The following is a 144,179-nucleotide window of genomic DNA, read 5'->3' as shown; positions in this document are numbered from 1 at the left end:
ATATTATTGCACCAATTAGCTGGGCATCAGTAATTTATGGAAGAATCTGAAAAATATCCATGTACTATTGGATACTTATCAGTAATAATAAAAACAAATAAAGTAGGACCAGCAGTCCCCCCCCCCCCCCCCCCCCCCCCCCCCCCCCCCCCCCCCCCCCCCCCCCCCCCCATGGCCTATTGTTTCTAAGATCATAACTTTGTCACAGAATAATCTCCCTCATCCTTCTAAACTACACTGAATACAAGCGTTGTCTTTTCAATCTTTCCTCATATGACAGTCCTACCATCCCGGGGATCAATCTCGTGAACCTACGCTGCACTGCATCAATCACAAGGATGTCCTTCCTCAAATTAGGAGACCAAAACTGTACACAATACTCCAGATGTGGTCTCACCAGAGCCCTATACAACTGCAGAAGAACCTCTTTACTCCTATACTGAAATACCCAACTAATATTTCATGACCAGCTTTGTTGTTGAACATTTGCTGCACAAGTGAAGTACCAAGTAGAAATATGGCATCCTACACCTGTAAAACAAACAAAAATGATTTTTTTTTTTTTTTTAAACTTTTAACATTTATCTGGTTTGCCCATATAAATGATTTTAACTATGCATTCTCATTGATATGATACAATTAAGATTAAATAATGTTTTTGGAGATGGACTAACTGTTCACAAGGGAATACTATCTATCTTCCATCTATCTTCTATATCATATCTTATCTATATATTTAAAATTCTTCGTTTGGAAGTTCGTGCTTATGCATTCTATTTCGTGAATATTGCTTTTAGCTGTCATGGTATCTCCTCTTAAACATGACGCGGTAATGAAGACATTTTTACATATTCCGTTAAAAAATTTCTTTGTGAATCCAGCCATTTGTAAAATTTGGTTAATTCCACACTTTTTTGGCAAAAAAATCAAAAAAAATTAAATCATTCTGCTGCTGACGTCACAATGCCTTTGCTCGAGCCCCAGCCCCGCCCCCGCCTCTGTTGCAGCACGTGATCAACATGGCGACCTTTGCGCCCTGCTCTGCCCACAACCTGCCCCAAAACCCAGGTATTAAACATGTAACTATTAAGACTCTGTGGCCCAGCCGCCCGCCCACTTCATTAAAGTTACGCCGCCCGCTCGCCGAGCTCATGCACAGCTCTGCCTGCGACTATGTGCTCTCTCCCACTCAGAGAGCGAGTAGAGGTGGTGATGGAGGAGCTCAGCAGGTCAGACAGCATCTGTGGAGGCAATAGACAGAAAAGATATGAGATCAAGATCCTTCTTCAGACCCTTCATCAATGCAGCCTGAAGAAGGGTCCCGACCTGAAACATCTGTCTATTCCCTACACGGATGCTGCCTGGTCCGCTGGGTTGCTCCAGTACTTTTCCTCTCTTTCCCCCTCCTCTCTCTCCCCTCCTCACTCCCCCCCTCCTCTCTCTCTCCCCCCCTCCTCTCTCCCCTCTCCTCTCTATCCCGTTCCCTCTCTCTCTCTCCCCTCTCTCGCTGTCCCTCTCTCTACCCCCTCGCTACTCCTCTCTATCTTTCCCTCTCCCTCTCCTCTCTCTGTCATCCTCTCTCCTCCCTCCTCTCTCTCCTCTCTCTTTCCCCCTCCCCCATCTTTCCCCCACCTTTCCCCCTCTCTCTCTCTCCCCCTCCCCCCTCTCTCTCTCCCCCCCCCCTCCCTCCTCTCCTCCCTCTCCCCCCCCCCTCTCCCCTCTCTCCCCCCTCCTCTCACCTCACCTCCTCCACCCACTCCCTTCCTCCACCCCCCTCTCTCCTAGTCCACACCCTCTCCCCCCTCCAACTCTCTCCCTTCCTCTACCCCCTCTCCCCTCCTTTCTCCCCCCCCTCCTCTCCATCCTCTCTCCCCACCTCCTCCTCTCTTCCCCCCTCTCTCTCCCCCCCCTCCTCTCCCACCCTCTTCCCCCCCCGTCTCTCCCCCCCTCCTCTCCCTCCCCTCTCTTCCCCCTCCGTCTCTCCCCCCCTCCCCTCCGTGTGTGTGGGGGGTGGTTAGTGTGCGTGTGACGCGGCAGCCCCCCCCCCCCCCCCCCCGCCCAAGGGTACGGAAATCTTGATCTATTTCTTATTAAAACTCTGGATGTTTGGTTGTTTGTGATCTTGCTTTCAAACTTGAACTTTTTCTTTGATTCACATCTCGAAAACCAGACGCGGTAACGGAGATATGTTTACATATTCCGGTAAAGATTTACCTCATGAATTCAAAAATCCCCTCATCTGATAATTTGCTTAATTATTTATTTAGTTATTTCTTCAAATTCTTCACCAATCTGAAGTCAAAGCTAACTTCAGCTGAAGCTAACGGGCTGATGACGTCACAATGCCTCTACTCCTCGCAGCCAACGGCGCAGATTTTTCACGGTGCCGCCTGCTGGCCACTCTTTTCCACGAGCTGCGAGTTATGTGCTCCCCCCAAAAAAACTCGCACTCCAACGGCCAACCCGAGAGATGCCGACGAGCACCGGCGATCGGATAACGATCAGGCTGAGGGATCATGACATCAGCAAACCCCTTATCATCGGAAGCCTATTGTTCATGCCAGATCAAAACTGGGAATCATCAAAATACCCTTTTGTCCAGAGGACCACCTGGGGGGTTTCAAGGGAGAAACTCGGGTATAAAAAGCAGGAGTTAAGCCAGAACTCGTTCTCTCTTTCTGCTCTGCTGGACGGCTCGTGACCCTGCATCCATCTAGCTGTAACTTGGGAACCGCTCAAGTGGAATGGTGGCCGATTGACCCTCCAGTGACCTGGTGAAGTTCCCGAAAAAGGATAGAGGTTAAGAGAAGAAGGGGAAAGGGGGGGTGTACTTGCAAGTAAAATTGTGTAAAGTAAGTTTTACGACGTGCCCGATAGTTTTCCTTCCATAGTCTTAGTTTAAAGCATAGGTTTAGCCACGTATTATGTAGTGCTGGTGAGATTCGATTTCTCATTGTTTAATAAAGCCTGTAAATTTTAGACTTGCTTTGAGTCCATCTTGGTTTCTGTTTTCTCTCATCAGCACACTCTGGTCAAGTCAACCTTTTATCATATCCCACCATAATTCCGAGGTCTAGAACACAGGGGAATCCCTTTTGTTGTATTCGCTCTCTTGGGAACCGCTCGAGTAGAATGGTGGCCGATTGACCCCCCGACAAGGGAGAGAATAACTCGGGAAGTTGGGCCCGAAGTGGAGTAAAGGGAAACCAAACCCCTACACGAGAGACCGAGAAATGCCGAGGAGCATCCGAGTGCTGCCGGCCATAGCGTCCCACCCCACTGACAGCTCTCACCCCAAGGGTTGAGTTACGTGCCCTCCCTCCCCTCCACCCCCCTCCCTTTCCCCCCCCATTGCCCCCTCTCTTCCCCCTCCTCTCTCGCCTCGCCCTCCCTGCACCCCTCCATCTCCCTCCCCCTCCCTTCCCCTACTCTCCCCCACACCCCCCCCCCCCCTCCTCTCTCTCTCTTCCCCTCTGCCCCCCTCTCCCCCTCTCCCCTCCCCCCCACCACCACCCTCCCCCTCCCTCCCCCCCCACTCTCCCGTCTCTCTTCCCCCCTTCCAGGGCCGGATTTAGATGAAGAGAGGCCCTAAGCTGTTCCACTTGTGAGGCTCCTCCCAATCGCCCACCCCCACGACTAGATGAAGATGGTCCACCAGATTGACACCGATTTGCAGCCGAGCATGGCCAATGGATAAGGGGCTGGAATGCTGCGCTTTTTATTTATTTATTCATTGCGAGTGCTAGTGTTGAGTTATTGGCTTAAAACACTTATTCTGTAATGGAAGGCAAAATTACTGAAGGGTTGTTTAGAAACTACAGTGCATTGTGACAGCATATGTAAGAAAGGCCTATGACAGTGTAAAAAATATTATACACCTTGCAGGGCTCTCACTTAATTTTTTCTCTCTGTTGTCAGCCGGGCAACCTTGGCAGCTTTTTAAGTTGCCAAATGACTGTTTAGATGGTCATTAAAGATGGCTTGCATGACGCGTGCGATAATGTGCTCGGACGAAGTGCGTAGTTACCAGTCGGAATTATGCTCAATGAAGCATTCACATGTTTTTTCTGCTTCAAATAAAATCACAAACTAAACATATTCACCAATCAAGACATGATATATACCACAACGAGACGCTGTAAAATTATAATACAATATCCCAACAAAATTATCTCAACTCTTTCTACATGTTGCAATGAATGCAATTTCTATTATTTTTTTCCACTTCCAACCAAAAATGTGGATGGATTATTCAGCGTATGATCAACCTCGTGAGACCAACCTCCATGGCCAGAGTGAGCCCCCCCCCCCCCCCCCCCCCGACATCAATCTGAAGAAGGGTCTCGACCCGAAACGTCGTCTATTCCTTCGCTCCATAGATGCTGCCTCACCCGCTGATTTTCTCCAGCTTTTTTGTCTACCAGTGGGATCCCACCACTGGCCACATCTTCCTATCTCCTCCCCTGTTGGCTTTCCGCAGAGACCTCTCCCTCCGTAACTCCCTGGTCAATTCGTCCCTTCCCATCAAATCCACCCCCTCTCCTGGCACTTTCCCTTGCAAATGCAGGAAATGCTAGACTTGTCACTTTACCTCCCCCCTTGACTCCATTCAAGGACCCAAGCAGTCTTTCCAGGAGCGGCAGAGGTTCACCTGCACCTCCTCCGACCTCTTCTATTGCATCCATTGCTCTAGGTGTCAGCTGCTCTACATCGGTGAGACCAAGCGAAGGCTTGGCGATCGCTTCGCCCAACACCTCTGCTCGGGCTGGAAAAACCAACCTGATCTTCCAGTGGCTCAGCACTTCAACTCCCCCTCCCATTACGAATCTGATCTTTCTGTCCTTGGCCTCTTCCATGGCCAGAGCGAGGCCCACCGTAAATTGGAGGAGCAGCACCTCATATTTCGCTTGGGTAGTTTACAGCCCAGCAGTATGAACATTGACTTCTTTAATTTCAGGTAATACTTGCTTTCTCCTCCCCTTCATAGCTCCCCCTCAGCCCACTCTCTGTCTCTTTCTTTCTTCTTCCCGTCCCCGTCCGCACCCCCATATCAGTCTGAAGAAGGGTCCCGACCCGAAATGTCGCCTATTTCCTTCGTCCATAGATGCTGCCTCACCACGAGTTTCTCCAGCATTTTTGTCTACCCATTCACACAAGTTCTGTTATCCCACTTTCCCCACCCACTCCCTACACATTAGGGGCAATTTTACAAAGCCAATTTAAACTTCAACCCAAAGAGCCATTAGCAGTGCATTTTTACTTCAACCCAAAGAGCCATTAGCAGTGAATTTTTACTTCAACCCAAAGAGCCATTAGCAGTGCATTTTACTTCAACCCGAAGAGCCATTAGCAGTGCATTTTACTTCATCCCAAAGAGCCATTAGCAGTGCATTTTACTTCAACCCAAAGAGCCATTAGCAGTGCATTTTACTTCAACACAAAGAGCCATTAGCAGTGCATTTTTATTTCAACCCAAAGATCCATTAGCAGTGCATTTTTACTTCAACCCAAAGAGCCATCAGCAGTGCATTTTTACTTCAACCCAAGAGCCATCAGCTGTGCATTTTTACTTCAACCCAAAGAGCCATTAGCTGTGCATTTAAACTTCCACCCAAAGAGCCGTTAGCAGTGCACCTTTACTTCAAACCAAAGAGCCATTAACAGTGCATTTTTACTTCAACCCAAAGAGCCATTAGCAGTGCAATTTTACTTCAACCGAAAGAGCCATTAGCAGTGCATTTTTACTTCAACCCAAAGAGACATTAGCAGCGCATTTTTACTTCAACCCAAACGGCCATTAGCAGTGTATTTTACTTCAACCCAAACAGCCATTAGCAGCGCATTTTTACTTCAAACCAAAGAGTCATTAGCTGTGCATTTAAACTTCAACCCAAAGATCCATTAGCAGTGCATTTTCCCCTCAACTCAAAGATCCATTAGCAGTGCATTTTTACTTCAACCCAAAGAGCCATTAGCAGTGCATTTTTACTTCAACCCAAACAACCATTTGCAGTGCATTTTACTTCAACCCAAAGATCCATTAGCAGTGCATTTACACTTCAACCCAAAGAGCCATTAGCAGTGCATTTTCACTTCAACCCAAAGAAACAATTGCAGTGCATTTTTACTGCAACCCAAACTACCATTTGCAGTACATTTTACTTCAACCCAAACAGCCATTAGCAGTGCATTTTTAGTTCAACCCAAAGAGTCATTAGCAGCGCATTTTTACTTCAACCCAAACAGCCATTAGCAGTGCATTTTTACTTCAACCCAAAGAGCCATTAGCAATGCATTATTACTTCAACCGAAAGAGCCATTAGCTCTGCATTTATACTTCAACCCAAAGAGCCATTAGCAGGGCATTTTTACTTCAACCCAAAGAGCCATTAGCAGTGCAATTTTACTTCAATCCAAAGAGCCATTAGCAGTGCATTTTTACTTCAACCCAAACTGCCATTAGCAGTGTATTTTGGCTTCAAGCCAAACAGCCATTAGCAGCGCATTTTACTTCAACACAAAGAGCCAATAGCAGTGCAATTTTACTTCAACCCAAAGAGCCATTAGCAGTGCATTTTACTTCAACCCAAACAGCCATCAGTGCATTTTTACTTCAACCCAAACAGCCATTAGCAGTGCATTTTTACTTCAACCCAAACAGCCATTAGCAGTGCATTTTCACTTCAGTCCAAAGAGCCATTAGCTCTGCATTTATACTTCAACCCAAAGAGCCATTAGCAGGGAATTTTTACTTCAACCTAAAGAGCCATTAGCAGTGCATTTCACTTCAACCCAAAGAGCAATTAGCAGTGCATTTTTACTTCAACCCAAAGAGCCATTACCAGTGCATATTACTTCAACCCAAAGAGCCATTAGTAGTGCATTTTTACTTTGATCCAAAGAGCCATTAGCAGTGCATTTTTACTTCAACCCATTAGCAGTGCATTTTAGTTCAACCCAAAGAGGCATTAGCAGGGCATTTTTGCTTCAACCCAAAAAGCCATTAGCAGTGCATTTCACTTCAACCCAAAGAGCCAATAGCAGTGCAATTTTACTTCAATCCAAAGAGTCATTAGCAGCGCATTTTACTTCATCCCAAAGAGCCAATAGCAGTGCAATTTTACTTCAACCCAAACACCCATTAGCTGTGCATTTAAACTTTGACCCAAAGAGCAATTAGCAGTGTATTTTTACCTCGACTCAAACAGCCATTAGCAGTGCATTTCCACTTCAATCCAAAGAGTCATTAGCAATGCATTTTACTTCAACCCAAAGGGTCATTAGCAGCGCATTTTTACTTCAACCCAAACAGCCATTAGCAGTGCATTTTTACTTCAACCCATTAGCAGTGCATTTTTAGTTCAACCCAAAGAGTCATTAGCAGTGCATTTTTACTTCAACCCAAACAGCCATTAGCAGTGCACCTTTACTTCAAACTAAAGAGCAATTAGCTCTGCATTTATACTTCAACCCAAAGAGGCATTAGCAGGGCATTTTTACTTGAACCCAAAGAGCCATTAGCAGTGCATTTCACTTCAACCCAAAGAGCCAATAGCAGTGCAATTTTACTTCAACCCAAAGAGCCAATAGCAGTGCAATTTTACTTCAATCCAAAGAGCCATTAGCAGCGCATTTTACTTCATCCCAAAGAGCCAATAACAGTGCAATTTTACTTCAACCCAAACAGCCATTAGCAGTGCATTTTTACTTCAACCCAAAGAGCCATTAGCAGTGCATATTTACATCAAACCAAAGAGCCATTAGCAGTGCATTTTTAGTTCAACCCAAAGAGCCATTAGCAGTGCACCTTTAGATCAAACCAAACAGCCATTAGCAGCGCATTTTTACTTCAACCCAAACAGCCATTAGCAGTGCATATTTCCTTGAACCCAGCCATTAGCAGTGCATATTTCCTTGAACCCAAACAGCCATTAGCAGTGCATATTTCCTTGAACCCAAACAGCCATTAGCAGTGCATTTTTAGTTCAACCAAAAGAGCCATTAGCTCTGGATCTATACTTCAACCCAAAGAACCATTAGCAGGGCATTTTACTTCAAACCAAACAGCCATTAAAAGTGCATTTTTACTTCAACCCAAAGAGCCATTAGCAGTGCATATTACTTCAACCCAAAGAGCCATTAGTAGTGCATTTTTACTTTGACCCAAAGAGCCATTAGCAGTGCATTTTCACTTCAACCCAAAGAACCATTAGCAGTGCATTTTTACTTCAACCCAAAGAGCCATTAGCAGTGCATTGTTACTTCAACCCAAAGAGCCACTAGCTCTGCATTTATACTTCAACCCAAAGAGCCATTAGGAGGTCATTTTTACTTCAACCCAAAAAGCCATTAGCAGTGCATGTTTACTTCAACCCATTAGCAGTGCGTTTTTAGTTCAACCCAAAGAGGCATTAGCAGGGCATTTTTACTTCAACCCCAAAAGCCAATAGCAGTGCATTTCACTTCAACCCAAAGATCCAACAGCAGTGCAATTTTACTTCAACCCAAAGAGCCAATAGCAGTGCAATTTTACTTCAATCCAAAGAGCCATTAGCAGCGCATTTTACTTCATCCCAAAGAGCCATTAGCAGTGCATTTTTAGTTCAACCCAAAGAGCCATTAGCAGTGCATTTTTAGTTCAACCCAAAGGGCCATTAACAGTGCATTTTTAGTTCAACCCAAAGAGCCATTAGCAGTGCATTTCACTTCAACCCAAAGATCCAATAGCAGTGCAATTTTACTTCAACCCAAAGAGCCAATAGCAGTGCAATTTTACTTCAATCCAAAGAGCCATTAGCAGCGCATTTTACTTCATCCCAAAGAGCCAATAGCAGTGCAATTTTACTTCAACCCAAACAGCCATTAGCAGTGCATTTTTACTTCAACCCATAGCCATTAGCAGTGCATTTTTAGTTCAACCCAAAGAGCCATTAGCAGTGCATTTTTAGTTCAACCCAAAGAGCCATTAACAGTGCATTTTTACTTCAACCCAAAGATCCATTAACAGTGCATTTTTACTTCAACCCAAAGATCCATTAACAGTGCATTTTACTTCAACCCAAAGAGCCAATAGCAGTGCAATTTTACTTCAACCCAAAGAGCCATTATCAGTGCATTTTACTTCAACCCAAAGAGCCATTAGCAGTGCATTTTTAGTTCAACCCAAAGAGCCATTAGCTGTGCATTTATACTTCAACCCAAAGAACAATTAGCAGTGCATTTTTACTTCAATCCATGTTGACTGTTCCTAATCAGACCCTGTATATATTATCTCTAAGTATCCTTTCCATTAATTTACCCACCACTGACGTGAAACAAACAGGTCTATAATTGCTAGGTTTACTCTTAGAACCCTTTTTAAACAATGGAACAACACGCGCAGTATGCCAATCCTGCGGCACTATTCCCGTTTCTAATGACATTTGAAATATTTCTGTCATAGCCCCTGCTATTTCTACAATAACTTCCCTCAATGTTCTAGTGAATATCCTGTCAGGACCTGGAGACTTATCCACTTTTATATTTTTCAAAAGTGTCAGCACTTCTTCTTTGAATCTCATAGTTTCCATAGCTATACTTGTTTCCCTTACCTCACGTAATTCAATATCCTTCCCCTTGGTGAATACCGAAGAAAAGAAATTGTTCAATAACTCCCCCATCTCTTTTGGCTCAGCAGATAGCTGTCCACTCTGACTCTCTAATGGACCAATTTTATCCCTCGTTATCCTTTTGCTATTAATATAGCTGTAGAAACACTTTGGATTTACTTTCACCTTACTTGCCAAAGCGACCTCATATCTTCTTTTAGCTTTTCTAATTTCTTTCTTAAGATTCTTTTTACATTCTTTATACTCCTCAAGCACCTCATTTACTCCATGCTGCCTATAATTATTGTAGATCTCTCTCTTTTTCCGAACCAAGTGTCCAATTTCCCTAGAAAACCGTGGCTCTTTCCAATTTTTTACTATTTCCTTTCAACCGAACAGGGACATAAAGATTCTGTACTCTTAAAATGTTCCCTTTAAACGTCCTAGATTTCTCTTCTACATCCTTCCCATTAAACAAAAAGTCCCAATTCACTCCTTTTATATCCTTACACATCTCATCAAAGTTAGCCTTTCTCCAATCAAAAATCTCAACCCTAGGTCCAATTCTGACCCTCTTCATAATTATATTGATACTAATGGTATTGTGATCACTCGACCCGAAGTGCTCCCCAACGCATACCTCCGCCACCTGACCTGTCTCATTTCCTAACAGGAGGTCCAGCACTGCCCCTTCTCTAGTAGGTACTGTAGATCAGTGCATGTTCCTTTAACCATAGTGCCCTCCTGTATTACTAACCACTCCCCATTGTCTCCAATATAATTGTAGTGTCCCCACCTCTAGCTCGCTCTCTAGCTCCAGTGATGACCACGGACAGCTACAGCATAGTGTTAAACAGTTACCTAAATAAATAGTTACAGTAAAAGACTTGTGTGTGCAGTAAGTCATTTTACATGGTGTCACAGCGGTAGACTTGCGTCTCCTGTTCATCGGTTTTTATTTTATTATTTCTTTCTCCCAGTCCTTCCCTCCTTTCCTTTTATCATGTCCCACCACTGTCGGCGACCAGACACGTTGGTGTTCGACACGGACATTGTCCATCGCTGGACCGTGTTCCAGCGCGATTTCGAACACTACATTGCCATTGCCCATCCTGATGCCACTCCTGCTGTACAGGCTCACCTATTGCTCAACCTCGCGGGACCTGCAGCTATGGATCAGTATGCATCGTTCCATTTCGCCGCCGGAGAGGACCGCAACGACCCGGTATGTCTCCTTGCTAAGTTCGCTGCCCTCTGTGATATACCCACCAACAACATCATCGAACGCTTCAAATTCTTCCAGAGGCAGCAGCTGCCAGGCGAGCCTGTCGGCACTTACATTGCCGCCTTGCATCACCTGGCTCAGCGCTGCCGCCTTGACACAATCACCCCTGACGAATTAATTAGGGACGTCCTGGTCAATGGTCTCCGCAACGATAGACTGCGTGAGCAGCTCTTAGTGAAACCCGATCTGACACTGGCGGTTGCTATGTATGCTGCACGCATGTCCGAAGCCGTTGGTTCCGTGTCCAGACAGGCTCCCCAGGACATTAACTTCACCGGTCAAGCCGGTCGCCTGACTACGCGACGAAACCCCGCGGCTCTCCCCATGAAGGTCGCCACCTCCACCGTCCCGCGACGCTGCCCTAACTGTTATTTTACAGCTCATCCCTCAAACGTTTGCCCCGCACAGGGCAAGACCTGTCTTTCCTGTGGCAAACTCGGCCACTTTTCTGCCGCCTGCCGTTCCCGTGGGAAGCCAGTCCCTGCTCCGAGAAGGAGTCTAAACAACCTCGCCGAACTCAACAACATTGCACTCCCTGATAGCGCTCTGCTTCCTCAGTACGAGCTGGAGGAGCTCCCAGACTCTGATGCACTCCCCTCTCGTGAAGAACCAACTATTTTTTCACTCTTGGGTACACCTGCTCTGATTACGGATCCCTCTGTGCATGTTACTGTGAACGGCCATTCCTTTTCAGCCAAGGTCGATACTGGCGCTTTCGCCAATGTTATGTCAATAAGCCTTTTCAAGCAGATCAGATCTGGTGAGAAAGTTCTTCCTGGCGACACCTGCCTCCATGCCTACGGGGGGGGCGTCCTGATTCCCGTGGGAAAGGCAACTCTTATCTGCACAGTTCTAGAGACCTCTCGGCCCCTCACTTTCCACCTTCTGGACTCTGACAACGTCACCCTTCTGGGCGCCCGTGCGTGTCAGGACTTGGGGCTAGTCTCATTCCACCACAGCATTCACCTAGTGCAGGCTCCCATGGACCCACTTACCGAATACCCCGACCGCTTTGATGACGTTCTGGGCAAGCTGCCCTGCGACTATAAGATTGTTGTCGACCCGAGCGTCGACCCGGTGATTCGGCTGGCACACCGCGTCTCCTTTGCCATGAAGGGCCGCGTGGAGTCTACTCTGCGCGATATGGTGACCATGGGCATCCTCAAGGAGGTGAGCGCTCCCACCAGATGGGTCTCCACCATGGTCGTCGCAGCCAAGAAGGACAAAAGCGAGATCCGGATCTGCATCATTACTGTATTACTAACCACTCCCCATTGTCTCCAGTATAATTGTAGTGTCCCCACCTCTAGCTCGCTCTCTAGCTCCAGTGATGACCATGGACAGCTACAGCATAGTGTTAAACAGTTACCTAAATAAATAGTTACAGTAAAAGACTTGTGTGTGCAGTAAGTCATTTTACAGGTACCTCTATGTATTGCGGCAAAAAACTATCCTGCACACATTTTACAAACTCCAAACCATCCAGCCCATTTACAGAACGTGTTTCCCAGTCTATGTGTGGAAAATTGAAATCTCCCACAATCACTACCTTGAGCTTACTGCCAATATCTGCTATCTCCTTACATATTTGCTCTTCCAATTCTCGCCCCCCATTTGGCGGTCTATAATACAGCCCTATAAGTGTTGCTACACCTTTCCCACTTCTCAGTTCCACCCAAATAGCCTCCCTAGACGAGCCCTCTAATCTATCCTGCCAAAGCACTGCTGTAATATTTTCCCTGACAAGTAATGCAACACCTCCACCTCTTGCCCCTCCAATTCTATCACACCTGAAGCAACGAAATCCTGGAATATTTAGTTTCCAATCACAGCCCTCCTGCAACCATGTTTCACTGATCGCCACAACATCATACTTCCAGGTGTCAATCCAGGCTGTAAGCTCTCTTACAATGCTCCTAGCATTAAAATATACACATTTAAGAAAGCCACCGCCTCTTAGTCTCTGTTTATTATCTTTTTCTTCTTTCTCCCCTAGATTTTGGGTCCGAGTGCTTCCCTTCTCTGCCTCCTGCCTCACACTCTGTCTACTAGCGCTCTCTATTTGAGTCCCTCCCCCAACCGTTCTGGTTTAAAGTTTAAAGATAGGGTGGCACAGTGGTGCAGCGGTAGAGTTGCTACCTTTACAGCGCCAGAGAACTGGGTTTGATTCTGACCAAGGGTGCTGTCTGTACGGAGTGTGTACGTTCTCCATGTGGCTGTGTGGATTTTCTCCAGGAGCTCCGGTTTCCTCCCACACTCCAAAGACAGACAGGTTTGTAAGTTAATTGGCTTCGGTAAAAATTGTAAATTGTCTCTAGTATGTATGATAGTGCTAGTGTACCGGGTGATCGCTGGTGCGCACTCAATGAACTGAATAGCCTATTTCTGCCCTGCATCTCTAATGTCTAAAGGTACTGCCTTTTTGAGGCAGCAGCTTGTATATATGTTTTGACTGTTGGGAGGGATGTACAGGTAGCTGTGATGGACCAGGTTGAGTCTACCACTCTGTACATCCTTTTGAAACTGATATCTAAATCTCTATCACTGAAGGAAGAAGAATTTAAGAATTTAAATTCGCATCCCAGGCTGTGCTGTGGAAATTCAGCTGCTGCTTGCTAATAATCTATGCAGTGTGACTTGACCTGTGGCAATAACTTCATAGTAGGTTAAGCTATGACAGCGCTTGGCTGATGAAAACTGGTTAACTAATACACTCACAAATGCAAGATTACCAGTCGGTTAAAGTACAATAGGGTGTCAACAGCTGGAAATCTCGATCTGGTGGAAACGTCAGTGTATTGCAGAGAGGAAATAAAGTATTTAGGGAGTTGGCCTTCCGATGGTTGTGGGAATAAAAGGCCAGGAAGGGATAGGCCACAGAGCAAAATGTCCATAATGTTAACACTTGGAGAATGTGGTAGTATAACATAAATCTAACGCTAACAAAACTTCAAGGATCCAAGTCTGATAGCTCAAAGCAATCTTAACTTTGTATTCATAGTTTGAAACCCCAGCTCTACTGTTTCAACAACCATTCTTTTTCCAGAGGATATTAGTTAGGGCTATATTTCTTGATATGAGTTGCGGTATATTTCTTTACAGTACATAAAAATAAACTTGGAGAAGCTGGGAATTTCAACTGCTTTTCTGGGCAAAGTTATTTAGACTGTCAAATGTGTATTCCTATGTTGAACGCAACATCATGAAGTGAGACAAATGGTCTGCGGGTGTCATTGAAGAATAGTGTGTATTAATATTACTTTACAATGCAGTGGAACTGTATTAAAAAATAACTATATATATTTATATCAAACAACATCAAAGAGACACAAAGTGATGGCGTAATTCAGGTATCATCCTTAGAGAAGATTAGATTAGATTCCTTTATTTGTCATTCAGACCTTTTGGTCTGAACAAAATTGTGTTGCCTGCAGTCATACATATAATAATAAATAACAAAACACACAATAAACACAAATTAACATCCACCACAGTGAGTTCACCAGGCACCTCCTCACTGTGATGGAGGCAAGAGTCTTAAAGTCACTGTCTCTTCCCTCCTTATTCTCACTGAAGTGATCCAGGCCTCCGATGTTGTTACCCCACGGGGGGCGGCTCAACCGAGCTCCGCGGCCCTAGGTGGTCGAAGCTGCCACCCTCCAGTCCAGCGGACGCAGCTGTTGCCATGGGAGCTCCGTAAAAACGGGTCAACAACCTGTGAACTGCGAGCTCCTGATGATGTCGTCCACTGGCCCGCGGCCAAGCCCCGGATTCAGGTTGCCGCCGCCGGAACACCACCTCAGCCACCGGAGCACTGCCTCAGCCCCGAGTCATGCCGCCGCCGCCGGAACGCCGCCACAGCTCCGAATTCGGCCAGCCTCGCATTGGTAAGCCCCGGCTGGCTCTGTTTCCGGAGTCTCGAGGTCGGTCGCAGTTGGAGGCCGCCAGCTCCGCCATTAGGCCTCAGTGCAGACGGAGGCAGAGAAGGGGGGATACGACAGAAAGAGTCGCATTCCCCCGAAGGAAGAGACAGAAAAACATGTGTCACCCCCCCCCACACATAACACAACCTAATAAACTAAAATGTAACTAAAACAAGACAAAAAAAACAACACAAAAAGTGAAAACAGACGGACTGCAGGCGAGCCGCAGCCGTTCAACAGCGCCACCACTTCTGGAATATGGATAGGTCACGTTTTGGGTCAGGACCCTTCTTCAGATTGATTGTTGGGGGTGTGGGGGCGGAGACAGTGTGGCAAGTAATAGGTGCAGACAGGTGACGGATTTTGTTAGACAGATGACTGGACAAAGGCCAGGGATGAAAGAATAGATATGAGACAAAAGGATTGAAATGTTGTGCATTGTCAAGACAGAGAAAGGAATAAAGAGGGAGAGGGGGAAATGGTTGCAAGTCCAGGTGGGGCACAGGGGAGGGGAAAGAAGGTGTGCAAGGGAGGGAAGCGGGGGGATGTTAGAGGCCCTAAAATTGAAGAATCTAACTTTCATACTGCTGGGTTGTAGGCTGCCCATGTGGAATATGAGGAATTGTTCCCCTAGTTTGTGTGTGGCCTAACTCTGGCAATGGAAGAGGCCCAGGGCAGAAAGGTTAGAATGGGAAGGGGAGTTAAAATGGTTAGCAACGGCAGTATCCAGTGAGCCTTGGCAGGCCGAGTGCAAGTGTTCAGTGAAACATTTACTGGTTTGGCTGATGCACACACGGCCACATCAGGAACATTGGAGGTAGTGTCCTCCACCTTCCCTATGCCCCAGCTGGAGACACACCTATTTCACCCCTCCCCCTCCAGCTAGTAAATGGGACAGAGCAATAGCAAATGGAATTTAATCCTGTTAAGTTTGAAGTGCTGCATTTTAGGATGTCATTTAAGGATAGGGCAGCACACTGGTATGGCCCTTGGGATATTGAGGAAGATGTAGGTGTCCAAATATCCCTTAATGTGGCAACATAGGTAGATGGGAAAGCAGGCAGAATGCTGGTCTTCATTGGCCATAGAATATAAAAGCATTGTAGTTATAGTGAAACTTTATAAAACATTTTTGGGCCACATCATGAATATATTGCATGGTTTCAGTTGCTTCAATAGCGGCTGGAGAGGAAATTCACCAGGCTGTTGTACTGGAGTGCCGCATTTTTGAGGAGAGACTGGATAAGCTGGGATAACTTTCTTTGGAGCTGAGAGGGAATCTGTTAGAGGTGTACACAATTATGAGGGGCATAGATAGGGTAGATAGTAGTACCATGCCAAAAGTCCCTGTGAATAATATTCACTCGTCAATCAACTTGCCTGCACAAAGCCATGCTGACTAGCCCGAATATATCTTTGTAGGAAGGAACTGCAGATGAAGAGCGAAGATAAACACAAAATGCTGGAGTAACTCAGCGGGACAGGCAGTATCTCTAGATAGAATAATGGGTGACATTTCAGGGTGAGATCCTTCTTCAGACCCTTCTATCATAATAATTCTTTGTTTTCCTAATACTACTAAATCTTGTCCCTTGGAATGTTCTTAAATGATTTCTATGATATAAGGCTCAATGTCCTATTAATATCCTAGTTTGTCCTTGAATCTCTTCTTAAACATAGGCTATTTTCCAGTCTTCAGGGACCTGATCTGTAGTTAAATAGGATATAAATATCTCTGTCATAGCCCATCAATCTACTCCCTTGCTTCCCTAAGAACTCTGGGATAGATTCCATCAGGCCCTGGCGACTTATCCACTTTTATGTTTCTCAATGCACCGAACACCCCCTCGTTAATATTGACATGTCCTAGAATAACCAACCTCGCAAATCTCACCATCATCTATGTCCTTCGTCTCGGTGAATATCGATTAAGGATCCTGCCCACTTGCTCTGGGTCCATGCATAACTTCGCTCCATTGACTTAACCCTTTCCCAAGCAACCGTCTTGCTTCTAATATACATTTTTAAAAAAAGCTTTGGGCTTCCCCTTAATCCTATTTGCCAAGGACATTTTATGGACCCTTTGATTTAATATATAAACATAAAAATAAAAAGACAACAAAAACAGGGATAAGTAAATTAAATAGCTGGAATAACAATCAAAAAGTAAATTTAAAGAGGCTTGGAACATAGAAAAGTGTTAGCAAGCAGTGACATTTAAGGAGAGAGTTATTGGCTTGATTGAAGAGCTGCACAATGTTAATTGACACCCTCATCAACTGTTTGGGAACAAACATGTTAATGATGTTGATTTTGCAGCTACTTAGCACTCCATTGCTGCCAGAGTTGTGATGAACCTATTGTCTATTGAAGGCCTTACAGGAGATATCAGGAGAAAAGTCCTGAACGTGGGGTTGGCTTGATCAGGAGGTCAAAAGGGAGAAGGAAATATGAGCTCTGCCAGAGTAGCACTGGCTGTTTCAGGAAGCATGACAGGAGAACAAGGAAGCCTTGTGACTACAGGGCATGGATTTCCAATGGTGTATTTTAGAACCTGTACATCCTCATTGTCAGGCCATGGAGTTTTAAGCAAAGATCCTATAGCAAGCAAGATAGTCCACTCCTGCTAAATGCAATGGGCTGGAGTGGAACGTGGGCCACTTCTTCGTCCATTTCAGTAACCCGACCCGACTTTGTATATCCCTCTCGCAGTGTAATCAGTGTTGCGGGGGAACAATTTGCGTATGTGATATAGGGTTAGATTCATAATTCTGTTCATTCATAATTCTGCTAAATTTTGTTAAAGATTAATATGCTAACAAATTATGATTCTGTTAATTGTCTTTTTTAATGATTTTTTAAAAAGCTTTTCTTTTTAAATGTGCTGTGTTTGAGTTGATTTTTGTATTGCACTCTATAATTCATCTAATCACACAACGCGGTATTTGGAAATATAATAGCAATATGAAGATCCCAGTTGCTCTACTCTTGGAATGTTCCTTAATGATTTTTTGTGTCTATGGAATTGTTTTTCAACAATAAAATAGCCATAGAGTGGATGAGATCTGTCTGTAATCGTGAGGTTATCTAAATGAAGTATTTAACAAAATAAAATGTGTTTTGAGCAAGATTAAAAAATGATGTATAACTTAAGGATGGTTTAATTCAGCGACCATACAACTGATTAGATTGTGTAGGAAAGAACACACATACACACATATATGAATGTGATATAGATGTATATAATCATATAACACACACATATATATTTCCCCAGATTTTTATATATAATGATAAACTTTATTATTATATATAAATGATAATGATACTCAAGGCCCAGACAAGGGACAATATTACATAAAAATACATTGCAAACCTCCCCGCAACTTTACCCTGGTGTCACAGCCGTCCTAATCCGGGCCGGACTTCCCACACGTTGTGGAAGGAACATAGGCATCTTTTTGCTTTTTATTGTGAGGCAGAGAGGCAGAAAGAAAACGAGGAGAAGATTTTTACCAAAGATGTTTGATTTTTACGAGGATGTTTCCGTAACCGGCTTCTGTCTCCGCACTAGTATCTTTGCTCCGCTATGGTGGACAAAGATGGCAGAGACGGAAGCCGGTTACGGAAATGGGGCCGAAGATTACCCATGAAACTGCCCATGACCGTACTACGTCTTTTTCGTCGAGTGGACTGTCTTGCTCGCTATAGGATCTTTGGTTTTAAGTGTGCACAACAATCAGAGGCCCCAGTAATTTTCAAGGAGTATTGCATGCATTTCTGGTCGCCGCATAACAGACAAGATATGGACACTTTGGAGAGGGTACAGTGGTTTACTGAATGCTGCCTGGATTAGAAGGCTTCAGCTTCTGGAGGGTTTGGATAAACTTGGATTGTATTCTCTGGAATTTTGGATGTTGAGAAGAGACTTGATAGAGGTGTATAAAATTATAAGCCGTAGATAGGGTAGATCCATTTTCCCAGGGTCAAAATGTCCAACACTAGAGGGCATAGCTATAAGGTGATATGGGCGGGAGGGGGTTACACAGAGAGTGGTGGGGGCCTGGATCACTTTGCCTGGGGTGGTGGTGGAGGCAGATACGACAGTGGTGTTTAAGGCTTTTAGATAGGCACATGGAAGTGCAGGGAGAAGAAAGATATGGATCATGTACAGGCAGATTAGATCAGTTTAACTTGGCATCATGTTTTTGCACATACATTGTGGGTCCCTTCCATTCAATTCAATTCAATTCAACAATTCAACTTTAATGTCATCGCACAAATACAAGTATGAGTACAAAGAAATGCAGTTTTGCGTCAGTCCGTAGTAGTTGTACATAAAGAAAAAAAAAAAAAATAGAAAGAGAGAAGAAACAGAATAATCAAGAAATACAGAATAATTAAACAATGGGGACGGAGGGACCAGAGAAATCTATCGGCGGGACTCCGAGTTCAGCAATGTGATTGTATTGTTGTAGAAGCTGTTCCTCATCCTACTAGTACGTGATCTGTGGCTCCTGTACCGCATCCCTGATGGGAGGAGGGCAAACAGTCCATGGTTGGGGTGTGAGGGGTCTTTGATGATCTTCCCAGCCGTCTCAGACACCGTTTTCGGTGGAGGGCATCCATGGCTGGGAGCGGGCACCGATGATGTGCTGCGCGGTTTTCACCACTCGTTGTAGTGCCTTCCTGTCCGCCGCAGTGCAGCTGCTGTACCATACCGTGAAGCAGGTGGTCAGGATACTCTCTATGGTACAGCGGTAAAGGTTGGTCAGGATCCGGGGGGACAGGTGGGCTTTCTTGAGCCTCCTCAGGAAGTAAAGGCGCTGCTGTGCCTTTTTAATCAGCTTGGAGGTGTTGAGGGACCAGGACAAATCCTCCGAGATATGTACTCCTGGCAGTACACAACTTTCATGTGCTGTTACAGTTACATCCAGTTCTGGGGTGATCCAGATGTCAAACTGTCAGGATTTCTGAATTGTTGCAAAACTGGCATTTTACTGTAAATTAGAATACTCTCCATGAATCTGCCATTGATACAATAAGCGAGTTTGGTATTCCGACTGCACATGCCCAGCTATAAACAGTCTCAGCAACGGTGGTGCTGCATTGTGTGCAGGCTTGCGTTTCGTCCATGGTCGGGGGTCAGGCCCGGCTCTCAGTCGCTGTGGGTGCTGTTGAGTTGTTGCTGGGCCGCGCCCGTCCCCTCCCCGGTGTCCCATCCCTGTCCCAGGTGGTCCTGAGCTGGCGGGCAGCCCTCCAGCTCGGCTCTGCCTGTCCTGCCGGGTTGGCTGGCAGCCCTCCACCCCCCTCCTCTCAGTCTGACACTGAGATCCTGCTGAAGATGGATGGATGCCGAAGGAGGCCGAGCCCAGGCTGGCGCTCTGGTGCAGGTGAGGCCGGGCCTCGATCCTCCTCAGGGTTGAGCATGAAGTGGTAGCGGGTACCGTTGGGACAGAAGCCGGTGGTGTGGAAGGTGCGGTACGGGTCCGTCTTGTACTTGGGGTGGCGGCTGAGGGAGCGCAGCTCGGCCAGGCTTTGGGCGAACTGGCACCTGTCGCTGTAGTGGCCCATCGGGAAGCAGGTTCCTCTGGAGTTGGAGCAGGGTTGGGCTGGAGTTGTCACTTCTTTTCCACACTGGCTGTGGGCCTGGTGCCGCTGGTGCCATTGTTCCGGGCTGTTGGTTGGCCCGGCGGGAGCGGCGGATGTGAGGTAGGGTTGGCGCCTATCCACGCTGGCTGGGGGCCGGTGTCCCGTCGGTCCGGATGTCTCCGGCCACCCTACCGGGCAGGGATGGAACACTCAAGTGAGGGAAGGGGCGGCAGACAGGTACGGTCCAGTGGCGGTTCGGCAGCGCTTGCGGTGCCGGGGACCCAGGTTCGATCCTGGCTGCGGATGAGACACGGATCTGTGTATGTGCAGCTGCCGGGAATGTCTCTGCTGGTCCAGTCACCCGCCCTCCCCCCCCTCTTCCACTCGCATCTGCCCCTCTATCTGCCCCCTGACAAATACAAACTTGAAAAAATACAAAAAAAATGGAACCAAGCTATACTCACTGTATCTTCAGCGCTTCGTTCGATTTTTATTTATCGCGTTTGACCTTTGACAAATCTCATGATTCCTTGCGTTTTTCAGAATTCCGAACTCGCTTATTGTAACACTACAAATGCTGCTCAGACAGCAATGCGGGTCAGGCTGCATCCCTGGAGAACATGGATAGGCAACATTTTGAATTGGGACCCTTGATACCAAGGTATATGTGACAGTGAAACTGTCAAATTACTATTAAAACCTGATGACTAACTAATGTCCTGCATGGACAATCCATTCCAATGTGGTTAACTATTAATTGTTTTTGTAGCAGTGTTCAGAAGGTCCATGTTCTTGTTGAGAAGGTTACTGCTTGTAACTGAGCTCTAATGCTCCAACTGAGCTCTAACTGGTCTTGCAAAGTTATTTTCAAAGCTGAAATGTAGACAATGGAATCTAACTACAAATAAGTAAGCCATTTATTTGTCATATGGATTTTGCATTTCACCCACAACAAACTACCTGTAATGCAGCAATTACTATTTGCTCAAAATACTCTATTGAACTTCTACTTGCAGACATTACGGCATCTTGCAATGTCACTGAGAGGGTAACTGCAACGTCATCTGTGTCTTCAAAAGATGGGAATTCTTGGGTTGCATAACGACAGAAGCTGGGAAGACCCACTATGGATATCACTTTCTCCAATCAAAACAGCTCACCACTATAATGAAAACATAGCATCCTGTGTAAGTTAGTATAAGATGGTAAAAAATAACTAATAATGAGAGCCACGGTCCATGCATACCTCAAAGACAGGGAAATCAATATGCAGGGAAAACTGGCAGGGAACACTGCCTTGAATACCATGGGAATAAATGAAAAATGTGGAATAATGCTTATCACACTGTATTTGCAGCGCAGATGGTGACAAGAAATTTCAAATAATCCTTTAGACAAATGGTCTGAGTATTATCATGCATTTTGGTACTACAGCAGAATGGGATGAGACACCTCCATCCAAGTTGTATCTACTGTATCCAAGTTCTGTTGCCCAGGAGAAAAGCTGTACTAGACATAGAATGTAGAACAATACAGCTCAGGTACAGGACCTTCGGCCCACCATGTCTGTGTCAAGATAAAGAGATCTCATCTGCCTGCACACGATCCAGATTCCTCCATCCATGTGCACGGACAGAAGTGTTGGAAGGAGAAGTGTTGGAAGTACAAGGGGAAATGGGTAGACGAGGGAGATGGTGAGAAGTTTATCCCTCTATTTGTGAAGAGAGGACATATGCTTAACATAAAGATTGGAGATTTGCGAAGATATTTGTTTCACTCAGAATGGTGAAATCTGGAATGAACTGACTAAGGGGTGGTTGAGGCTAGTACTCTCACAGCATTTAAGAGGTATTTACTCGAACACTTTAAGTGCCATGGCACAGAAGGTTACAAGTTACATAGCGACCCACTTGATAAGCACCCCATCCACAATCATTCATTCCATCACCTATGCACAGTAGCAGTAGTTTGTATCATCTACAGGATGCACTGCAAAAACTCATGAAGACTCTTTTGACAGCATCTTCCAAACTCATTACCTCAACCAGGGGGAAGGACATGGGTCATGAAAGCATGGGGTCAACACTACCTGAAAGTTGGGCTCCCAGTCACACACCAACCTGACTTGCACTTATATCGTTGTGTCTTCATTATTGCTGGGTCAAAATCCTGGAACTCTCCTCAACAGCATCATGGACATATCCACACCTCAAGGACTGCACTCACCCAAACTGGGAATCCCATATCTCTTAAAAAATGGTTTTTAAGAGCTCAATGAGGAGAGCAGAATTGGTGAACACAGGTACTTAATGGTTGACATGGACATGGTGGGCCAAAGGGTGTTTTGCACGTTGTAGGACTAGAGTCAGAGTACTACGACATGCAAGAGATTCTGTGGCTTGCCATGTCCAAGTCGATCATCAAGTACCTGTATTTACTAATTCTGCTCAAGAAGGCAGAGAAATTGATCTGCATGCTATTCCATATATTCTATGTGTCTGGTATATTATCATGAAGGGCTACACCAGGAAATTGAAAATACTGGGTCATGATCTGAGTATTGAGACAACCACAATCTAGTTAACTACTATGTGCATTTACGAAGATACGGTGCAAATAAGCAGGTTCTTCCCCCTCCAGAATTACATGCCCCGCCTCTGATTTAGCACTCTAAAGCGAGTTAAGGGATAGCTGCCCAAGTAAAAGTGCAACAGAGAAAGATTGTAAGCTGTCTGCGTGGTTCAAAAAAAGCATCACAAAGTCACTCATAGGGATGTTACAATAAATGGTATGCATAATATGGAAACTATAAGTGAAGACAAGTGGTGCAGACATTATAGTGGCTACTTAAGAAAGTGAAGAACATGATGACCACTGTACCACACTTGAGGACAGGCACCAGAAGTAGAATACAATTGGATTTGATGATGGTCATAATGTAATTTCTAAAAGGCTGACAGGATGATCATGATTTGAAATTATTGGGAATCTGGATGAAGATGCTTTCTGCAGTTTGAATTCACACCAGCTTTCTAGAGGTGATGGACCTGTTTTCTAATTGTGTTGTGCACTAATTTGATAGATTGAAATACATAGCTGGAAACAAGCCTTCCAGCCTAGTGAGCCCATGCCGACTGTAATGCAAATGCTAGTAGGAATGACATTTCGTTCAAACCAAGCTGTTTGAATGACAATAAAAGGCATTCTATTCTTGCAACATTTGTACTTGTCATCAACGTGTTTCTGCCAGCGCCTTCTTGAGGCCAGGATTAGAAGCTGCCAGGTTTGCCTGGGCTTCTGACTGATTGCAAGTGACCTTCTAGAAGCTTCTGTATAGGTTTGGAAATAAACTCTTCTTACAAGATGCCGAACATGTATTAATTGTGCTAGTCACAACAGGGTTATACACAGACATTACACTGACCATCGTTCACCAGTTCGCACTATTTCTATGTTATCCCACTTTCTGAGCAAGTGAGCCATAGAAGGGATAAGCAGTCAGAACTTTTTTTTCCCAGGTTGGAAATGTCCAACACTAGAGGAGAAGGTGAGGTGAGAAGGGAAACGTTTGATGGAAATGTACGGGACATTTTTTTACACAGTTAGTGGTGGGGGCTTGGAACATATTACCTGGGATGGTGATGGAGGCAGATACAAAAGTGCTGTTAATATTGGCTAAATTAAAGACACCATTAAATGGAGGATCTCTGCACTTGTCAGAATTGCTTAACCCTTGTCAGCTGAACTTTACAGGCTTTGATTGGTGCCAGCCAGTCTAGGCTCAGACTGATATACAGGATCAGGGCTGCCAACATTGAGTGAGAGTGAGAAATTGCGAGGGAGTGTCACCAACTAAGGTGTGGGAGGGGGTGTCCCCCCTCCCACGGTAGGGAGCTTTCGCATTTTTCAGCTTGATATTGTGCAATCTGGTGCATACTGTAGCGAATCTTTTAACTCACACTTGAATGCAACATTTATGCTTTAAATTGGATTAGGTATAAATAAGGTTAGGCTAAATTACATTCCTAATTACATACCATAATAGAGCCAGGCTTTGATCAATGGCTGCAGCACATGAATGACTATATTCATGTATGGAAATCAGATTGTATTCATGCAGTTATAAATATATATAGAGAAAAACACAGAGAAACAAAGCAAAAGTCGGACTCCCATCACTGTTCTGCAAAACTAAATCAATCAAACTTACCCTTTGACTATAGAAACAAGACAAAAGTAATGTCACATATTCAATCTAATATGGTTCAATGAAATTAAGATATATATAAGCATATAACCATATAACAATTACAGCGCGGAAACAGGCCATCTCGGCCTTCCTGGTCCGTGCCGAACACGTATTCTCCCCTAGTCCCATCTACCTGCACTCAGACCATAACCCTCCATTCCTTTCCCATCCATATAACTATCCAATTTATTTTTTAATTATAAAATCGAACCTGCCTCCACCACCTTCACTGGAAGCTCATTCCACACAGCTACCACTCTCTGAGTAAAGAAGTTCCCCCTCATGTTATCCCTAAACTTCTGTCCCTTCATTCTCAAGTCATGTCCTCCTTGTTTGAATCTTCCCTACTCTCAGTGGGAAAAGCTTATTCATGTCAACTCTGTCTAACCCTCTCATCATTTTAAAGACCTCTATCAAGTCCCCCCTTAACCTTCTGCGCTCCAAAGAATAAAGACCTAACTTGTTCAACCTTTCTCTGTAACTTAGTTGCTGAAACCCAGCAACATTCTAGTAAATCTCCTCTGTACTCTCTCTATTTTGTTGACATCCTTCCTATAATTAGGCGACCAAAATTGTACACCATACTCCAGAATTGGCCTCACCAATGCCTTGTACAATTTTAACATTACATCCCAACTTCTATACTCAATGCTCTGATTTATAAAGGCCAGCACACCAAAAGCCTTCTTTACCACCCTATCTACATGAGATTCCACCTTCAGGGAACTGTGCACAGTTATTCCCAGATCCCTCTGTTCAACTGCATTCTTCAATTCCCTACCATTTACCATGTACGTCCTATTTTAATTTGTCCTGCCAAGATGTAGCACCTTACACTTATCAGCATTAAACTCCACATGCCACCTTTCAGCCCACTCTTCCAACTGGCATAAATCTCTCTTTAGACTTTGAAAATCTACTTCATTATCCAGAACACCACCTATCTTAGTATCATCTGCATACTTACTAATCCAATTTACCACACCATCATCCAGATATTTGATGTACATGACAAACAACAGTGGAGCCAACGCAGATCCCTGTGGCACCCCCCACTAGTCACTGGCTTCCAACCTGACAAACAGCCATCCACAATTACTCTCTGGCATCTCCCATTCAGCCACTGTTGAATCCATCTTGCTACTCCACAATTAATACCCACAATTGAACCTTCTTAACCAACCTTCCATGAGGATCCTTGTCAAAGACCTTACTGAAGTCCATATATACAACATCCACTGCTTTACCCTCACCAATTTTCCGAGTAACCTCTTCAAAAAATGCAAAAAGATTAGTCAAACATGACCTTCCAGGCACAAATCCATGTTGACTGTTCCTAATCAGACCCTGTATATATTATCTCTAAGTATCCTTTCCATTAATTTGCCCACCACTGACGTGAAACTAACAGGTCTATAATTGCTAGGTTTACTCTTAGAACCCTTTTTAAACAATGGAACAATATGCGCAGTACGCCAATCCTCTGGCACTATTCCCGTTTCTAATGACATTTGAAATATTTCTGTCATAGCCCCTGCTATTTCTACACTAACGTCCCTCAATGTCCTAGGGAATATCCTGTCCGGACCTGGAGACATATCCACTTTTATATTTCTCAAAAGTGTCAGTACTTCCTCTTCTTTGAATCTCACAGTTTCCATAGCTACTCTACTTGTTTCCCTTACCTCACATAATTCAATATCCTTTTCCTTGGTGAATACTGAAGAAAATAAATTGTTCAATATCTCCCCCATCTCTTTTGGCTCTGCAGATAGCTGTCCACTCTGACTCTCTAATGGACCAATTTTATCCCTCGTTATCCTTTTGCTATTAATATAGCTGTAGAAACACTTTGGATTTACTTTCACCTTACTTGCCAAAGCAACCTCATATCTTATTTTAGCTTTTCTAATTTCTTTCTTAAGATTCTTTTTACATTCTTTATACTCCTCAAGCACCTCATTTACCCCATGCTGCCTATAATTATTGTAGATCTCTCTCTTTTTCCGAACCAAGTGTCCAATTTCCCTTGAAAACCATGGCTCTTTCCTATTTTTACTATTTCCTTTCAACCGAAGAGGGACATAAAGATTCTGCACTCTTAAAATTTCACCTTTAAATGTCCTCTATTCCACATCCTTCCCATAAAACAAAATGTCCCAATTTACTACTTTTAAGTCCTTTCGCATCTCCTCAAAGTTAGCCTTTCTCCAATCAAAAATCCCAACCCTTTCTGACCCTCTCCATAATTATATTGAAACTAATGGTTTTGTGATCACTGGACCCAAACTGTTCCCCAACGCATACCTCTGCCACCTGACCCGTCTCATTTCCTAACAGGAGGACCAGCACTGCCCCTTCTCTAGTAGGTACCTCTATGTATTGCTGCAAAAAACTATCCTGCACACATTTTACAAACTCCAAACCATCCAGCCCATTTACAGAATGTGTTTCCCAGTCTATGTGTGGAAAATTGAAATCTCCCACAATCACTACCTTGTGCTTACTACTAATATCTGCGATCTCCATACATATTTGCTCTTCCAATTCTCGCTCCCCGTTTGGCGGTCTATAATACACCCCTATAAGTATTGCTACCCCTTTCCCATTTCTCAGTTCCACCCAAATAGGCTCACTAGACAAGCCCTCTAATCTATCCTGCCAAAGCACTGCTGTAATATCTTCCCTGATAAGCAATGCAACACCTCCACCTCTTTCCCCTCCAATTCTATCACACCTGAAGCAACAAAATCCTGGAATATTTAGTTTCCAATCACAGCCCTCCTGCAACCATGTTTCACTGATCGCCACAACATCATAGTTCCAGGTGTCAATCCAGGCTCTAAATTCATCCACCTTTCTTACAATGCTCCTAGCATTAAAATATACACATTTAGGAAACCCACCCTCTCTTATTCTCTGTTTATTGTCTGTTTCTTCTTTCTCCCCTGCATTTTGGGTCAGAGTGCTACCCTTTTCTGCTTCCTGCCTCACACACTGACTACTAGCTTTCCCAATTTGAGTCCCTCCCCCCAACCGTTCTAGTTTAAAGTCTCGCCAGTAGCCTTTGCAAATCTACCCACCAGGATATTGGTCCCCCTTGAGTTCAAGTGCAACCCGTCCTTTCTGTACAGGTCGCACCTTCCCCAAAAGAGGTCCCAATGATCCAGAAACTGGAATCCATACGCACTGCACCAGTCCCTCATGCACGCATTTATCCTCCACCTCGCTCCATTCCTACTCTCACTGTCGTGTGGCACAGGCAGTAATCCTGAGATTGTTACCTTTGCAGTCCTTCTCCTTAACTCTCTACCTAACTCCCTAAATTCTTCTTTCAGGACCTATTCTCTTTTTCTACCTATGTCGTTGGTACCTATATGTACCACAACCTCAGGCTCCTCTCCCTCCCATTTCAGGATATCTTGGACACGTTCAGAGACATCCTTGACCATGGCACCAGGGAGGCAAACTACCATCCGGGTCTCCTGTCTGCGTCCACAGACCCCCTGACTATAGAGTCCCCTATTACCATTGTCCTCCTCTTTGTTTCCTTACCCTTTTGAGCAACAGGACCAGTCTTTGTGCCAGAGGCCCGGCCGCTGTCGCTACCCCCAGGTAGGCTCTCCCCCCCAACCGTACTCAAACATGAGTACTTATTTTCAAGGTGTACAGCCACCGGGGTACTCACCAGTCCCTGCCACTGCCCATTGCCCTTCCTAACTGTGACCCAGTTGTCTGCCTCCCGTGGTCTTGGAGTGACCACCTCTCTGTAACTCCTTTCTATGACCTCCTCGCTCTCCCTGACCAGACAGAGGTCATCGAGTTGCTGCTCCAGGTTCCTTAAACGGTCCCTTAGGAGCCCCATCTCGACGCACCTGGTGCAGATGTGGACGTCTGGAGGGCACTCAGACTCAATGACCTCCCACATCTGACATCCAGAACAGTAAACAGCCCTGACCCTCATTCTCCCCCTTATCCGAATACAATACAAAGCCTTACCCGGGATACAAGCCAATCAGCTGCTTCCTCTAGTCCATTAGACCAATCAGTGGCTTCCTCACGCCCACTTAATTTGAGGTGTGATCTGCGAATGGAACGTTGCAGATTTTGGCTCCTCCTCCCTCACCAACGGCTCCTGGGCCTCTGTTGAAACAAGCCCCGCGCTGGGTTTTTACACTCACCGCTCGGACATCGCTCCTCCCTCACCAACGGCTCCTGGGCCTCTGTTGAAACAAGCCCCGCGCTGGGTTTTTACACTCACCGCTCGGACATTGCTCCTCCCTCACCAACGGCTCCTGGGCCTCTGTTGAAACAAGCCCCGCGCTGGGTTTTTACACTCACCGCTCGGACATTGCTCCTCCCTCACCAAAGGCTCCTGGGCCTCTGTTGAAACAAGCCCCACGCTGGGTTTTTACACTCACCGCATGGAGGTCGCTCCTCCCTCACCAACGGCTCCTGGGCATATGTAAAAAATATATATGGAAACAGGCCCTTCAGCCCACCAAGTCCACACCGACCAGCAATCTATCATACGCCAATTCCATCCATCACGCCAGGGACAATTTACAGAAGCCAATTAACGTACAAACCAGCACTTCTTTCAGATATGGGAGAAACTGGAATATCCAGAGAAATCCCATGTGGTAGTAAGGCAACAACTCTACCGCTGCGCCACCGTGCCACCCCATTAAATTTTTGTTTCTGTAATATATTTATTATGGTGTCACGTCAATAAAGATGAACACATGATTCTGATTTCTGCCCTTAGTTGGATAACACACATCTCCAGTCATTGTGTTTTATGGCTGCTTTTTAACCTCTTCAGTCTGAAGGTGTCGACCCAAAACATCACCCATTCTTTCTATCCAGAGATGCAGCCTGTCCTGCTGAGTTTTTCTAGTTTTTAGTGTCTATCTTCAGTTTAAACCAGCATCTGCAATTCCTTCCTCCACTATATGTTAAGCAAAACAGGTCAATAGCAATAGGCGCAGGAGTAGGCCATTCGGCCCTTCGAGCCAGCACCGCCATTCAATGTGATCATGGCTGATCATCCCCAAATAGTACCCCGTTCCTGCCTTCTCCCCATATCCCCTGACTCCGCTATTTTTAAGAGCTCTATCTAGCTCTCTCTTGAAAGCATCCAGAGAACCCGCCTCCACCGCCCTCTGAGGCAGAGAATTCCACAGACGCACCACTCTCTGCGAGAAAAAGTGTTTCCTCGTCTCAGTTCTAAATGGCTTACTCCTTATTCTTAAACTGTGGCCCCTGGTTCTGGACTCCCCCAACATCGGGAACATGTTTCCTGCCTCTAGCGTGTCCAAACCCTTAACAATCTTATATGTTTCAATGAGTTCTCCTCTCATTCTTCTAAACTCCAGAGTGTACAAGCCCAGCTGCTCCATTCTCTCAGCATATGACAGTCCCTCCATCCCGGGAATTAACCTTGTAAACCTACGCTGCACTCCCTCAATAGCGAGAATGTCCTTCCTCAAATTAGGGGACCAAAACTGCACACAATTCTCCAGGTGTGGTCTCACTAGGGCTCTGTACAACTGCAGAAGGACCTCTTTGCTCCTATATTCCATTCCTCTTGTTATAAAGGCCAACATGCCATTCGCTTTCTTCACTGCCTGCTGTACCTGCATGCTTACTTTCATCGACTGATATACAAGGACCCCCAGATCCCATTGTACTTCCCCTTTTCCCCACTTGACGATATTTAGATAGCAATCTGCCTTCCTGTTTTTGCTACCCAAGTGGATAACCTCACATTTATCCGCATTAAACTTCATCTGCCATGCATCTGCCCACTCCCCCAACCTGTCCAAGTCACCCTGCATTCTCATAGCATCCTCCTCACAGTTCACACTGCCACCCAGCTTTGTGTCATCTGCAAATTTGCAGAGGTCCTTTTATCAAAATATTATTCACCTCAACTAAGTTTTTCCTTCGCCTCCGTTGCTGCAGAGAATACAATCCCAGTTATCAAATCTTTCTACAAAATGAAAAAAAAATTCCTGTCCTACCGACATCTTCATAAATCGCCCCTGGATCCTCTCCAGAGCAATTGCACCCTTTCTACAATGTGTCATAGTCTTACAGCATGGAAACAGGCCCTTCATCCCAACTTGTCCATGCAGATCAAGATGCCCCATCTAAACTAGTCTCATTCATCTGCATATGGCCTATATCCCTTTAAACCTTGTGTGTGCCAGTGTATTTATGAGAGTGTGTCAGTGTCAGTGAAGGGGCGACAACATCCGGAGTGAGCAGAGACTTGGCGATGCCCGGGGAGTGTTTCCCTTCCCCCCCTCCCGGGAATGTGGGCCGGCTCAGATGCTCCTTGTCCAGCTGGGGTCCGTGGGAGGTGAGGGTCACCTCCCCCGGACTTATTACTGCTTTATAACAGTTAAGTTACTTTAAGACCATTTCAGAAATTATGGCAGTCAACTAACAAATTGAAGCGAACTAAAAAAATAAATAACATTTAACGCCGTTAACAGAGCAAAGGGATATTAATCTCAAGAATCAAAATTGGGAAAGTGGGGGCAATTTTGCTTAAATGGGAATTCTAAGCCCATTCAGAACTGCATAGTCAGAGTTATACAACATATACATGGCTGGCCCAATTGTCCATAATGATCAAGGTGGCATTCTGCGTGCCATGAGACAGGCTGCAGTTCTCAGATCAGCTCGCATCCCAGGGATTGGCTGCAGTTCTCAGGTTGGCTCGCCTGCCCCGACCCTGCGAAAATGAATTGAAAAGAAAAAACGTGATTTTTTGGGTTACGGGTCGGATTCGGCCCGTGTGCCATAGGTTGCCGAACCCTGTCCTAGATGTTTGGCCTCATTATGGTCCTCCCCATGTTTTACAACCAATCCACCTGGTCAGTTCTATCTCCGGCTGCTTCATGCTGTCAGCGGCTGCACATCCAACCAAGAAAGAAGAGGAGAAGAAACGCAACGTCACACACAGCCGTCAACCGAAGCGCTTCCCCTGATTGCCCAGATCGCTCTGATGTGGCACAAAGAGACAAACTGTACAGGGACTGAAGACAGCGTGAGAATTCATCAGCGTGAAAGCGTGAGAATTGGCTGAAATGCGTGACTCTCATGCTCAAAGCGTGAGAGTTGGCAGCCCTGTCTAAGGGCAGGATGTTGCAACACACACCCAGGGAGACTCATACACAATGGAAGACACACACACACAGGGAGACAGACATACACACGCAGGGAGACAGACAGACACACACACAGGCAGACACACACACATACACACACACACACACACACACACACACACAGGGAGACACACACACAGGGAGACACACACAGACACGCACACACACACACACACGCAGGGAGACAGACAGACAGACAGACACACAACACACACACACACACACATACAGACACACACACACACACACACACAGGGAGACACACACACACAGACACACACACAGGGAGGCACACACACACACACACAGGGAGACACTGACACGCACACACACACACAGACACACACACACACACATGGAGACACACACAGACAGGGAGACACACACACAGACATGCGCGCGCACACACACACACAGGGAGACACACAGAGACACAGGGAGACACACACAAGGAAACACACACAGGGAGACAGACACACACACACCTTTCCTTCCCCCTCCCTCCACCCCCTCCCTCTTTCCTCCCTTTTTTCCTCACCCCTCTCTCCTCCCCCTCCCTCTTTCTCCTTCATCCCCTTTCTACCTTCCCTCCCCGTCTCTCTTTGCCTCCATCCCTCCCTTTTTTTCTTACCCTCTCTCTCTCTCTCTCTCTCTCTTTCTCCCCTCCCTCTCTCTCCCAGCCGCCCAATGGGGAGTCTGGTGGGCACGGTGTAGCGTGGATTGGCGGCGCTGGTGCTGCCATGTGAGTTGAAGGGCAGGTGGCGGAGGTATGCGTTGGGGAGCACTTCGGGTCCAGTGATCACAATACCATTAGTTTCAATATAATTATGGAGAAGGTCAGAACTGGATCTAGGGTTGAGATTTTTGATTGGAGAAAGGCTAACTTTGATGAGATGCGAGATGATTTAAAAGGAGTGAACTGGGACATTTTGTTTTATGGGAAGGATGTAGAAGAGAAATGGAGGACATTTAAAGGGGAAATTTAAGAGTACAGAATCTTTATGTTCCTGTTCGGTTCCATTGTTTAAAAAGGGTTCTAAGAGTAAAGCTAGCAATTATAGACTTGTTAGTTTGACTTCAGTGGTGGGCAAATTAATGGAAAGGATACTTAGAGATAATATATATAAGCATCTGGGTAAACAAGGTCTGATTAGGAACAGTCAACATGGATTTGTGCCTGGAAGGTCATGTTTGACTAATCTTCTTGAATTTTTTTGAAGAGGTTACTAGGGAAATTGACGAGGGTAAAGCAGTGGATGCTGTCTATATGGACTTTAGTAAGGCCTTTGACAAGGTTCCTCATGGAAGGTTGGTTAAGAAGGTTAAACTGTTGGGTATAAATGCAGGAATAGCAAGATGGATTCAACAGTGGCTGAATGGGAGAAGCCAGAGGGTAATGGTGGATGGCTGTTTGTCGGGTTGGAGGCAGGTGACTAGTGGAGTGCCTCAGGGATCTGTGTTGGGTCCTTTGTTGTTTGGCATGTACATCAATGATCTGGATGAAGGGGTGGTAAATTGGATTAGTAAGTATGCAGATGATACCAAAATAGCGGGTGTTGTGGATAATGAAGAGGATTTCCAAAGTCTACAGAGTGATTTAGGCCATTTGGAAAAATGGGCTGAAAGATGGCAGATGGAGTTTAATGCTGATAAATGTGAGGTGCTACACCTTGGCAGGACAAATCAAAATAGGACGTACATGGTAAATGGTAGGGAATTGAAGAATACAGTTGAACAGAGGGATCTGGGAATAACCGTGCATAGTTCCTTGAAGGTGGAATCTCATATAGATAGGGTGGTAAAGAAAGCTTTTGGTCTGCTAGCCTTTATAAATCAGAGCATTGAGTATAGCTGGGATGTAATGTTAAAATTGTACAAGGCATTGGTGAGACCAAATCTGGAGTATGGTGTACAATTTTGGTCGCACAATTATAGCGAGGATATCATCAAAATAGAGAGAGTACAGAGGAGATTTACTAGAATGTTGCCTGGGTTTCAACAACTAAGTTACAGAGATAGGTTGAATAAGTTAGGTCTTTATTCTCTGGCGTGCAGAAGGTAAAGGGGGGACTTGATAGAGGTCTTTAAAATGATGAGAGGGATAGACAGAGTTGATGTGGACAAGCTTTTCCCTTTGAGAATAGGGAAGATTCAACAAGAGGACATGACTTCAGAATTAAGGGACAGAAGTTTAGGGGTAACATGAGGGGGAACTTCTTTACTCAGAGAGTGGTAGTGGTGTGGAATGAGCTTCCAGTGGAAGTGGTGGCGGCAGGTTCATTGGTATAATTTAAAAATAAATTGGATAGGCATATGGATGAGAAGGGAATGGAAGGTTATGGTATGAGTGCAGGCAGGTGGGACTAAGGGAAAAAAGTTGTTTGGCACGGACTTGTAGGGCCGAGATGGCCTGTTTCCGTGCTGTAATTGTTATATGGTTATATGGCTGTCAGAATGTGCAATATTTCACAGTATAGTGTTGTGGCAGTACTGAAGGTAGACAAAAATGCTAGAGAAACTCAGCAGGTGAGCGAAGGAATAGGTGACGTTTCGGGTCGCGACCCTTGTTCAGACTAATGTGGGGGTGGGAGGGTGGCGGGAAGAAGAAAGGAAGAGGCGGAGACTGGGCTATGGATGAGCTGGGAAGGGGAGGGATAGGAGGGAGAAAGCAAGGACTACCTGAAATTGGAGAAGTCAACGTTCATACCACTGGGGTGTAAACTACGCAAGCGAATTATGTGGCGCTGCTCCTCCAATTTGCGGTGGGACCCACTCTGGACATGGAGGAGGCCCAGGACAGAAATGTCGGATACGGAATGGGAGGGGGAGTTGAAGTGCTGAGCAACCGGGATAGGGCTGTATTGATAACTCTCTGCAGTGCCTTCTTGTCATCCGCAGAACTGTTGCCATACCATACCAGGATGCCATGTGTCAGGGCACACTCTATGGAGCAACGGTAGAATGACACTAGCAGCTGTTGTGGCAAGCTGACTTTCCTGAGTGATGTTAGGAAGTAAAGCCGTTGTTGTGCCTTCTTTACCAGGGAGTGCATGTTAGTTGACCACCTGAGATCTGCTGAGATGTGGTTGCCAGGAACCTGAAACTGGAGACTCTGTCCACTCTTTCTCCGTTTATGTGCAGTGGGGGTTAGCGGGGGATGGTCACCTTGCTTCTTCCTGAAGAAGTCAATGATGAGCTCTTTTGGTTTCTTTGTATTGAGTGCTAAGTTCTCTGAGCACCAGCCTATTAACCTCCGTAACTCCTCCCGGCTCATCGCCCTCAGTGATCAGCCCCGCCACTGTCATGTTGTCTGCAAATTTCATGATGGTGTTCATGCTGTGGGTCAGTATGCAGTCATAGGTAAAGAGGGAGTAGAGGAGGGGAGTCAGCATATAGCCTTTTGCAGCTCCTGTGCTGAGTGGGGGAGTGGTGGGGTCCGATCCTGGCTGACTGCGGCCGGTCCGTAAGGGAGTCCTTAATCCTTCGGCAGATGTTGTGTTCGAAGCCTAGGTTTGACAGCTTGGAGTCCAGTCTTCGGTGAGGAACCAGGTGTAGATTGGTTACAACCCGACATGTACAGTCAATCTATGCTGCTGTACATAGCAATGTTACAAAATTTTGAGATTAAAAAAATCAAGTCTGCAATTTATCCCATCAGATAAAGCATAAAAAGAAATTTAATTTGACACCTAATTCACTTTCATATCTTCAATATTAAAAATGTTATGGCCATTTTCATACTCGGAAATTAGCATCTTGTTCCCTATTGATTTTCCATTGACTTAACACAAAAGTTGTGATCAAGGACAGTGAAATGGCCATAACTTTATTAAATATTAAGAGAACTGAAAGACATTTTCAGTTATTATAGATAAAGCATTCTGAAACAAATATTATACAATCTTACTTGGATGACCTGAAATTAAAGCATATAATTAGTTACCCAATTGTAGCTAATTCCAAAATTAAATTACTAGATCTAAACATCTATCCATTTCTTAAGATAAGATTAACATTTTTAAATAGCCTAAGTGTCCAAAGAACATTCACACATGAATTCACAATAAAACATGATTTTTAAATCTCATTGACATTAATTTATAGGCCAAATGGAAGGGATTTAGTGTTCAATTGATGTAAATTAATGGCCATTTAAATCAGCTTGCCAGTGGGTTTTTCTCGAACGCGATGGTTTGAAACGTTGCCATTGCGGTGGATTTGTAGCCCATATGCCCAGAAAGATACTGCGGGATTGAATGGGCCCCCAAGTCACGTATTCGTAACTTAAAAACCTGAATAAAGGGACCTTAAGAAGCCCTTTTTAATGTAAAAATAAGCAACCTACCTTGCCTTGTCCCCTACATGAGATCCGTCCCGTTCGCGGCTTTAGAGGATGATTTTTAATCTACCATAACAATTAAATAACCCAATTTAGTTTAAAAATACCTGCAGCGAACGAATTTCGCAGCGATTTTTCGTCAGCAACTAAGTAGGCTGAACAACCTCGATTTCAACAGCCTAGAGAAAATTGTGTTTTAAACCCGCCCCCCTCTCAAAGGCGCCAAAGTCGCGCACAAGGGCAGCGGCAGAACTGCAGTGCCGCTGAAGGTAAGTTTTGCAATATACCTACTGTACAGAAACAACTCCAGCTGAAATGCGATGCCCAGAAGCGATTTTTTGACCAGCAAACCACTTAAACTTCTCTCCAGTGGGCAAGCCGTTCGCTTTCAAAACAACAAGGGCTATGGCCGTTTGGGTCACATTCACAGTCCCGCAAAAGAGCCGCGCTCATACCTGGTAAGCGTCGACAGAGGGATCTACAGACGCAACCATCAACATCTCCTTCCCGTGAAGGAACCACGTCCTGCTGTCTCGTATCCCGAAGCAAAGCGTCCGATCTACCCTTCTGCTGTCGGACTGTCCCTTCCCTCGCACTCTGCTGCTGCAGACCAACCTTGTTTGTGCCTCCTACTCCCTCACCACCACGTTCGGTGCCCTGCTCACCAGCCTCGCCGTGTTCCTCCCTAGGTCACCAGTGCTCTTGCCGCAGAAGAAGGAACTGCAGATGCTAGAAAAATCGAAGGTAGATAAAAATGCTGGAGAAACTCAGCGGGTGAGGCAGCATCTATGGAGCGAAGGAAAAGGTGACGTTTCAGGTCGAGACCCTTCTTCAGACCCTTATTCATATATGTCACTTTAATTTAGATGTGTTTCACTTTTATTCCTGCAAGGAAAAATGTACTTACTAACCAATGTAGTGCTTTATTATCAGAAGCTCCGCCTACTACCACAATGTTCATATTATCGCACTCCAACATGAAATCAGTCTATGCTGCTGTACTGTAGAAACACCATGCTACAGTGTGTTATATGTGCTTTACAATAAATATCGATGTACAATGTTTGTGAGTATGTGTGAGTTGCTCGACACCAGGGTTGATGGGGGAGCGGCCTTGATGTGCTTAAGGACCAATCTCTCCAGGCACTTCAGAATTATTGGTGCTAGTGCAACTGGCCTGTAGTCGTTGAGGCAGATTATGGCTGTCTGCTTCGGAAATGGCACTATTTCCGATGTTTTTAGGAATGTGGGGACTGTGCATTGTGCCAGGGATTGATAGAAGATTTTTGTCAATACGTCTGTTAACTCAACAGCACAGTTTCTGAGAATCCGTCCTGGGACTATCCGGACCGGCTGCCTTCTGTATGTTAACATTCCATGTGTGTGTGACATCAGCAGTCTGTATGATGAGTGTCTGGCTGTTGGGAGTTGGAGCTCGAGCAGTGGGCATGACCATCTCTCCTCTCATGGCGGCCAAAGTGGTTGAGTGTTCTGCCAGAGAGGCACTGTTGCTGGTTGATGAGTTGGTATTGTTTTTTGTTGTTCGTGATGTGCCGTGTACCTTGCCATACACGACAGGAGTCTGAGTTGTTGAAGTGACTCTCGATCCTTTGCTTATAGGCTGCTTTGGCGTACCTGATGCCCCTTTTCAGGTCGGACCTGGCCGCACTATACAGCTCTGTGTTGCCGGGGTCTGATAGGCCATATTGCTGGCTTTTAAAAGGAGTCGGGCGCCTTTGGGCATCTATGGTTTGTTTTTGGGAGGGATGCGGATGCGTTTAATGTTAGTGACATTGTCTACACAGCTTTTCATGTAAAAAAGTACAGTGTAAGTGTCAATGTCCTCGTACTCAAACAAGTCCCAGTCGGTTCGGTTAAAGCAGTCCTGTAATTGCCCAGAAGATCCCTCAAGCCACACTTGAATATCCCTAGCAGCTAGTTTGACCATATTGATTAGTGGCCTATATGCTGGAGTTAAAAATAGGGAGATGTGGTCAGATTGGCCCAGATGGGGGAGAGGCGATGCTTTGTACCCATGTTTGATGTTGCTATAAACATGGTCAAGTAAGTTTTTACCTCTTGTGAGGCATTGCACATGTTGATAGAATTTAGGGAGGACAGTCTGTAGTCTCTCTTGGTTGAAATCCCCTGCTATTATAAATAATCCGTCAGGATGGGCGCTCTGTTGTCTGCTAATGGCAGTAAGCAGATAACCCAAAACAGTTGTGGTATTGGTATCTGGCCGTATTTATACAGCCGTGATTATGACAACCGTGAATTTCCGTGGCATTTAGAAGGGGCAACATTTTATGGATAAATATTCCAGGTCTGGAGAGCAGTGGTCATCAATGGCTTTCACATCTGCGCAGCAGCTGTTATTTGTGTATACACAAAGTGTCCCCCCTCTACCCACTACCCCCCCCCACTCTTACCGGAGTCACTGTTCCTATCGTGGTGATGAGCAGCGCGGCACGCTAGCCTGATAGCCGCATCTGGGATCAATGTGATGATCGTAATGTAGTAGTCCTTTAAGTTTTTCTGTGATGATGTGATAAGTTCCAGTGTGTCCACCTTGTTGGTAAGAGATCTGATGTTCGTGATGAAAAGGCTTGACAGTGGAGGTGTGTTCGGGTTTTTTTCCAGCCTACCATGTATCCATGCCTGGCGGCTTCGCTTCTGTTTCCTCTCTCTGCGTTGCCTTCTAGGAGGAAGAGTAATCCATGGAGACCCCGGCGGTTTAACAAGCTTTAGAGGTATGTCATTGTCGATATTAGCGTAGTTTAAAATGCAGCCGACACCGAGCGTCGCACCGATTTCTAGTAGTTTGTGTCGGCTGTGCGATACATTCCCGTATGCATTTGTGACGTTTTAAAATAAATAAACTAATAATAAAATAACTAACAAGGAGCCCCAACTCGGGGAGTGCTGAGCCGCTGCACTTACGTGTATGGTTCATATTACACGTACAAATTTATGTACAAGTTATGTTTTTGTGTGTTGTCTGAGTCAATGTGTGAGCGATGCAGCTGCAAGCACGATTTTCTTTGTGCCTGTACCTCACTATACTTGTGCATATGACAATAAACTCAACTTGATTATGCTTGCTGATGTTTTGGGTTGGTACCCATCAACAGGACTGAAAGAGTAGAAGGGAGAAATGCAATCTTAAGCTGAGGGAGAGGGTGGACAAGCAATAGGAAGACAGTCAGAATCTTTTTTTCCATGGAGGAAATATCCAACACTGAGGACAAAGCTTTACGATGAGATGGCAAAGTTTAAAGGAGATGCATAGGGTAGATTTTTACAGAGTAGTGGATGCCTGGAATGTGTTGCCAGGAGTGAAGGAGGCAAATACTATTGTGCTTTTGGATAGGCACATGGATATGGAGGGATAAGGATCACGTGCAGGCAGAGGGTATTAACTTGGCATAATTTTTGTTGTGGATATTGGGGACCAAAGGGCCTGTCCTGTGCTGTACTGTTATATGTTCAATGAGAGTTGTCGGGGAAGCATTGGTGATATGGGCAGGTTTTTGTTCAGATAGTGGTGTGTGAGAAGTTGACAGGCAATTATTAGGGGTTTAGTTTAGTTTAGTTTAGAGATATAGTGTGGGAACAGGCTTTTTGGCCCACAAAGACCAGGCCGACCAGCCATCACCCATACACTAGTTCTATCCTACTCTAGGGATAATTTACAGAATCCAATTAACCTATAAACCTGAGGTACACAAAAATGCTGGAAAAACTCAGCGGGTGCAGCAGCATCTATGGAGCTAAGGAAATAGGTAACGTTTTGGGCCGAAACCCTTCTTCAGACTGAAGGAGGGGTTTGGCCCGAAACGTTACCTATTTCCTTCGCTCCATAGATGCTGCTGCACCCGCTGAGTTTCTCCAGCATTTTTGTGTACCTTCGATTTTCCAGCATCTGCAGTTCCTTCTTGAACAACCTATAAACCTGCATGTCTGGAATATGGAAGGAAACCAAAGCACCCAGAGAAAACCCTCGCAGTCACAGGGAGAATGTACAAACTCCGTACAGACAGTGCCTGTAGTCAGGATCCAACCCAGGTCTCTGGTGCTGTAAGGCAGCAACTCTACTGCTGCATCACTGTGCCGCCCGATGTTAGGGAGATTTTCGTAAGATACCAGGGAAGAGGGTTGACAATCAAGCGTATTGGTAGGGAAAGGTTGAGGTTTGCTCGCAATTAGTAGGGTTGGTGATGGGTGCCGGAAATGTTTGATTGCGAGAGGACTGGCCATCAGGCAGAAGGAAAACGATGATCAGCAGGGAATTGGTGGGGTTTGGATTGGGTGGTTGAGGCAGATCTGCTGATCTGGAAGCTAGTAGGGAAGGGCAAAGTGGGGATGGACAGCCACCAAACTGTTAAATTAGGGGTACACAAAATTGCTGGAGAAACTCAGCGGGTGCAGCAGCATCTATGGAGCGAAGGAAATAGGCGACGTTTCGGGCTGAAACCCTTCTTCAGACTGATGGGGGGTGGGGGTGGGGGGGGGGGAGAAGGAAGGAAAAGGGGAGGAGGAGGAACCCAAGGGCGGGCGGATTGGAGGGTGGGAGGAGAGAGCTAGAGGGTTATGGAAGGGGAGGAGACAGCAAGGGCTAGCAAAATTGGGAGAATTCAATGTTAATGCCATCCGGACATTGTTAAATTAGGGGTGCAATTAGGTTTGGGCATATTGGCAAAACAGGACTGGTAATTTGGTAGGTTCATTGCAAAGAATTGGAAGGAGTTGGAAGGAGGCCAATTAATCGGACAGATAAGGGATGAGGCTGGTGTTCTGGGCCTTCCTAAGTTTACACCATATATCAGTTATGTGGAGGAGGCTCGACCCAATCGCCATCCGCTTGCATGACTAATTCAAAAAAATTTTGGAAAGCTTGAGTCATGCATTCAGTCATTCAGTATAATTCAGTCGCATTGCTGCCACTGTTCTAGCAAAGACCTGATGTTAGACACAACATGCTGGAGTAACTCAGCAGGACAGGCAGCATCTCTGGATAGAAGGAATGTGTGACCTTTCGGGTCGAGACACTTCTTCAGACTGACTTACTAAAGACTTGATGTTATGTGTTTAACATAAATAAAGGGCTGGAGGAAGTCAGCAGGTTGGGCAGCATCTGGGGAGGGAATTGATAGACTCGAGTTTCTCCAGCACTTTGTTTTCTAAAAAGATTTCAGCATGTGCAATCTCTTGTCGTCAACATTATCTCTAAGAATACATTTTGAACCCAAACTGAATAGAATCATTCCAAACCTAGTGTCAGTGTCTTCAATTTTTCCGCACGTCACTAGGTGCGTAGGATCAGCACTTTAAAAAATATTTAATTTCCCCAAAAATAATCAATTATTTACAAAAATGATATGTACAATACAAAATAATACAAACAAACCCACCACCACGATACAAACAAACCCACCACCACGATACAAAATAAAACAAATATTCTTAAATTCTAAATATTAAATAACTATTTCCCCATCCTACTTAAGGAAATATTCCACGCCCCGCGGTGCCCAGCAGTCCTGGAAATCCCCCAGGGCGCCCGTGGACAGCGCATAGTCTCTTTCTAAAACCACCCAGAGCAGACATCACCCCAAAATAGGGGCAAGGAGCCAGCTCGGGCAGAGCCCTCTTCTGCCTGGTGCCATGACTCGCATATGGACAGCTTGGCCAGGCCTAGGAGCAACCCAGGGAGGATCAGCACAGGGAGGATCAGCACTGGAGGACTAGTACAGGAAGGATCAGCACTGGGTGGATCAGCACTGGAGGACTGGTACTGGAAGGATCAGCACTGGGTGGATTAGCACTGGAAGGATCAGCACTGGGAGGATCAGTACTGGTACAGGATCAGCACTGGAGGACTGGTACAGGAAGGATCAGCACATGGACTAGCGATGGGAGAACCAACACTGGGATCTGCTCTGGGAGGATCAGCACTGGGTGGATTAGCACTGGGAGGATCAGCACTGGAGGACTGGTACAGGAAGGATCAGCACTGGGTGGATTAGCACTGGGAGGATCAGCACTGGAGGACTGGTACAGGAAGGATCAGCACATGGACTATTGATGGGAGAACCAACACTGGGATCTGTTCTGGGAGGATCAGCACTGGGAAGACTAATTAGTACAGGTGTCTGATGCTGGTTGTGTTGATCAGGGGTTATGGGGAGAGTGCAGGGAAATGGTTAGGAGGGAGTGATAGATCAGCCATGATTGAAATGCGGGGTAGACTTGAAGGGCCGAATGACCCAGTGCTACTCCGATCACTGATGACATTTAGAGGACCAGCACTCGGAGGACTCGGTGGGAGGACCGACGCCCGCGGCCGGCGCGTCCAGCGTCACCTCTTGCCTCCCCCCAATCGTTGACCTCGTTGGTTAGCGCGGTGCACTCCGGGTAAGGGGGGCCGCCATGTTACTTCCGCAGATTCGTCAGAAAGTGAAAAAATATTTAAAATGTTTTAATATAATGACACGTCTTCGGGCAAAGGCAAAATACAACTAGAATTATAATCACATGCATTTATATCGAAGCCCATGGATCACCGAACTCCAGGTGAGAATTGGCGACCGAGCCGTTTTCTGTTCCTTCTCTCCTTTTTGAAAGGTAAAAGTAGCGCGAGCTCCCGACGGCGGAGTTGACGGCGAGAAAATCCGGCGGCGCCGCCCACACGAGTGTGGAGTCAGTGTTCGCCGTGACCGGCGGTAACGTGTGACTGGTGGTAACGTGTGACTGGTGGTAACGTGTGACTGGTGGTAACTTGTGACTGGTGGTAACGTGTGGCTGGTGGTAACGTGTGGAGAGCGAGAGTTGGGACGAGTATATGAGGGGAGTGAAGTGTCCGAAGGCCCGTGGTCGTGGAGCGCCAGACCCGCTCCGTCCCCGTCCCCGTCCCCGTCCCCGTCCCCGTCCCCCCGTCCCGCTCCGCTCCGTCCCCGTCCCCGTCCCGTCCCCGTCCCGCTCCGTCCCCCGTCCCGCTCCGCTCCATCCCCGTCCCGTCCCCGTCCCGTCCCCGTCCCGCTCCGTCCCCGTCCCCGTCCCGCCCCGTCCCCGTCCCCGTCCCCGTCCCCGTCCCCGTCCCGCCCCGTCCCCGCTCCGTCCCCGTCCCCGTCCCCGTCCCCGTCCCCGTCCCCGTCCCCGTCCCTCCAGCGAGTCACCGTCCCCGTCCCGTCCCCGTCCCCGTCCCCGTCCCACACAGCGAGTCACCGTCCCCGTCCCCGTCCCCGTCCCACACAGCGAGTCACCGTCCCCGTCCCCGTCCCCGTCCCCGTCCCCGTCCCGTCCCCGTCCCCGTCCCCGTCCCCGTCCCCGTCCCCGTCCCCGCTCCGTCCCCGTCCCCGTCCCCGTCCCTCACACAGCGAGTCACCGTCCCCGTCCCCGTCCCACACAGCGAGTCACCGTCCCCGTCCCGCTCCGTCCCCGTCCCCGTCCCCGTCCCCGTCCCACACAGCGAGTCACCGTCCCCGTCCCCGTCCCGCTCCGTCCCGTCCCCGTCCCGCTCCGTCCCCGTCCCCGTCCCGCTCCGTCCGTCCCCGTCCCCGTCCCCGTCCCCGTCCCCCTCACAGCGAGTCACCGTCCCCGTCCCCGTCCCTCACAGCGAGTCCCGTCTCCGTCCCCGTCTCCGTCCCCGTCCCCGTCCCCGTCCCCGTCCCACACAGCGAGTCACCGATGCTGCAGATGCTGCCGATGCTGCCGACCCGAGTGGAACACCGAGCGCTGCAAGACTCACAGGGCCAGGCAGCATCTGGGGAGGGAGGGAGGGAGAAACACAGTTAACACAGTCCGCACTCAATGCCTTTCAATAGAATTTGTTTTACAATTTCTGGTGAATGCAGTTTAAAAAAAAAAAAAAAACCCATTGAAGTTCACAAGGCCGGAGTTAGACACAAAATACCTGGGTGCAAGGGACAATATCACCATCACCATCATCATCACTGCACTAAACTTTTTATGAGTAGGAACTGCAGATGCTGGTTTACACCAAATGTTGGAGTAAATCAGCGGGACAGGCTGGAGTAACTGGAGAGAATGAATGGGTGAGGTTTCGAGTCAAGACCCTACTTCAGGCTCCTTTTAACATGTTGCTTTGCTGGTCATTCCCACTCCAGTCCCACGTTGCCGATGTCGTCATACTACCAAACCTAACTAATAATTATCTATTCTACATTTTCCTTGATCTCTCATCCCCCTTTTTCTCTTATTTTCACATCTTAATCTTCCATATCGCTTGATTCCCTCTCCTCTGACTCTCATTGGAGAAGGGTCTCAAACCGAAACGTCACCCATTCCTTCTCTCCAGAGATGCTGCCCGTCCCACTGAGTTATTCCAGTATTTTGTGTCTATCTCTGCTGTAAACCACCATCTGTAGTTCTTTTCTACTCATAAAAAGCTTAGTTCATGATGATGATAATTCTTGTCCCTTGCACCTAGACAGAGAGAAATTCTTTGTTTTTGCATAGAAAGTACACAAAAGAGTCACCAGAAAGGCATGGATAGTTACAAAAAGTAATCTCATCGGAAAAGCAATGATTGGCATTTGCAAAAATCCTCTTTAACATAAAATCAGTTCAAAAATTGGGACAGCCATGCAGTAGGAGATTTTCAGGCAGGTGACATAATGATCGAAGAGAAGGCTTCAGGAAACAGTAAGGTGGAGATGTGCTGCAGAACGATAGCTGAAGGCATAGTTGTCATTGGCGGAGCATTTAAAATTGGGGAAAGAAGCAGTGGTAACAGTTAAAGGAAATTTGCTGTCTTCAATAGAGGTGGAAGAAATGACAGAGATTGGATGCAAACTAGTGAGGACATTAAAATCGAATCACAGATAGAAGTAGAACTAGAGCTGATATAAATTAATAAACAGAAGTGAACAAAACGTGGTAGTTGTTTGTGTACTTCACATACAAGCAGTGAATCATTTTTGGGGGGGGGGGGGGGGTTGGGGAGGAATAGTTGACATTCCAGGTCAAGACCATCAATTTCTGCCCCAACCCAACCCAGTAGATGATGCTTGGACCACTGAGTTACCCCTGCGGTTTTTGTTTGCTCCAGATTCCAGTATCTACAGTCTTTTGTGCCATAGTCAAACAGCACAGAAACAAGCCCTTCGGCCTAAATCATCCTTGCCGATCAACATGCCCCACCTAAGTTAGATCAATTTATCTGCATTTAGTCCATATTTCTCTAAACCCTTCATCTGTATGTAACTATTCAAATGTTTTTTCAATATTGTTATTACACTCTCCTCAACTGGCAGCTTGTTCCATATTCTTAGCAACCTTTGTGTGAAAAGTTGCGCCTCAGGTTCGTATCCCCTCCCACCTTAAACCTATACCTGTTAAATGATTCTTCTACTCTGGGAACCAGACTGTGCATTCACAGTATCTGTTCCCCATGAATATTTACACCTCTTGGCTGACGAGAGAAAAAAAGGGAAAAGAGGCATTGATTAAGAATAATAAGGATGCATGGAACAGGTCTAGGCAGCTGGGATCAACTGTATCCCGAGAGGTGTTTTGGGACCTGAGGAGCAAAGTAAAAAAGAAAATCAGAAGGGCAACAAAGGGCCAGGAGATAGCTCTGGCAGATAGCATTAAGGACAACCCCAATAGATTTTATAAATATATAAAGGGGAAAAGGGTAACTAGAGAGAGAGTGGGACCCCTCAGGAATTAAAGCGGTCAACTCCATGTGGAGCCATGGGAGATGGGCAAGGTCCTCAATGAGTATTTCTCCTCGGTATTTACCATGGAGAAAGACAGGAGGAGGAACTTGGGAAACCAGAGAGGAAATTGCAGGAGCTTTGGTTGAAATTTATCTTTAAATACAGGAGAGGTACCGGAAGACGAGGTTGGCAAATGTGCCTTTATTCAAGATGGGCTGTAGGGAAAATGCTGGGAACTATAGGCCAGCGAGCGTAACATCTGTAGTTGGAAAGTTACTAGAGAGTATTCTGCGTGATTGGATATACAGGCATTTAGACGGACAAGGGCTGATTAGGTATAGTTATCTTGGTTTGGTACATGGGAGGTTGTGTCTCACAAACCGGAGTTTTTTGAAGATGTGAAGATATTGGAAAGATGTTATCAAGCTGAAAAGGGTACAGAGAAGATTTAGAGAGGGTCTAAGCTATAGGCTGGGACTATTCCATGGAGCGCAAGAGGATGAGGGGTGATCTTATTGAGGTGTATAAGATCATGAGAGGAATAGATCGGGTAGATGCGCGGAGTCTTTTACCCAGTGTAGGTGAATCGAGGTCCAGAGGACATAGGTTTAACATATATATTAATGATTTGGAAGAGGGAATTAGGAGCAACACTAGCAAGTTTGCGGATGACACAAAGCTGGGTGGCAGAGTGAGCTGTGAAGAGGATGTTAGGAGGTTGCAGGGTGACCTGGACAGGTTGAGTGAGTGGGCAGATGCGTGGCAGATGCAATATAATATAGATAAATGTGAGATCCACTTTGGCGGCAAAAACAAGGGGGCAGATTATTATCTCAATGGGGTTAGGTTAGGTAAGGGGGAGGTGCAGCGAGACCTGGGCATCCTTGTACACCGGTCACTGAAAGTTGGCTTACAGGTACAGCAGGCAGTGAAGAAAGCTAATGGAATATTGGCCTTCATAACAAGAGGATTTCAGTATTGGAGTAAAGAGGTTCTTCTGCAGTTGTATAGGGCTCTGGTGAGACCACATCTGTAGTATTGTGTACAGTTTTGGTCTCCTAATTTGCGGAAGGACATCCTTGTGATTGAGGCGGTGCAGCGTAGGTTCACGAGATTGATCTCTGGGATGGCAGGACTGTGATATGAGGAAAGATTGAAAAGACGGCTTGTATTCACTGGAGTTTAGAAGGATGAGGGGGATCTTATAGAAACATATAAAATTATGTAAGGACTGGACAAGCCAGATGCAGGAAAAATGTTCACAATGAGGCAGTGCAGCGTAGGTTCACGAGATTGATCCCTGTGATGGAGGGACTGTCATATCAGGAAAGATTGAAAAGACTAGGCTTGTATTCACTGGAGTTTAGAAGGATGAGGGGGTATCTTATAGAAACATATAAAATTATGTAAGGACTGGACAAGCTAGATGCAGGAAAAATGTTCCCAATGTTGGGCGAGTCCAGAACAAGGGGCCACAGTCTTAGAATAGAGGGGAGGTCATTTAAGACTGAGGTGAGAAAAAACATTTTCACCCAGAGAGCTGTGAAATTTATGGAATTCCCTGCCACAGTGGAGGCCAAGTCACTGGATGGATTTAAGAGAGAGCTTGATAGAGCTCTAGGTGCTAGTGGAGTCAAGGGATATGGGGAGAAGGCAGGCACGGGTTATTGAGAGGGGACGATCAGCTATGATCACAATGAATGGCGGTGCTGGCTCGAAGGGCCAAATGGCCACCTATTTTTCTATGTTTAAGGGGAAGGGGAAAAAATGTAAAAGGCTTTCACCTTTTTCACACAATCGATGGTGGGTGTATGGAACAAGCTGCCAGAGGAGGTAGTTGAGGCAGGGACTATCCCAACATTTAAGAAGCAGTTAGACAGGTACATGGATAGGACAGCTTTGGATGGATATGGACCAAATGCACTAGTGTAGCTGGGACATGTTGGCCGGTGTGGGCAAGTTGGGCCAAAGGGGCCTGTATCCACATTGTATCATTATATGACTGTATCACCTCAATAAGATCACCCCTCAACCCTCTGCGTTCCAAGGATTAACATCCTAGCCTGCCCAACCTCTCCCTGTAGCTCAGGCCCTCAAGTCATGGTATGATCATTGTAAATCTTCTCTGCACTCTTTCCAGCTTAATGGCATATTTCCTGCAGGTTTAGTTTAGTTTAGAGATACAGCGCGGAAACAGGCCCTTTGGCCCACTGAAATCCCGGACTCATAACATTATCCTTCACACACTAGGGACAATTTACAATTTTAAAAAGCCAATTAGCCTACAAACCTGTTCGTCTTTGGAGCGTGGGGGGGAAACCAAGCATTCGGACAAAACCCTTGCAGGTCATGGGGAGAACATACAAACTCCGTACAGACAGCACCTGTAGTCAGGATCGAAACCGGGTCTCTGTTGCTGTAAGGCAGCAAATCTACTGCTGTGCCACCATGCCCCAGACCGCTACAGGGCCCCAAAAGACCCCTTCCATCAACAGAACAGTCTGGAGGCGTCGACCCACAAACACACTTATCCTCACCACACATGGCCACTGCTCAGCCTCTGTACCCCTGGATGCGGGAGGCAAGCCCCCACCCCAACCCGCTCACCAATATCATTCCTTTCCTCTGTCTCCATTTTCTATCCCTGGATGGAAAGATCAATTACTGGAGGATATAGCTTCAAGGTGAGAAAGGCAAACTTTAAAGCAGATATGTGGTGCGGTTTTTTTTTACACATGGTGGTGAGTGCTTGGAATATGCCTCTAGAGGGTAGGCGAGGCAGATATATCAGAGTGGTATGTAAGACATTTTTGGAAAAGCATATGGGAAATGTCGGGAATTAAGGGATATGGATTATGTGCAGGCAGTTATGAATTGGTCTAGACATCATCTTCGGCACAGACCTTGTGGATCAAATGGCCTGTTCTTGTGCTGTACTTTTTTTCTGTTCCATGCACAAGTGCAATTCCGTATAGGACTATTGAAATTTTGGTTGCTGCAGCATCACGGGCACATGGACCTACACACAAATGCATAATTTATATATAAATTGAATTAACATTCTACAGATAGTAAAAAGAAAAAAAGCAGTAAAAAAAAACATTAGTGTAAAACACAATTAGAAAAAATATATAAAAAGATTGCAATACATCTATTAATTTTGAAAATATACCAAGGCATTTTTAAAAGAACAATTGTACACCATGAGATCTCTACACTTTGCTGGATTTTCTCAGAGCGATCACTTTGTCAGAACGGTGCTGTCTCCATGTCGTTTGACATCCTTTCCCTTTATCGTTGATCTAATCATTCACCACCCAGGCATATGACTTTATATGAATCCTTTGTGGTTTAAAACACCTATGAAGTTTCCACCTGGCTTTCTCTGTTCTCAAGAGAATAAACCCAGCTTCTGTGGCATCTCCATGTAACTGTAATTGTGCATCCCCAGAATTAGTCCACTACACTATTCTGGTTCAAAATTGTATCGTTCTTAAATGAGCATACAATCCTCCAGATGCAGCTTTTAAGGTTTTGTCTGCTATGTTTCTGATTCTCATGCCTCGGTACCATTTGCTTTATTAAATTTTAAAACAAAACTATCTTCCATCTTTAAAGAATGTGCACAAACAGGGTTTCTTCCACTCTCTTTAAAATTCATTAATTTAACTCGTTTCGTTCTCCCATTTTCCCTCCCAACATCATTTCATGTTGAATTTTTGAAAAAAAAAACTGGGCTTTAAAAAAAACAAAACAATCTGTTGACTGGTAGACGTCACCCAACTGCCATTTTACGTTGCATCAAATATTATTATTAGTCCCAATGTTCTTCAGGAAGGTAGATAAAAGCTCACCCTGCATTTCATTTTCTTGGAACACATTATTACTTTGGTCCCATTGTTATGGATCCACATATAAAGATGTGTAAAATCATGAGGGGAGTAGATATGGTGAATGTCTTATACTCAGGATAAGGAGAATTAAGAGCCAGAGGATAAAGGTTTAAGATAACAGGGGAAAGGCTTAATAAGAATCTGAAGGTTAACTTTTTCACTCAGAGGGTGGTGTCAGAGGAAGAAGTTGAGGCAGGAACTATAATAGTATAAAATATATGTGGACAGGTCCATGGATAGAAAAGGTTAAGATGGATATGGGTCAAATATGGTGAACTGGGACTAGCATCTTGGTCAGCATGGACAAGTTGGGTTGAGGGGCTCTGTTTCCGTGCTGTATGACTATGATTCTATCATCGTGGTCTTGGTGGCGGAAAGGTGAAGGAGTTATGAATAAATATTCATAAGTTTCTTATAGAAACTTACAAAATTCTTAAGGGGTTGGACAGGCTAGATGCAGGAAGATTGTTCCCGATGTTGGGGAAGTCCAGAACAAGGGGGTCACAGTTTAAGGATTAGGGGGAAATCTTTTAGGACCGAGGTGAGGAAAACATTTTTCACACAGAGAGTGGTGAATCTCTGGAGTTCTCTGCCACAGAAGGTAGTTGAGGCCAGTTCATTGGCTATATTTAAGAGTTAGATGTGGCCCTTGTGGCTAAAGGGATCAGGGGGTATGGAGAGAAGGCAGGTACAGGATACTGAGTTGGATGATCAGCCATGATCATATTGAATGGCGGTGCAGGCTCGAAGGGCCGAATGGCCTACTCCTGCACCTATTTTCTATGTTTCTATGTTTCTAAAAGCTTCAAGCTGAGTTTTCTAGACAGCTTTTAAAATATATTTTAGTGCATAAATGAAAAGATGAGAGAACATGCGCCTGTCTTGCAGGATGGTGGCGGAGAGAGTCAATAGCATTTAGTTCCTGGGCATATGCATCTCTGATGATCTGTCCTGGAGACACATTGATGCATTCATAAAGAAAGTTCACCAGTGCCTCTACTGCCTCAGAAATCTGAAGAGACTTGGCATGTTGCAAGATATTCTATGTGTTCGGTGAGAAGCATACTGACTAGTTGCATCACAGCCTAGTTCGAAAATTTGAACATTTGGAAATGAAGGAGGCTGAGAAGATGATGGACACTTTCTTGTCCATCACTGGTACTCACCTCCTCACCATCAAAGGGATTGACAGAAAGCACTGCCTCAAGAAAACAGCTGACATGACCAAAGGCATACTTCTCTTTGTTCTCTTCTCTGCTATCATCAGAAAGAAGGTACAGGAGCCTGTGAAATGTTACCGCCAAGTTCAAGAACAGCATCCTATCAACATCTGGACACGGTCTACCACGGAGCACTGAGATTTGTTACTAATTTTAAAACCCTCACGCACCACTGCTCTTTGTATGCTCAAGTTGGATGGTTTGTCCTGTCCACTCGCAGACTCCATCATTGGCATATCCTTATTTATAAGACTATCCTCGGTGTTCTTCCTTCATACCTGCAGAAGTATGTAATTCGAAAAAGCACAGGAACTTATCAGCTCCGCTCTGAGGACTTGTTCTTACTAACTGTACCTAAAGTCCGTACTGAACTGGGGAAAAGGGCATTTAGTTATGCTGCTCCCTTCGCATGGAACCAGCTGCAGAATGAACTGAAACTTAAGGAGCTGGTTTCTATAAACAGATTTAAATCCCTTCTTAATGATGTTGAAGCGGGCTCTTCTGTCTGTACATGCTTTGTTTGATGATGTTCTGACTGTGACTCTATTTATATGTTCTCTGTTGTTTTTAAATTATTGTCTGTAACTGTGGAACTGTGCTGCTGCCTGTCTTGGCCAGGACTCTCTTGTAAAAGAGATTTTTAATCTCAATGAGACTTCTCCTGGTTAAATAAAGGTTAAATAAATTTAAAACAATTTGAACCACCCTGCACCATCCAGATCACAACCTTACCTCAATCTGACCAAATCGCTGCAGACTTTGCACTACTATTACACTTTGTTTTGCGCAATCATGATCTAGTTTACTTGGAGTAACTCAAAGTTATTTAGTATTAATTGCGGTTGTTGCATTCATGTGGCTGCAAAGCTGCAGCAAGCAATAATTTTACTGTTTCAATTCATATCTGCTGCCTATGACAAACACTCTTGACTCTTGAAATTCACAGCTAGATTTCAGACAATCTAGATCTCCAAATGATGTGAAATTACTCTTTAATAAAATAACTGGTAACAAATCTTAATATTCCTCTGATAGCTAATAAACGTTTGCTTTTTCTTTTGCATTCACCTTCCTACACCATTGTCCAGAGCCGGTTTCAATCTTCATGTGCAAACTATGCAACTTGTTCTCTCCATGTCAAGACGAGCTGTTGACTCATGTCTCTGAGAAGCATGCAGTGGAAGGGCATGCACCTGATGATCTCATTGTCCCATTGCGACCTCTTCTGTCATCTGAGAAGGCTGAGAGAACTGAAGGAGGTAAGATATCAAAGTAATCATGTCTTAATGTGTTCACACAGTATATTTACTCTTGAATAATACTTCATCTAGAGGGATTAGGGGGTATGGAGAGAAGGCAGGTACAGGATACTGAGTTGGATGATCAGCCATGATCATATTGAATGGCGGTGCAGGCTCGAAGGGCCGAATGGCCTACCCCTGCACCTATTTTCTATGTTTCTATCTCTCAACATGGCTGCAAATAATAGAACCAGTAGATCAAGGACTCTATTAAATCAATCAACTTGCTGAGTCCCAATGCTGGATTAAAGAATCAAAGGCAATTACAAACCAATACAGTTTTTACTTACTGTGAAACAATTTTAATCTTCTTAGAATACATACCTACAAATCTTTCCTATCCATGGATCTGTCCAAATGTCTTTTAAATTTTGTTATAGTACCAGCCTCACCCACTTCTTCTGGAAATTTGTTCTATAAACGTACCATCCTCTGTGTGAAAAGTGAAAAGTGAAATTATTTTTTTCCCTCTTACCATAAGCTAATGCCTTCCAGTTCATGATTGCCCCATCCTGGGGGTAAGACTGTGTGCGTTCACACTATATATGCCGTTCCTGATTTTATTTAACTGTTTAAAATCATGCCTGAGTCTCCTATGCTCCAAAGAATAAAATTCCAGCTTGCCCAACCTCACCCTATAACAGTCCATTGAGGGCTGGCAAACTTCCTTTTTTACACTCTTTCCAGTTTAATGGCTTCTTTTATATAGCTAGTTAACCAAACCTAAACACAATACTCGAAGTGCAGCCTCACCAACATTTTATACAACTGCAACATAATGTCCCAATTTCTCAATAATCTAATTTAGTGTTTACCGATACTGCACGGAAACAGGCCCTTTGGCCCACTGAGTCTATGCTGACCAGTGATCACCCCTTACACTAGCACTATCCTACACACTGGGGACAATTTTCAATTTTTTACCAAAGCCAATTTAAACTACAAACCTGTACATGTTTGAAGTGTGGGTGGAAACCGGAGCATCCAGAGAAAACTGACGCGGGTCACGGGGAGATTATACAAACTCTGTACAGACAGCACCCGTAGTCGGGATCGAGCTCAGGTTTCTGGCGTAGTGAGGTAGCAACTCTACCGCTGCGCCACCGTGCTGCCCATGATAAAGGCTAATGCGCCAAAACCTTTCTTCAGCATCCTGCCTATCTCTGTAACACCATGTACAGGGAACCATGTATATGTACTCCTGGATTGCTCTTCTCGACAACATTCCTGAGGATCCTATCTTTGTTTGACACCCCAAAATGCAACCTCGCATTTATCTGAATTAAATTCTATTTGCTATTCCTTGGCCCACTTACCCAGCTGATCAAGATCCTGCTGTAATTGTAGGAAACCATACATTTTTGTGTCTTCTGCAAACTTACCAACCATGCCTCGTAAATTCTCATCTAAATTGTGATGTAAATGACAAACAACAATGGGCCCCAGCATCAACCACTGAGGCACACCATTGTCACAGGCCTTCACTCTATTACCCTCTGTTTTCTACAATCAAGGCAAATATGTACCCAGTGAGCTTTCAACCTGGATCCCAGGCAATCTAACCTTTGTGAGCAGATTGAACTGAAGACCCATGTGCTCCCTCAGATGAATGAAAACATTTCATTGCATTATTTCAAAGAGATAGCACCTGCGGCACAATGGTGCAGTTGATAGCAATGCTGCCTCATTCGCCAGAGACCCGTGTCTGATCCTGACCTCGGGTCTGTCTTGTGGAGTTTACAGGTTCTCCCTGTAACAGCATGGGCTTCCTCTGGGTGCTATGGCTTCCTCCCACCTCCCAAAGATGTACGTGTTTGTAGGCTAATTGGCCTCTGTAAATTGTCCTTGTGGATGAGAAAGTGGTTTTACAGAGAACCAACATGCACAGGTGATCGATTGCCGACATGGATTTGGTGGACCAAAGGGCCTGTTTACATGCTATATCTCTTAATTAAGCAGGTTTTTTTTTTTGGTAGACAAAAAATGCTGGTGAAACTCCGCGGGTGAGGCAGCATCTATGGAGAGAAGGAATAAGTGGTGTTTCGGGTCAAGGCCCTTCTTCAGACTGATGTCGGGGGTGGGGCGGGAAAAAGAAAGGAAGAGGCGGAGACAGTAGGCTTTGTGGGGGCGCTGGGAAGGGGGAGGGAAAGGAGGGATTAAGCAAGGGCTATCTAAAATTAGGGAATTCAATGTTCATACTGCTGGGGTGTAAACTACCTAAGCAAAATTTGAGGTGCTGTTCCTCCAATTTGCACTGGGCCTCACTCTGGCAATGGAGGAGGCCCAGTGCGAAAAGGGAAAGTACAACGGAATCTGGAGGTCCATGTTCATCAGTCAATGAAAGTAAGCATGTAGGTACAGCAGGCAGTGAAGAAAGCGAATGGCATGTTGCTTTCATAACAAGAGGAGCTGAGTATAGGAGCAAAGAGGTCCTTCTGAGGTTGTACAGGGCCCTTGTGAGACAGCTGGAGTATTGTGTGCCGTTTTGGTCCCCTAATTTGAGGTAGGACATTCTTGCTATTGCGGGAGTGCAGCGTAGGTTTACAACCTTAATTCCTGGGATCGCGGGACCATCATATGCTGAGAGAATGGAGCGGCTGGCCTTGTATTCTCCTGCCTCTAGGATGAGAGGGAATCTTATTGAAACATAAGATTATTAAGGGTTTGGACACGCTAGAGGCAGAAAACATGTTCCCGATGTTGGGGGAGTCCAGAACCAGGGGCCACAGTTTAAGAATAAAGGGTAAACCATTTAGAACGGAGATGAGGAAACACTTTTTCACACAGAGAGTTGTGAGTCTGTGGAATTCTCTGCCTCAGAGGGTGGTGGAGGCCGGTTCTCTGGATACTAGAGAGAGCTAGGTAGGGCTGTTAAAGATAGCAGAGTCAGAGGGAGAAGGCAGGAATGGGGTACTGATTGGGGATGATCAGCATGATCACATTGAATGTGGTGCTAGCTCGAACGGGCTACTCCTGCACCTATTATCTATTGTCTATTGACACCTGGAACAGGTGATGCAGTAGATGAGGTTGGAGGAGATACAGGTGAACCTCTGCCTCACTGGAAAGACTGTTTGGGTCCTTGGATGGAGTCAAGGGGGGAGGTAAAGCAACAAGCGTAGCATTTCCTGCGGTTGCAAGGGAAAGTACCCGGGGAGGGGATGGTTTGAGTAGGAAGGGATGAATTGACCAGGGAGTTACTGAGGGAACGGTCTTTGCGGAAAGCTGAAAGGGGAGGAGATGAGAAGATGTGGCCAATGGTGGGATCCCGTTGGGGGTGGCGAAAATGTCAGAGGATTATATGTTGTATGCGACGGCTGATGGGGTGGAAGGTGATGACAAGGGGGACTCTGTCCTTGTTACGAGTAGGGGGATGGCGAGTAAGAGCGAAGCTGCGGAATATCGAGGAGACCCTGGTGAGAACCTCATCTATAATAGAAGAGGGGAACCCCCGTTGCCTAAAGAATGAGTACATCTCGTTATTGTTTGAATTACCTGCCTGCTTCCCAACTCCATAACTCCCAAAGAAGGCCCAGATAATTCCTCGCATAAACCCCTGTTTGGCCTCCTGGGGAGTTCAGATTAAACAATTCAGCAATAGGACCTTTACAAAGGATTCCCTCTTCTATTATTTGGCTAACTTGTCCCTAAAGTGGATTATATTTATACCATTGGCACACCAGCAAGCTGCTGTTAGTACATTACAATTTGATATGGTCAGGTATTTTTCCTGGGATTTTATTGGCAAAGAAAGTATTTTTCCTGGGATTTTATTGACAAAGGTGTCTGTGATGTTTAACACCTAAGAAAAATGTCTCCACTCAGAGGGATGCAAAAGGTAGTTAACATAATACCTAATAAGGCAATGGCCTTGCACCAATGTCACAATCGACGTCAAAAACAACACCATATCTGGACCCAAAAATGCTCTGTGTAACCAAGTTCAGCTGATGTCACAATGAGCAGCTGGTTTGTATTGTAAGCTATATAAAGATGCAATTTACCTCAAAATGCACACACTGTGAACCTCAAGCTTGAACGTAGCGATGGGTTGCGGCAAGTCACGGCGAAGATCAAGGCGGGGCAGGGCAAAGGCAGCAGGAGGTGGAGGAGGAGGAGGAGCTAGGTCAGCACGACGTAGAGCAAAGGGTTGTGGGGATCGATCAGGAGGAGGAGGAGGAGGTGGTGGCGGCCGCCGCCGTCGCCGCGGCGGCAAAGGCAAAAGTATAAAAATCAAGAAAAGCTGTGGAAAAGCAAAACGAATTGGCGGACGAAGAAAAGGAAAAGCACGTCGCAAATGTTGAAAAGATGGAATAATTGTAAAAGGCCCAGAACAAGAAATATAAACATGAAACAGAACTGACTGTTATAGCAAACATCTACCGGCCTAGAAGACAGCCCATCATGACTTTTACTGTACCACATCAATGTACAGAAAAATAAAATTCTCAAGTAGCTTGAGAGTTCAAAATGGATATTAGTTTTGTGTGTTTCATGGTATGAAACAATTTAACCAATGATTCTCTGTGTTTAGCACACAAAAGATGTTCATGTATAACATGAGATTTTACTTTCAAAGTTCTTGCACGCAGAGCTGCTTTTCTTTACTTCTGGGATGCAAGGTTGATGGAGGACATGGGATAATTATGGTACCATTGTCGGTGGTATTTTATATTGACCATCAAAATGAATACTGTGGACTGGCCTCTGGTCAGAATGCGAACAATGTGTTTGCTTTAAGTAATTGGGGCTGCCATTAATATGAGGTAGATACAACATACAATAACCGATTAACAAAATGGTGGAAAGCACACACAAATGTACAGCATCACTAATGTGCTCTGTTACACAATTACTTAGCAACTAATTACTTTTGTATAAGACAACATTGCAAAAAAATCCAAATACCACTTCCAGAGCTCTTAAGATAAATTCTCCAATGTTGGGTAACTAACCAGCAAACAACACACCCCCTCCCCCCTCCCACCCTCCCATTATTTTTCTCCCACTCTCTTGCGCCCCACCATGGAGACGCACTCATTTATCCCAATATTTAATCCGCCTTTACCTTGGTCAAGATTATTTTGAATCCAATCAAAGTCACCATGGATCCCATATGATCTAGCCTACCATAGGGGTCCTTGTCAAATTCCTTAGAAGTAGGGCATAATGTCAAAAGGTTATGCTTTAGTTGCATAGGTACTTTGTGGGATCTCACCTGGTGTACTTTGCAGAGAATTGTGATGCAGGCTTTTATTTTATAGGAACACCACCACCACCCCTGTCCAACCCCACCTCTCCGGGTTACCCTGTAATGTTTAGTTGTAAATATTTTCTAGAATCATCGTATTCATGGTGGCATGAAAATATTTGCGAATATCTATGTAATCCTGGACAATTCTGACTATTCTGTCTCCTGTGTTAATATATAGTAACTGCAAAGAGAAAGAGGGGAAGACCCAAAGGATCAAAGAAGAAATTCTACACGGAAACGGAGGAGTTAGGAGATGCCAGTAACTGTATTCTGAGTTCAGTGGGTAAACTTGACCAAGACGAGGAAGACTTGGAAGGGTCAGACAGTTTGGATTGTAGGAAGTGCAGTCGGAAATTCTCGAATAGGAGGCAGCTGCGGAAGCATCGTTGCTTTGTTGTACTGAAGGATGATGGAGGGGAAGAGGATGATGCTGAAGATGGTAAGACTTGTTTATCAATGATTTCATATTGTACATTTACATTGTAGGATTTCTGATTCTTTTTCGAGATATGGTTTGATTTTATTTGCCATTTACAGGTGTGAAAGATTGACAAGGAAATTCCACATTTTCACTTTGAGAAATAGTTGAGTTAACTAATTGTAACAACTTCAAGTCTCATTTGAAAATCTTCACTTAGCTATGTGAGTGCTAGAATCCCAATTTCACGACCCATGTTCTAGATGCTTACAGGCATTTTATAAGCCATCCAATCAAAATTAGGTTATGATCGAAAGCAACGATGGCCTTTAAAAATGTGAAAATTGAGATTGTTCTGATTCCTTCAATAATAATTTGATTGTAATAAGCTAGGCAATCATCATGAATTATGATCATTCTTTTTCTTTGGACTTGCCTTTATACCATTGCTGGGAAGGAAAAATACTTAGCTTTTACAGTCATGGATTCAGACTGGCCCTTTGGCCCAACTTGCCCACACTTACCAACATGTTCCATCTACATTAATCCCACCTGCCTGCGTTTGGCCCATAATCCCAATAAACCTGTCCTTTCCACATACCTGCCTAATTATTCCTTAAACGTTGCAATAGTCCCTGCCAAACTATCTCCTCTGGCAGATCATTCCATACAGCCAGCAATACCTTTGTTTGAAAAAGTTACCCCTTAGATTCCTTTCCCTCATTCCGCCTTCACCTTAAACCAAGGGTTCCCAAACGGGTGTAAATTTTGCCTACCCAAGGAGTAAATTTGTTGATTCTGGGTTTGTACTTTTTTTTTCTCATTGACTGACTGTATTTGGTTCTGATATACTGGTATCTGTTCATCATTAGTTGTTCATAAATAAGTGAAATAACGTTGTTATGTGCTATTAAAGTTGCCAGGAGTAAATGGGACAAAAAAGGTTGGGAACCCCTGCCTTGAACCTGTGTCCTCTGGTTCTCGATTCCCTTACTCTGGGCAAGAGATTCTGTGCATCTACCCGATCTATTCCTCTCATGATTTTATACAGTTCCATAAGATCACCCCTCATCCTCCAGCGCTCATTGCGCTTTGTGCTTGAGAAAGCTGTGAGCTGTGTGTTAAAACATGGCAGGGATCTGCAGCCTACACAAATGCCCATTAACACTTGGCCTGCAAAGAATTTGTTTGCAGAGGCAGCATCATTTCCCCAACTTTTATATTATTCCTTTCTATGAGGCATGGGTGCTTACGCAAATTGTAACATCTATTCTTTTACCTTGCTTGGGACGTTGTTGAAATAAAATACGTTTCAATGTGAGGGTCGCTCAACTATTTGACCAACTCCTCTATTATGCTTTAAATATACTTAAGTTCTAGTGTACAAAATGGTTAAGCAAAGACATGAAGCAAAAGATTTACCTCTTTTGAGGAAATTCTTGTCTCAAGTAGTAAGTTCCCATGAGCTGTGGAAGTCCTTGTATGTGGTTAGTCTATGAGGACATGGCTATGCATGGATTTTGGCCTCATTTTAGAAAATGCGGTTGCTCTATTGGTTTGTGTACGAACCACGTAGTTGAGAGCATAATCAGTAGCTCAGAAGTTATCAATGATGAGTAAAAGGGAAAATGAGGGAGGAGGAAAAAAATGAAACCAGTAATTGCTCCAAAGTAACATGGGAGATAAAGACAAATTCTCCTTCTATGTTATGGAGAATGCAAAGCATTGTCAAGATTGTCATGATCAAGATTAGAATCTGTCTTGCCGTCTCTCTCCGTCTCTCTCCGTCTCTCTCTGTCTCTCTCTGCCTCTCACTTTGTTTATTTTGTTATCTCTTGCTCTCCCGCTCTCTCTACCTTTATCACACTCGTGCTCTATCTCTCTATCTCACTCCATCTCTCTTCCCCACCTCCCCTCTTTCTAGACAAACTGGACCCTGAAGTAGAGTTGGCTGATGAAAGAGAGAGGGCAGTAAAGAGATCACGTTGGCATAAAAGTGAAAAGTTGGCATATAAGGATACTGATCAAAATGCAGGAGGAAAGAAGCCAATTATCAGCGTGGTTCTCACAGCACATGAAGCTATTCCAGGTGAGTAGCAGTGAACTATTTATGAATCCCCTTGGCTTATCTCTAAGTATTTTCATTTCATAATGCATATTGTATAATGTATACTGAATATCGTATCCCTAAAAGTCTAAATCTGAGGTAGTCATGGTTATAACCGTTAGTGCTAATCCTGGCAAAAGCTAAAAATGCAATGCTTTTGGCAAGTGATGGGTGCAGAAATATTCCAACTACAGCCAACACCTCACCTATAACTCAAAGACTAAGACCTAATCCTTTGCTGATAGCACGGTGCTTGTTGGGACCCAAAATGATGAACGTGGGACGTGGAACAAAAACAAAAAAAACACAAATAGAATAAAAACAAAAATGCTGAAGTAACTCAGCAGGTTAGGCAGCACCTCTGAAGAATAGATAGCTGATGTCTCGGGTCAGGACCCTTCCACAAACTGATTGCAGTGGGGGTGAGAGAGCTGGAAGAGGGGCGGGACTAAGACTGGTAGGTAATAGGTTGATACATATGGGGGGGGGAGGGAGGGTTGATAGGCGAATTGTGAAGCTAGAGAAAGTAATGTAGGTGAAACGGGGGGGGGGGAGAGAAATAGGTTTGTCCATGTGGGACAGGGTGGGGGGGGTGGAACCTCCCTCCCTTGTGTCAGCCTAATACCTGCCAGCCTATTGCCACCTCTCTTCTGGCTGTCTTCTCCTACAATCAGTCTGAAGAAGGGTCCAGACCTAAAACATCACCTATCCATGTTCTCCTGAGAGATACTGCCTGACTCACTGAGTTACTCCAGCAATTTGTAAACCAGCATCTGCGGCTCCATGTACCTACAATTGGAAAAAACATGAAATGTACTTTTTAACTAGATTGATGTATGTTTCCATGTGAAATGTTGGTAACATAAAGGAAAGTGAATCAATATGTAGGTGCTTGAATGTCTGGAATGACGGCAAGTGGTTTGCAGTGTGCGTTTTGAGCTCTTTGTGTTTAAAGAATGAGAAAAGCAATAAACAATCAAATGGGACTGAATGCTCCAGAGCCAATATGACAAAGGTTATTCTCCTGTACAGCTCAACAATCCCTAGAATCCTTGGACTGCAGTTGAGTAGAGGAGCAAAGAGGTCCTTAGTTCAGTATAGGAGCAAAGAGGTCCTTCTGCAGTTGTACAGGGCCCTAGTGAGACCACACCTGGAGTATTGTGTGCAGTTTTGACCTCCAAAGGACATTCTTGCTGTTAAGGGAGTGCATCGTAGGTTCACAAGGTTAATTCCCCAGTTGGTGGGATTGCCATATGTTGAGAGAATGGAACAGCTGGGCTCTTATACTCTGGAATTTAGAAGGATGAGGGGGATCTTATTGAAACATATAAGATTGTTAAGGGTTTGGACACGCTAGGAAACATGATATCGATGTTGGGGGAGTCTAGAAACAGGGGCCACAGTTTAATAATAAGGGATAAGCCATTGAGAACAGAGATGAGGAAACATTTTTTCACACAGAGAGTTGTGAGTCTGTGGAATTCTCTGCTTCAGGGGGCGGTGGAGGCCAGTTCTCTGGATACTTTCAAGAGACAGCTAGATAGGGCTCTTAAAAATAGCAGAGTCAGGGGAAGGCAGGAACGGGGTGCTGATTGTGGATGTTCAGCCATGATCACATTGAATGGCGGTGCTGGCTCGATGGGCCGAATGGCCTACTCCTGCACCTATTGTCTATTGTACACAAAAATGCTGGAGAAACTCAGCGGGTGCAGCAGCATCTATGGAGCGAAGGAAATAGGCAACGTTTTGGGCTGAAACCCTTCTTCAGACTGATGGGTGGGGGGAGGCAGGGAGAAGAAATGAAAAAGGAGGAGGAGGAGCCCGAGGGCTGAGGGAGAGATAGGAAGGGGAGGAAGACAGCAAGGGCTAATAAAATTGTGAGAATTCAATGTTCATGCCACCAGGATGCAGACTACCCTATTGTTTATTGCATTTGATTCCAGAATTTCTGTCTCATAAAATTTCAAATCAGTCAGATGCTGATTGCTGTGTTTAAAGGAGTACACCATGTTTTCTATTTAGTTTTAAAATCAGATCTTGGTTGGAGAATGCCCAAATTTAAAATTCGTAGAATTTAAAATAATGGATATAAAAGAAAATAACTCCCTATGATCAGATGATTTCCACTCCAGAAAGTTATAAGAAACTGTTGAGAACTTTGTAAACTCCTCATTATAAACTCCCAAAATTATTAATTCAGGAAATCTTATTTAATTTGAAAAATTGCCCATATCCCTTGATTATTTAAGAAAGTTGAGCAAGGGAAAACTGGGAATTATAGATCAATTCATCTAACAGCTGTTGTTGAGAAAATATTTTTATAACTAAGGATTGAATAACTGAATATACTCTACATGCTCCAAGAGCCAGCATAGATTTGTAAACTGTAGTCAATTAAAACGATTTTCTTTAAAGAAGTGCCTGAATTTTTAAAAAGAAGGGATTGAATTGATGGAATACCATGGATAGTATTCATATTGACTTCTGAGGCATTCATTTATTTTCTTTAAACAGTGCTAACTAAATTAGAAGCTCATGAAATTGAAGACAATTGCAGGGCGGCACGGTGGTGCAGCGGTGGAGTTGCTGCCTTGCAGCGCCAGAGACCCCTGTTCGATCCCGATTACGGGGTGCTGTCCGCACAGAGTTTGTATGTTTTCCCCGTTACTGTGTAGGTTTTCCCCAAGATCCTCGGTTTCCTCCCGCACTCCAAAGACGTACAAGTTTGTGGGTTAATTGGCTGTATAAGTGTAATTTTTACCTTGTGCGTGGAGGATAGTGTTAATGTGCGAGGTTCGCTGGTCGGTGCGGGCTCGGTGGGCTGTTTCCGGCGCTGTACCTCTAAACAAAACTAAACTAAATAAATGTGATCAGCACGAGCCAAAGAGTAAATACAATGGGCAGTTTGCCTCATTAGCAGGTGAATAATGGGAATACACACATATTTATGTTGTAGCTGGAACTATTCATCACATCTATAAACAAATGAGAAGATGTTAATGATGAGCTACTATTACGTAGTGGAGAAATATTATCAGATTAAATTAATAGTAAAGCTGTAAAACTGATTTGCAATGCAAGCAACTGTGAGGTCATCCACTTTTGGGTGGATCGGACCACAATACAGTAGATATCCAACTGTGTGCATAGTTAAATAAACAAATTATAGAAAAGACGAATTAATTGCTGGCCTTCCCAGGCCAGTTTGGTTTAGTTTAGTTTATCAATGCCGCATGCACCGAGGGACAGTGCAAAACCTTTTGAGATGTGCTATCCAATCAGCGAAAAGAACACACATGATTAGAATCAAGCAGTCCACAAGATAAAGGCCAGTGGGGTCAGACTAATGATAGTTCAAAGATTTCCAATGAGTTAGAGCACACCATGAGTGTGCTGTGAATAGTTCTCAGCATAATACTCTCGAACAAACTATTTGGCAGACGCATAGGATTGGTTTAATAGAATGATACCTGGGCTGGAGTGAAATTATGAGGAGTTTTTTATGTTTTCACGGATTTATATGGATATGGAATGATTCTGGCTGTTAAAAGGAATTGATTAGATAGATAACTAAAAACTATTTCCCGAGCAGAGATAATTTTGTGAATAGAACAAAAATTTAAGCCAATACCTTTTCAGGGATGAAGCTATGAAACACTTCTTCACGTGAAGAATGGTGGATTTCTGGAACTCTCTTATTCATTTGGCAATTGAAGCTGTATAAACTATTACATTTAAGTTCAGAATTGGTAGATTTTTATTGTCAGAACTAGAAGTGCTTTGGGATGTTGGGCCAAAGGTAAGATAATGGCACCAGGCCACAAATCAGCCCGCACTTCAATCCATCATCCAGAACTAATTTGAGGGGATAAATGCCTATTGCTGTTCTTCTATCCTGAAAGTGCTATGGCTAAATTCTTGCCTCACCTTGTAACTACTAACCTGTGTAGAATGTAAGAAAAAAGTGCTATTTTTCTGTATACCAGGTGCCACAAAAATTATTCCCATCGAGGCTACTCCAGCTGAGAGAACTCCAGCAGCTGAACCTGCAAGGATTGGCCAGGACTCAGCCCTGCGAAAGGGTTATCAAGAATATGCTATCCAACAGACACCTTTGGAGCTGACCCAGAATTCTTTCAGGTGAGTCCACATTGCAGATGAAATAGTTTAGATGGCAAATACCATTTACGTCAATTAAGTTTGCGTCTTATCCACTTTTCATGAAATTAACCCGAAAGGACCACAGCCAAGTCAGCTGTGTGCCCTGTGTGTACTCAATGTTCCTGACTCCAGTATGCATCGATGGGTGTGGGAAGGATTAATGGAACTTTGCTGATGTTGTTGATGAGAGGGGAGATGTGGAAGGATGGGTCACTGATACTGAATCCCAAGGCGAATGATATATACAGTCCACATTTAATCATTTAAATCATAAATTACAGGAAAGTATAAAAGAAGACATTTTGTCCAATATATACGGCACATTTGTGAAGAAAAGATGATTGTGATCCTTGTTCCCAAAGATCATCATCTTGTTTTCCTCATGTCATATCCAAACTTGTCGTACATTAATCCCATGCAGCTATAAGGATGGGTAAAAGGTAGTCAGTTCGTAGGTTCCTCAAAGGAATCAATGATAAATTAGATGGGGCTTTAGTTGGAACACATATGGTACTGCTGTAGTTTATAAACAATTTGGCTTGGCCTCTGATAGAATTATGTGCTCAGAATTAGCTTTCCACATTTGGAAAAGATGTAGAAGTTGCCCACAAGAGCCGACTCTGGACTTACCTGGACTTGTACCTTGTCCTTTTACCATCTGGACACCCGCAGCAACGGCTGCGGAGGGTTGAGGTCCCGACCACGGGGGAAAATGGAGGAGGACTGGCCAAATTGTGTGCCTTCCACCACAGTGATGAATGCTGTGGTGGATGTTTATGTTACATTTTTATTGTGTTTTTGTGTGTGTTCTTTATAATTGTACCACTGCTGACATATTAATTTCACTTGCACTTATGTGCAACGTGACAAATAAACCGTATTGTATTGTACAAGGTTGATCCTCAGTTTAAAGTTGTTCGGTTACCCAATCAGTTTTGAAGAACTGAACATATGTACTCCAGGGGTGTAGACTTAAAGATGTTCAATCAAGCTTATAAGATAATTTGATGGCACTGGGCCTGTACTCACTGGAGTTTTGAAGGATGGGGGGGGGGGGGGCACATTAAAACTTACCGAATAATGAAAGGCTTGGATAGAGTGGATGTGGAACAAATGTTTCCACTAGTGGGAGAGTCTATGATTAGAGGTCATAGGCTCCTGAAAGACATTCCTTTAGGAAAGAGATGAGGAGGAATTTATTTAGCCAAAGGATGATGATTCTGGAATTCTTTGCCAGGCTGTAGAGGCCAATACAATGGATATTTTTAAAGCAGACATAGATAGATTCTTGATTAATACGGGTGTCAGTGTCAGAATTTAGAAGGATGAGAGTGGATTTTATTGAAACATATAAGATTATTAAGGGTTTGGACACGCTAGAGGCAGGAAACATGTTCCCGATGTTGGGGGAGTCCAGAACCAGGGGCCACAGTTTAAGAATAAAGGGTAAACCATTTAGAACGGAGATGGGGAAACACTTTTTCACACAGAGAGTTGTGAGTCTGTGGCGTTCTCTGCCTCAGAGGGTGGTGGAGGCCAGTTCTCTGGATACTAGAGAGAGCTAGGTAGGGCTGTTAAAGATAGCAGAGTCAGGGGATATGGGGAGAAGGCAGGAATGTGGTACTGATTGGGGATGATCAGTCATGATCACATTGAATGACGGTGCTTGCTCGAAGGGCTGAATGGTCTACTCCTGAACCTATTGTCTATCACCACAGTGCGTTCTAGGCACCCAGCACTCTCTGTGTAAAAAAAAAAAACATGCCCCAAGCATATCCTTAATTTTTTTCCCCTAATCTTAAAGCTATGCCCTCTAGTATTTGACCCTGGGGAAAAAAAAGGTTATGATTATCTACCCTATCTATGCCTCTCATAATCTTATAAACTTCTATCAGGTCTCACCACATCCTCTGATGTTCCGGAGAAAACAATCCAAATTTGTCCAGCCTCTCCTTGTAGCTGGCTTCCTGGTAAACCGCTTGTACCCCCTCTCCACAGCCTACACATCATTCTGTAAAGGGGCAAACAAAACTGCACACAATAAATAGGGGGGGGGGCACAGAACTGAACACAATATCTTGAATATATTTGAAAAGGTTATAAAATGACCAGAAAGATGCAGATTTATGGTGTTATATGGATTTAAAAATGCACGTGATTAGATTTTTGAGAGAATTGTAGGTAACCTTGTAACATTCTGGCAATTAGTTGATGCTGACCATAATAAGGCAAAATTGAGTAGCATAAGTGGCAATAATGTAAACTTGCAGATGAGATCAATGCATTTGAAATGGAGAACTGTGACACACCTACACGAGCCCCCACACCCACAGGATACCCTGTGATCTCAGAATTTGAGGCCAATATCATCAAGTGGATGAATTAATCAAAATTATCGCATACATCAAGCGGGTGAATTTATCAAAAGCGACGTGCTCCAACTACATGACTGGTTTAGTACCAAGGACCCGTGCAGACCAACTGGAAGGAGTATTGAAGAACATTGGGCGGTACTGTGGCACTGCTGGTAAATCCATTGGCTCACAGCCCCAGAGACTTGTGTTTCATCCTGACCTCAGGTGCTGTCTGTATGGAGATTGCATGCTCTCTCTGTGGCTGCATGGGTTTCCTCTGGGTACTCCGTTTCCCCCTACATCCCAAAGGCTTGCGGGTTAATCATCCTTGTGAAAATTGCCCCTAGTGTGTAGGGAGTGGATGAGAAAGCAGAATAACATAACTAATGGGAACGGGTGATTCATGGGCGGCATGGACTTGGTGGGCTGAAGAGCTTGTTTCCAAGCTGTATCTCTAAAGCTAAAACTAAGTACTAACATCTTCAACTCTTACCTCTGTGGTTTGAGGTTCACACCTGCTTCGAAGGCTACTGTCCACCGTAACAAAGTGCTTTGAGTGGTTGGTTATTGAGCGGATCAACTTCTGCCTCAGAAATCACCTGGATCCACTTCAATTTGGCTAAAGCCACAACCAGTCAGCAGCAAGTAGTATATCACTGGCTCTCCACTCTACTCGGACCATCTGGATAACAGAAACACATAGGTCAGGCTGATGTTCATTGACTCCATTGTAACTGTAACTGGATTGTTGACTTCCTCATTGGCAGACCTCAGTCAGTGCGGATCTCTGACAACATCTCCTTCACATTGACTATCAACACAGGTGCACTGTAACACTTTTAGACCCATGGCTGTGTGGCTAAGCACAGCACCAATCTACAAATATGTTGGCGACACCACTGTGATTGGCCTATTCACGGCCGGTGATAATAGACAATGTGCAGGAGTAGGCCATTCGGCCCTTCGAGCCAACACCGCCATTCAATGTGATCATGTCCGATCATCCACAATCAGTGCCTTCTCCCCATATCCCCTGACTGCTATCTTTAAGAACCCTATCTAGCTCTCTCTTGAAAGTATCCAGAGAACCAGCCTCCACCGCCCACTGAGGCAGAGAATTCCACAGACTCAAACTCTCTGTGTGAAAAAGTGTTTCCTCATCTCAGTTCTAAATGGCTTGCCCCTTATTTTAATACAGTGGCCCCTGGTTCTGGACTCCCCCAACATTGGGAACATGTTTCCTGCCTCTAGTGTGTCCAAACCCTTAATAATCTTATATGTTTCAATAAAATCCCTTCTCAGCCTTCTAAATTCCAGAGTGTACAAGCCCAGCCATTCCATTCTCTCAGCATATGACAGTCAACTCCTTGGTATGAAGGCCAAACTGCCATTCGCTTTCTTCACTGCCTGCTGTACCTGTATGCTTACTTTCATCGACTGATGAACAAGGACCCCCAGATCCCATTGTACTGTTAAACTGAGTTCTTTTGTCAGTCCAATTCAAGAAAATTTGATTCAAACCATTGCTGCTAAAATCAATTCCTTATTCTGACACCGCTGTCATTTAATTCTTTAAACCTTGCACCACAGAGCTAGAAACTCTGGGGCAGGTCGAAAGAACTACTACTTTGATACAAACGTTACCCATTATATAGGTATTGGACAATTATGATACAAAAGGAGTGGCAAACTATTAACAAATCACTATGGTTTAACATACATTTAGCTTATTTGCATTAACCAATCAACTAAATCCTTTCCAGTGATTGACAACACATATAGTCACATGATTTTCCCTTTTCTGGCCACTTTACAACCTTTTTCCCTCTGTGGTTTTCTTTAACCACTTTGCTCAAAATCATTTTATTTCAATGAAGTAAAACCACAGAAATATAAAACTAATTCTCAAAGACCACCTCTCAGAATATAAAATACACATCATACAGCAATCACACAATACATACACACAAAACATATATTTTCATTTTTGGAAAATAAAGTTATTTCTAAAACTTCAGATTTAAACAAAGTCTAATACTTACAATCCTAATTAAAACACAATACACTTCACAAATAATTTCCCTATTTCACAGTTAAAATACAGTTACTTATGGATTAAATATGAGTTTTGCCCCATTCTTACAAAGGGGTAAGGATTTAAATTATTTCTACAATCCCCAACCACACAAAGGCCACTAATTGTCACACTTGATTGCTTCTTCCCAAGCTCGGGTCTAGTTTAATTACAACCTCCCCTTTCTATCTCTGGACGAAAGGAATGTAAGGCCTCCTCACTAATAGCATTCCGCACAGCAAATGGAAGATTATCAAAACAGAGTTACTTTCTCATTTTCTATAAACATAAGAAACCACCCTTATACAAAGGTCACACAACCATTACCTATGCCTTATCTCTTATCTCAACACAAATACATTTAAACAGCACAAACCAGATCACAGACTATTATCTAGCCTTGGTGCCCACGACCCAATATAGACAACCATAAATCCCCTTTATGACACACCCGAGCTCAAAGATGTGCCATAAAGAAAGGACACATGATGCTCATGTCTTGAGAAGAACCCCATCAATAACCTATATTCTAAACACCAAACTAAACCAAATACAACTTCTGACAGAGTTATAGCCGCTTCAAAGCAAACAAAGCTATGCCTATTTACATCAACATCTCCATGTTATAATAAGCCATCTGTTCTCCTATGTGTGTGTTCTTTATTTCTTTGTGGGCTATGTATTTCTGAAAACCTCAGCTCCAAGTCCTTCTCTTGCAACTTAACATAAGTTCTTCACTCAGAAGTTATCATTTGAGCAATTCTATTGTATAATATTTCCTCAGTACTTCCCCTTTTCCCAACTTGACACCATTAGATAATAATCTGCCTTTCTGTTTTTGCTACCAAATTGGATAACCTCACATTTATCCACATTAAACTGCATCTGCCCACTCACTCAACCTGTCATGTTACTTTAAATCCCTTCATCTAAATCATTGATGTATATTGTAAATAGATGCGGTCCCAATACCGAGCCTTGCGGTACCCCACTAGTCACTGCCTGCCATTCTTAAAGGGACCCGTTAATCCCTACTCTTTGTTTCCTGTCTGCCAACCAATTTTCTATCTCTGTCATCACTCTACTCCCAATACCATGTGCCCTAAATTTGCCCACTAATCTCCTATGTGGGACCTTATCAAATGCTTTCTGAAAGTCCAGGTACACTACATCCACTGGCTCTCCCTTGTCCATTTTCTTGGTTAAATCCTGAACATTTTTTAGAAGATTAGTCAAACATGATTTCCCCTTCGTAAATCCATGCTGACTCGGACCGATACTGCTATCCCAATGTGCCACTATTTCATCTTTTATGATTGACTCCAGCATCTTCCCCACCACCGATGTCAGGCTACCTGGTCTATAATTCCCTGTTTTCTCTCTCCGACCTTTTTTAAAAAGTGGGATAACATTAGCTTCCCTCCAATCCACAGGAACTGATCCTGAAACTATAGAACATTGGAAAATGATCACCAATGCATCCACGATTTATTGAGCCACTTCCTTAAATACCCTGGACGCAGACCATCAGGCCCTGGGGATTTATCAACCTTCATTCAGTACCAGCTGTCTACTCAACACCATTTCCAGCCTAATGTGGATTTCCTTCAGTTCCTCCATCACCCCAGATCCTCCGGCCACTAGTACATCAGGAAGATTGTGTCCTCCTTGGTGAAGACGGATCCAAAGTACCTGTTCAACTCATCTGCCATTTCCTTGTTCCCCATAATAAATTCACCTTTTTCAGTCTTTAAGGGTCTAAATTTTTCCTCCACATACCTAAAGAAGCTTTTACTATCCTCCTTTATATTCTTGGCTAGCTTACCTTCGTACCTCATCTTTGCTTTCCGTATTGCCTTTTTAGTTATCTTCTGTTGCTCTTTAAATTTTTATACTGTCCCTGACTTCCCTTGTCATCCACGGTCGCCCCTTCCCTTGGAATCTTTCTTCCTCTTTGGAATGAACTGATCCTGCACCTTCTGTATTATTCCCAGAACTACCTGCCATGTTGTTCCACTGTCATCCCTGCTAGGGTATCTTTCCAGTCAACTTTGGCCAGCTCCTCCCTCACAGCTCCATAGTCCCGTTTGTTCAACTGACACCTCCGATTTACCTTTCTCCCTCTCAAATTGTAGATTAAAATTTATCATATTTGACGAGTGCTACATCAATGTTAATAAGACCATGGAACAAATTGTTGACTTAAGAAATGGGAATGAATGCATTGTGTCAACTTATAGTGCTTTTTCAACATCAGCTGTCAAATCTAGAATGTCTTCTGTGCAATAGGCCATTGCTTGTTGCCACATGGGAACAGCACTACTAACAAGTTCCACTCCTAATCGCAATACCCATCCTGACTTAGAAATTGCTTGTCGACCACTCACTAGCATTGCTCCAAATGCTGGAGCTCCTTATTTGACATCTGCCAGAAGTAGTTCAAATGGTGATTCATCATTAAATCATTAAGCTTGGAAAGAGCACAGGGAAGATTCATGAGGGTGTTGCCAGGACCAGAGAGCTTGAGCTGTCAGGAGAGATTATACTTTATTTATTTGGAATGCAGGAGGCTACGGAGTGATCTTATAACCATGAGGGGAATTGATAGGAGTCTTTTACCCCAGGTAGGGAAATTAAGAGCCAGTGAACATAGCCAGAGGGGAAATATTTATTTGGAACCTGAGGTGTATGTGGAATGAGCCAACAAATGATGCAGTTGAGGCAGGCACATTAAAAGTGTTAAAAGACACTTGTACAGGTAACTGGATAGGAAAGATTTAGAGGGATATGGGGCAAATGCAGGCAAATGGGATTAGCTTAGATGAAGCAACTTGGTCGGCATGGATGAGTTGGCCGCAAGGGCCTGTTTCCATGCTATATGATTCTAAGTACTGAAATGCAGGTATGGACAAGTAATTGTTATACCTCCTTCTCATAAATAAGTAAGACATTAATTTATAGTTGTTAACTGCTGGATTGGATTGTGCCAAATTCAATCTGCTGCCTGGTCTACCTGTTAACATTAAGCCGTTATGAATTTGGTGGTCGACCCCACCAGATGGTCATACAAGGTAGGCATTCCTTGGGGTGGAATGGGCTCCGTACCATTAACATGCTTCAGGCTTTTGGAGCTATTTTGAAATATAACTGATAGTTGGGGCATTTAAAGATGATTCAAATAAATATACGTTACCATGTTTAAAAAAAGTAAATACATTTAATAGTAAATGTAATTGGAACACACCTAAGCATGGTAGTAAACAATGAATAACACAAAAGTAAAGTAAATAAGTCAACTTTTTCAAAGGACCACTGGCGTGTTCATTTGATTGAGGCTTGTGATGCTTCCTTCAGTGTACCCTGATGTAAAACTGACATCAAATGCAAAGTATATCTAGCCCCTCTTCTCCACGTGTCAGTGCTCTGATGGCGGAGGAGTGAGTTTGTATACACTTATTCTAGCGTATAATCTCCTGGTCATCTTTAGCATGTGTAGAAGAGTGATAGCTGCTGAGCAGCATACTGCAAAAAAAATGCCAGTTCTGTGCAATCACCAGGTTAAGCTCTCTACAGCCCAGTGTTTTCTCTGCAACTCTTTACAGTCCAATATCTTCTCTACAGCGATCAGCAAATTGACGTGATCTGTTCTGGAACCTGCTGATACATGATGTGTAAATAATAGTATCAAATACTGATAATGAGTTTTCTAATTTTTCTGTCTTTCAGACAAGGAACAACCCAGCTGAAGATATTTACCTGTGAATATTGCAATAAAGTATTTAAATTTAAGCACTCACTTCAAGCACACCTCAGAATTCATACCAATGAGAAGCCTTATAAATGTTTGCAGTGTGACTATGCAAGTACCATCAAAGCCAACCTTATAGTTCATATGCGCAAACACACTGGGGAAAAGTTCAGCTGTGACTACTGTGCCTTCACTTGCCTCAGCAAAGGCCACCTGAAAGTGCATATTGAGCGGGTGCATAAAAAAATCAAGCAGCATTGCCGCTTTTGTAAAAAAAAGTACTCAGATATCAAGAATCTCCTCAAGCATATCCGAGAGAGCCATAATATGGATGAGGAGAAAGTCAAAGAGGTCTATGATGAGCTGCGCCTATTGACTAGGGAGGGAAAGCGGCAACTGCTCTATGACTGTCATGTGTGTGAGCGCAAGTTTAAAAATGAGTCAGACCGTGACAGACACATGCTGGTCCATGGTGATGACCGTCCATTCGCTTGTGAGCTCTGCGATCATGGAGTCACGAAGTACCATTCGCTGGAAACACATGTCCGCAAGCATATATTTATCTACATTTGTTCTGTGTGCGCAAAGAAATTTGTCAGCTCAGTTAAGTTAAAGACGCATGTAAAGGATGCTCACAGCAACTTGGGGAAGGATTTAGTATTTAATAACTCCATTAATCAGAGCTTCTATCTGTTGGAACCAGGTGGTGACATGCAACCTGAAGCCTTGGAGGACTCTGTGGGGAGTACAGGCTTCAATGGCTCTGAACAAGATCCACAAGGGCATCAGGTTATTATTGAACTTGAAAATGAAGGAGCTCACATTCCATTAGAGAGTCTTACTCAACATGAAGAAGTTCTAGATAACCATTCATTTAATTCTGGGGCCATCCAGCATAATGCAGTTTCTTTGGATGAAGGCAATACAGCTGAGACAAGCAACCAAACATCTTTGGATAGGTGTGGAGAGGAAGTCTTACCAGCTCTGTCTGTCAACAGCAATGCCATGGTAGATTCTGAAAGTACAGAAATGAACCATTTGTCTAATTCTGCGGTCCAGGAAGGTGCTGACTCCCACAAAGTATGTGGATCTTGTGAGGTCGAAAATGGAGAACCATTTGAAATGGTTCATCTTGATAATGGTGTTAAAGAAATTCCATCATCAACAGACGTTCAAAAAGATGACATGGACCTTGGAGCTTTTCAACAAGTTCTTGACAGCTTACAGAAGAGACAACTGAATATTGGCCTGTTTGAGAAGATCAGAAAAGTCTATGGAGATTTGGAATGTGAATACTGTGGTAAGAAATAGTCCATACTAACATTGTTACATTCATTTTAATTTTTAAAGAGATCACAGAAATGAGTTCTGTCATGCTTATTGTTCTGGTGTTTCTGGTCAATTTAGGACTGAACCATTTGTTTTGTTGAGTCTTAACACCTTAAAGTGTGTAATTAAGAAGCAGAAGTTTGAGTTGCTGTTTTGAGTTTTTGGCGAATGACAGGAAGATTGCCTTTCAGAGGCATCAGTCTTGCTAATATCAGCTCACAGCCTCTCAGTAGCAAGCTGCTCCCTTGCCAGTAAAGCAATTCTCTAAACCAGATAAAAATAATTCAGAGGTTTTCTTAGTTAGGTTTTTAGAGTCATAGAGTGATACAGTGTGGAAACAGGCCCTACGACCCAACTTGACCACACTGGCCAATATGTCTCGGCTACACTAGTCCCGCCTTTGCTCCATATCCGTCCAAACCTGTCCCATACATGTACCTGTCTAACTGTTACTTAAATGTTGGATAGTCCCTGCCTCAACTACCTCCTCTGGCAGCTTGTTCCATACCACTCACCACCCTTTGTGTATAAAAGTTACCCCTCAGACTCCTACTGAATCTTTTCCCCTATACCTTAAACCTATGTGTCCTCTGGTCCTCTGGTCCTCAATTCACCTACTCTGGGCAAGTCTGTGCATCTACCCGATCTCTTCCTCTCGTGATTTTATACACCTCAGTAAGATTCCCCCCTCATTTTCCTGTGCTCCAAGGAATAGAGTCCCAGTCTACTCAACCTCTCCCTATAGCCAAGGCCCTCTAGCCCTGGCAATATCCTTGTTCTCTGTATCCTTTGCAGCTTGACACCATCTTTCCTATAACAGAGGACCCAAAACTGAACACAATACTCTAAATGCGGCCTCACCAACGTCTTATGCAACTGCAACATAGAAACATAGAAAAATAGGTGCAGAAGTAGGCCATTTGGCCCTTCAAGCCAGCACCACCATTCAATATGATCATAGCTGATCATCTAAAATCAATACCCCATTCCTGCTTTTTCCCCATACCCTTTGATTCCTTAAGCCCTAAGAACTAAATCTAACTCTCTCTTGAAATCATCCAGTGAATTGGCCTCCACTGCCTTCTGTGGCATAGAATTCACAACTCTCTGAGTGAAGAAGTGTTTCCTCATCGCAGTCCTAAATGGCCTACCCCTTATTCTTAAACATCAACATCAGTCTGAAGAAGGGTCTCGAACCGAAACATCACCTATTCCTTTGCTCCATAGATGCTGCCTCACCTGCTGAGTTTATCCAGCATTTTTGTCTACCTTATTCTTAAACTGTGACCCCCTGGTTCTGGACTCCCCAAATATCAGAAACATTTTTCCTACATCTAGCCTGTCCAATCCTTTAAGAATGTTACATGTTTCTATAAGATATCCTCTTATCTTCCTAAATTCCAATGAATACAAACCCAGTCGACTTCAGACTGATGTAGGGTGGGGAGAAGAAAGGAGAAAGGAAGAGGAGGATCCCAAGGCCTGAGAGGGAGCTGGGAAGGGGAGGAGGGGAGGAGACAGCAAGGGCTACCGGAAATTGGAGGTCAATGTTTATGCCGCTAGGGTGCAGACTGCCCAAGCGGAATATGATGTGCTGCTCCTCCAATTTCTGGTGGTGCTCACTCTGGCCATGGAGGAGGTCGGATTCGGAATGGGAGGGGGAGTTGAAGTGCTGAGCCACAGGGAGATCAGGTTGGTTAATGCAGACCGAATAGAAGTGTTCGGCGAAACGATCGCCAAGCCTACGCTTGGTCTCACCGATGTAGATCAGCTGACATCTAGAGCAGCGGATGCAATAGATGAGGTTGGAGGAGATGCAGGTGAACCTCTGTCGCACCTGGAACAACTGCTTGGGTCCTTGAATGGAGTCGAGGGGGAAGGTAAAGCGACAAGTGTAGCATCTCTTGTGGTTGCAAGGGAAAATGCCCGGGGAGGGGGTGGTGCAGGAGGGGAAAAATTGACCAGGGAGTTCCGGAGGGAGCGGTCTTTGCGGAAAGCAGACATGGGGGGAGATGGGAAGATGTGGCGAGTGGTGGGGTCACGTGGGAGGTGGCGAAAATGACGGAGGACTATTTGTTGTATGTGATGGCTAGTGGGGTGAAAGGTGAGGACTAGGGGGACTCTGCCCTTGTTACGAGTCGGGGGATGGGGAGAGAGAGCAGTGTTATGGGGTATGGAAGAGACTTGTGAGAGCCTCAATAGTCAATGCTCTGACTTACTTACTGACTGCTGAAGGCCAATGTGTTAAACGCCCTTTTGACCGCCCTATCTACCTGCAAGGAACCATGCACCTGCATTCCTAGATCCCCCTGCTCTTCAACACTCTGCAGATTCCTACCATTCACTGTGTAGGTCCTGCCCATGTTAGACTTCCAAAAATGCAACACCTCACGTTTCTTTGTATTAAATTCCATCAACCATTCCTCAGCCCACCTGGCCAATCGCTCAAGATCCTGCTGCAATTTTTCACAACCATCTTCACTACCTGCAAAACCACCCACTATTGTATCATCTGCAAACTTGGTCATCTTGACATGCATGTTCTCATCCAAATCATTTATATAGATGACAAACAGTAACGGGCCCAGCACCTTCCATGAAGACAATTTTCACCATCACCCTCTGCTTTCTTCCATGAAGGTAATTTTCGCTCAATTCAGCTATCTGAACTTGGATTCCATTTGATCTAACCTCCCAGAGCAGCCTGCCATGCGCAAACTTGTTGAATGCTTTGCTGAAGTCCAAATATACAACATCTACAGCTCTGCAGCATCTATAGACGTTAAGTTCACATGCCTATAGTTCCCAGCATTTTCTCTGCAGCCCTTCTTGAATAGAGGCACAACATTTGCCACTCTATAGTCTCCTGGCACCTTTCCTGTATTTAAAGATGACTTGTAGATTTCAACCAGATTTCCCGCAATTTCTGGTTTCTCACAATGTCCTCAGATATATTTGATCAGGCCCTGGAGATTTGTCTATCTTCATATGCAATAGTACCTTCAGTACCTCTTTGACCATAACACTAACTGTTGCCAAGACACTTCCATTGATTGCCCCAGGTTCTTCTGACCTCCTGTCTTTCTCCTGTGGCAATTCTTTTTGTTTTTCCATTCTTTTTTCAAAATTTGAAAATGTTGCTATCGCTTGTGGCTTGACCGTTAACAGGTTGGTCCCAACCTCATTAAAATCATCTTAAAAAAAGTGAAAATTGATACTTTTTAATATTTTTCCCAATAATGCTGTCAGGTTAGTTAATGATAATGTATCCCAAACAGTTTTAGTGCTAACAAAGGAACCATTGCTCTTTAAATAATAATGCTGCGACTTTTCCTCATCCTTAATCCATAATGAATATTTTAATATTGTAATGTAATAGAGTCTCCATTAAGGTGAGATGGTTGAGTGTTAGTTTTGTTTTTGTTCTTTTGCAACCACTCACGAATCAAATACAACTCGGGTTAGAGGCAATACCTAAAACCCATTTTTGAATAGGTTTGAGTCTGCCAATAATCTGCTTTCTAAGCAGATTTTATTTGCAGGGTAATCGTCAATTGAAATCAGACAGTGGTACCTTGCAGCACAGATGATGCAGAGATATGTCGTATTTGAATCATGAAATTTAACTTATTTGTAATATTTTAAAAATGGAAGGAGACCAGTTTGGGATTTTAGAGTCCACAAACTTTAGAAACATAATCTGTTTAATACTTACACTGGATTCACTCACTTTTTCTTTGTCTTCAACAACAATACCTTTTACCATAATTTAAACACTTATCTTTTCATTTATCTTTTCAGCCAAGGAGACAAGCTGCGCCTTGAATCTTGGGCCATCACTTTTTTTTAAAATGTATAAACATGCAGCACATCCTTGAAAATCATAGCTGAGAATAATCAATTATCTATCTATATTACTAAAAGTCTGATCTTCACCGTTTTTGGCTCGCTGTGGTATGATTTCCGAGAGACCGCCGCCACCTATGGTCGTCATTTTTGGCCACCATGCTCAGAGGCCCCCCTCTGCCTTCCGGGACCGGAGGATTTGTTTGCCTCGCCTTTTTAACAAGTTTGTGTTCACAAAATGAATTTTGGGTGTTGGGTGGCTGCTGCCCAATTGTTTGCCTCGCCTTTTTAACAAGTTTGTGTTCACAAAATGAATTTTGGTTGTCGGGTGGCTGCTGCCCAATTGTTTGCCTCACCTTTTAAAAAGGTTTGTGTTCACAAAATGAATTTTGGTTGTCGGGTGGCTGCTGCCCAATTGTTTGCTTCGCCTTTAAAAAAAGTTTGTGTTCCATATAACCGTTCCATAAACCAGTACCTTCGGCCCGCAACGCCCATACTAGCGCAACAGAAAGCCCCCTCCCCCACTGGCGAGCAATATTGGAATTGGTGGAGAGGTGGAATAAGGCATTGGTGACCAGCCCCGTGTGATGTTGGGACCCAACGGGTCCCACTTAGTCTAGTATATTACTAAATGTCCCATCTTGTGTGTGTGTGTGTGTTTATATGTGTGTGTGTGTGTGTGTTTGTGTGTGTGTGTGTGTGTGTGTGTGTTTGTGTGTGTGTGTGTGTGTGTGTGTGTGTGTGTGTGTGTGTGTGTGTGTGTGTGTGTGTGTGTGTGTGTGTGTGTGTGTGTGTGTGTGTGTGTGTGTGTGTGTGTGTGTGTGTGTGTCTCTCTGGTGGATGTCTGTATGTGATCCTGAAATTACGTCAAAACGGTACACAACAGCACTACAATTTTTGGACCACCTTACTCACAATTGTCCTGTGGTGTGTTTTAATCAAGTTTCATTTTGATTGATGTTATACTTTACAAGTTATTCACATTTTCAACTTTACAAGACCCCTCTTTGAGAAAAATTACGAATTTTCAGTGGCTCCAGGCCCTGGGCTGTATTCGAGCCGGTGCGGGGTCCGGGGGCTGCTACTCCGGGCCCGCGGGGAGGCTTCTCCCTCTCCTTCCCCCCTCCCATGGCTGGTTGCGTTTGGGAAGCGGGTTGCATGGGGGGAACGGGTGAGTGGTGGAATATTGCATTGGGGGAACGGGTCCAACGGGTCGTACTTGGAGTAGGGAGGGGAGAGGGATTATGGACAATGTTAGCAAAGACAGGACTCCCAGTCCAATGAGAAACATTATAGTAAGGGGGGGAGGGGACAAGGAGAGGATTGTTGTTTAATGTTATTTAAACAGATAGAGGGAGAGGAGGGAGGGTAGGGAGGGGAGAAGGGTTATGGATGGAGGGAGGGAGTGACTATGAGGGTAGGGTAAAGGAGAGGGAGTGGAGGAGGGGCGAAGTAGAGGAGATGGAAGAGGGACGGTGAAGAGGAGGGGGAGTGACTTGCAGGATGAAGGGATTGGAGGAGGATTGGGGTAGGAAGAGGGATGGTGAGGCGCAGTTGGGGAGGGTTGCCGTGACTCGCTTCACAACGGGGATATCTGGCATAACAACGGGAACCCGTCAGCCATGCCTGCACAGTTGGGGGCTATGGGTGAGTGGTGGAATATTGCTTTTGGGGACCAGCCATCCCATGAGACGGGGGTCCCACTTGATCTAGTACCTTATAATATTTAAGTGATTTTAATATTCTCAACAAATGATCATGCAATTTAACTTCTTCATTTAATTTCTTAAAGCAAATATAACTGAATAGGACACTTGAGGGAAAGACGAAGGAAAGAAAGTAGACTGAGATGGATCTGGCAAGCAAGGTAAAGGAAAATCCAAAGAGATTCTTTGGTGCATGAAGGATAAAAGGGTGGCTAAAGAGAGAATAGGTAATTTTAAAGATCTGCACGGTCATCTATAAGGTAAACCACCGAAGATAGGTGAGATTTTCATCATCATTTCTCAACAATTTTTTGCTGAGGTGTAGATAATGGAAGCTAAGAAACAGGCAAATGGCCTATGATGTCTGGGACCATATACGACTGACCAAATAGGTATTGGCAGACATCAAGCGCAATAAGGTGGATACATTCTCAGGGCCTGAATGTACAATGTTCATGTAGGAAGCTAAGGAAGCAATTGCAGAGGTCATTTTGGGTGAAATTGTACACAGCATAGTTAGTTAGCAGGTGACATAGAAGGTATCGTAAACAGTGAAGATGGTCATAAAAAAATGTGGCGGGTTCTTGATCAAAGTGAGCTGATAAATGGCAAATGGCAAATGGCAAATGTTCAATTTAAATGTACAAAGCGTTGTATTTTGGGAAGTCAAACCAAGGTAGGACTTTGACAATGAATGATAAGGTCCTGGGTAGTGTTGGTGGGAATATGGACCTAAGAGTATAAGTACACAGCTCCCTGAAGATGATGTCATAGAGATACAGGATGATGAAGAGGCATTGGCCACTCTGGTCTGAGTACCGAAGTTAGGATGCTATGTTGCTGTTATACGAGGTGTTGGGGCAAGTTTTTATGGAGAGGTTGGGCAGGCTAGGACTTAATGGCCTATTATGTCTGGGACCATATACTGGTGTACAATTTTGGTCGCCAAATTATAGGAAGGATGTCAACAAAATAGAGAGAGTACAGAGGAGATTTACTAGAATGTTGCCTGGGTTTCAACAACTGTTACAGAGATAGGTTGAATAAGTTAGGTCTTTATTCTCTGGAGCGCAGAAGGTTAAGGGGGGACCTGATAGAGGTCTTTAAAATGATGAGAGGGATAGACAGAGTTGATGTGGACAAGCTTTTCCCTTTGAGAATAGGGAAGATTCAAACAAGAGGACATGACTTCAGAATTAAGGGACAGCAGTTTAGGGGTAATATGAGGGGGAACTTCTTTACGCAGAGAGTGGTGGCGGTGTGGAATGAGCTCCCAGTGGAAGTGGTGGAGGCAGGTTCATTGGTATCATTTAAAAATAAATTGGATAGGCATATGGATGAGAAGGGAATGGAGGGTTATGGTACGAGTGCAGGCAGGTGGGACTAAGGGGAAAAAAATTGTTCGGCATGGACTTGTAGGGCCGAGATGGCCTGTTTCCGTGCTGTAATTGTTATATGGTTATATGGTTAATGAATGAATTAATTAATGAATGAATGACTGAATAAGTTTATTGGCAAAGTATTCACATACCAGGAATTTGCCTTGGTGCTCCGCCCACAAGTGACAACATGACATACAGTCACTGTTATGGATGACACAAAAAATTTAACATTAATAATAAAACTTTATTGACTAAACATGTGAATTAAATAAAATACCAGAGCAAAAGCAGGCTACAGATTTTTGGTTATTGAGTAGCGCTACTAATGGCAAAAAGGTGTTTTTATGTCTGGCTGTGGCAGCTTTGACAGTCCGCAGTCGCGTTCCAGAGGGAAGTGATTCAAAGAGTTTGTGGCCAGGGCGAGAGGGATCAGAGATGATCTTACCCACTCGCTTCCTGGTCCTTGCAGTCAACAGTTCATCGATGGAGGGAAGGTTGCAGCCAATAACCTTCTCAGCTGATCGGACGATTCGCTGCAGCCGCCGGATATCGTGTTTTGTGGCTGAGCCAAACCAGACCATGACCGTATAGAATTGTCTGTGGTAGATTGTGCTTCCTCAGCTGCCACTGGAAGTACATCTTCTGTGTGCCTTTTTGACTGTGGAGTCAATGGTAGCCCCCCATTTAAGGTCCTTGGAGATTGTGGCGGTCCCTGGGGGTTTAGGCCACTTCTTGGGTCATCCCCCTCGGCTATTGAGGGACAGGGGCGTTGGTCTGCCACGGGGTTTCCCGAGGTCCTTCTTGGGGGTGTGTGTGTTCTCGCTGTGTCATTAAAAACTACTGTTTGAACCTGCCTGACATCTGGCCTTTTCCTGACCTCGTCCAGGCCGCTACAACTGGTGACCCCGCCGTTCATCACACATCGTGATGGATAACAACACTGTTGCACTTAAACTCCCTACTCTGTGGACCAAAGAGCCTGACATCTGGTTCCAGCAGGCAGAGGCACAATTTGCTGTGTGAGGGGTAACTGTTCACGAAACAAAATACTTTTACGTGGTCAGCACGCTTGACCAAGCGACTGCGAGGCGAGGCCTTACCTCAGAGCGGCTGCAGCTGCTGCACTTCCTGAGGGTCCTCAGGAAGCACAACCTGGACTCTAACCTGCTGCTGACCTTCTACCGCTCGTCCATCGAGAGCCTGCTGACATACTGCATTACAGCATGGTATGGCAGCTGCACCATGGCAGACAGAGAGAGGCTTCAGAGGGTAACTAGGACAGCGCAGAAGATCATTGGTTGCCCTCTCCCCTCCCTGATGGATATCTACACCTCCCGCTGCCTTAGCAGGGCAAAGCAGATCATCAAAGACAGCTCCCATCCTGCGTTTGGACTGTTCGACCTGCTGCCCTCTGGAAGGCGCTATAGGTGCATCAAATCCAGGACAAATAGACTCAGGAATAGTTGCTTTCCGAAAATTATAACTACTCTTAATTCAAATTCACACATGCACTGACTTCACAGCCCAACACCCGGACTTCCATCTGTATATATGTATATAGCGCCGCAGAATTGTGCACCTATCCCCCCCCTACCTTCTCCCTTCTGTTTTTGTTTTTCTGTTTCTTGTTTTTTGTACTAAATTATATGTATGCACTGAGTACGAGCAGCTTTTAATTTCATTGTACATGTATAGTGACAATAAATGGCATATCATATCCTATCAGCTCAGAGTTAACTAACAAATATAGGGCCCTTAAGGAACTCCTTATCAGGAAGTTTGGCCTTAGTGAATCTGAGCGGGCAGCACGGATTCTCCGAATGGACGGCCTGGGGGACTGCCGGCCGTCTGTCTTCCCGGAGGACATGCTCGCCCTAATGTGGGACCACGAACCTTGTTTCCTGGCATCTGCTTGCAGCTCGCCAGAGATCCCTTCACCGACACGCAGGCGCTGGCTGAGCACGCTGACCAGCTGTGGATGTCCCGCCAGCGGGACCTAGAAGCGCTGGCCATCCTTCCTGCGGCGTCGGGAGCCTCGGAGCAGGTCGGGGCCGCTATTGACCGTGTCTCCGCTGCTCCCAGTCGGCCCCCGCGGCCAAATTCGGCAGCCATCGGGCATTCAAGTCCAGGCACGTCTTTCCAGCAGTTCCATTCGACACCAGCAGAGGTCGGTGGTGTTCAACCCAGCCAAATTTGCATGCATTTCCACCAGACGCCAGCAGAGGGGGTTGGTGCTATTACCATAATCACTGGGGAGCTGCAGCAAGGCAGCCTGTTCGTTCCCGGGAAACAAAGTCGTCAGTGATTCCTTCGGCGGCCGGCCATATTCATTGCGTCTTCGCCTGGGATCGCCGCACTGTGGGTCGATTCCTCGTGGACACTGGTGCGGAAGTGAACGTTCTGCCTCCCTCCATCACTGACATCCATGCGGGCAGACGGGGTCCCCTCCTCACAGCGGCGAACGGGAGTGCTATTCGCACCTACGGGGTTCGCACCATCTCCCTCAACTTTGCCCGCAGCTGCTTTTTGTGGGAGTTCGTCATCGCCGACGTTTCCAACCGCTGCTGGGCGCCGACTTCCTTCGAGCCCATTCACTGCTCGTGGATGTCAAGCGGCGCCGCTTGGTGCGCTCCGTCACACTGGAGCCGGTCTTCCTTCGCTTTGGTGATCCCACATCACGCCCTGATGGCCCTCTGTCTTCCGTGGATACGACTTTTGTGCGCATCCTGGCGGATTTTCCGGACATCCTCGAACCCCACTTCTGCTCCTCCACCCCCAAGCACCATATTCCTACTACCGGCCCGCCTGTGCACGCCTCAGGCGCGTCGTCTCGCACCAGACAAGCTTCGTCTGGCTCGGGAGGAGTTTCACCTGATGGAGGCGATGGGCATCGTGCGCCCCTACCATAGCCAATGAGCGTCACCGCTCCACATGGTCCCTAAAGCGGGAGGGGGCTGGCGCCCGTGAGGGGATTACCGTCGCCTGAATGATGCAACCGTCGCCGATCCCGCACATTCAGGACTTCAATGCCCCTCTAGCCAGATGTTCTCCAAGGTGGACCTCGTGCGAGGTTACAACCAAATTCCAGTCCACCCTGATGATATCCCCAAGCCAGCCATTATAACGACATTTGGACTGTTTGAATTTGTACGGATGCCATTTGGTTTGAAGAACTCTTCGCAGGCCTTTCAGCGGATTATGGACTGTGTGTGCCGCGGCCTGGACTTCGTATTCGTGTACTTGGATGACATACTCGTGGCCAGTCGCTCGCAGCATGAGCACTGCATTCACCTCCGTCAGCTGTGTCAGCGCCTCAGCAATTTTGGTTACTCCATCAACTCGTCCAAGTGCCATTTTGGGGTGATGGCCATCGACTTCCTCGGCCACCGCGTAACTCCACAGGGGCTGCTGCCTCTGCCGGCCAGAGTGGACACTGTCCGCAGGTCCGACCACAGTTAAGGGCCTACAGGAATTCATGGGGATGGTCACCTTTTATCACTGTTTCTTGCCGGCAGCGGCTGCAATCATGCGTCCGCTTGTCCATCTGATTGCTGGTCATTGCGGGGAGGTTGAGTGGTTGGAAGAAGCAACAGCGGTATTTGAGAGAGCTAAGGAGGCACTGGCTGGGGCCACGATGTTCGTCCACCCACGAGAGGACGCCCCGACCTCCCTGATGGTGGACGCTTCTGAGGTTGCGGTTGGGGCAGTGTTGGAGCAGCTCGTTGACGGATGCTGGCGGCCACTCGCCTTCTTCAGCAGGCATCTCAGTGGTGCTCTGCGCCGTTACAGCACTTTCGACCGCGAGCTCCATGCCCTGTATCTCACTGTACGCCACTTTCGCTACTTCCTGGAGGGGAGGCCTTTTATTGCATTTACGGATCACAAGCCACTAACCTTCGCGTTCGCCAAGGTTTCAGACCCGTGGTCTGCCCGGCAGCAGAGGCAGTTGGCTTATGTGTCCGAGTACATCACCTCCATCCGTTTCGTTGACGGCAAATACAACAGGGTGGCCGACGCCTTATCGCGACCTGCGATTCATGCGGTTCTCCAAGTCGCTGAGGGTATTAATTATTCCGCCCTGGCAGCCGCACAGCTGGTCGACGAGGAGATGGCCGCCTATCGTACGACAGTTTCGGGCCTGCAGTTTGAGGACGTTGTCTGTGGTCCTGGGGGCGCAACACTGCTGTGCGATGTCTCCGCTGGAGTTCCGCGACCTATTGTCCCCATCGCCTGGCGGCGCAGGGTGTTTGAGGTGTTCCATGGGCTTGCGCATCCCTCCATCCTGGCGATAACGGCCCTGGTAGCCCCCTGCTTCATGTGGCACGGCTGCGGAAGGAGGTTGTACATTGGGCGCGCACCTGCATCCCGTGCCAAACCGCCAAGGTGCAGCGACACGTGCGCGTGCCGTTACAGGAGTTCACCATCCCTCGGCAGCGGTTCGACCACATTCACGTGGACATCGTGGGGCCGCTGCCGCCGTCCCGGGGCATGACCTATCTATTCACCGTCGTGGACCGCTTCGCGTGGTGGCCTGAAGCCATTCTGCTACCTGATTCCTCAACGGCCACTTGTGCTCGAGCCTTGGTGGCGCACTGGAGCGCCCGGTTCGGTGTGCCACTGGACATAACATCCGACCGGGGGCCTCATTTCATGTCGGAACTGTTGTCGGCCATGACACGTTTCCTGCGGGTTCGCCTACACCACACAATGGCGTATCATCTGCAGGCGAACGGACTGGTGGAGCAGTTTGACCGCAAACTTAAGGATGCCCTGAAGGCACGGCTGAATGATCCGGACTGGGTGGACGCTGTGTCGTGGGTTTTGCTGGGGATCCTCACCGCACCCAAGGAGGACTTGGCCTCCTCCTCCGCCGAGTTGGTGTATGGGTCTCCGTTAACGGTGCCCAGGGAGTTCATCCCGCCGGCACGGGGCCAAGTGGAGCAGCCTTCAGACGCTCTGCAACGTCTACGGTAGATGGTGGGCAAGCTGGCGCCGGTGCCCACGTCTCGTCATGGGTCCTTTCCGTCCGCACATTCCCTCTGCTCTGGAGGACTGCCAGTTCGGCTTCCTGCATAGGGATGCTCATCGGACACCTCTCCAGTGGCAGTACGAAGGACTTTTCCGGGTCCTAGAGCATGGCTCATCTACATTCGTCCTGGACATGGGGGGTCGGCAGGAGACTTTCGGTTGCGCGACTGAAGCCAGCGCATATTGACATTGATCGGCCGGTGCTGGTAGCGCGGCCCGTAAGTGAGGGAGCCCTCCGTCTAGGCTACCTCCTCCACTGACTACTCCGCCCCCTGCACCTGTTGGTCAGTTGCCTGTTCCTGTGCCGGGCATGGTGCGCACCTGGGCTGGTTGCCGCGTGCGTCCTTTTGTCAGTTTCGTGACTCGGGTACTTAGGGGGGGGGGGGGTCCTGTGGCGGTCCCTGGGGTTTAGGCCACTCCTTGGGTCATCCCCCTCGACAATTGAGGGACAGGGGCGTTGGTCTGCCACGAGGTTTCACAAGGTCCCTCGCTGGGGTGTGTGTGTTCACGCTGTGTCATTAAAAACTACTGTTTGAACCTGCCTGACGTCTGGCCTTTTCCTGACCTCGTCCAGGCTGCTACACGATGATGATTCCCAGGACGTTAAAAGACTCCACAGATGTGACTGAGGTGTTGTTGATCGTCAGTGGGCTGAGGGGAAGGGGAGCTCTCCTAAAGTCTATTCCTTGAGCATAGGAGACAGAATGTTGATCTAACAGAGGTGTATAAAATCTTGATGGGTATAGATCAGGTGAATGCACATGGTCTTTTTCCCAGAGAATGAGAATCAAAATCTGCATGACAAAGGTGGTGATTAGGGAATGATTTAAAAGGGGCCTGAGGGGGAACCTCTTCACATGGGGTGGAATGCATCTGGATGAGCTTGTAGAGGGAGTGATTGAGGCAGTTACAATAATGACATTCAAAAGACATCTGGCAGGTAGACACAAAATGCTGGAGTAACTCAGCGAGTGAGGCAGCATCTCTGGAGGGAACGGATGGGTGACGTTTTGGTTCGAGACCCCTCTGCAGACATATAGGACAGATATATGGATAGGGCCTAATATGGGCAAATGGGACTAGCTTATTTGGCATCTTGGACAACTTGGGCCAAAGGATTCCACGGTGCATTTTTCTATGACAAAAGTGCAAATGGAGGAATCGTGAACATTAAGAATTCCTTTGTTAATATCACCAACCGTAATTCTAGAGTTTAGCATTTTCTATATAGATAACCTGACCTTTATCAATTGCTGCAAATGATAAATGCATAACTAGCTTATTTGGATCAGCACACTTTAAGATTAATATTTTGTGATTTTGGAATAGATAAATTTTAATGAGATAAAAATATTAAAATGGATAATAAAAACTGAGAGAAAATCTGCACATTAGATCGTCTAGTGTTTTGTAAATAAGTAATTAATTAAAGAATGGGTCCGATCAATTTATAGGAAATAAAGAAGCAGTGAAAATACTTAGCATTTTCCTTTAAGATATGGTAAATGAGAAAAAGTTATCAATTATCTCTTCGTGATTGTACTTATCTCTCAAGATAATACTATGGGGAAAAATTGGGAAAAGGTACTTGGTGACATCTGTGGAAAGATGTTTGAGAGGTAATGGAGAGATGTTAACCCCTATCTATAAAGCAACATTAAGTAAATTATCAAACAATTTTATTAACTAACAGAATTTTTTTCCATTGTTGCAGCAAGCACAGTTGACAGGATGAGATGTTTCTGGACTGTCATGCTTGCAGTGTACACAATTGGGTTAATTAATTTCTTCAGAGGTGAACAGCAGCTGTAGATGTTGCTTGGTTAATTGGGAAAGAGGGAACTAATAGAATGTATCAGGATTACTTATGAATTGGATAAAAGTTAACGTTATTTATTTTTCTGGATGTGCCATATGTAGAACTCTGATATTTGCCACAGTTCCAAACATTTTTTGCAGCTATGTTTCTGTTTAATTTATTTATGTCCATTGTTGTCAGTGATGATCCTGACACACTCCCTGACACCAGCCACTTCCTCTCCACAGAGGAAGAAATCTATATTACCAAAAGTCTGATCTTGACCACTTCCTGTTGTTCTGTATATTGATTTTAGAAAAAACGCTGCCACTTACGGCTGTGATTTTTGGCTAACTTGCTCAGAGTCCCCCTCCGCTGCGCAGGGCAAGAGGATTTTTCCCATTGATGAAAAATAAAAGAGTTATTAGTGTTTAAAAAATGTTGAGAAGGCCACGCCCCTTCCGGAGGGTCTATAAAACCCGGAAGTGTTGAGTGTCTCAGTCAGTCTCTGCAAGATGGGGGAGCGAGAGGGTTACGTCTCTCAGTCTGAGCTGTGAATAACACTGAACACATGTCTACTAAACTGCGATGGGTTTTACTGACCTGTCAGTGCCCTTAAAGTGGTTTGAAAATATAGTTTGGAAATGCTAAAGCTGTGTTGCCTTTGGTTTGGAAATGATAAAGTTCTGGTGCCTTTGGTTTGGAAATGCTAAAGCTCTGTTGCCTTATTAAAGTTGCCTTGCGTAATTAAAGTTGCCTTGCCCAATTAAACTTGCCTTGCCTTCTATATAATTGAAAGTCTAATCTTGACCACTTCCTGTTTGTGCTTTATATTGATTTTAGAAAAAAACGCTAGCATGTATGGCTGTGATTTTTGGCCATCTTACTCAGAGTCCCCCTCCGCTCATCAGATGGCAAAGACTTTTCCCATCGATGAAAAATAAAATAGTTATTAGTGTTTAAAAAATGTTGAGATTCTCTCTCATGTCAATCACGCCATGAAGGCCACGCCCCTTCTGGCGGGACTATAAAACCCAGAAGTGTGGGCGTGGCTCAGTCTGTGCAAGATGGAGCAGGGAGAGGACATGACTCGCTGTCTTTAGTGGCCTTGCACCCTGCTTGAAATGGCATGAAACCGCACTTTTAATGAAAATTTCCAAATTTTGTGTCTGTTTAACTGCATCAAAATATCTCATGGTTGATGTGAAATGAATTGAGAGACTAGACGTGCAAGTATGGAGAAAATATTATTGTGATGTTGGTTGACAAGGGGAAGTGCTCAGAGAAGGGAGAAGGGGGGAGAAGGAGTGTAGACACTTTTAAGAAGCCAGACAACTTTTAATAAAATTTAGCGACCATTTAACATTACTGTCGGTTTACTTACCTTTTTTTTTCAACAAGCTTTACCTTCAACTACCTTTGATTACCTTCGATTGCCTTTGACTACCTACGAGCAAAAAAATATTGATTTTTTCCAATTCCACAGACTCACAACTCTGGGTGAAAAACACGACTTTTTTTAATCGCGGGTATTTTTCAGCTTGCTGAAAAAATGCCGCGACCTAGGTGAGGCCTCGAGTACGCGGGGAATACTCTTGAGCATGAAGGGGATTTGCAAAGACCTTCTAGGACCTTGTGTCGACCATGCTGCGAGTATGAGTTGAGGGCAAACTCTTCTAAACTCGCGAATTAAGTCGCCGCAGTGGGACAGGCCCTATACTGTCTTTGCTGCCTTTGGTGTGCATTTCCATTGGGAAGCAAATATGATACATATTGGTAGTGCAGCCTATTTAGCATACTTCCCAATAATCATAACTTCTTATTGTGTCCCAGTGTTTAACCACATCAAGATATCTCACGCTATGTGCAATGATGTGAAGGACTAGATGCTTGTACTTTAACAAAAATAAGCCTGTCAGTATAGCACCCATGTTTACGGTAACATAGTTCTTACCGGCTTTCCAGATAACCATTTTTAAAATAAAATATCAGAAAAAAATATACATTCCATTCCTGCTGTTTCAACTTCAAAGCAACCTTGTTCAAAATAAGTGAAACCAGAGCTCTGTTGAGAAATAAGTGAAAGTAATTTGGTCATGCTATTATAAATTTATGTTAATTTCCTTTCCGGTATTAGAAGACATGAAGAAGTAGAGAAAAGTGCTGCCTATATTTTTAACTGGTATTTATCAAAAATGTTTAGACAATAGACAATAGGTGCAGGAATAGGCCTCTCGGCCCTTCGAGCCAGCACCGCCATTCAATGTGATCATGGCTGATCATCCACAATCAGTACCCCGTTCCTGCCTTCTCCCCATATCCCCTGACTCCGCTATCTTTAAGAGCCCTATCAAGCTCTCTTTAAAGTATCCAGAGAACTTGCCTCCACTGTCCTCTGAGGCAGAAAATTCCACAGACTCACAACTCTCTGGGTGAAAAACATGCGGTTCTCGTGAGAACAGGCGGTTCCCCAGATGATCTAGTCAATAATTATCCCCTCACCGGTAACACCAACTGATTAGCGATATCTCTTGCTTATTGTGGGACCTTATGGTTCACATTTTGCTTGTTACATTTCTTGCAACAATGTGCTTGAAAAATAAATTTCCTGCTACTCTGCAAGAGCATGGGTGGTGGGACATACGACACGGGGGGACTCCAAATAGTCATTTAGTGCATTAACAGTATATGTGTGCGTGCGTGCATAATATATAATTTTTTAAAGTGCATCTACGAAAGCAGTTATATTAAATTCCAGTGCAAAGCCCCGATTGAGCATGTGAAAACATAAACAAAAGTATTTGTATTAGATATAACATATGTAAAAGCAAGCTAGCAAACGTTTCATATTTTATTATGTAAGCCTTTTTCCATTTAGTTACCATGACTAAGTATATTCTTATGCATCTCGTTATTATTTAAGAACGAGCAGTTTGATAAACTGAAATATATGAGAACTTTCATTTGAACCTTTTGCTAAGTTAATCTGCACGCTTCTCCCTGCATTTTTCCCATAAAGTTTCCCCACAGCTAAAATAAAATTAGCCGGCATTCTAGTGCTACTTATTTATTTTACAGTATTGTCTTTCCCCTCCCATTCCGAACCCATCAATCGCTCCTTACCTAACCTACACACCAAATGCCTCATAATTTTTAGCCTATCGTTGTAACCCCCCTCCTCCCTTCTTTAAAGGAAAATTATACTGGTACCAAGTCCATTATGACATGCACATTCGGACGCACACCAGGGAGCACCTTTACTACTGCTCTCAGTGCAGCTACTCCTCCATCACCAAGAACTGCCTGAAGCGTCACGTTGTGCAGAAGCACAGCAACATCCAGCTGAGGTGCCCGGCCGAGGGATGCTGCTACACCACCGCGGACAAGTACAAGCTGCAGGCACACCAGAAGAATCATGGTGAGCTGGTAAGTTTCATTCCCAAACATGATTATCCATGTCAATGTTTGTGGGCGGCACAGCAGTAGAGTTTGTACATTCCCCCTGTGACCATGTGGGTTTCCTGCCAAACTCCAAAGACGTGCCGGTTTGTCGGTTAATTGGCCTCTGTAAATTGTCCCGAGTTTGTAGTATCGAACGAGTGTATGGATGATCATTGCTTGCCGTGGACTCATTAGTTGGTGTGGGACAAAGCACCTGTTTCCATGCTGTACCTTTATTAAAAAAAAGACAATGTGTCAAGGGGCATTTGTTTCAAAATTATAAGGTCCACATGGGGTTTCACACCAAGTCAATTTTATTTACTTGTTTGAGTAAACTAGTTCATCTTTTTTTCAAAAAAAGTTAAATCAATCATAGAGATATGATGAACTGCAGATGCTGGTTTACCAAATAAAAGACACAATGTGCTGGAGTAATTCAGTGGGTCAGGCAGCATAACTGGACAACACGGATAGGTGATGTTTCGGAGATATTGCCTGCCTTGTTGTGTTACTCCAGCAATTTGTGTCTTATCAAGTAGACCGTTTTCCTAACCCTGGTTATATTAAGTCTCATAATAGAAAGGTTTTTAAAAATGTATTTTTTCATAGCTTGTTGGCATTGCATACTTTTCATCCACATTGACCCTTGAGCCAAATGGCTTTATGGATTTCTGAGGAAAGCTAAGAATCAACCACATTGCCCTGGACCCTGATGACATGAATAGGCCATACAGCGATGGAATCACTGATTCTTTTCTCCCTACATTATTACCAAGCTTACCGAATCGCCTGAATCTTACCAGAACTTTCCTGGTCACCATTATTAATACGTTTTTTTTAATTGCAGTACTATTTAATGTAACTGAATTTAAGATGATCGGATTCTTTGGCAAGGTTTGATCACGTCACCAGATCATTAGTCTCAGTCTCTGGGTCACCAATATGATAACACAGCCATGATGCTACCTTTTCCCTAATACTATTTGTTACCCTCGATTTAACAGTGATGAGACTCATGACTCGCAGGATATTTTGAGCATAATCTTTTAAGGGCTTGGGTGTACAGTTTACACATAAGCATCAGTGGATGAATGAATGCTTTATTGTAGCAGCTGCTCTGTATTTGAACGAGACAAAGTGAGCTTCTGTCTAATTGTTTTGATGAACCTATAAGTTTCCAGAGAACAAATCAAGAAAGATTTCTCCTGGTTGTCATTTATTCTTCAACTAATTCTGCAAATTACCCTGTCGTACTTTCTTGTTGATAATTGCACAAATTGGTTGCCACCTACAATTGCTTAACAACCTTGAAATCCAAAGTAATTGATTGGAGTGTAACTCTTTGGAAAGTAAAAATCCTCATATAGCTTAGGATAATCTTTTGCTGCAATCCTTCCAACTGTTCGAAATACAACAATTAAGCATTCACCTACCCAGATTTACCAGACTGCTACTTGGATTAGAGAGTTTCAGCTACAGGGAAAGGTTGGCTAAACTTGGATTGTTTTCTCTGGAATGTTGGAGGTTGAGGGGAGACTTGATTGCAGTATGTAAAATTTTGAGAAGCATAGATAGGAGAGACAGTCACATGGCTTTTTTCCCAGAGAGGAAATATCCAACAGAGGGTATTGCTATATGGTTAGAGAGGGAAAGTTTAATGGAGATATGCGGGGCAAGTTTTTTTACACAGACTGGTGGTGGCCTGGAACGCATTGCCAGGGATAGTGGTGGAGGCAGATATAATAGTGTATTTTAAGAGGCTTTTAGATAGGCACATGGAAGTGCAGGAAATAGAGGGGTATGGATCATGTACAGGCAGATGAGATCAGTTTAACTAGGCATCACATTCAGCACAAACAGTGGGCTGAAGAGCCTGTTCCGGTGCTGCAATGTTCTGTGTTCTATCCTCTTTCCTTCAAATCTACTTTACAGTTGGAATGGAGTAATTGACAACTCAATGTTGTGTTAATGAATTGCCAGAAGTACCATATTGTTGATGGGATAAACTGAGGTTCTATCCCACCTCGTCATGTTTTCTTTTTCTGGTGTCTTTGCTAGTATTTATCCTGCTAATGATACTGAAAACATATTAACTAGCTATCCCATCTCTAGATGCGCTTGTAAGTTGTTATCATCTCTTCCCCAACTAACTGTGGGTCATTATAGGCTCCACCCTTCCTTGGTCATCTGTTACAGCCCTGATTTGTTCTGACCTTTTCCTACCCCCAATCCCCAGCCCCCTCCTCCCTCTCTACTTTCAGTCTGAAGAAAGGATCTGACACAAAACATTTCCCATCCGTTTTCTCCAGAGAAACTGCTTCACCTGCTGAGTTACTCCATTACGTGTATAAACTAACATCTGCAGTTCGTTCCTACACACTTGAAAATGCTGATGGTTTCTGAGGCTTTTAAATTATTCTCAGAATTCCATATCCTCCTAGGCATTAGTGGCTTAGGAACCTTTGTAGCGGCCTGGACGAGGTCAGGTAAAGGCAAGACGTCAGGCAGGTCAGAAATAGTTTTATTCAGCAGCGAGAACACACACACCAGTGAGCATGACCTGGGAAACCACGTGGCAGACCCACGCCCTGTCCCTCAAGAGCCGAGGGGGATGACCCAAGGAGTAGCCTAACCCCCAGGGACCGCCACACCTTCCTCCTTTGTCAATTTAGTGGTGGGTGAATAGCAGGCCAGCCCTTGCATTCTCAGATTCTCTTTAAGTTCAAGTATCATCTGCATTTCTTAGATAATATTATAATCAATCAATCAATCAGTTTTATTCATCACATGCACAATAAAGTGCAGTGAAATGCACTTGCCAGCAGCGGTACAATCAAAAAGAATACACAATTAAAAATTTGCAACACAAACATCCACCACAGCATTCTTCACTGTGGTGGAAGGCACAAAGTACAGTCAGTCCTCCTCCATTGTTCCCCTGTGGTCGGGGCCATAAACCTCCGCAGTCGCTGCTGCGGAAAGCCAGATGCACAGGCCCTCTTTTCTGGAAGGTAACTGCCGAATCGGTGCTTCCCTACCGGAGACCGTGGCTTCAGGATGTTGTAAGTCGCCTCTCCGTGGAGGAAGCGACCAAAAGCGGGTTCCCCCCTTTCCCCCCTCACCACCCCCCACACTAGACACACCAAGAGGCATTAAAACACACATTTGCACATACTAAAAAAAAAGTAGAAATGACGAACACCCTGCTGGCAGGGCAGCCATCTAGCAGCGCCCCCACCGACTGGCTTTGACAACCTTCTGAATTTGATTTATTGTTCATATTCTTTCAATAGATTAAACAAGTATGGTGAAAAAATGCGTCGCTGGTTACCTCAGTTTCCAACGAACCATTAGTTTTCTCATTTCTGCAGACACCTGTTTAATCTTTAAGTTACCCATCATCTGATGTGATGAACTTTATGTGTTAAATTTATGTAGCTTGTAAAGTGTAGTATAGTTATATGTAGTGCGATTTCATCACAGCATTGCAATCTTCTTTACATAATACATTTTTGTAATCTAAGCAAACCAGATGTCTATCTTGTCAGAAGTAGAAAACCACAACCTGGCTCTCAATATCAGTAAGACCAAGGAACTGATTGTGGACTTTGGTAGGGGAAGGATGAGGACGCACAATCCTGTTTATATCAACGGAACGATGGTGGAAAGGATCAATAACTTCAAATTCCTGGGCATGCATATATCAGAATATCTTTCCTGGACCCAGCACACCGATGCAATTGTAAAGAAGGCACATCAGCGACTCTACTTCCTGAGAAGATTACGGTGATTCGGCATGTCAAAGAGGATTCTCCTAAACTACAACAGGTGCACGGCAGAGAGCATTCTGTCTGGTTGCATCGCGGCCTGGTTCGGCAACTTGAACGTCCAGGAGTGAAAAAGACTACAAAAAATTGTGACCACTGCCCAGCCCATCACCGGCTTTGATCTCCTCACCGAGGAAGGGATCTGTCGTAGTCTCTGCCTCAAAAAGGCAGCCAAAATCATCAAGAACCCACACCATCCTGGCCACACACTCATCTCACCATTTCCATCAGGAAGAAGGTACAGGAGTCTGAAGACTGTAATGTCCGGGTTCAGGAATAGCTACTTCCCTACAGCCATGAGGCTATTAAACACAATGAATAAGCTATGAGCTCTGAACTGCAAAATACTATATTATTAGTTGTTATTTGCACTATATTTGTTATTTATTGAACTTTTTATTTTTTCTCCCTTTGTGTACAATGTTTACATATTCACATATTCTGTTGTGCTGCTTATGTGGCTATTCCCATGAAATTTTACTTCGGAGTCACGTGAGTGACTACGTGAAGAACCCCGCCAGGACGCATGCATTCCATATCGCTTTCATGCTTGCGAAACGACAGGCGGGGTGGAGCTTTCCCCGCAGCGGTAAGGTTGAAACCGCGACCTGCAGGTAAGTGAGTTACTCAGCGGTAGTGTTTGTCCCCGTACTGTTTTTACATAGGGGGGGGGAAGCTGGACAAAATAGTGTCCACAAGTGCTGCGAGTGAAGCTGGCTGGGGAGGACCGCGAAGTTGCGGGAGCCAGCAGCAGCTAAAGGCACAAACCCCGTAAGTGGGATCAGCTGTGCTGAGTTTTGATCCCGCGCCGGCCAGAACACCACGGCCAGGCGGGAGACTATTCACAATGGGGCTGTCGACTTTGACAAGTCGAAACGGCAGGAGGTGGGGTGGAACGACGTTCCCCCGTAGCGACAGTTTAAACCTGGACCTGCAGGTAAGTGAAAATGTGGTCTTTATTCTCCCTATACTGTTTCACAGGTGGGGAAACATGGAGAGCTGTGCAAACAACGGCAAGTTTTAAGCCTGGACCTGTAGGTAAGTGATACTGCGGTCTTTATTGTTCCCATACTGTTCTACAGGTGGGGGAAACATGCACAAGACAAAGAAGTCGACCAGAGCTGCGACAAAGCTGGCAGGGGAAGACCGCGGAGTTGCGGACGCCGGCAGCGGCCGGCGGCACAGGAATCACCCGTAAGGGAACAGCTGTGCCCGACTTCGCCCCCGCACCAGCCAGATTAAACACTACGTCTGGTCGGGAAGGCAAGAAGAAAACCAAAATAGTCGTTGACTGATGAGTCCGACTTTGGGCGGCCAGCGACCATGAGCGCTGGAGCCGGTTGGAGCGGGTTATGGAGCCGAGCTCCAACATGGAAAAGAAAGTTGGAGCGGTTTATGGAGCCGAGCTCCAACATGACAGGCTCCGGGAGATGGAGTCTAGTCACTGTGGGCACTATGTAAAACCCACAGCAGCACCTCTTGTAGGGCTGCACAGTGCATCTCCCTCGTCAGAGGGGATACTGGGGGGTCAATTCTGGGCTGACCCTGAAGAGGGGTTTTGACGAACAAAACTCCAAGTGTGCAGGGGGTGCAGGAAGACAAAATCTACTGATCATGGTGTCCAAATACATACAGCCAGACCACGATGGACACCACTGCAAAAACACTTGGGACCAGGAAACTGCGCATCCCTGAATGTTCCAGTCGTGGAAATAGCATCTGGAAACATGTCGGAGCAGGACTTAGGAAAGCCCTGGGGCTCATAAAGGCGACAACATTAAGGATCTCCTACAGCCAAAGACAGCACCCTTATGCACCCACCAGCAGAACAAGTGAAGCTGGTGAAAGCTCAAAGGCCGGGCATACAGGACAGCGGTCTTTTAGACCATAGCCCAGACCGGCCTTTCTGGAAGATGCGCAAACCCCCAACCCAAAAACAAACCAGACATCGGCGCCTCAACCTCCACGAAGACCACACAGAAGAAGCAAACTTCCACTGGCAATGGAGGTAGGTGCGTCTGGACCCTTACAAATCATAGGAAGAGTGGATAAAACACACATTGGTGGGAGATTACACTCTTTTGGATATGGTGTATATTAACTACAGACACTTATAACCTAAGCAGTATCCAGGGATATACCATGGAATTGTGCAAAAGGGGTAATGGGTAAACCCAACACGATTGGCTGGAATACATTGTACTATATATTCAGTACAAAATAGGAACTGGTAACTGCTAAAGGACAGAGTTCCAAAAGCTACTCCATGGCTAGCATCGACCTAAAAGATGCTTACTATTCAGTGCGTACACGGACTGATCACAAACGTTATTTTACAAAATTCAACTGGATGGGGCAGCTCTGGCAGTATAGAGTTCCACCAAATACATAATCACATAATCATACTAATTGTGGGCATAACTTTGGAGTTGGCCTAACTAGCTGTAACAGCCACCATACAATTGGGTGAAAACTGGGGTTATCATCCATCCAGTTAAATCTAAACTAACGCCTACCAACATAATGGATTATTTGGGGTTCACTATTGACAGCTCACATGTCGGAGACTTTACCAAAGGACAAGGCTACAGTCTTAACGAGGTCTGCAACAACCCCACTGACATCAGTGAACCGTCTATCAGATTGGTAGCAAGTATAATTGGCATATGGTGTCTGCCTTTCCAGCCACACAATTTGGACCTTTGTATTACCAAAAATCTACAAAGGGCAAAATATAAACACTCAAAGTTAATACTGGTCATTTCGACAGACCAATAAGCCACCAATCAAAGCTTATGGAATTAAAATGGTGGAGGGATAACATTCGGCATTGTTCCAACCCTATCGTTATCAGCAAACCCTTAGTGGTGCTACAAACTGATGCCAGTGTGCTTGGTTGGGATACTGCCAATTTCCATCTCCATCTGTGGAGGTAGATGAAAGGCACAGGAGGCATCATTATCACAGACACTGGGCATAAACTACCTGGAAATGTGGGGTGCGTTCTATGGCCTAAAGTCATACTGCTCTGGGATAAATCACCAGCGTGTTAGACTACAGAGTGACAATCTGAATAATACAATTTGGTAATGGTGTATCCAGAGAAATATTGGAATATCAGCTACTTACCTACCAGGTAACCCAAAATTCAGTGACAGACATCAGGTCACGCAAATTCAATAAAATAAGACTTAATCACCAGTTACCAAACTGTGTTTCTTGGGAACGAGACCCTGGGACAGCAGGGACAGATGCTTTTCACGGCATTAAAAGGGCAATTGTTTATCGATGCATTCTCTCCTTTTCTGCATCATCAGTCGGGTATTACAGAAAATACAACAAGACTCAGCGTCTGTTAATTGGTAGTGCCGATTGGCCTACTTAACCATGGTTCCCTGTGATACTCAACATGGGGTTTAACCATGCATCACCATCCTGAAACAACCAGGTTATTGGTTCATCCCATAACAGGGGAACCCATCCATGTCAAAAACAAGAAACCTATCAATTTGTAGAGTCTAAAGAAACCTCTACTGCAACTGGAACTGGCGGACCGAACATTGAACATTATCTCAGCGGGCCACAGACAGTCCACCAAAAACTATATCTGTTATACATCAGGAAATGGGAGATATATTGTCACAGCAACAACATCACCTACAGTTTGATGAACATAACATCTGTTCTCGAATTCCTGGCAGGCCTCCATTTTGATGAGGGGCTCAGTTACAATGCCATTAACTGCGCCAGAAGTGCCCTATCAACATATCTATGGCGAGGATCAGAGCATCATTCTGTTGGGACTCACCCCTGGTAACCAAACTTATGAGGGGAATGTTTAATATCTATCCCCTAAGAACCAGGTACTCTCTAAATGGGATATGAGTATTGCCCTAACGTTGCTAAGGAATTGGTCTCCAGCAACAGCTCTGTCCCTGCAAAGACTGACGCACAAAACAGTCATGCTGATGGCTTTGGTCACGGCACTAAGGTACAGTCGTACATAAGTTAAGGCTGGACTATATGACTTCTTCAACAGGAATATAACGTTTCATATTACGAATTAGTCAAACAGAACAGACTGGGATCACCAGGCCTCAAAATAGAATTTAGGGATTACCCTACAGATATCGTCTCTGTATAATAAGACAATTATTGTTCTATATGGAGAACATCAAAAACATCTGAGGCTATGAGATGACACCACTAATCAGCCACAAACAAACCCACAAAAAAGTGTCGGTTCAAACTATTTCCAGATGGCTGAAACAGGTTTTAACAACAGCTGGGGTGGATACTAACATATTCAAATCTTATCCCACCAGGGCTGCAACTACATTGGTAGCTATGGAGTTGGATGTACCAATGAACCAAATCCTCGAGACAGCAGGATGGATCAGGGGAAATGTTCCAACTATTCCAACACAAACCAGTAGTTAAACTGGAACTTTGCAGAGCCAATTTTAAGTTCTGTAATATAATTTCACCTCATAAATAGGGGCTATAATTTGTTGTTAACAATTTATCATGGATTTCAATGTTGGATTCATGTCTAAACATGTTAACACAATTCCTCCCACAGTCAATTAAGGCAGATGTGATGCATGGACTCGTTTCCACGGCATGAAATCACAGAGCTTTGAAATCGTCACGTAATCACTCACGTGACTCCGAAGTAAAATAGTAAGATTAAACGAGAACTTACCAGTTCGAAGTTTGATCGTTATTTTATGAGGAGTACGTTGAGGGAATACGTGCCCTCCGCTCCCACCCTTGATCATATACTCAACTGGTATTTTCTTCTCTAATCTTAGTATGTTCAGTCATTACAGTTATTTGTGATTTCACACCGCTGCTTTGAAGAATGACACGCATGCGTCCTGGCGGGGTTCTTCACGTATTCCCTCAACGTACTCCTCATAAAATAACGATCAAACTTCGAACTGGTAAGTTCTCGTTTAATCTTACTATTTATTGCCAATGTATACCTGAAATATTGAGGATATCTTACTCCTTGCCTAAATGTTGTCCAGGTCATATTGTCGAAGAGTATAGACTGCTGCATACCTGGACTGGATCTGAACATAATTAAACGTTCTTACTTGTGACCTTACCAATGCTCATTAATGTCTCACTTGGTCAAATGTTGCTCTGTTCTCAAGGGCATTTGTGATCCTCAGGTTTTGAAGGAAGCTAAACTGAACACCTATGAGCAAATTATTATTGAGAAAGTGCAGCGTAAAAGCACTGTTGCCAGCACATACAATGTACTTACAATTATACTTTGATGATGATTGACAGTAGAACCCGTGCTGGCATTTAAATGTAATTAATTCAGGAAGACCACATCCAAGATTGCGGCGCTGCCTTAGCAGCTGCGGCTCGCCAGCAGTCCGTCTGTTTTTTTTTCTTTTTTTGTTGTTCTTTTGTCCTCTTTTAGTTAATTTTTTGGTTTATTAGGTTGTGTATGTGTGTGGGTGGGGGGGAGAAACATGTTTTTGGTCTCTTCCTTCGGGGGGATGCGACTTCTCTTGTCGTTTCCCCCGTGTCCGTCAGCGCCGAGGCCTAATGGCGGAGCTGGTGGCCTCGGAGCTGGGGCAGCGTACCAGCGGCAGCGGTCCGACTCCGGAGCTTTGGTGTTCCGACGGCAGCGGGGACCCGGCCTCGGAGCTGGGGCAGCGGCAGCGGTGACCTGGCCTCGGAACTGAGGTAGCGGCAGCGGCAACCCGGCCTTGGAGCTAGAGCAGTGGCAGCGGCGACCTGGCCTCGGAGCTGGTGCAGCGGCAGCGGCGACCCGACCTCGGAGCTGGGGCAGCGGCGACCCGACCTCGGAGCTGGGGCAGTGTTCTGGCGGCAGCGGCCACCTTACCCAACCGCGGGTCCAGTGGACGACATCGTCGGGAGCTCACAGGTCACAGGTTGTGGACCTGTTTTCCGGAGCTCCCACAACAACAGCTGCGTCCGCTGGACTGGAGGGCGGCAGCTTCGCGGAGCTTGGATTCAGCCGCGGGACTGACATTACTTACCATCGCCCGGCGGGGTCACAACATCTGAAGCCTGGATCGCCTTGGTCCAGAGGGAGAATAAGAAGGGATGAGACAAAGACTTAAGACTTTTGCCTTCCATCACAGTGAGGAGGTGCCTGGTGAACTCACTGTGGTGGATGTTAATTTGTGTTTATTGTGTGGTTTTGTCATTTTTACTATATGTAGGACTGCAAGGCAACAACATTTTGTTCAGACCGCACGGTCTGAATGACAATAAAGGCTACTTTGACTTTGATATTTAGCACAAACATCAACAGTCCCAACCATGGACTGTTTGCCCTCCTATCATCAGGGAGGCGATACAGGAGACACGGGTCTCGCATCAGCAGGGTAAGGAACAGCTACTTCCCCAACACCATTACCCTGCTAAACTCACAGGCCTGGTGCTACTTCCCCCCACCCCCCCCTTCTCATCAGTATTATTTATAGTTTATATAATTTATAGTTAAGCTCTTATTCACCAGAATATAGCACATGTCAATCTTTTGCACCTTAACAACTATCTGTATATATGTATATGCCTATGTACATACACCAATATATCCTCATTTGTATATATTGTCTTAATCGGCACTTTACTACTTTGCACTCTGGTTAGATGCAAAATTGCATTTCGTTGTACCTGTATTTGTACTATGTGCAATGACAATAAAGTTGAATCTAATCTAATCTAACCATCTTGAGCGAGTGACTGTCTGATCCCTTCCTATTTACATTTTAAATCTGCTTAAATATGATTAAGGAACATTGAGGCCTGATGAGGCCACGCAAGATGCCTATCTAAGCAAGTCCCTTACCTGGGATTGGCCTGTATTCCTCTGAACCTTCCTATACATGTACCTGTCCAAATGCCTTTTGAATATTGTACTGTATATGCCTGTACCACTTCCTCTGGCAGCTCATTCTATATACCCACCACCCGCTGTGTGAAAAACGGCCATAAAAATGTTGCAGTCTAAAAACTTACCCCTCAAGTTCCTTTTAAAACCACTTCCTCTCACCTTAAGCATGCTCTCTTGTTTTTTGATGCCCCTATGATGGGGAAAATTCGCCTTCACTCCGAGGAAGTACCTCAGTGTTTTTCACTGATGTCTGTGGAGAAGATTGCAGCATATGGAGACAATATTTGCAGAAACTGCAGCCAAAGCATCGATTGTCCATTCAGGGCTCTAATTTGTAGGCAGATGCTGACTGGCTACAGGGTCTTCCCCTCATCGAACTGGTAACTAATAACAAAGGTCATATGTCATGACATAGTTCCAGCATAAACAAGCACAACAGACATTGATGACATAATTACACGTGGAAGTGGCATTTCAGAGAAAGACATCCATGCTAAGGAGTCTCGCGATGAAATTAACAATTCAACATTTGCAATGAGTAGGTAATGGGCTAAAATGTGAAATTTTTGGCAAACATCCTTCATAAGGGTGTGCATATCTCTGAGGATCTCTCCTGGTCCGAGAACACTGATGCAATTATAATAGAAAGCTCATCAGCGCCTCTACTTCCTGAGAAGATTACGGAGAGTCGGTATATCAAGGAGGACTCTCTCAAACTTCTAGATGTGCACAGTAGAGAGCATGCTAACCAGGTTGCATTGTGGCTTTGTTCGGCAATTTGAGCGTCCAGGAGCGGAAAAGACTGCAAAAAGTTGTAAACACTGCCCAGTCCATCATCGGCTCTGACCTCCCTACCATCTATCGCAGTCGCTGCCTCAAAAAGGCTGCCAGCATCATCAAGGACCCACACCATCCTGGCCACTCACTCATCTCCCCGCTGCCTTCAGGTAGAAGGTACAGGAGCCTGAAATCTGCAACATCCAGGTTCAGGAATAGCTCTTCCCCACAGAACAGAACAGATCAGTGTGACCATATACCAATGAATATATATATATATACACATAAATAAACAGATAAAGTACAATGGGCTATTAAACGGAAACAAAACTCTGATCATTAATAGCCCATTGTACTTTATCTGTTTATTTATGTGTATATATATATATTCATTGGTATATGGTCACACTGATCTGTTCTGTTCTGTATTTATTTATGCCTATTATATTCTGTTTGTTTGAAGCAAAGTAAGAATTTCATTGTCCTATTTGGAACACATGACAATAAACTCTTGAATCTTGAATATGGTTCGACGCAGGAAAAAAGAAGTGGCAAATGAAACATGGTTATTTTGATAACTTTCCCATTCTGTTTTGCAATACTTTCATTCAGGATAAGAAAACATACACTTGCCCTGTCTGTGAAAAATCCTTTACGGATGATCGACTGATCAAGTCTCACATCACCACATATCATCCTGGTGAGTAACTGGATTATTACACGCTTATCCCCATCTGCCTTATAACACAAGTGAAGGATAAGATTGGCCCTCAATTGAAGTGAATTACACCTTTTTCTTCACTGGTTAATCATTTGTGGGATTAGAGAGAGTTTGTGCAATTTTTATGATATACTTTCTAAGTTTGAAAGTCGTGTGATATGTATGTGCGCATAATGGACAGGTGCTACATGCAGAAAATATTTGTGTATCCTATCTTTATCGAATCAAAATGCTCGGAGACTTGTATGAATTAGGAAAATTATTATCGTTTCAACAATTACAACTGAAATATAATTTGAAAAATAATCAATATTTTAAATATCTTCAAATCTGTGACTATCTGAAAAAATACACAAAAGACTATCATAACATGTCCCCAGACTTATTGGATGAAGCCATGAAGACAAAGGCTGAATCAGCAAATCTAATATCATACTTATACAACATTATTTTAAATATAGAAATACCTACAACCGATGGTATTAGAAGAGACTGGGAACAAGGACTAGCTATAAAAATTTCCAAAGAGAGCTGGGATAAACATTTACTATATGTGCATAAATGCTCGATCAACGTACAACATACTCTAATTCAATACAAAACATTACATAGACTATTATTCAAAAACTAAAATAAATAAACTTTTCCCCAATGTCTCACCCATTTGTGATAAATGTCAGTCACAAGAAGCTACCATAGCGCACTCTTTCATTTTTTGTATAAAAATCCAAAAATTCTGGAACTAAATATTTGAAATCTTCACAAAATTATTTAAAATAAAACTTGTACCAAAAGCAGAATAGTACATTTTTGGAATATCGGAAGGTAACCCCGAATTAAACGTGTTTCAAAAGAACTTACTTAATTACGGGCTAATAATGGGGAAAAAAGCTTATAGTCAAATTTTGGAAAAATGCTCCAATGCAACAATAAAAATGTGGATTTCAAACATGTTCGAAACACTACACTTTGAAGAGATGAGACTCCTCCTAGCAGGCAAAGCAGACCACTTCCAAAAGACGTGGTCTGCATTTATGGAACTATTACAAGTATAAGGTGTAATAGTAATTTAAAATATAAATGGTACCAGGATCTGGTAACGGGGGGGTATAAAATAAAGTTTAAAAAAAAATACGGTTGGTATATCCTTGTTTGTGGAGTTTTGTGTTACATTAGAGTGATTGTTTTTCCTTTTTTTCTTTTCTTTCTAGGGTCTAATTTCCTTTCTTTACTTCTTTCTCTAACTTCCTCCCTAAGGGGCTTTCTTTTCCCAACAATTTCCTGCACCTTCACGATTCTTGCTCACTTTCCTTACTTCTTTTATTTCATTCTTTTTTAAAGCTCGAAAAAATGAAGTGGCACAACAAATGTATTAAGATATATGTGATGTGTATTATAGTAATTTACTGTACTTCAAATAAAAAATAAAAATAAATAAAAAATAAAAATAATGGACAGGTGCTACATGCAGAAAATATTTGTGTATCCTATCTTTATTAGTCCTATAAAATCAAATACACAATAAATTTATTGGGTGTAGGAAGGAACTGCAGATGCTGGGGTTTTAAGATAGTCCCTGGTAAAATGTAATATTGGATCGAGTCGGAAGAAGGGTCTCGACCCGAAATATTATGTATTTCTTTTCTCCAAAGATGCTGCCCAAATGTATTGGGTGTATTGGGAATAGAGGGATAGAGATCCCAAAAGGCAGCAGCACTGTAGAAAAGGTGCTGAAGAAGCCATAGGGGATGCTTGCCTTCACTACCCCAGCATAGAACTTTGCATTAAAGTAATGGATAATAAAGATGTACACAATTATGAACGTCACAGGTAGAGCTCCATAACATAAGTGTTCAACATCAAATGCCATATGTCTAAGGGAAGGGGTAAGAGGGTTAGAAGTGATCTGAGGGAGAATCTTTTCTCTGAATGGGTAGTGGATTCAGGTATATAATCTTATTTATATATTTATATAGCACATTTTTAGTCAACTTGCATTGACCCCAAAGTGCTTCACATAATTACATTACATTTACACACAGGCAAAGGTGGGTGAAGTGTCTTGCCCCAAGGACACAACGACAGTATGCACTCCAAGCGGGATTCGAACCGGCTACCTTCCGGTCGTCAGCCGAACACTTAGCCCATTGCGCCATCTGTCGTCCCACCTATTCACGCAACATATAAAATCCAGGCCCACAACCAAATTTCCTGTGCCCTTCATTCCAGAGCCTTGCTAGATTATCTGTTTTGCCGAGATCAGTCAAACGGTATGGGCCGCCTAGGTCAGCAGGGAGCCAAGATACTGGCCCACAAAGTCGGCCTCGGAAGTTGATTATAGGAACACATATGCCGGCTCCTGCCGGGCCAGTGTACAAGAGCCCCGGCTGCAGGGGGTAAATTTGACTCACTGATCGGCTACGGAAATCCAGATGAGACCAAGATCACCCACCTTGGGTCGCCTTCTGGTAACCATCAGTCACCAGAAAATTGATGATGGGCCTGTACTTGATGTTTGGAACACTCATTTTAACAGCCATCGTTGAGCATCGACCAACAACAAAATTCTAATTTAAATTGTCAATTATCTATTTGTAGAAGTACCCATGAGCACCATCTCTGAAATTCTGGGAAAACGTGTACAGCTTAAAGGATTGATTGGAAAACGAGCAGTAAAATGCCCTTATTGTGACTGCTACTTTCGGAAGAATGGCACTGACCTGCAGCGCCATATCTGGGCTCATGAAGGTATGAATACTCAATTACATAGAAAACTACATCTTAATGTGGATTTGTTTCCAGCCCTATCATCCTACCTCTTCCTACCTATTATCCTATCTCTTCTTCTCCATAATTTATCTACAAATAAAAACTTTTCCCATTCGCATCAAAGGTAATCAATCTGAAATGTTAACACTTATTTCCACAGATGTTGCCTGATCTGCTGAGCACTTTTTGCTTTTCTTACAGATTTGTTGTCTTTGAAATACTGATTGAAAATGTTCAGTCCGACATTGTTTGTTATGACTACTCGTGCTGTCCGCCATATTTAAAGCTGTATTTCAGATTTATATTAATTAACTAACTCTCTCACTAAGATGCATTTCGTTGTCTCTGTACTGTACACTGACAATGACAATTAAAATTGAATCTGAATCTGAAGATCCAAAATTAACTAAGATCTGTACTAGCATGGCTAATTAGTGTAACTTTATGTTCATAAGTGATAGGGGCAGAATTAGGCCGTTTGGCCCATCAAGTCTACTCCAGCATTCAATCATGGCTGATCTGTCTTCCCTTCTCAACCCCATTCTTCTGCCTTCTCCCCATTACACCTGACACCCATACTATTCAACTTTTCTGATCTCAGCCAAAATTGTTTCGAACTTTTAGGGAAACAAGGTTGAGGACAGTTCTCAGAACTCTTACATGATTCAGAGTGTCTACACTTAAAAAGGATGGTTCTCCTCAGAGGACGATGATCCTGGGCAAGTTCTGTGGTTCAGATTTTCTGTGGTCATCCACAAGTCAATCCCAAGGTGCAGACTGGAGAGTTTCATCCTATAGATGGAAATAATGATTTCATTAGAAGAAACAGTTTTTAATTAAGTTATGTTATTAGAATAGCAGCAAAGCAGTCCTGAATGCAGAAAGTGTTATGTGTATGTGCATTAAATACTGTTTATGATTTGTTTCATCTCCAGGATTGAAGCCTTTCAAATGTTCAGTGTGCGACTATGCCACACGTAGTAAGAGCAACCTGAGAGCCCACATGAATCGTCACAGCACTGAGAAGTCCCACCTCTGCGACTTGTGTGGAAAGAAGTTCAAATCAAAAGGCAGCCTTAAGAGTCATAAGCTGTTACATACTGCTGCTGGTGAGTAACAACATTCAGCAAAACCTGTTATTCCAAATTAAATTCAGCAATGACAAAGACAGGTTCACATACTGTATGATATTGCATGCAGGAAAATACATGCATATCGTTGACATATTACAGATTTTTAGTTACCTAAGAGGTTGGTGAATTAGTGATATTGACCCCTTTGGGCTGTTTCAGCATATCTGATAGCATTTCCTTTGGGTGGGAACATTTTTGTTGGGCCATAAATAACTGTTAGAGACATCAGCCAAACCTTTAGGCTTACCAAAATCAACTGTTTGGAACATCATTCAGAAGAAAGAGAGCACTGGTGAGCTTACTAATCACAAAGGGACTGGCCGGCCAAGGAAGACCTCCACTGCTGATGACAGAAGAATTTTCTCTATAATAAAGAAAAATCCCCAATCACCTGTCCGACGATCAGAAACATTCTTCAGGAGTCAGGTGTGGATTTGTCAATGACCACTGTCCGCAGAAGACTTCATGAACAGAAATACAGAGGCTTCATTGCAAGATGCAAACCACTGGTTAGCCGCAAAAATAAGATGGACAGGTTACAATTTGCCAAGAAGTACTTGAAAGAGCAACCACAGTTTTGGATAAAGGTCTTGTGGACAGATGAGACAAAGAATAACATATCAGAGTGATGGCAAGAGCAGAGTATGGAGGAGAGAAGGAACTGCCCAAGATACAAACCATACCACTTCATCTTGAAACACAGTGGTGAGAGTGTTATGGCCTGGGCATGTATGGCTGTTGAAGGAGCAGGCTCACTTACCTTCATTGATGATACAATTGCTGATGGTAGTAGCATAATGAATTCTGAAGTGTATAGACATATCCTATCTCCTCAAGTTCAAGCAAATGCCTCAAACCTCATTGGTCGGTGGTTCATTCTGCAGCAAGACAATGATCCCAAACATACTGCTAACGCAATAAAGTAGTTTTTCAATGCTAACAAATGGTCAATTCTTGAGTGGCCAAGTCAATCACCCGATCTGAACCCAATTGAGCATGCCTTTTATATGCTGAAGAGAAAACTGAAGCAATAAGCTAAAGATGGCTGCAATACAGGCCTGGCAGAGCATCAGCAGAGAAGACACTCAGCAACTGGTGATGTCCATGAATCGCAGAATTCAAGCAGTTATTGCATGCAAAGGATTTGCAACAAAATACTAAACATGACAACTTTCATTTACACAACATCACTGTGTTCCAAACATTATGGTGCCCAGAAATGGGGGGAGGACTGTTTCAACACTGCTGTAATTTCTACACGGTGAAACCAAAATGGTCTTTATTAAAATCTGACAGTGCACTTTAACCACATGTGATTTTTTTCTATTACAAATCTCAAATTGTGGAGTACAGAGGCAGATAAATAAATGATGGGTCTTTGTCCCAAACATCATGGAGGGCACTGTATATTTTAGTGTGGTATTTTTTAAGTTTGCACATTAAGATTATCAAATATATTCAGTCTATTTGGATGCCATTTTGGTTAAGTAAATATTAACTATATATATATTTCCCAAGCTTATTTTACTTGCTTTCTTGCCCGCAGGTAAACAGTTTAATTGTACTGTGTGTGACTACACTGCCGCTCAAAAGCCAAACCTCCTTCGGCATATGGAGCAGCATGCCGCCTTTAAGGCAAGAATTAAGTGCATAGAATAAAGACTTAAAAATACATCTGTGTGAAAAGTGATAATCACTAGTTCCATTGAAGGTCGTTGGGCCTGAGAATAAGGAATTAATTATGTTACAAAACAGTTGCGGAGGGATAGTTAATAGCTGTGATAGGGTGGGACGAGTGTTGCTATGGGGAAAGGTTGCAGACATACTTCTGATTCATGGAGGAATGGGGAGCAAATTAGATCATGTGCAAACTGTCTGTTAGAAGAATGAGAATACCAACAAATGAATGCGAGGTTGCCGATGGCGACAGTGATGTCATTCTTTTGGAAATATTTTCATGGATGGTAGTTGTTATGCTTGGTTATGTTCACTTTCTTATTAGAGAGTCATAGTGTGGAAACAGGCCCTTCTGCCCAACTTCGCCACACCGACCAGCATGTCCCATCTACACTAGTTGCACCTGCCTGCGTCTTTGGTCCATATCCCTCCAAACCTATGCTATCCATGTACCTGTGTAATTGGTTCTTAAAAGTTGCAATAGTCCCTGTCTCAACTACCACCTTTGGAAACTCATTCCATGCACCCACCACCTTTTGTGTGAAATTATTATCCCAAATGTGCAAAGATTGCAACCTTCACGTGGTCCGCCCGGTTTCGACTAATGCAATCAACTCGACAAACGGAAGATCAAATAGAACAAGTTGTCCAACAACTTTAGGCTTTGCACGCCACACGAAAGAAGAAGAAGAAGATCCCAAATGAGTCCTGAAGAACTCTTGGTCATGTATGTTGTTGCTGCTGTCTAGGTATTGATCTATTCTTGTTCTTTATTGGAAACTAGACCAAATGGGACCCAGGGGTGAGGGGGCGGCCTGCGATGTCACACACACACACACACTAACCCCACACACACTACAGCCCCCCCCCGATATTATATTAATATTAATTTGCTCCTTTTCCTCCCATCTCCCGCCCTATCCACTCACGCATAGCGCCAAACTGCACGGGTCGGGTAGAGAGGGAGGGTGAGGGGGTAGAGATTGAGGGGGTTAGGGAGGTGCGCGTCATCACAGGGGAGGGCTGGTCCCCGAACGCAATACTCCACCACTCACCCATAGGTCCCATTACTCACCACTCCCTAGAGAGGGAAGGGGGTTGGAGAGGGGGGCAGAGAAGGGGGGGGGGGCAGAAAGGGAGGGGGGCTGAGAGGGAGGGGGACAGAGAGGGATGGGGTGTAGAGAGGGAGGAGGTAAAGAGGGAGAGGTAGGTGATAGAGTGGGAGGGGGTAGAGAGGGATGGGATGGGGTTGAGAGGAAGGGGGGAGAGAGGGAGGGGGCTAGATAAGAAGGGGACAGCTTATTCTATTTGATCTTATTTGATTGCAACCTTCACGTGATTCATCGAATTCAATCTCCCACCCCTGTCCCATTGTGATGTCATATGGGGGAGATATTGAACAATTTTTTTTCTTCGGTATTCACCAAGGAGAAGGATATTGAATTATGTGAGGTAAGGGAAACTAGTAGAGTAGCTATGGATACTATGAGGTTCAAAGTAAAAGAAGTACTGACACTTTTGAAAAATATAAAAGTGGATAAGTCTCCAGGTCCTGACAGGATATTCCCTAGGACATTGAGGGAAGTTAGCGTAGAAATAGCCAGGGCTATGACAGAAATATTTCAAATGTCGTTAGAAACGGGAATAGTCCCCGAGGATTGGCGTACTACGCATGTTGTTCCATTGTTTAAAAAGGGTTCTAGCAATTATAGACCTGTTAGTTTGACTTCAGTGGTGGGCAAATTAATGGAAAAGATACTTAGAGATAATAAATATAAGCATCTAGATAAACAGGGTCTGATTAGGAACAGTCAACATGGATTTGTGCCTGGAAGGTCATGTTTGACTAATCTTCTTGAATTTTTTGAAGAGGTTACTAGGGAAATTGACGAGGGTAAAGCAGTGGATGTTGTCTATATGGACTTTAGTAAGGTCTTTGACAAGGTTCCTCATGGAAGGTTGGTTAAGAAGGTTCAACTGTTGGGTATAAATGCAGGACTAGCAAGATGGATTCAACAGTGGCTGAATGGGAGAAGCCAGAGGGTAATGGTGGATGGCTGTTTATCGGGTTGGAGGCAGGTGACTAGTGGGGTGCCTCAGGGATCTGTGTTGGGTCCTTTGTTGTTTGTCATGTACATCAATGATCTGGATGAAGGTGTGGTAAATTGGATTAGTAAGTATGCAGATGATTCCAAGATAGGGGGTGTTGTGGATAATGAAGAGGATTTCCAAAGTCTACAGAGTGATTTAGGCCATTTGGAAGAATGGGCTGAAAGATGGCAGATGGAGTTTAATGCTGATAAATGTGAGGTGCTACACCTTGGCAGGACAAATCAAAATAGGACGTACATGGTAAATGGTAGGGAATTGAAGAATACAGTTGAACAGAGGGATCTGGGTATAACCGTGCATAGTTCCTTGAAGGTGGAATCTCATATAGATAGGGTGGTAAAGAAAGCTTTTGGTATGCTAGTCTTTATAAATCAGAGCATTGAGTATAGAAGCTGGGATGTAATGTTAAAATTGTACAAGATAGAGATACAAGATACAAGATACATTTAATTGTCATTTGGACCCCTTGAGGTCCAAACGAAATGCCGTTTCTGCAGCCATACATTACAAACAAATAGACCCAAGACACAACATAATTTACATAAACATCCATCACATCGCTGTGATGGAAGGCCAAATAAACTTATCTCTCCACTGCACTCTCCCCCCCCCGATGTCCGAGTCAAAGTCAAAGCCCCCGGCTGACGATGGCGATTGTCCCGCGGCCATTAAAGCCACGCCGGGTGGTGCGAGGTCGCCCACCGGGTCTTGGTGTTAGAGCCCCCGGCGTGCGCTCGCAGAGTCCCGCGCCATTCCAAGCCACGCGGGGCGGTGATGTTAGGCCCCGCTCCAGGAGCTCTTCGACCCCGCAACTCGGGCGGGAGAAGTCGCCGTTGCGAGAGCCCTGAAAAACGGTCTCCCTCCAGGGACCCGCGGGCTCCCGGTGCCGCCGTCCGCAGACCTGCAGTTGAAGCCTCCGACTCTCCGGTCGGGCCGCAGCAGCAGCAGCAGCAGCGCTCCTCCACCGCTCCACCCGCTCCGGACTCGGCCAGCTCCGCGACGGTGAGGTGAGTCGTCGGCACCAGAGTCCCCGGACTCTTCCTGTTGGAGGCCGCTCCTCATTGCAGCCCCAACGATAACGTAGACCCGACGAGAAAAGGTCGGGTCTCCCGTGCAGGGAGAGATTTAAAAGTTTCTCCCCCTCTCCCTCCCACCCCATCCCCCCCCCCCCACACACACACCCCAACAAAAAATAACAAAAACTACAAGGCATTGGTGAGACCAATTCTGGAGTATGGTGTACAATTTTGGTCGCCCAATTATAGGAAGGATGTCAACAAAATAGAGAGAGTACAGAGGAGATTTACTAGAATGTTGCCTGGGTTTCAACAACTAAGTTACAGAGATAGGTTGAATAAGTTAGGTATTTATTCTCTGGAGCGCAGAAGGTTAAGGGGGGACCTGATAGAGGTCTTTAAAATGATGAGAGGGATAGACAGAGTTGATGTGGACAAGCTTTTCCCTTTGAGAATAGGGAAGATTCAAACAAGAGGACATGACTTCAGAATTAAGGGACAGAAGATTAGGGGTAATATGAGGGGGAACCTCTTTACGCAGAGAGTGGTAGCGGTGTGGAATGAGCTCCCAGTGGAAGTGGTGGAGGCAGGTTCATTGGTATCATTTAAAAATAAATTGGGTAGGCATATGGATGAGAAGGGGATGGAGGGTTATGGTATGAGTGCAGGCAGGTGGGACTAAGGGGAAAAAAAAAAAAAAAAAAAAATTTGTTCGGCACGGACTTGTAGGGCCGAGATGGCCTGTTTCCGTGCTGTTATTGTTATATGTTATATGGTTATATGTAAATGAGATCCATTGTGATTGGACGTCTGCGAGATGGCATGTGACATCATCAATGGAAAGAATCTCCCACTGAAAAGCAGTTGTTTTTTTTTTGCAATAAACGGTCAAATCATAAAAAAACGGTAATATAGGTTGGAATGTGATGGGAAGATGTTTATCCCGTCGAGAGAAAAAAATTGAGTAGCATGTGTGAAAATGGGAAGGATGTGGCCAAGCGTTTTGGAAGAAGATACAAATTAAGGAGCTTAAAAGAAAGCCAACAGAACCCTGCATACACACAGAAATTTAGAATGTTGAGAACAAAGGGAAGAGTTTTTTGTATAACACTAGACCAAGTGGGACCTGTTTGGTCCTGTCCCCCCAACGCGTGGTTGCGGGGGGGGGGGGGGGGGGGGGTTGGGTGGAGAGGCGGCCTGCGACGTCACACACACAAACCCCCCTTGATATTACATAAATATTATTCATTTTCTCCTTTTCCCCCATCCCCCGCCCTACCCACTCACTCATAGCCCCCATCTGTGCAGGTGTGATTAGGGAGGGAGAGAGGGCGGTAGAGAGGGAGTGTAGAGATTGAGGGGGGGGGGGGGGGGACGCACGGCATCATAGGGGAGGTGGGCTGGTCGCTGAACGCAATACTCCATCACTCACCCATAGGTCCTAGAGAGGGGGGGGGGGGGAAAAGAGGGAGGGGAGGGCAGAGAGGGAGGGGGCTAGAGAGAGAGGGGTAGGGGCAGAGGGGGAGGGGGGGAGAGAGGGATTGGAGGACAACTTGCTTTATTTGATCTTATTTGATTGCACGCCAAGTTGATTACATTCATGGAAACGTGAAGGTTGCAATCTCCCACCCCTGTCCCATTGTGATGTCATTTGTAAATGAGATCTATTGTGATTGGACGTCTGTGAGATGGCACTGTGACATCAATAGAAAGTGCTGCTAGAGTCTCCCACTGAAAAGCAGTTAATTTTTGGAAATAAACGATTAAAACTTTAAAAACTTTGGTAATATACGAATGCGACGGGCAGATGTTTATCCCGTCGAGGGAAACATTTGAGTAGCGTGTGTGAAAATGTGAAAGCTGTGGCCAAGCGTTTGGAAGAAGATACAAAATTAGGAGATTGAAAAAAAGACAACACAACCCTGCATACACACAGAAATTTAGAATGTTGATAACAAAGGGAAGAGTATTAGACTAAGTAGGACCCGTTGGGTCCCAGCATCACGTGGGATGGCTGGTCCCCCAACGCAATATTCCACCTCAAACCAATTCCAATATTGGTGGCCAGTGTGAGGGGAGGGTGGGGGTGGGGGGTTGTGGGGGGCTTTCTGGAGGACTAGAATGGGTGTTATGGGCTGAAGGGACTGGTTCCCAGAGGGCTAGTATGGACATTGTGGGCCGAATGGATTCTTGGACTGGCAGCTTAGTCATTCAAGCCTGTTGTGCTGGCAGCTCATTCACGGCTGGTGGGCTGGCAGTTGACACGGCTATTCCTTGAAATTCCATTTCAAGCAGGGTGCAAGGCCACCAAATTCAAGTGCAGTTTCATACCATTTCAAGCAGGGCGCAAGGCCACTAAAGACAGCGAGTCATGACCTCTCCTTCCTCCATCTTGCACAGACTGGGTTTTATAGTCCCGCCAGAAGGGGCGTGGCCTTCATGGCGTGATTGACATGAGAGAGAATCTCAACATTTTTTAAACACTGATAACTATTTTATTTTTGATTGATGGGAAAAATCTTTGTCATCTGATGAGCGGAGGGTGACTCTGAGTAAGATGGCCAAAAATCACAGCCATACATGGTAGCGTTTTTTTCTAAAATCAATATAAAGCACAAACAGGAAGTGGTCAAGATTAGACTTTTAATTATAAAGAAGGCAAGGCAAGTTTAATTGGGCAAGGCAACTTTAATTACGCAAGGCAACTTTAATAAGGCAACAGAGCTTTAGCATTTCCAAACCAAAGGCACCAGAACTTTAGCATTTCCAAACCAAAGGCAACACAGCTTCAGCATTTCCAAACCAAAGACAACACAGGTTTACCATTTCCAAACCAAAAGCAACACAGCTTTAGCATTTCCAAACCAAAGGCAACATAGCTATAGCATTTCCAAACCAAAGGCAACACAGCTTTAGCATTTCCAAACCAAAGGCAACACAGCTTTAGCATTTCAAAACCAAAGGCAACACACCTTTAGCATTTCCAAACTATATTTTCAAACCACTTTAAGGGCACTGACAGGTCAGTAAAACCACTCGCAGTTTAGTAGACATGTGTTCAGTGTTATTCACAGCTCAGAATGAGAGACGTAACCCTCTCGCTCCCCCATTTTGCAGAGACTGACTGAGACACTCAACACTTCCGGGTTTTATAGTCCTCCGGAAGGGGCGTGGCCTTCAGGAGAGAGAATCTCAACATTTTTTAAACACAAATAACTCTTTTGTGTTTCATCGATGGGAAAAATCCTCTTGTCCTGCGCAGCGGAGGGGGACTCTGAGTAAGACGGCCAAAAATCACAGCCGTAAGTGGCAGCATTTTTTCTAAAATCAATATACGGAACAACAGGAAGTTTGCAAGATCAGACTTTTAATAATATGGATAGATAGATGCATTGCTGCTATTTATCATTTACACGCACGTACATTGTATTTTGTTAGGTAAATGTGTGACTTATTGAATACACTTATGCATATAACATGGTGCAATATCAAGTTTGTTAGTATAGTTTTGCTTGAAATGGATATGATAAATGCACAGAATGTTTTACCTAGAGTTTGAGTATCTAGAACCAGGTTTAAGGTGAGGACTTAGGTTTAAGGTGAGGGGGGGAAGAATTAGTAGGAACCTAAGCGGGAACCTTTTTTGTACAAAGGGTAGTAGAAGTATGAAACGAACTGCCAGAGACGGTAGTTGAGACAGGTACGATCACAACATTTAAGAACCATTTATACAGGTACATGGATAGAATAATTTTAGCCCAAATGCATGCAAATATGATTAGTGTAGATGGGTTATGTTGGTCAGCGTGAGCAAGTTGGACCAATGAGCCTGTTTCTGCACTGTATGATTCTATTGACTCTACTCCACAAAATGAATTGAGATCTAGATGTGAAAACAGTCAAACTAGTTTATGGAAATTTAGAAGTCATAGCACACTGAATAGGTAGCATGCAGTCTGAGTTGAATAAATTGGCCAATAGTGATGATTTTGTTGTTAAAATATGGACAGTATTGGCCTAAACTTTCCTCTTCAGTTTCTATAATTCTGATTGAATGCTGTATTTTTTGAAGATGTCATCTTTTGAATGAGCCTTGTATTCTCTGTGATATGTGTAAACTGATGCCAGAGCATGATTTCAAAAAAGACTAGCGGTGCTCTTTGTCTGCCAATCCCTCGACTTCTGGAACAAATTATAAGGCTTTTATGATATTGCTATCTGTGAGAACTCACTGTGTACAAATTGGCAGCCAATTCCCATATTAACTAGTACAGTGAGAAGTGGGGTGTTGGGGTACAGGGTGGGGGGAAGAAGCCAATGTGTTTGTGCCCAAATTAGCATATGTGCAGACATAAAGTTTGTTCTTCAGTTACTTTGATCTCCTCACTGGGCCAAGACCTTGCTCTACCAAGTCCAGGCATGGCTACTGTGCAATGGTCATCTTGCCTTGAAGGAATCGTACACAGTTTATTCTCCGTGGGGAATGGATGATTGACTCACAGCAGAATGTCAGACGAATAAAAGGGTTAATATACGTTTTGTCTGAACGAGTGGTTGATGGTCAGTATGGGGTTGGTGGGCTGAAGGACTGTTCCCCTATTGTATCTCTAAAAGCTAAAATAATAGCAAATCATCCTCAGTCCTGCAAAATTGCAAGGTTATAGTGTTTGTTGTTGCAGTTCGTGTTACTGTCACCTGGTAAGGATCAGCTGGTGCTATGATCTGTACAAAGTTATTTTTTTTGTTGTTGATAAAAATATTGCACATATCGTTGTTGTTTTTGTAAATACTCCTATCATTCCACGATATTATTAGATTATACCAGTTTCTTCCAGTTTTTAAACGGTCTAGTTACCTGTTTTCGAGTTAGACACTCCTGCTTCTTTGATGTTGATATTTTGCTATTCCCTCTGTGCTGCTTTCCCAGTTGTTGTTACAAGTAATACTGTAATCTATGTTGTTTGGTGTAAATGGTGCTTCTATTTGGGGCTGGATTGTTCGCTGCTCTGTTAATGAACTAGTTACTTTTACATGTAATATTTTCCTTATTTACCACAGCCTTTCCGATGTGCATTGTGCCACTATTCCTGTAACATGGCTGGATCATTGAAGCGACATTACCACAAGAAACATCCCAATGATGAATATGTCAATGCTGGGACTGGTGTACTAGCTCAGGAGAGTGTAGCGCAGCAAGGTAATAACGGTATAATTAAATTAATTGAATATCAGGAGTTATATCTCTATAATTATAAAACTCTGGATGTGGATGTATTTATTTGTGTGTGTGTGTGTGTGTGTGTGTCTTGTTTGTCTGTGATTCACATCTCCTCAAAACCATGGTGTGCTAACGATGAAATGTTTACCTATTCCGATAGAGATTTACCTCATGATCTCAAAAATCGACTCATCTGAAACTTTGATTCATTATTTCTTGAGTTATTTATTAAAAGTATACATCAAGATGGCGGACTGCGGGGGTGATGCGCCGTTGTGTATGGCTGCTCCTCCTGCAGTCCGTCCTTTCACCCTTTTTTATTTTTATTTTTAGTCCTGTTCGTATAGAATGTTTCTTGGAGGTCTTCTTTTATGTGGTGGGTGGGGGGAGGGGGGGGGGGGGAAGGGGGAAACTATTTTAACCCCAGTCCTACCTGGTCGGAGATGCGGTTTTTCTCCGAACCGCATCTTCGTCCTCTCTGTGCGGCCTACAATCGAACTGGAGCAGCGCTGGAACGGCGTTTCCTGCCGGGACTGCAGCTTCGACGGCGGTGTAGATGCTGGGACACCTACATGGAGCGGGCGATGCCTTACCGGGTCGCCTTGCGGTAAGCTCCGGGGCACTGTGACCGCCGACAGCACCGCGGAGCCTGGGATCCGAGATCGCCAGAGTCGGAGGTTCGGCCGGCGCGGCCTGTGAACTTTGGTCGTTGCAGTCTTCGGGGGGGAAGCGGCCGCTTCAGTCCAAGCCGCTGATGGATGTTCACCGACGCCGATGATCCAGCTTCGCGGCAAGAGGGCCTGAAAACACCGGGTTGGCTGAGGAGGCCAGATATAGGCCCCGACCTCGGGTGGACTATGAGGGGGAGAACTGGGTATTTTTAGTGCCTTCCCTCACAGTGAATTCTGCTGTGGGGGGACGTTTCATGTTGATTTCTATAGTGTACTGTTTCTGTGTCTTTTTTCTTTTTCTCTTTTTTTGATTTGTATGGATTTATTGCATTGATCTGTTCAATTACTTTTAATCAATCTCTGTAAAGCACTTTGGTTCAAATACTGGTTTTGTTGAAAAGTGCTATATAAATAAACATTATTATTATTATTATAAAAATGAAATATTTTTTAAAGCTAACGAGCTGATGATGTCACAATGGCTCTGTTTCTCACGGCCCGCTGCACGGTGTTTTCAACGCGCAGCCTGCTGAGCATTTTTTTTCCACACGTGAGTTACGTCCCCAACCCCCCCCCCCATCCCCGACTCACAGTCATTTGGTCGCCGCCCGCTCACAGTCGACTCGCACTTGCCTGCAGCCCAGCCGCCCTCCCCCCCACCCCCCGGCCTCTGGATTGAAGCCGCTGAACATGCAGTAATCTGGTTGGGCTTCCTAGGGCTTCAGAGGTCCCACGAGGTCCCGAGCGCTCCCGTGGCCCGCTCTCCAGCGGCCCTGCCTGCTCAGTGCCCGCCGAGTTCAAGTACGCCCCTCTCTCTTCCCCCCTCCTCTGCCCCCTCTCCCCCCCACTCCCCCCCCCTCCCCCTCCCCCTCTCAATCCCCTCTCCAATCCCTCCTCCCCCCCCCCTCTCTCCCCTCACCCCTCTCCCCCCCTCTCTCCCTCCTCCACCCTCCCCCTCCCCCTTTTCCCCCCTCCCCCTTTTCCCCCCTCCCCCTCCTTCCGGCCCCCCTCACTCCCCTCTCCACCTCTCCCCTCTCCCCATTCTCTGCCCCTCTTCTTCCCCCCACTCCCCCTCCCCCCCCTCCTCCCTCCCCCCCCCCCCCCTCTTTTCCCCACCTCCCCCCTCTCTCCCCCTTCCCCTGTCGCCCTCCCCCTATCCCACTCCCTCCCCCCCTCTCCACCTCCCTCTCCCCCCCCCCCCCAGACAAATATCTGGAATGGGATTGCTGCTTTATGAGATAAATTTGGATAAGCTAGGCTTGTATCTTCGAGAGTTTAGAAGGATGAGAGGGTACTTGTTTGAAACAAGTTCAAGGTCAAATGAGTTTATTGCCATGTGTCACTGATAGGACAATGAAATTCTTGCTTTGCTTCAGCACACAGAAAATAGTAGGTATTTACTACAAAACAGATCAGTGTGTCCATATACCATTGTATATACACACAATAATAAATAGATTGATAAAGTGCAAATAACAGATAATGGGTTATTAATGATCAGAGTTTTGTCCGAGCCAGGTTTAATAGTCTGATGGCTGTGGGGAAGTAGCTATTCCTGAACCTGGTTGTTGCAGTCTTCAGGCTCCTGTGCCTTCTACCTGAAGGTAGCAGGGAGATTAGTCTGTGGCCAGGATGGTGTGGGTCTTTGATGATACTGCCAGCCTTTTTAAGGCAGCGACTGCGATAAATCCTTTCGATGGAAGGAAGGTCAGAGCCGATGATGGACAGGGCAGTGTTTACTACTTTTTGTAGTCTTTTCCTCTCCAGTGTGCTCATGTTGCCGAACCAAGCCACGATGCAACCGGTCAGCATGCTCTCTACTGTGCACCTGTAGAAGTTAGAGAGAGTCCTCCTTGACAAACCGACTCTCCGTAATCTTCTCAGGAAGTCGAGGCGCTGATGTCCTTTCTTGATAATTGCATTAGTGTTCTCGGACCAAGAAAGATCTTCAGAGATGTGCACGCCCAGGAATTTGAAGCTCTTGACCCTTTCAACCATCGACCCATTGATATAAACGGGACTGTGGGTCCCCATCCTACTCCTTCCAAAGTCCACAATCAGTTCCTTGGTTTTGCTGGTGTTGAGGGCCAGGTACTATCCTAGACCCAACATACTAGACCCTGAGGGGTTTTGAGAATGTGTAAAGGATGTTTCCTCTTCTGGAAGAATCTAGAACCAAGAGCCACAAAGTGATTGCCCTTTTAAGACCGAGTTGATCAATTTTCTTTACTGTCAGAGCGTTGTGACTCTTCAGAATTGTTTTCCTCAAAGAGAAAGAGGAGTCTGGAAATATTTTCAAGGCAGAGGTAGATTCTTGATGAGCAAGTTAATGAAAAGTTCCTTTGGTTAGTTAAATTGATCATAACCTTATTAAATGGCTGAGCAGGCTTGAGGGGCTGAGTGGCCGACTCCAGTACTGAATTTATATATTGGCCGGCACAGAAGGCAGTACAGAGGTGCAGCTGTAGAGCACAGCACTGGAGACCCAGGTTCGATCCTGATTATAGGTGCTGAGATTTTACTTTCTTCCAGTGACCGCATGAGTTTTCTCTGGGTGCTCCGGTTTTCTCCTACTTTCCAAAGAGGTGCAGGTTTGGAGGTTTCTATAAATTGCCCCTAATGTGTAGGATGCAAAAGTGGAATAACATAACAGCCAATTAAGTCTGAGTATGGTCTAGCCAATGTTTTGTAAAACTGTAGCATTTTGTCCCAACTTCTATTCTCCATGCCCGAAGACAAGCATACTGAATGCATTGTTCATTACTATATTCAGGAAACTTGACAAATGGGAAAATAGGCTCAAAAGGTCAGATAACATTACTGTTCCTTGTGTGCATATGATCTCATGAATTTTGATTTGACTTTCAATATTTAAGATCACTGGCGGATGATGATTTGATCAAAGTAAATGGTTAAGAAGCATAACAGCAGGATGTATGTTTTGATTGTGCCCAGCTGATGCTTGATATCCCGTGATCTACATGCACATGTTTGTTTCAATCCCTTTGAGGATTTTATCTGCCATTAGTCCTGAATAATACATAAATAAAACCAAGAGATCAGCACAACATTACCATAGAGATAATTCTAAAGCTTTTTGCTTTATTTTGGGAGAGGAAAAATTGATTCCTTGCACGGTTTCACCCACATACTACCTCAGATTCACTCTCTTCGTTGACTTTTAACTCTTCTCTGAATAATAATTTTATTAATCACAGGGAGAAAACAGTATCACTCTCCATCATCATTTTTAGTCTCCTTTATGTGGATTATCCATGGTTTCAGGAAACACATTTGGATACTCCTAACAAATTCTGCCATTTCTAAGCCTTTTGCACTAAGATCCTGTTAATATTGGGGAAGTTAAAATTGCCCAATGCGACAACCCTGTAACTATTCCTTCCACCTTAACCATTCTACTCCATGGTTAATGGTGATATGGCAAACGGACTTGCTACCAACAGTGTAATAGATCTCTGTTGCATCAAAACTATTTACATTCTCAATCATTTTGCGTGTGGTATTGAAAACAAATCATCATTTCAATCAGAGGTAGATAAAAATGCTGGAGAAACTCAGCGGGTGAGGCAGCATCTATGGAGCGAAGGAAAAGGTGATGATTCGGGTTCGAGACCCATCATCAGAATTATCATTTAAATCAGGATGCGCAAAACTCGATAACTTTGGAGTTTCTAAATCAGCTAGGTACACTTATCAGATTTCTTCAATAAAAATATTTTACTCTCTTTTAAAAGGCGGTGTAAAGTGTCCAGTGTGCAGTTTTGTATATGGTACCAAATGGGAATTGAACAGACACCTGAAAAACAAGCATGGACTGAAGATTGTGGGTAGCATAGAAGGAGAAGCCATAGAGCAGGTACCTACTTTCCTCTCATCTATAGATTCTATGTGTTGCTGTAATCTAGATTTTATGATTGATTTTTGAACACAAATGTTATAAAATTAAGTTCTCTATCTGTTCATTTATTTGGGTTTGGGGTTGCTCACAAAGCCAGCTTTTTGAACCATTGTACTCCTTGTTTTCCCATAATGATATTGTGATGAGAGTTCTAGGATTTATGTCCAGCAATAATGAAAGATTGATGTATTTCCAAGTCAGAATGATGTGTAACTTGAAAAAGAGCCTAAAGAGATTGTCATTTCCTTACTCCTGAAGCCACAGCCCTTCTTAGCAATGGAAGTTCTGGGATTGAGAAATACTTTGTGAGTAGCCTATGTGAGTAACTTCAATACAATTCTGGTGGACTGGTGGGGTTAGGAAAAGAACACAGTGGATTAGTTGAAATTGGAAATGTCAGAGTTCATACCATTGAGTTTGATCAACCCACGTGGCTACCCATTGTTTCAGTTTACATTTGGCCTCACCAAGGCAGTGCAAAAGGTCAAGGACAGACAGGTCAGTGTAGGAATGAGAAAGGGAGTTGAAATGGCATGCAATTGGAATCTCAAGATGGCCATTGCCGACAGAGCATGGGTACTCCGCAAAGCAATTGCCGAGTCTGTACTTGGTCTTGGTGCAATCGAAAAGGCAGCGTCGAGAGCATTTATGCAATAGACTAGGTCTATTTGGTCCCTGAATGGTGGGGTAAAGGGGAAAGGATAAGTGTTGCACTTCAAGTTGCAGGAGAAAGTGGTGGAGACGGGGAGGCTTGGGTGGGAAGTAATGAGCAGACCAAGGAGTCACAGCGAGAGTAGTACCTGCAGAAAGCAGGATATTAAGTAAGTAAGTAATTGTTTAAGAAGGAACTGCAGATGCTGGAAAATCGAAATAGATAAAAATGCTGGAGAAACTCAGCGGGTGCAGCAGCATCTTTGGAGCGAAGGAAATAGGCAACGTTTCGGGCTGAAACCCTTCTTCAGAAAACCTACTTAAATAAGTAAGTAAGTTTATTGGCCAAGTATTCACATACAAGGAATTTGCCTTGGTGCTCCGCCCACAAGTAACAACATGACATACAGTAATAGTTACGAATGACTCCGAAAATACTAAACAATAATAATGAAACATGAATGATAAAACACCTTTGATCAAACATGTGAACCAACAAAATACCAGATCAAAGAGAGGCTACAGATTGTTGGCAGTTGAGTAGGGCAACTACTTGTGGACAAAAACTGTTTTTATATCTGGCTGTGGCAGCTTTGACATTCCGGAGTCGCCTTCCAGAGGGAAGTGATTCAAAGAGTTTGTGGCCAGTGGAGAAGATGTGACTAGTGCCGAATCCCATTGGATGATATGGAAAATAGACACAAAGTGCTGGAGTAACTCAGTGGGTCAGCAAGCATTTCGGGAGGAAAAGGATGGGTGACGTTTCAGGTCCGAACCCTTCTTCCGACTGTCTGAAGTCTGAAGAAGGGTTCTGACCCGACACGTTATACATCTTTTTTTTCTTCAATGATGCCACCTAACCAGCTCCAGCGCTTTGTGTCTATCTTTGGTGTAAACCAGCATTTGTAGTTTGTTTCTACAACCGATGGATGATATATTGAATGAGGATGCCAGTAGGGTGAAAGGTGAGTAGCAAGGGACCTTTATCTCCGTTCAGTCTGGGAGATATGAGGTGAGAGCAAGCGATTGGCAATGGAGGAAGTGTGTGTGGGAGCTCTATCGACCACGGAAGAGGGAAAGCTACATTTCCTGAAAAAGGTGGACATTTAAGAAGTCTTGGAGTGGAAAGCCTCTTCTTGAGAACAGATAAGGAGGAGAGAGAAACTATAAGAAAGTGCGTGGCCCGTGCAAATACCATTGACTGTATCTTTAATTTGTAGAAAGTGGGAGGGATTGAAAGAAAAGTTATTGAGCGTAAAAAAACTCTGGCCGGTACTAAAAGTATCACAAAACAAAATAGAACAACATATTGTATTCCGTTTGGTTAATTACACCCTTTTTCAGATAACACACACCCTTTGTTTTCCTTCCCCAAACCCATTTGTCCACTCAGACTCTCTTTCTCTTTTTGTTTACTATATCCATCCCTCCCCACCCCTTCAATACCAAGACTCGTAATCCCACCCCACCTGCTCACCACCCACATACCCATCCACAAGAGTTCCTTCTCCTTTATTTTATCGTTCATATTGTCTCTCCCACATGGCTCCATCTGGTCATCATTTCCCCTCCTAATCTGGTTCCATCTAACAACCAACCCCTGTCTCACCCTTTCCCATCATTTCTGTACACTGGCTTTCTTTGACCTGCACTCATTGTCTCTCAACCAAACACATCAGCCATCCCAAACATAGATGTTATAACCATATAACCATATAACAATTACAGCACGGAAACAGGCCATCTCGGCCCTACAAGTCCGTGCCGAACAACTTTTTTCCCTTAGTCCCACCTGCCTGCACTCATACCATAACCCTCCATTCCCTTCTCATCCATATGCCTATCCAATTTATTTTTAAATGATACCAACGAACCTGCCTCCACCACTTCCACTGGAAACTCATTCCACACCGCTACCACTCTCTGAGTAAAGAAGTTCCCCCTCATGTTACCCCTAAACTTCTGTCCCTTAATTCTGAAGTCATGTCCTCTTGTTTGAATCTTCCCTATTCTCAAAGGGAAAAGCTGATCCACATCAACTCTGTCTATCCCTCTCATCATTTTAAAGACCTCTATCAAATCCCCCCTTAACCTTCTGCGCTCCAGAGAATAAAGACCTAACTTATTCAACCTTTCTCTGTAACTTAGTTGTTGAAACCCAGATCACTTAGTTGTTGAAACCCAGTTGTTGCTTGGCTTGCTGGATTCCTCCAGCAGTTTATTTTCTGCTCCAAATTCTAGCGTCTACAATCTCTTGTGTCTCGATGGTATTTAAGCCTGCACTGCCACAACAAAACAAAAACAAAGAAATAATTGGGTTTGCAAATAGAAATTGGGTTGGATGTAGATAAAGCAAGTGTGTGATCCAATGGATTTTAAGGATGGATATCGATGGAGAGGAAACCATGATACTTTATTGTTGTACTACGTACAATTAAACTCTTTGTTTTTGCACACAATACACAACAAAGTCGGCACGTTTCTGGCACTGACAATATTACAAAAGTACTTATTAGAGTCATGTTAGTCCCTCTTCATTCTCGGCAAACCCCCCACCTGGGTCCCCCTTTGTTCTCGATCCCCCCTCCCCACCGAGTCCCTGTTTGTTCATGGTGGCCCCCCTCCTTCAGGTCCCTCTGTGTTCTCGGTCGTGCGGCCAGACTGCCTCTCTGTGGCCATTCCTCAGCCTAACCGTCTCTGAACATTCTGTCCTCGGCCCTACCTCCTCTCCGCTTGCCAGGACCTTCCCTTAATTTGGAGGTTTTGAAGATGAAATGCATGGAGATTGATTGTGCTTGAACAATGTGGGAAATTGGGGGAAAGGATTTGTAGATTGTGGTATACAGGACAGAAAACCTAAGCCGGAGATCCAACACCAAAGTGACCAAGGTGTGGCAATCAATGGAACAAATGTACACTAATAACTGAAAATGATTTAAATGGTTGTGACACATTATTTCTCATCCCTGAATCACTATTTATAACTATAATTTTGTTTAATAGTTTTCTTCTCAGTTAAGCCATTAGTAATACATGACGAGAGTATAAAACTGTCTGTACATGAGATAGGGAGTGTGATATGGCGGCGGTACAAATATGTGGTCTCTAATTTAAATGTACTTAATGCTCAAAGCGAGAGCTTGCAAATTGCCCTTTATGGACTTGGTCACCAGTAAATAGTGAAAATTGGTTTCAGAATGATGAAACACGAAGTTTGAAGGTTAATCCAACAAAAATTGAAACGAGATAGCAATAATAGTTAAATCTGCCTTTATTCTGAAAGTTATCAAGGAAGAAGAAATGTAAAAAAACATTTCCCTGCTCCCGTCCTTAGATTGCAATATGTTAACACTGAGTATGAAAATAAGCAAAAATGTAATGTTCATTTTCGAAAAATAGCACTGTTTTAATTGAATAAAAGAAAATGTTTTATATTGAAATAAGTCCTTTTGCATATATCTATGTTTATGTTCAGCAGGTTCTTGAAGCTCCTGCAGAGCAGACTCAAACACAGTACTTTCATATAGCAGAGTGTGAAGAGGATGTCCAAGGTGCCCAAGCAGCAGTGGCAGCTCTTCAGGACTTACGGTACAATACAGAGAATGGTGAGTAAAACAGTGTAACTGTGGATATTTTCTGGTATAGTCATACAGCAGAGAAACAGGCCTTTTGGCCCAACTCATCCTTGCCGACCAAGATGTCCCATTTGAGTTTGTCCCGTTTGCCTGCACTTGATCCTTATCCCTCTAAACCTTTCCTATCAATGTACCAGTCCAAGTCTTCTTTAAATGTTGTCATTATGAACATATAGTCACACAGAGAGGAAGCAGGCCCTTCGGCCTAACTTTCCCACATCATGTCCCATCTACACTATCTACATTAGCTGCCTGCGTTTGGCCCATATTCCTCTAAACCTGTCCCATCCATGTGCCTGTCTAATTGTCTCTTAAACGTTGTGATAGTCCGTGCCTCAACTACCTCCTCTAGCAGCTCATTCCATACACCCACCACCTTTTGTGAGCTATAGTTACCCCCTCAGATTCCTATAAAATCATTCTCACTTCACCTTAAACCAATTACCCCTGGTTCTCAATTCCCCCACTCTGCAGCCACTCGATCTATTCCTCTCATGATTTTCCACAACTCTAAGATCACCCCTCATCCTCCTGCGCTCCAGGGAATAGAGTCCCAGCCTGCTCAACTCCTGGCAACATCCTTGTAAATCTTCTCGGCACCCTTTCCAACTTAAAAACACTTTCCAACTTAAAAACACGTTCCTATAACATGGTGTCCAAAACTGAACCCTTCGGCAGGCCAGATGATTACGGGGGAAACAATGCAGCATTGCCAACATCTGAATAACTGTTACATTTACTCCCAACTTCTTTACTCAATACTCTGACTGATGAAAGCCAATGTGCCAAAAACCTTTTTGACCACCCCATCTACCTGTGACGCCACCTTCAAGGAACTAATTACATGCACTCCTAGATCCCTCTGCTCTATAGCAGTTCCCAGAGCCCTACCAATCACTGTGTATATCCTGTCTATGTTACATTTTCCAAAATGCAAGATCTCACATTTCTTCCATCAGTCATTCCTCAGCCCACCTAATCAACCGATGAAGATCCTGCTGCAATTTTTGACAACCATCTCCACTATCTGCAATACCACCCACTTTTGTATCATCTGCAAACTTGCTAATCTTGCCATGTACATTCTAATTCAAATCATTGATATAGATGACAATCAGTAATGGGCCCAGTCTGAGAAGCAAACATCCGCAATCACCGTCTGCTTCCTTCCATGACGCCAAATTTCTATCCATTCTGCTATCTCTGCTTGGATTCCATGTGATCTAACCTTCCAGTGCAGCTTACCATGTGGAACTTGTTGAATGCTTTGCTATGACTGACACGTATGCTTATTGTATTACTTTAACAATGTTTATATTAGAGCAGCAACCTTGTTCTGCATAGGGGCCAGGACGCATGTCTGTGTGTAGATGGCGGGCCACATCTATCACGTGCACACATGGATCCCGCACCGGATGGCAGGCATCAAATCGCGTGTTCACAGAAGGTGCGCGGCTTTGCGCAGGATGCAGTACAGCCAGAGCTCGGTGCTCGGCCATCGGCAGGCCAGATGATTACGGGGCAAAAATCCGCCTGCGGGCCAGATGATTTTGGGTTACGGTCCGCATTTGGACCAGGGGCTGTAGGTGGCCGACCCCTGTATTAGAGAAACAATGTAGCCAATGGTTTCAATTTAGTGTGATCCTTTTAAGAGTTGATGATTATATAAGTTACTAACAATATAAGAAGGTAGACAAAAATGCTGGAGAAACTCAGCGGGTGAGGCAGCATCTATGGAGCGAAGGAATAGGTGATGTTTCGGGTCGAGACCCTTCTTCAGACTGATGTGGGGGGGGAAGAAAGGATGAGGCGGAGACAGTGGGCTGTCAGAGATCTGGGAAGGGGCGTGGAAGAAGGGAGAAAGCAAGGACTACCTGAAATTGGAGGTCAACATTCATACCGCTGGGGTGTAAACTGCCCAAGCAAAATATGAGGTGCTGCTCCTCCAATTTGCGGTCGGACCCACTCTGGCCATGGAGGAGGTCCAGGACAGAAAGGTCGGATACGGAATGGGAGGGGGAGTTGAAGGGCTGAGCCACCGGGAAATTGGGTTGGTTAATGCGAACTGTGTGGAGATGTTGGATGAAGCGATCGCCAAGCCTCCGCTTGGTCTCACCGATGTAGAGCAGTTGACACCTAGAGCAATGGATGCAATAGATGACGTTGGAGAAGGTGCAGGTGAACCTCTGCCTCACCCGGAAAGACTACTTGGGTCCTTGGATGGAGTCGAGAGGGTAGGTAAAGGGACAAGTATAGCATTTCCTGCAGTTGCAAGGGAAAGTACCAGGGGAGGGGGTGGTTTTAGGTGGGAAGGGACAAATTGACCAGGGATTTGCGGAGGGAGCGGTCTCTGCAGAAAGCCGAAAGGGGAGGAGATGGGAAGATGTGGCCAGTGGTGGATCCCGTTGGAGATGGCAAAAATGTTGGAGGATTATCTGTTGCATGTAACGGGTGGAAGGTGAGGACAAGGGGAACTCTGTCCTTGTTACAAGTGGGGGGAGTGAGAGCGGAGCTACGGGATATAGAAGAGACCCTGGTGAGAGCCTCATCTATTGTCGAAGAGGGGATCCCCCCGTTCCCTAAAGAAAGTGACATCTCCGATGCCCTGGTTTGGAACACCTCATCCTGGGTGCAGACGCGGTGCAGACGGAGGAATTGGGAGTAGGGGATAGAGTCCTTACAGGAAGCAGGGTGGGAAGAAGTGTAGTCCAGATAGCTATGGGAGTCAGTGGGTTTGTAGTAGATGTCGGTCAGTAGTCTTGTTACCTGCGATGGAGATAGTGAGGTCAAGAAATGGTAGGGAGATGTCGGAAATGGTTCAGGTGAATTTGAGTGCTGGATGGAAGTTAGTGGTGAAATGGATGAAGTCAGTGAGTTCTGCATGGGTGCAGGAGGTAACACCAATGCAGTCGTCAATGTAGCCGGAGGTAGAGTTCGGGGATAGGACCACGATACACCTTGAACAAGGATTTACGTCGAACAATCCACCACCAAACAGCCCCAACAACAACTAGTCCCACATTTCTATCCTCCTCTTATTCAAGCACTACAATTGTCCATCATTGCCCCTGATTCAAACCCCACCGACATTTCTAAATCATCCACTACGGAGCTCCAGGCCTCGCCATCCAATCATTAATCCCTGGGTCCTGCTGTTCTTCGGTGCACTTTGAACTATCTATCATGGCCGTTGTCCTCTCAGTCCCTGCCCAAACCTCATGTTGGGGTCATGTACTGGGTGACACAACTCAAATGCGTCATTTCTGTTAACGATTACCATTGTAGATTACTCTAAACATTTCCAGTTTAATTTTGGCACAATGTAAACAGAAAATTGTGCCACGTGTTGCATGGATAAGAAAGGTAGAGAGAGATACTGGCAAAGTATAGATAAATATAAATGGCTTAGATGAGGCATCTTGGTCAGCCTGGATGAGTTGGGCCAATGGACCTGTTTCCCTGCTGGTTGACTCTATGACTTCAGGAGTTACTTAAAGCCTCTATCCAAGCTCCATTATTTATATGTTCAAGAAGGAACTGCAGATGCTGGAAAATCGAAGGTAGACAAAAATACTGGAGAAACTCAGCGGGTGAGGCAGCATCTATTGAGCTAAGGAAATAGGCAACATTTCAGGTCGAGACCCGTCATTATTTATATTATCATTTAAAACAAAGTTAAATTTGTCAGACTAGACATAGTTTACTAGTTTTATATAAAATCATAAAGGATTGGAAATCAAAACTTCATGCAAATCATCTTAATTGAAGATGAAGCATTAGATGCAGGTTAAAACATGGGTTCTTTCTGATTTGTGTTGAAGACAGTGGCTGGGTGCTACTAATCACCTTAGCCCCAGAGTACTAAAAAAGATTAGCAGTTGGGTTCACAAGTGTGAAACTATATTTAAAGAAAAAATAGGTGGAAGGGGGAAGTTGGGAAGGGGGAAGGGGGAAGTGGGTGAGAAACACTTCATTGAATTTCACGTTTGCGTTATGGGAGTAAAATTAGGCCATTCGGCCCATCGAGTCTACTCTGCCATTTAATCATTGGCTAATCTCTGCATCCTAATCCCATTTTCCTGCCTTCTCACCATAACTATTGACCCCCGTTCTAATCAAGAATTTGTCAATCTCTGCCTTAAAAATATCCACTGACGGCCTCCACACCCATCTGTGGCAATGTTCCATAGATTAACTACCCTCTGACTAAAGAAGTTCCACCTTGCCTTTTTTAGAAAGGCACCCTTTAATTCTGAGGCTATTGACCTCTGGTCCTAGACTCTCACACCAGAGGAAACATCCTTTCCACATCCATTCTATGCCTTTCAATTTATTCCTGTTGTTTCTTATTCTAGGTGATAGAATGGACTCAACAGCTGTGAACATTTTCCAGCAGATCATTGGATTAACACCTGAGCACCACGATGGTGCTGTGGCTTCTGTAGTTACCATGGCACCTGGCACATTAACAGTGGTAGAACAAGTAAGTTCCCAATGTCCTTTATCTGGAACTAACTATCACTGCACTGTAATGTCAAAAGTTTCATTCTGTCTCAATCTCTGAATGTTACCAACTGTTGCTTGAAAGTAGCATTTTTGTGACACACCAATGTGTATGTATGTTTATGTATATGAATGGTTATGCAGCTTATTTTATTTTAATGGCAGTTTGTATTTTTCAAAGATGTAAGCATGGTGAAATGAGATGGACTGACCCAAGTGATTGGATAGCGAGACCGTCTTTGTTTAGTTTAGAGATTAGTTTAATTTCTGTCCCGCGGAAACGGGCCCTTCGGCTGACCAGTGCCGCACATTAACACTATTCTACACAAAGTAGCAGCATTTTTACATTTATAGCAAGCCAATTAACCTACAAACCTGTACATCTTTGGAATGTTGGAGGAAGCCAAAGATTTCAGTGAAAACCCACGCAGGTCACAGGGAGAATGTACGAACTCCGTACCGACAAGCGCCCAAAGTCGGGATCGAACCCGGGTCTCCGCCTCTGCCTCTCAATAGCTTTACCACTACAACACCCGGCTGCATTGATCTGGACTGGTTTGAGGCTCTTATTACAGGGTTCACTGCCCCTAAGGTGAATACCATTATTCACATCTTCTCCCCCCCCCCCCCCCAGTGCACCCTCTCTCCGAACACTCGCACCTACTTCTCTCCCTCTCACGCCCTCTCTCTCTCACACCCTCTCACTCTCTCACTCTCAAGCCCTCTGTCCTCTCATGCCCTCACAATCTCACTCCCTGTCTTGCTCTTGCTCATGACTCTCTCTCCCATGCTCTCACTCTGTCACGTCCTCTCTCTCTCTCTCTCTCTCTCTCCCTCTCTCCCTCTCTCACGCCCTCACTCTCTCTCATGCCCTCACTCTCTCTCACGCTCTCATTCTCACACTCGCTCACTCTCATGCCCTTTCTATCTCACGCTCTTCCTCATGACCCTCTCTCTCCGCCCTCTCTCTCCCCGCCCTCTCTCTCCCGCCCTCTCTCTCCCGCCCCTCTCTCTCTCTCCCTCTCTCTCTCTCATGCCCTCACTCTCTCTCATGCCCTCACTCTCTCACGCCCTCATTCTCGCACACCCTCACTCACTTTCACTCACCCTCTCTCTCCCACCCTCTCTCTCTCTCTCCCACCCTCTCTCTCTCTCCCACCTTCTCTCTCTCCCACCCTCTCCCTCCCACCCCCTCTCTCTCGCACCCTCTCCCATGTACACTCTCATGCCCCCTCTCTCTCACGCCTTCTCATTCAAACCCTCTAATTCAGACCTTCTCATTCCCTCACACCCTCACTCTCCCGCGCTCTCTCACTAAAGCACACAAATGCCTCAAATACCCTTACCTACATTCTTGTATGTCTCTCTTTCTCGTGTGCTCACTTTCTCTGTCACACACATGCCACCTTGGGCAATCATTTTCTTTTACACACCCACATAAACTAACATTCCCTCTCCTACATCTTTCAGTCTATCTTGCACTGTCACATTCTCCCATACATTTGCACACATAAACTTGCGATCTTACATGTATTTTCATTCAGTCTCTTCAGCATTCTTTTGCACTTTCTTTGTCTCTCATGCTTTCTCCTTTACTGATTCTCTTACAAGTTCATTACATTCATTTATGTATTTCTGTGTATGAAGTAATCGACTGCATTATATTACTTTACCTCTATTTTTATTAATAAACTAGACTAAGTGGGACCCGTTGGGTCCCATGTTCACACGGGAGGGCTGGTCCCCCAACGTAATACTGGTGGGCTGGCAGCTCAGTCACTCAGGCCTGGTGGGCTGGCAGCTTAGAAACTGCCAGAAATTCTGCCAAAAGCAGGTGAGAGACTGAGAAAGAAGGGGGATAGGGTGGAGAATCAATTTTAGACATTTTTCATGGGGTGAGGTTTAATACTTGCAGGGGGGGACTTAGTGATGGGCCGAAGGGACTCCTCCTGGGTTAGTACAGGCCTGATGGGCCAAAGGGGCACTTTAAGAAAACATCTGAGTGAAATCTCAGTGAAAGGCACTTTTTCAGAACTTTTTCTGGCGCGGCACGGGCCTTTTAGGCCAAAATACTCCTCCTGGGCTAATACGGGCATTTTGGGCAAAAAGGACTGGTTTATTGGCTAATAGGGGCCTTGTGGGCCGAAATTAGCAGTTTCATGCAGGCCAAACAACTCATTTCATTTCCATTTCAATTCCAAGCACAGGCAGGCCAAACAACTCATTTCATTTCCATTTCCGTATCAATTTCAAGCACAGGGCAGGCCAAACAACTCATTTCATTTTCATTTCATTTCCATTTCCATTGCAGTATCAAGCACAGGGCAGGCCAAACAGCTGATTGCATTTTTATTTCATTTCCATTTCCATTTCCATTGCAGTTTCAAGCACAGGGCAGGCCAAACAGCTCATTGCATTTTAATTTCATTTCCATTTCCATTGCAGTTTCAAGCACAGGGCAGGCCAAACAGCTCATTGCATTTTTGTTTCATTTCCATTTCCATTGCAGTTTCAAGCACAGGGCAGGCCAAACAACGCATTGCATTTTCATTAAGGGCTAACAAATAATTTATTGCAAGTACAACGAGAGAGTAGGCTATTTTAGACTGGGTATTGAGTAATGAGGAAGGGTTAGTTAGCAGTCTTGTTGTACGTGCCCCCTTGGGCACGAGTGACCATAATATGGTTGAGTTCTTCATTAGGATGGAGAGTGACATTGTTAATTCAGAAACAATGGTTCTGAACTTAAAGAAAGGTAACTTTGAGGGTATGAGGCGTGAATTGGCCAAGATTGACTGGCAATTAATTCTAAAAGGGTTGACAGTGGATATGCAATTGAAGACATTTAAAGACTGCATGGATGAACTACAAAAATTGTTCATCCCAGTTTGGCAAAATAATAAATCAGGGAAGGTAGTGCATCCGTGGATAATAAGGGAAATCACGGATAGTATCAAAGCGAAGGATGATGCGTACCAATTAGCCAGAAAAAGCAGCATACCAGAGGACTGGAAGAAATTCAGAGACCAGCAGAGGAGGACAAAGGGTTAATTCGGAAAGGAAAAATAGATTATGAAAGAAACTGGCATTGGGGGTTCAGTATTGATGTGGATAGAGAACTGTCTGGCAAACAGGAAGGGAAGAGAAAACGGGGAAGTTACAGACCAGTTAGATCGCTAAACTGCTGGTCGGTCCTTTTAGCAGCACATGGAAAGTGGGGCAGTGGACAAAGTATGGTACGGTAAATCATGTCTGACGAATCTTATAAAAGGCTCAGTGCTGGGACCCCAGCTCCAGAAGGCTTTTACAATAAGATATATACAAATGATGGGGGTTCAGTATTGATGTGGATAGAGAACTGTCTGGATTGAAGTAAAATATCTTTTCCAAGCGGGTGGATGACACGCAAGCTCAGTGGGGGCAGTGTTAGCTGTGGATGAGGGATATCTCCAATGCTAGCTGGGGGGCAGTGTTAGCTGTGAGGAAGACTGCAAGGTGACTTGGATAGGCTGGGCAAATGTTTGACAGATGCAGTATAATGTGGATAAATGTGAGGTTATCCATTTTGGTGGCAAAAACAGGAAAGCAGACTTTTATCTAAATGGTGGGCGATTAGGAAAAGGGGAGATGCAGCGAGACCTGGGTGTCATGGTACACCAGTCATTGAAAGTAGGCATGCAGGTGCAGCAGGCAGTGAAGAAAGCGAATGGTATGTTAGCTTTCATAGCAAAAGGATTTGAGTATAGGAGCAGGGAGGTTCTACTGCAGTTGTACAGGGTCTTGGTGAGACCACACCTGCAGTATTGCGTACAGTTTTGGTCTCCAAATCTGAGGAAGGACATTATTGCCATAGAGGGAGTGCAGAGAAGGTTCAACAGACTGATTCCTGGGATGTCAGGACTGTCTTATGAAGAAAGACTGGATAGACTTGGTTTATACTCTCTAGAATTTAGGAGATTGAGAGGGGATTCTATAGAAACTTACAAAATTCTTAAGGGGTTGGACAGGCTAGATGCAGGAAGATTGTTCCCGATGTTGGACAAGTCCAGGACAAGGGGTCACAGCTTAAGGATAAGGGGGAAATCCTTTAAAACCGAGCTGAGAAAAACTTTTTTCACACAGAGAGTGGTGAATCTCTGGAATTCTCTCCCACAGAGGGTAGTTGAGGCCAGTTCATTGGCGATATTTAAGAGGGAGTTAGATGTGGCCCTTGTGGCTAAGGGGATCAGAGGGTATGGAGAGAAGACAGGTACGGGATACTGTTAGATGATCAGCCATGACCATATTGAATGGCGGTGCAGGCTCGAAGGGCTGAATGGCCTACACCTGCACCTAATTTCTATGTTTCTAAGTACATTGCAGATTCACAGTCCAGTTGATTCACAGCTTAGAATCATGGTTGTGGCCTCTCCCACGCGATCTTCCATAGTGACTGACTCATGTCCAAGCATCCGGCATTTTAAAGTCCTGCCCCCCTGGAAGGGGCGTTACCTTCATCATGGTGATTGACAGGCGAGAGGACCAATCAGCTGATCTCAAGATTTTTTAAACACTCATAACTTTTTTATTTTCCATCGAACGGAAACATCCTCGGTGCAGCCTCAGCGGAGGAGGACTTGTCAGTAAGATTGCCAAAAATCATAGCGATATAAGGTAGCGTATTTTCTCAAATCAATATACAGCGCAGACAGGAAGTGGTCAAGATGAGATTTTTAGTTATATAGATTTTGACCAGAGAGCGGAAAGAAATAAGATTTGCTATCAAATTGTAAAGTATAAAATACTGAAATACTGTGCCATATATTCTTTACAAAGGCAATTGCTTTGTTAAAAATCAGTATAACCATGATAGCATCTGCTAAAATAAGGAAAAACAAATTGGAAAATAAAGGTGGTGTGAGAGAGCGTGCAGAGTCGGGGGAGGGGGGGGCAAGGTAAATAATGTTTGTGGGTAAATAAAGAATGACAGCCGTTCAAGTAAGGGAGATTATACGTATGTTTGATGAACAAACCACAGTCAAATAAGGCTTTTGAAGAACATCCTTGAGGAGGGAATGAGAGAAGGGTATGGCATGGAATTCCAGAGTAAGGGACAGAATTCCTTTAATGTCAGTAATGAGGCACTAAAATCAGACATAAACAATAGTGTAGGTTATTTCCACCATGCAGGTTGATTGGAAAATATTCTGCTATCTCAATTTGTAACAGTGAGCATTGAGATCACTATGTCAACTGATGTTCAGAGAATTCCACTTTTAAGCAAATCAGTTTTCATAACAAAATTGTCATTCAGTGGGGAGAGTCACCAGGAAACTCCGTTCCGAAGCACTCTACCACAAGCACATACTCTTTACACACATATTTTCCAAGTTTCGATCATCCCGACGAGAGGGCTCGAACAATGTCGGCAATGGCCACGTTCAAAGGCCATGACCACTGGTGAACAAAGGAGGAAGATGACTGAACTTTATTGCCTTCCTTCACAGTGAGGAATGTTGATTCCACTGTGGTGGATGTTTATGTTAAATTTTTTATGTGCTGTGTGTATTTTTGCTTTTTACTTAGTATGGCTGTATGGTAACTCAAATTTCACTGTACCTTAATTGGTACATGTGACAATTAAATTGAATCTTAAATCTCTATCTCATGCACACTCTGCCTCACGCACACACTCACTCTATCTCACATACACTCTCTCTATCTCACGGATACTCCCTGCCTCACGCACACACTCACTCTCTACCTCACCGCAGATTCACTCTCTCCCTGACCCATAGATATGACGTAATTTCCTATCTTTCATTTAAAGGTATTTAATTTGTTGCTATCTTTGATTGTTGAAGTATATTAGCCACTTGACTGAAGTCTCGGACTGCTGCTACAGCTCGATGTCTTGAAAAAGTCTGCACCTTTAGAAGAGTAGGAAGCAAAGTGAGAAGAGAGTGATCAGATGGCTTTTATGTTAACCTGCTCTATATTAGAAGATTGAATTGGTAACTTGCACGTATTCTTTACTTTCAGGCTGAAGATGAAGAAACAGGCAATCACACGGTGATGATTCAGCAGGCCTTGGAGCAGGCATCCATGGAGCTTGTAGAAGGACATCATCTTGTGGAGCAAGTGGTCGTCTCCTCTGATGACGTGGAAGGGATTGAGACAGTAACTGTTTACACTCATGGTGAAGAGACATCTGAATTCATTGTTTACGTGCAAGAGGCTGGGCCAGCAGATGAGCAGGCGATGGAAAAAAAGGTTGAGGAATTGTAACCATTCCTATAATCTTCAATCAGAACTTTAACTGCTTGGAGCAAGGAGGCAAGAAGTTCTAAGTTTCTGGTTTGCATAATGCAGTATCCATGCAATCAATGAGCTCTGTTCAGCTGAAGAGTGGCAGACAATAACCAAATAGCAATGCTCCAGGAAAATGAATAATTGAGGACAAGATTCCTTCAGTTACTTCACTTTATAATTTGGCTTTTTTATTTGCTAGCCCACATGCCCCCTTCCCTCAAGTTAGCTTTCCAGATCTATGCTTCCCTTTAAAGTGAACATGGCTCAAATCAAGGGTAATCGCCATGGTTACCACACAAGGTTGACCACCTAGGAGAATTAGTCTAAAGAGCCAGGGTGGAAGAACAAAAGATAGTTTACCCTACACCACATCATGTACGATAGTTTAAGGTGGGAGGGAAACCAAAACTGGATAAGCTCAGGAAGCCCAAAGTTATGGAACACCTGACAATTTTGTTTTTTTTCTTGCAACGTTATCTTAAAATAAAATCACTCTGACTAGTATCTCTGTGAGGGATAAGTCTACTTTGCTTACAGATCAAAAAAATATGTGAGTGCAATTTTTTAACATTTATTTAATGTTACCAGAGACTGACCTACTTTGAAATGTCATATATTCTAAACAACTGTTAAACTGTTCTATAGCATTAGATTACATGTAGGTAGGAGTAAAACTGATTAATATTCTGTGACACTGTCTAAAAGAAGTGTTAGCACATCAGGTACACTTAATTAATATCCTCTTTTATGAAGAAATTGATGATAAAAAATGCATAAATATATAACAATGCATGGATTTTAAAGAAAATTTGCAAATGTTGGAATTCTGAAATAAAACCAAAATTCCTGGAAGTACTTAGTAGAACTCACCATTAATTAGATGTGCACCCCTTGGCCAAATCTAGAAAATGAGAGCTAAGTGTTTCTTTATTAACCTAAACAAAATAATGTTAGAAATTGAGAAAATAAGGAATAAAGAAATAAGGAATAAAAGACGTTACTTAAGAAAAAGAAATAGCTTTAATCTAAACTGCTTTTTGAATAGTTAATGAGTTTATATTCACAACTCACCACGGACCAGGCTGGCTTTCTTCCCTGAAAGGTTAAACAGCTTTGTGGTCTGTGCTCTCTTAATGCACCAGAATTTGCAGGCATTGTTCAAGAAAACAAAGTAGAAATGTTCTTTTCATAACAGACTTAATTCCAAACTATTTTCCTGGTTTCATTCCTTTTGAAGCTACAGCACTCAATATTCACCTGTCAACAGTTGCCAACTGGGTTAGTGAATAGAGATTTTCTTGTGTGATCCAGCGTCATGTCCTTTATCACAAGAAAGTGGACTCTTCAACTATTCAGTCTGAAGAATGTTTGCCAGGTGCAGGATAATTAAACTTGTTTTTTTAAATAATATGGGGAAGTGATTACATTTGGAAATAAAGTTTGAACTAGAGACGGGGAAAAAAAATTATAATCTCCATTACTGGTTATCTTCTGAAAGAATGATACTGCAAACAATACATGAAGAGAGACCGTAAGTGTAATTTACAGCTTAAATTTTCCTGAAAACCTGCACCTGTATACCTATCCTGTGTATTGGAGGCCACATCCACCGTAAAAGGTGTTTGGCAGGAAGAGACGAGCATTCTCTCCTCCGAGAGTGAGAATACAAGGTTTACGAAGCAATGCATGAAAACGATATTGTGACCTTGCAAGATATCATCTACAAAAACGCTGTTACACGCACACACCCTCTTGGACAGTCTCTTGCAATCTAAGATGAGTTCCTTCCATATTTCTGAGGTAACATAAAGGTTATGCAAAAGCAGCATGAATAAGGAAAAGGATACTTGATGCAAAGGGGGAATAGTTGTTTCTAGGATCTTTCTAATATTTCCCCTTGACCCCCACATACTCTTGTCGGTGAAACATGACACATGTGATGCCTTCCTGAATGCTCTTGCAATCCATTTTAAACCCTGACCTCTAATGCAGTTACTGTGGAGTTTGCAAGTTCTTCCTGTGCACACATGGATTTCTTCCAGATCCTCTAGTTTCCTCCCACATCTCAGAAATATGTGGATTAGTAGGATAATTAACTGTTGGAAATTGTATTGCAGTCTAGTTTATCATCACTTGTACAGAGGTACAGTGAAAAGATTTTGTTGCATGCCATCCAGTCAGCGGAAAGACAATATATAATTACAATCAAGCCATTTACAGTGTATAGACACATGATAAGGGAATAACGTTCAGTGCAAGGTAAAGCCAACAAAGATTGATCAAGGATAGTCCGAGGCGCACCAATGAGGGCGATAGTAGTTCAGGACTGGTCCTTAGTTGTGCTAGGATGATTCAGTTACCTGATAACAGCTGGAAAAAAACTGTCCCTGAAATTTTCTGAAGGGAATAACACCAGAGGCAGTTCAAACGTAATCCAGGTACTTTAGGGTGGGCGTGCAAATGCGACCTGCACATGTATGGTACAGCCCTGCATTTCCTCCCTTCACCGAAGATGTGATCGGTGGTAAAACAGGTGCAGGAGATTGAAACGGCATCCCTGGTGATGAAAATGGAGACATTGGCAGGGGTCTAGGCGGCGTGGCCATGGGCGAAACAATGGATCTGGAGTGGATGGCAACGGTGGTATGGTCAGGCCGGTGCCACTGGATGGGGATGGAAGTATACCTGTGCGGTCAAGATGCTGGTTCATTCACAGGCAGGATGTGCCGTCTAGTATGTCTGTAGGTGCTGCTGTCGGCATTGACCAAATATGTACGTGGTTCGGAAGCAGCTCCAGAAATTACACCGAGTAGGCTGTAGGCACATTTTTATTAAATTAGAGAAAAAACAGTGGGCCGAGCATCAAAAACTCAATGTTAAACGTGCTTTGATTGGACTAAAAAATTCCCAACATTTTTCTGTTTTTTCTCTAATTTAATAAAAATGTGCAAGTCTTCTTCATATCGAGTTTCAGGGGTGATTTATAAAAATATTTTTACACAATATGTGAACATTTCATGTAGTTTGGTAACTTGGGTCACGAAACTGCAGAATAAAGCTCCTCGGCCCACAGCCTAGAGGTGGTCGTGACCCTTTTCTGTTTGTAGATGGACTACTTGTCCCTTGGCTAGTGGTGGAAGTGGTCTGCTCGGCTTGTCATACCATCTTTTTTGAACGTTGTGTTTTTGTTGTAGACTGGACTGGATTTCGGATGGTGTGCGCACTTGCGGTACTAGTGCCTGTTTCACCACAGGCAGTGTAGCTCGGGTCTGCCTTGACATCAGTTGCTGGGCAGGTGAACCCAATATCGGGTTACGGGAGATGTTGCGCAGGTTGAGTAGGTCTAGACAAATGTCTGATCCTGCCCTTTGGGATCGTTTCATCACTTGTTTGGCACTCCTGACAGCACGTTCAGCCAGCCCGTTTGACTGTGGGTATTTGGGGCTGCTGGTGATATGACGAAAACCCCAGCATGTAGCAAAGTCTTTGAAGTACTGCCTGGTAAATTGACTTCCATTATCAGACAGTAGTTGATACGGAAACCCATGAGCAGAGAAATGGCGTGCCAGCTGCTGGACTACCCCTGCAGAGGTGGGGCGACTGAGTAGATCAATTTCAAACCATCCGGAGGACGAGTCGACTAGAACCAGGTATTGTTTGCCAAGCCAATCAAAAATGTCAGTTTCCAATGTGGACTATGGCCAACTCCTGCACCTATTGTCTATTGTCTAAGTGTGCGTTTTCACATTTCTATACCTTTTACCTGATGGGTGAGGGGAGTAGATGGAGTGGCCAGAGTGCGACGCGTCTTTGATTATGTTGCTGGTCTTTCAGAGGCAACGTGAGGTATAAATTGAGTCAATGGAAGGGAGGTTGGTTTGTGTGATGGTCATGGGCTGCGTCCACAATTCGCTGCAATTTCTTGCGGTCTTGGATGGAGCTGCTCCAAAATCAAGTTATGATGCATCCTGATAAATGCTTTCTATGGTTCACCTGTTGACCTGTTGGTGAGAGTTGTAGGGGACATCCTGAACCTCCTAAGTCTTCTCGGGAAGTAGAGGCGTTGGTGTGCTTTCTTGGTCGTTGCTTCAATATAGGTGGTCCAGAAGTTGTCGGTGATATTGACTCCTAGGAATTTGAAGTTTTCAACCATCTCTACTTCGGCACCCTCAATGCAAACTAGATATGTGTGTGGGTGGGCATAGAATCTGAGAATTGATAAGAATGTGGGAGTATAAAATGGGATTAGTGTAAGGTAAGTGTCAATGATAGGTGATCAACATGGACTGCTGTGCTGATGGGATTTAATGTGTTGCATGGCTCTTTGATTTGAGAAAATATTATCAGGGGCGCAGAGAAATGTTTGTCACATCAGACATTGAGATACTTTTGCAATATTTGGTGCAGGATATGGGTATTGGTTGAGTTGGGAGTTGAGGCAGGCACTATAACAACATTTAACAGACATTTGAACAGGTACAAACCTAAGGAAAAGTTTAGAGAGATAGAAACAAAATGCTGGAATAACATAGCAGGTCAGGCAATATCTCTTGAGAAAATGGACAGGTGGTATTTTGGGTCGGGTCCCTTCTGCACGTTTAGAAGTTTGGAGGGATATAGGCCAAACATGGGCAGTGTAGATGGAGCATCTTGGTCAGCATGGGGAAGTTGGGCTGAAGAGTCTGTTTCCGTGCTATATGACTCTATGACTATGATAAGCAAATGGGTGAAGTTTAATTCTAGAATGGAGGCGAGAATTTTAAATTAAAGAATTCACTCGTTTCCCTATGGTAGACTTCCTCTCAGCAGCATTGACTAAGAACGGAGGGAAAACAGTCATTTTGTGCACCAAACAGCTTGGATGAGCTTTATTGAGGACCATTGAAAAGAATAACGTACAAAAGCACATTTATAACTTGTCAAACAACAATTGTAGTTCGAAAAAAGACAAAATGATAGAGTAACTCAATGGGTCAGGCAGCTATTCTGGAGAGCGTGGATAGGTGATGTTTTGGGTCGGGATCCTTCTTCAAGTTCAGAGATACTGCCTGACCTGCTCAGTTACTCAGTGACATATTCATTTCACTTGCACTTATGTGCAATGTGACAAATAAACCGTATTGTATTGTATTGTATTACTCCAGCAATTTGTCTTTTTTTGATAAACCAGTTCCTTGATTCTAAATTGTAGTCCTAAATTTGACAGACAAGTGTGCTTTTCTGATAAATGAACTATCTCAAAGTAAACAATCCCTCGATTGATTGAAACCAATTTCAGACAGGTAATGCAATATATTTCAGGTGATAGACATTGTCACAGTGCATGATAAATAAGAGTTTTCAGTATGAAACATAATCTGGTTAATTGAAAAGTGGCATTTCTATAATTTGATAATAAAGGTTAATTTCTTTGTGCAGAAATGTTTGGACCTCAACTCTTCAACTGTCAATGATAATCATTTATCAGGATACAGTCCCCACAAATAATTTTCCTTATGCCGCTTTCAGTCTTCCCACAGTAGGAAAACATGCTATACTGTTGGGAACTAGATCCATTACTTGTGAACTGGATCCGTTACTTTACTGACTAGAGAAAGGGGACTTATTCTGAGAGGTAAACAAATATGCTGGAGAAACTCAGCGGGTGCAGCAGCATCCATGGAGCGAAGGAAATAGGCAACGTTTCGGGCCGAAACCCTTCTTCTGACTGATGGGGGGTAGCGGGGAGAAGAAAGGAAAAAGGAGGAGGAGGAGCCCGAGGGCTGAGAGATGGGAGGAGACAGCCCGAGGGCTGAGGAAGGGGAGGAGACAGCAAGGGCTAACAAAATTGGGAGAATTCAATGTTCATGTCCGCAGGATGCAGACTCCCCAAGCGGAATATGAGATGCTGTTCCTCCAATTTCTGGTGTTGCTCACTCTGGCCATGGAGGAGACCCAGGACAGAGAGGTCGGACGGGGACTGGGAGGGGGAGTTGGTGCTGAGCCACCAGGAGGTCAGGTAGGTTCTTGCTGACCGAGCGGAGGTGCTCGGCGAAACGATCGCCCAGCCTCCGCTTAGTCTCACCGATGTAGATCAGCTGACATCTAGAGCAACGGATGCAATAGATGAGGTTGGAGGAGATACAGGTGAACCTCTGTCGCACCTGGAACGACTGCTTGGATCCTTGAATGGAGTCGAGGGGGGAGGTAAAGGGACAGGTGTTGCATCTCTTGCGGTTGCAACGGAAAGTGCCCGGGTAGGGGGTGGTGCGGGAGGAAAGGGAAGAATTGACAAGGGAGTTACAGAGAGAGCGGTCTTTGCGGAAGGCAGACATGGGGGGAGATGGGAAGATGTGGCGAGTGGTGGGGTCACGTTGGAGGTGGCGAAACTGACGGAGGATTACTTGTATGTGACGGTCAAAAGTCTATCACCTGCGATGGAGATAGTGAGGTCAAGGAATGGTAGGGAAGTGTCGGAAATAGTCCAGGTGTATTTGAGTGCCGGATGGAAGTTGGTCATTCTGAGAGGTGTTCTTTTAAGCAAGCACTGCATTCACGGTGTAAACATTCTTTAGATCTTTATTGACTCTTATTGAATTTGTGAAGGACACAACTGTCCATGATAACTCTCACCTAGTCTTTCTCCATTCTATTGTCAACTGCGGGATGATATTTTAATGCAGGCTTACTATGTTTATATTGTATAAATATACATCAGGACTATAAGCAAAATTGATGTTCGTGTTGCACAAAACCTGTGGGTTGTAAATAAGAAGGCAGTCTTCCGAAGCCTTGTATAAATGTACATCACTATGGAAAGATGCAAAGCTACTATTTTAGCTGTGAATTTACCTTTCTTCATTCAAGCACTTAAACAGCATTTTGGGTTAATTTCCATTTTCCAGCATTCACTCTCTTGCTGTTCCGATGGTGGCCCATCACCTTGGTTGGTTGAATGCATGCATGAGTTCTTAAAGTGGCCCATCATTTAAGTGGATGAGTGCATGATTTCAAATCACTAGACCATAAAGATTTGCTATAGTTCTCTTACGCTGTAGAAAACCAGCAGCATACCAGTTATCTCACACACTGATATAGATATATATAGACCTTGCAGAGTAATAAGCCTCATAGGGAAGGAAAAAAGAGCACAGAATATTGTGTGATTTTTACAGAGCATCATTTTCACAATGAGTTGGGGAACTTGGAGACAGTGGATCCGGATCATCAGAACATTATCTATTTTGGGGTAAAGTTTATTTCCCCATTGTAAAAAAGGTGATTTTAGTAACTATCCTAGAGAAAGAAAGTTTATTTACTCAGCCAAATGTAAATTTAACCAACCCTATTTGAAGTCTACCAATGAACTACATCTTCTTAAACACTGCACCAGAGAAAACAAAGTCTACTAATTTAGCAGAAAGGTTCATTTAGACAGATTACCAATGCAACAAACAGAGCTTATGACAAAATTAGAAACCCTGCCAAA

The 144,179-nt window shown here is 44.4% G+C and overlaps 1 protein-coding gene across 5 annotated transcripts; it reads left to right on the top strand.

Annotated features, from left to right (window-relative positions):
- The first annotated feature begins 42,420 nt into the window (after nt 1-42,420).
- Nucleotides 42,421-137,563, top strand: LOC129696202 (zinc finger protein ZFAT-like). 5 transcript variants are annotated; one of them, XM_055633848.1, is made up of 16 exons: nt 42,421-42,732; nt 52,044-52,214; nt 57,689-57,949; nt 59,853-60,017; nt 64,022-64,175; nt 72,351-73,672; nt 90,655-90,887; nt 103,008-103,095; nt 105,715-105,864; nt 106,821-106,994; nt 108,565-108,653; nt 116,882-117,020; nt 121,468-121,589; nt 125,761-125,887; nt 130,273-130,400; nt 136,442-137,563. In XM_055633848.1, the coding sequence occupies exons 1-16, from the start codon at nt 42,714-42,716 to the stop codon at nt 136,685-136,687; spliced, it is 3,588 nt and encodes a 1,195-aa protein (XP_055489823.1). In that variant the 5' UTR covers nt 42,421-42,713; the 3' UTR covers nt 136,688-137,563. The 5 variants fall into 5 exon arrangements, with proteins under 5 accessions (XP_055489823.1, XP_055489822.1, XP_055489824.1 ...); XM_055633847.1 differs by having other exon boundaries at nt 42,423-42,732; nt 125,758-125,887; XM_055633849.1 differs by lacking the exon at nt 42,421-42,732 and adding an exon at nt 42,789-42,898 and having other exon boundaries at nt 125,758-125,887.
- The last annotated feature ends 6,616 nt before the right edge of the window (nt 137,564-144,179 follow it).

The sequence above is a fragment of the Leucoraja erinacea genome, chromosome 4 (genome assembly GCF_028641065.1).
Source record: "Leucoraja erinacea ecotype New England chromosome 4, Leri_hhj_1, whole genome shotgun sequence".
Lineage (NCBI taxonomy): Eukaryota > Metazoa > Chordata > Chondrichthyes > Rajiformes > Rajidae > Leucoraja > Leucoraja erinaceus.
This window is presented reverse-complemented; position numbering and strand designations above follow the sequence as displayed.

Excerpts from the sequence above, each read along its gene's own strand:
- LOC129696202 (XM_055633847.1), top strand. Across the intron at positions 64,176-72,350 it reads CTGACCCAGAATTCTTTCAG|ACAAGGAACAACCCAGCTGA; the intron begins GTGAGTCCACAT and ends TCTGTCTTTCAG. Across the intron at positions 105,865-106,820 it reads CCATATCTGGGCTCATGAAG|GATTGAAGCCTTTCAAATGT; the intron begins GTATGAATACTC and ends TTTCATCTCCAG.